General features: G+C 45.3%; 2 protein-coding genes across 15 annotated transcripts in view; both read left to right on the top strand.

Annotated features, from left to right (window-relative positions):
• Nucleotides 1-31665: 31665 nt before the first annotated feature.
• Nucleotides 31666-110244, top strand: HRH1 (histamine receptor H1). 8 transcript variants are annotated; one of them, XM_034998601.1, is made up of 4 exons: nt 31666-31818; nt 73587-73697; nt 77177-77376; nt 107330-110244. In XM_034998601.1, the coding sequence occupies exon 4, from the start codon at nt 107365-107367 to the stop codon at nt 108826-108828; it is 1464 nt and encodes a 487-aa protein (XP_034854492.1). In that variant the 5' UTR covers nt 31666-31818; nt 73587-73697; nt 77177-77376; nt 107330-107364; the 3' UTR covers nt 108829-110244. The 8 variants fall into 8 exon arrangements, 7 of the variants coding, with proteins under 7 accessions (XP_034854492.1, XP_034854494.1, XP_034854493.1 ...); XM_034998600.1 differs by lacking the exon at nt 31666-31818 and having other exon boundaries at nt 72419-73697; XM_034998603.1 differs by lacking the exons at nt 73587-73697; nt 77177-77376.
• Nucleotides 110245-116000: 5756 nt separating this feature from the next.
• The window catches only part of ATG7 (autophagy related 7), a 231778-nt gene continuing 203599 nt past the window's right edge, over nt 116001-144179 (top strand). For 2 of the 7 annotated variants that reach the window (XM_034997761.1, XM_034997756.1), the window contains exons 1-5: nt 121680-122081; nt 131990-132162; nt 132867-132921; nt 140418-140535; nt 142775-142852. In XM_034997761.1, coding sequence (XP_034853652.1) covers nt 122050-122081; nt 131990-132162; nt 132867-132921; nt 140418-140535; nt 142775-142852 — 456 coding nt within the window. In that variant the 5' untranslated portion in view covers nt 121680-122049. Of the gene's footprint in view, nt 116046-121679; nt 122082-131989; nt 132163-132866; nt 132922-140417; nt 140536-142774; nt 142853-144179 lie in introns of those variants that run through there. The other 5 variants (XM_034997762.1, XM_034997757.1, XM_034997759.1 and 2 more) reach the window with 4 other exon arrangements.

Below are 144179 nucleotides of genomic sequence, written 5' to 3'. Positions count from 1 at the left end.
TTGCCCACACAGTTAGCAACTGGCAGGCAGGGTTCGAACCTAGGCAGCCCGGTCGCAGGGTCCCCGCTCTTATTAGACCATATTGGCTTTTCCCTCAGCCATAAATTGAAAGCCATGTTTCCCACGTCTTAGCGTCACTGTGAGGATTAAATAAGATAGGGCTTGTAAAGGCTTCATTATAATACTGGCACGCAGTGAGCACTCAGTAATTGGCCGCCTAAAACAACAACACCTCTGCTAATAGTAATAATGCCTTAGCCCCAACTCTGAGGCCATAGCCTGGGCCAGTGGCTGGCCAGTTTAAGGGGGACCGGGTCATTCTACAGGCAGATCCATTATCCAACAGGGACTAAATAGCCTGGCTAAGTGCAAAGGAAGGTGGTAGGTGTTGTTATAGCAACTGATGAGCCTTTCTGTGTCCTCACAGCCAGGTGGGCAGTGGAGCAGGGGAGGAAGAAGCTCCTCAAAAGAAGCCAGCAGGAAGTGAAGGGGGGTGGGCCAAGGGAAGCCCCACCTCCCTGCCCCATCCTGGCCTGACAGCCATGACTTCAATGCCCTGAGGCTGGCAGGGGGCCAGGCAGGATGCTTCCCTGCTGGGGCTCTGGGCCTGAGGGGCTGGGGGGCGGGGAGCATGGGAGCCATAGCCCCTGGGCCCTCAGCGCTGAGTAACCACAGGCAGTAAGCTTTGTGGACACAGGAAGGCAGGTCCTCACCGTGGGTGGAGTGAGTGCTATGGAAGCACTATTCCAAGAATAGAATCTGGCAGCTCAGCAAAGGGACTGGTCTGGCCCTTGTGGCCCTGGACTGAGGAGCTTGCTAATGGCTAGTGGTGCAGCTACATCCAAGCTAAGAAGCCAAGTCACCTCTCTTCCCTCTCTCCCTCCCCTGCCTGGTATGGTACTGATGCATATCTTTGCATTGTCATCCTCCATGAATTGTGTGACCTCACTCCCTCTGTCCGTCTGTCCATCCATCGGTCCATCCATACATATATTGAACTCTGCCCTATGCCAGAGAGTGAGTGAGGCATATGGGATTCAGCTGGAAACAAGAGAATTGTGATCTTGGCCTTCTCGAGACTTATGATCTTATGGGAGAGGCAGACAGTGAGGCAGGCAGACGATGACCATACAGAGAGGAAAACACGCAATGTAGGTGGTAGACCAGGGGTTTCCAACTGATGGCCCATGGGATGAATTCATCCCATTGATACATTTTTAGAGTATTTTAAAAATAAGAACATTTAACATAAAATTCTTGATTTCTAGGTTCTCATGAAAAATAAGGAGATCTGGTGACCCTGAGCCTCATAGTGACAATCACTAGAACCTAGTAGCAGAACCCTTCAAGTTCTCTCCAGTACCCACTGCTCCATATTGTCCTACACCTGGCCCAGCTCCTCCAGACATTTTGATCAGCCCGCCAGGAGTAGGGTCAGGACAACTCAATAGAGCAAAAATACCTCAACCTCAAAGGTCTATCCTCTGAATAGCTAACAAGGCTGAGCTATGGTGGAAATCACAGCCCTTGCTCCATAGATAGAGATGTGTAAGTTGGGGAGAAGTGGGAGAGAAGGGTTCAGGGAGTACCGTCCTAAGCACGGGCTCCGGGACCCTCGGGCTGATACCACCAGGTATGCAGCTCTCAGGAACATCAATAGCCCAGCATAGGTGTCCTGGCTACCACTTCAGCTTCTCCAGCTTTGCCTGATTCAGGCCATTCTCCAAGCTCACTTCACCGCTCAGATGGTTCTGGGCTCTCACTCTGGGCGTGTCTTATCAGAATCTGGATTAAGTACTTAACTACGCCATGTGTTGCTGGAGGTCTGTGCTTCAGTTAGGGGTCTTAGGATGCAAACAACAGAAAGGGACTCAAGCTAATGGAAGCAAAAGAGAACTTAGTGGATTCATATCGGGGGCTTGGAACTGGGTGAAGACTGGAGAACCTGGCTGAGATGGAGGCAGGAACCAATATCAGAGGGTGAGGATGCTAAGACCTCTGGAGTGGGACTATAGCAAGGGCAGTCTGGTCCCGGGGCCACACCTGATGAGTCAAGTCCAACTACTTTTGTGTCTTTGTCTCTCTGTTAGAGTTTCAGATTCCAAAGAGAGATGATCAAATGAGCTTGTTGGTGGGTCATGGGCCAAACTTTCACACAGAAAGAGGGTCCCTGCCTTTACTCCCATTAGCTGTACAAAAGAGTGGAGATAAGTCCTCAAAAGAAAATTGTCAGGGATTGGAGTCAGACTCCTGTGAATATGCCTTGTTTTGTAGACTTGACTTGGGAAGCATCCAAATATTTTACATGATTATAAAATAAAAGTTTAAAAAATCACTAAAAGTAAAAAATAAAATAAAACAAGCCTTAAAAAAAAAAAAAAAAGCATTGCTGATGTAACCACACAGAGAAGAATTATGATGAAAGACAGAGTAATTTGACTATATACCCCTGGTGGGATGTACCTGAAGAGCCCTATGGACAGAAATAACTGCAAAAGGGACAAATGTACTAAGTACCTGCCATGTGTCATCTCCGTGTGAGATGCTAGGAGACACTGATGAATAAGGCAGACATCTCTACCCTCATGCAGTCTCCTGTTTTGTGGCCTCTGCTATCTATATCCCTTTCCAACATCATGCCAACTTCCTTAGAACATTTTTTTTATGCCAAGTGTCAAACATCTACAAAAGTAGGCAGAATAGTTTAATAAGACCTATGTGTCCTTCACTCAGCACCCCATTATTAATCCTGTTTCATTTCACCTCATCCCCATTATTCTCTCCCTTCCCAGATTATTCTGAAGCAAATTCCAGACTTCATATTATTTCAAAGTACCTTCATAAATATTTCAGTATGTCCCTCTAAAAGATAATGACTCTCTAAAAGAATAAATAAACACACCACCATTATCACACCTAGAAAAAAATAACAACTCTTAATAGCACCAAATATTCAGTGTTCAGATGTCCAATTATCTCATAAACACTATAAAATGTTTTAAGGATTGTTTACAGATTGTTTGCTTCAACCAGGTTCACATATGCTGATTGGTTGATATGTATGTTTCTGAAGACTCTATTAATTTATGGGTCCTCTCTCCATTAATTTCCCCCTTTAAAATGTATTTCTTAAAAAAAAAAAAAAAAAAAAGCTATGGGGCTCCTGGGTGGCTCAGTTGGTTAAGCGACTGCCTTCCGCTCAGGTCATGATCCCGGAGTCGCTGGATCGAGTCCCGCATCGGGCTCCCTGCTCGGCAGGGAGTCTGCTTCTCCCTCTGACCCTCCCCCGTCTCATGTACTCGCTCTCTCTCATTCTCTCTCTCTCAAATAAATAAATAAAATCTTTAAAAAAAAAAAAGCTAGATTCCTTTTTCTATAGAGTTTTCCAGAAAATCAGAGCTTGTGAACTTGGCTGACTGCATCAGGGTGGTGGTGTTCACACATTCCTCTGTCTTCTGAATTTCCTGGAAACAGGTTGTTGAGCAGAGAGCTGCGCTGTTCGGGACAGTAGCCTCCAGCCACGTGCGGCTATGGGGCCCTTGGAATGCGGCTCGTACGAGCCGAGATGTGCCGTACGCGTACAACACACACCAGATGTCAAAGACTGAGTATGAAAGAAGGATGGAAATGAGTTCATTGATCGTTTTTTGTATTGATTGGATATTGAGATGATAATGTGTCAGATATATTGAATCAAGTAAGATCTACTATTAAAATTAATTTCGCCTCTTTTTCAGTGCGCTTTCTAGAAAATTTAAAATGACATATGGGACCTGTGTGACTTGCATTTGTGTGTATTTCACTGAATAGTCCTGAGCTAAGGGCTTGATCAGGTTTAGGTTCAATTTTCTGGCAATTTCACGGTGATGCCGTGTTCTTCCATTGGGAGGCACTTAGTGTCTGCTGGCCTCCCTTTTTGTGATGCTTGCGGCCATTGATGTTCAAAGCATGATCCATTTATCCTTTTGGGGTTGCAAAATTATGATAGTCTCATGCTATTATTTTATCTTTATTTATTAGCTGCCATTCTATAGAGAAAAACTTCTTGTCATCTTAGGGAATGTAAATCAGCCCCTTAGAGAGGTTTCCCCTGCCACCCTTTTAGGGCCATTCATGGTACTCCCTTTCATTGCCCTATTGGTCTCCTTCGGGGCCCTTTTCACCATTTGTCATTATCACTGGATCTGCTCGCTTGCCCGTCAATGGCTGCTACTACAGGGTAAACCCCCGGGAGGGGAAGGACTAGCTCTGGTTTCCTCATCTACGAAATCCCAGTGTCCCACCCTGAGGAGGTGCTAGGGAAGTATCTGTGGAACAAAGGGAGGGATTGCAAAATGAACAAAGGCCCAAGCCATAACACAGGAAACCCAAGCTTGAATCCTAGGTCTGCGGCCTACTGAGGGTCAGTCCAGCCTCTTCCGGCCTCAGTTCCCTCAAATGGGGCAAGCAGGTGGGCAGTCCAGTTGCTGGAGCGCAGTTTCAGCTCTGAGGGGCTTTCATTCTGCAAGACTGGCCTCCCTTCAGCTCATGCTTCTAAAGGCCTCTCTCCCACCAGGGCTGAGCTGGGGCCAGGTGGCAGATGATTAAAGCGACACCCCACAGCTAAGAAATCCAAAAGCTAATTAACTCCAGCTCAGCAGACTCAAAGGAAGCCAGTCTGGCCGCAGCACTGATGGTGGGTGGTGTTAATACCTAATGGTCTATTCTAATCGCTGTCTTTCCCCAAGTTCCTCCTGTTTCCCAAGGCACTTCCAATCAAGCAAAGAGCATCCACAGAGCACCTGTGAGCCCTGTCCCCTGGAGGAAAGAGGCCAGGAAACAGAAAGCCACCCCACCAGGAGCTAACGAGGAAGCTGGCCAGACAAGATTTAACATTCAGGGAGGAGTGAAAGAGCTGAGCAGGGCAGGGTGAGGGTTTGCCATCCCTAACTAGTATTTGTCCCTCACAGCATGCAGGGTCGTCTCCGTGAATAGGATTACCTCACCTGGCCTTTGGGGAAACTGAGGCTAGGATCAGGACTGCCTTGGCCAGGGTTATACAGCTAGTGAGTGGCAGGGCTGGGAAGCCAACCCATACGGATTTATTTATTCACTAACAATAGTGACGGGACCCTGCTGTGTGCTGGATGGTACGCCACACATGGACGGCGCACAGGCATCTTTAGGGCAGGTTCCCAGGAAGGGGAGTCCCAGTCAAGATGCTTAGGGACATGCGGGGTGGGAGCTAGGTGAGAGTGCGACCTTCCAGGGAGGCTGGCATCATCCAGGCCCTGCAAGTGTGCAAGGGGCGGGATTTTGTACCTGTGTCAGTCCCTGGCCACAGACTCTCCCACGTGTGGGAGGCAGACCTCCCAAGCAAGAGGGCTCCCATCTGGCTGAGGGCAGTTCTCAGGGGAACTGGAAGAGGCACCGAGAGCACACACTACAGTAGGTAGTACAGAAGGTAAACATGCTTCCTACTCTCAGGGCCTTGCAGTTGCAAGACAGTGTATCAAGGGAAACCCTTAGAAAACTCCTGACAAGGGTACTTGCACTTATATTTCTCATGGGAAGTAAAAGAGATTAACAGTCATTAATGACAATTTTGTGAGAACTACTATGTGCTGAGCACTCTTCTAAGCACTTAAGATAGAATAGTGGGGGGAAAAAAGTCAGAGCTTATATTCTGATGGGGGACAGGGCCACCCTGCTGCACAACTCTAGGAGAAGCCACTGTCCTATCACATTGCAGTCTGTGTAAATAGTGACTTCTGGAACTGTGCAGTGTGCACCCTGTGCAACAGGACACAACTGTCCCAGTTGGGAGAGACAGATAATAAACAACATAGGTAAGTACAATATGTACCACAGTAGATGGCGAGAAATGCTGAGGAACATAAACCAGAGAATACAGAGGGGGTGTGGACATGTGGGAGGGTGCAATTTTATGCTGGGTGGCCAGGGACAAGCTCCCCGAGAAGATTACTGTATCTGTCAGCATCCCAGCAGGGAACAGCTGGCACACTGAAGTGGGTCACTGGAGGAGAGTTAGCAGAGGAACTATTTACAGTGATGTGGGCAGGATGGAGAGAAACCACAGGGACAGTGAAGAGAGGCTACTATGACCCTGAGGCTGGCAAGGGAGGGCACATGACAGAAGACAGAGGTAGTGTAGAGAGGCCACCTAACAGGGCCACAGCCAGCCTGCAACAGTCACCTGGGAGGGAGCTCACTCCTTCTTGTGGTGCCCTTTGTCCATAGGCCAAACCCAGTGGAAGCCAGAGGGAAGGTTCTGTTGATTTATTCCCTGGAGTCAGCACCCAGGAGGCGGAGCAGGGTGGAAATAGGTGTTGAGTCGATCCAAGCATGCAAACAGAAACTACACAAGGACATTAGACCAAGACCTGAAGGGGATAAGTTTGAGTGGACATGTGGAAAAGAGTATTCTAGGCAGAAGGAAGAGCATGAGCAAAGGCCCTGCGGTGGGAGTGTGCCCGGGGCATCTATGCCATAGCAGACCGGCCTCTGGCTGTAGCAGAGTGAGGGGAGCAGATGAAATCAGAAGGTAACTGGAGACTGTGTGGGAGCGATTGTCTAGGCTTTTGAATGAGATGAGAAGTCCTTGGAGGGTGCTGAGCAGAGGAGGGGCATGTTCTCCTTTCTGTCTTGACAGATCCTCTGGCTCAGTGCAGAGATGAGGCTGTAGAGGGCAGAGGTGGTGGCAGCAAGAGCAGAGAGGAGGCTCTGCAGCAGCCCAGGTGAGAGAGGGTGCAGGCTGGGACACAGAGACATGAGCAGAGGTGGTGACGTGGTTGGATACTGATTCTGTTTTGGAGGTAGAGTGACGGGCTTTTCTGATGGATTGGTTGTGGGGTCTGGGAGAAAAAGAGCTTCTTACTCTTGTCTGTTATCCTTCAGCAACTTATTCATGGCCGATGTGTGCCCTTCCTAAGATGTAGCTTGGAGGAGAAGCTACAGTATCTGCCAATTCCCTGTGAAGCCCTTTTGGGGATTATTGATGGCTAGGGGCAGGGGAGAGAGCACAAGGGTAGTGTGGTTCTGCTTAAAAGTGATGTCTTTGTCTCTTAGAGTTAGTCTGACATGCTTGCAGTTGAAGTGATGAGAAGGCTGGGATTTGCTGCATAATAATACAGGAGTGGGCAAGACTACAGAAGAAATGGAAGCGGCCATAAATTGGGAGTTACTGAAATTGGCTGATGGCATGTGATGTCAATTACACTATGCTCTCTACTAGTTTTAATTTTTCTAAAACAAAAGGTTTTTTTTAATCCCTATTGTGGATCGTTGTGATGGAACTGTTCTGTATCTAGACTATGGGGGGGAGGGTCACATGAATCTACACAGAGGATAAATTTGCAAAAAACTGCTTCACACACACACACATGCACGCACACACGCACACATGAGTGCATATAAAACTGACATCTGAATAAGGTCAGCGGGTTATATCAACGTCAATATCCTGGTTGTGGTATTAGGCTATACTTGTGAAAGGTGTTACCATTAGGAGAAATTGGGGGAAGAATATATAAGACCTCTCCACAGTATTTCTTAAAACTGTATGTAAATCTACAATTATCTCAAAAAAAAAAATGTTAAATCCCTGTAAAAGATTAGAGGAGAAATTAATGTGTTAGAGAGGATGTGGAGAAATTGGAAGCTTGTGGATTGTTGGTGGGAATGTGACATAGTGCAGATGCTGTGGAAAACAGTGAAGTAATGCCTGAAAAAATTAAACATAGAATTACCCTATGATCTAGCAACTCCACTTTCGGGTATATATCCAAATAATTGAAAGCAAGGACTTGAAGAGATACTTCTATGCACATGTTTATGGCAGCATTATTCACAATAGCCAGAGGTGAAAACAATTCACAGGTCTATTGATGGGTGAATGGATAAATAAAATGTGGTAAATTCATACAATGGAATATTATTCAGCCTTAAAAAGGAAGGAAATCCTGACACACGTTACAACATGGATGAACCCTGAGGACAGACATTGTACTAACTGAAATAAGCCAGTCACAAAAGGGCAAATATGGTATGACTCAACCTCTGTGAGGTCCCTAGAGGAGGAGTTCATAGAGATGGAAAGTAGGATGGTGGGGGCCAGGGGCTGGGGAGGGGATTGGGGAGTTAGTGTTTAACAGAATTTCAGTTTGGGGAGATGATAAAGTTCTAGAGGTGGATGGTGGGGATGGTTGCACAACAGTGGGAAAATACTCAGTGCCACTGAACTGAACATTTAAAAATGGTTAAAATGGGGCGCCTGGGTGGCTCAGTCGGTTAAGCGACTGCCTTCGGCTCAGGTCATGATCCTGGAGTCCCAGGATCGAGTCCCGCATCGGGCTCCCTGCTCAGCGGGGAGTCTGCTTCTCCCTCTGACCCTCCTCCCTCTCGTGCTCTCTGTCTCTCATTCTCTCTCTCGCAAATAAAACTAAATAAAAACTAAATAAATAAATAAATAAAAATGGTTAAAATGGCAAATTTTATGTTATGTATTTTACAACAATTTTAAAAAAGATAAGTGGAAAGCAGTTTCATTGATGTTTCAGAAAAGTTAAAAATGAGGGTGCCTGGGTGGCTCAGTCGTTAAGCGTCTGCCTTCAGCTCAGGTCGTGGTCCCGGGGTCCAGGGATCGAGCCCCGCATGGGGCTCCCTGCTCAGCGAGGAGCCTGCTTCTCCCTCTCCCTTTGCCCCTCCCCCCCACTCATGCTCACTCTCTCTCTCTCTCTCTAATAAATAAATACTCTTTTAAAAAAATAATGGAATACTACTCAGCCTTCAAAAAAGTGAAATCTTGCCATTTGCAATGAAATGGACGGAACTAGAGGGTATTATGCTAAATGAAATAAGTCAATCAGAGAAAGACAATTATCATACAATCTCATTCATTGTGGAATTTAAGAAACAAAACAGGCTCATGGGGAAGAGAGGAAAAAATAAAACAAGATGAAATCAGAGAGGGAGACAAGCCATAAGAGACTCTTAATCATAGCAAACAAAATGAGGGTTGTTGGAGGGAGGTGGGTGGGGTATAGGGTAACAGGGTGATGGACATTATGGAGGGCTTGTGATGTAATGAGCACTGGGTATTATATAAGACTGATGAATCACTGACCTCTACCTCTGAAACCAATAATGCATTATATATTAATTATATATTGATTTATATATAATTAATATATACTTAATTCAATTAATATAGATTTAATTCAATTATAATTAAAATTAAAATTAAATTTAAAAAATAAAATGAAAGGCAAAAACGGGTTATAATCAGATGTCGACAGATTCCCTTATTCTCTGTCCAGAATAACATAATCAAGGCAGAGGGAAAGCCATTGACAGATTCTTTTAGGTGCCCTTGTTTCCATTTCAGTGCCATCAAAAAATCCCAGGCAGTGCTCTTCTAGACCGTGGTGACATCCCCGACATGGGAGTCCCTAAGACTGTGAGAAATCAATCACCAAATGATGAACCAACACCTGTGGTGCCAGCCATACAGGGGGGATCACCAGGCTCTGATAACATATAATGGCAGCCCAAATGACTGGTTCACCTCTACATATCCTTCAGATCCTAGCTCCCGCGTTCTTTTCTCAAGGAAGTCTTCCCTGATTCCCTGGGCTAGATGGTGCTTCTCTATGTCCCAGTTTGCCCAAGATAGTCCCAGTTTTTGCCAGTTGCCCAGGCATAATTATTAACAGCACTCACTTTCAGTTTCCAAAGGGTCTAGATTTAGATGGTAAATCAAATGGTCATCCATTCATTATAGACCCTTCTAGCAACTGTGACTAATTCATTGTATAATGCTGTCTCTCCAGTTGTGGTATAAAGCTCCTGGAGGGCAGGGACATGCCTGCCCGGTTCACTGTCACAGCCACACTGTCTTTATGTTTATCATGAGCTCAATAACATTGCTTGGAAGAATGAACGTTTCCATTGTTGGGTGTCTGTGGTGGCCACAGAGCTGCCCCTTTAAGGCTCCCTGCTGGGATGCGAGCCATTGGCTGACTGCCTCCAGCTGCTGCCCCAGTTGGCTCCCAACCACTGAGCACAATGGGGGTACCAGAGCTGGGGCTTCCCTCCCAATGGAGACCCCTCTAACAGCCAGTCTTTGTCCTGGGGCTCCCCATCTGCCTGGCCTCGGCTTTCTCAGCACCACTCCATCCGAAGCCTCTTCTCACTCAGCTTTCACGGGTGTCCTACTGCACTTGGACCTGAGGCTCTCCTGTCTCCTTCTACTCCTCATCCCCTTGATTATTCCTCACAAGTGGCTCCCCCCCCCACCAAATCCCTTGCACGCCTCTTGTCTTGGGGTCCACTTCTCAGAGGACCTGGACTGGTGTCCAGTCTCAATAAGACCGTGAAGTGGGAGCCTGGGTCTGAGGCTCTTCTTCCAGCAAGACACCCCCCTTCCTCTGGAAGGAGGGGAGCCCCTGCCCAGTATACTTTCTCATTGCTCATGTTGGGCACTGGGGAGTACAATCTCTGGCCAGTGCTCTTGTGCTTCCACAGATTTTTCTTTGCTGTTTCTCCACATTTTTCTTTGCTGTTTCTCCACTTGGACAATTAGCTCAAGAAAATATCTCCCTCCATCTCTCTCCCTCTCCCTCTCTCTCCCTTTCTCCCTCTCCCTCTGCCTCCTTCCCTCTCTCTCTTCCTCTCTCTCCATCCCTCTCTCCCTCCCTCTTCCTCTCTCTTTCTCTTCTCTTTTGGTCTCAGCCTTTGAGAGCTTCTCTCCAACTCTTACTTTCTTTAACTCCCTCTTCCAAAAATCAAGCTTTGCGAACATGAGTTTTTCCCGTGACATAAGCTAAATCAAAAACAAGTTAAGAGTAAGATAAGAAGAAACGTACAACTTGTGAGGCCCTTGAAAGTGTGCAGACATTGTCTTCAGCATCTTCACAAATGTCTCGTCTCCTCTAATTCTGCTTTCCTCCAGCTGCAATATTCAAGATCAATTAAATAGATAAGGGGCATTGATTAAATGGCTCTAGCTCCAGCAGTACACAAGCTTGGCTGCACATTAGAATCCCCTGGAAGCTTCTTAAAAACAGTAATGCCCAGGCCCCACTGCCAAATGATTAAAATGCTGATGCCTGGGCCCCACTCCAGAAGGTTCAGATTTCAGAGTTTGGAGGTGGAGCCTGGGCATCAGCTTCCTGAGGGATAGAATGTGCCACCAGGGTTAAGTACCACGGATACAGAAAGTTTCCCACGTGCATTAGTTAATTCTGTTAAGCGAGTGCTGCTGTCTCACTTCACAGATGAGGAGACTGGGGGTTGGGGACCTGGAGGGAAGTAGAATCCAGAGGTCCCAGGTCTGTGCCTGCTGCTGGGCAGGGGGAGCCGAAGCAGAGACACGGGAAGAGCCAGCAACTTCCCTCTTTCCTTCCCCCAGTCCACCTGCACCCAAGCAATTTGCCAGCTGTCATTTATGGTGTCAATCTTCACAGTAAGACTTGAGGCCCTGTGGTTGTGGAGTTTTTTTTATGCAAACATCCTGTAATAGTTATCCCCTTACTGCCACCTCAGGGGTCAGAGTCTTACTGTCATGGATTTGATTCTAGAGCCCAGCACAGTGCTTGGCCAAAAGTCAATGCTTTAAAAATGTTTGTTGAAAGACTGTTTTGGAAATATGTTGGATGGGATGAATGGATAGATAGACAGGTGGACAGACATGAATGGATGTTGATAAGCAGATAAATGGATATGACCTAATGGATAGGCAGTAGATTGGATGGATAGATGGATGATTGGATGGGTAGGTGAATGCAAGAATAAATTGGTCTACACCCTGCCTCATGTCCCAGAGAATTTGAGATACTCAAAAGGATTCAAGATACTTAGGGTAAAATTAAAAACTAAAATTTTAGTACAGTCTCTCTGCCTGGCTTCACTCTAGGCAATAGAATACTTCTGTGAACAAGAGACAAAGATTCTTCCCCTTGTGACCCTTCCATTTTAGCAGCATGAAACAGACAAAAAACAATAAACATAACAAATGAGTAAATTATATAGAGTATGTTAGAGGGCTAAGAGCTATTGATGAGAGAAAAGAGCAGAGAAAGAGAGGTTGGAAAAGATTGGAAAAGCCAAAGAGGCGGGGATGGGATGCCATCCTAAACAGAGAGATGAGGGAAGGACTCATGTAGAAGGTAACCTCTGAGCAAAGACCTGAATGAGGTAAGGAAGGGAGCCCTGAAGGGATCTAGGGGGAGAGCATTCCAGGTGAAGGAGAGGGCCTGTGCAAAGGTTTTGGGTGGGAGTGTGCCTCTGTGTTTAAGGGAAAATATCAGAGGCCAAGCACCTGGAGCAAAGTGAGTGGAGAGGAGAGTAGGGGGTCAGAGGTCACGGGGTGTCCAGGTCACAGAGGACCTTGTAGGTGATGCTGAGAACTTTGGTATTTTTGCTGAGGGACATGGGAGCCACAGGAGGGTGTTGAGCAGAGGAGGGATATGACCTGGCTTCGATTTTAAAAGGATCCCTCGGAAAACTCTTATAGATCAGTAGACCATAGGAGGTTGAAATCGAAGCAGAAAGAGCTATGAGAATTCCTCTGCCTAAGGGGATGGTGGCTCACACCAGAGTGGGGGCAGTAGAAGGGATGAGAGGTGGTCAGAGACTGGGTATATTCTGAAGGTGGATCCAGCAGATTTCATGGCAATTTGCATATGGGTGTCCGAGGAAGAGAGGAAGCAGGTCTCATGCTGGGGTTTTGGGCCTGAGTAATGGCAAACAAGGAGTTGCCACCCACCTAAATGGGGAGAGCTGGGGTCAGGTCAAGGTTTTGGAAGGGGGCACAATCAGGAGCTGAGTTTTGGACACGAAGGGTTTGGATGTGCTTTGGGTATCTGATGGAGATGTCAAACAGGCAGTCACCATGGTTCAAATTCAAGAGCGGTCTAGGCTGGCAACATAAACATGGAGTCACTTACATGTAAATGGGTTTGAAAGCAATGACTTGGGCAAGGTTAACAAGACAGTGATACAGACGGAGAAGAGAAGAGGATCAAAGACTGAGCCCCAGGTCTTCTCAGCATCAAGAGGTTGGACAGAGAAGAGAACCATTGAAGGAGAAGGAGGAGAGACCAGTGAGGTATGGGGACAACTGGGGGAGCACAGGGTCCCAGAAATCAAACGAGAGAGAAAGGAACAGTCAACTGTGCTAACCCACGTGGGAGATGAGAACTGAGAAATGAGCATGGATTTTGCCATGAGGAGGCCACTAGCCACCTTAACAAAAGGGGCACCCATAGAGCAGCAGGAGTGGCCCTCTGATCAGGATGGGTTTACAAAGAATGGGAGGGAGGCATCGGAAGGGTCGAGGATGGACAGTTCCTTTGAGGAGTTTTGTTGCACATCAGAGTGTGGCAGTTTGTTGCTCAGTGGCCCCCAGGGACTTGTCTCCTGGTATTCAAGTCTTTGTATAGTCCCTTCCCTTGGATCTTGGCTGTCCCTGGGACCGACTTTACTCCATAAAATGTGGCGGAAGCCACACTGTGCCAGTTCCAGGCCTAATTCTTAAGAGGGCCTGGCAGCTTCCGCACTGCTGGAACCCAGGGAGGATGCTGTAAGAGGCCCAAGCTACAGGGCAGGCCACGTGGAGGGGAAAAGGGGGGCCCTGCACTCAACAGGCCAAACCAGGCTCCAGCCACCAGCCGGCACCCACCACGGGCCTTCTGACATCCCAGCCCAGGGGAGGCTCCAGAAGCCTCCAGCCCCAGCTGATGCCACATGAAGCAGAAGAGCTGCCTGGCGGAGCCCTGCCACCCCACAGCATGGAGACGAAAGAAACTGGTTGTTGTGTGAAAGCCATTAAGTTCGGGATGGATGGCTCTACAGCAGTAACTAATCCAAACAAGGAAACATGGAGGGATCGTCAAGGGGGAGGAGGAGTCAAGATTTTTTTTTTAGTAGTGATGACATCACTCTTTTTTTATTGAATTACAGTTGACATGCAGTATTATATTGGTTTCAAGTGTACAAGATAGTGATTGGATATTTTATACATTACAAAATGATCACCAGCATAGGTCTGGTTACCACCTGTCACCATCAAAGTCATTACAGTATTATCGACTACATTCCCTATGCTGTACATTATATCCCTGTTAGTTAGTGATTTTATAAGTAGACTTTTGTACCTCTTAATCTCCATCACCTATTTCACCCAATCACCCCCCCTCCTCCCCCACCTTGTTCCTTCTCTGTAACTGTAAGTCTATTCCTGTTTTGTTTTGTTTGTTGTGTTTCTTAGATTCCACATATAAGTAAAATCATACTATATTTGTCTTTTACCCTCTGACACAATTCACCAAGCATAGTCCCACTTGTTTGTTTGTTTGTTTATTTATTTATTTATTTATTTATTTATTTATTTATTTATTTATTTATTTATTTCCTTGCATGAGGAGACAGATCCAAAAGAAAGTTGCTAAGACTGATGTCAAGAAGATTACTGCCTATGTTTTCTGCTAGGAATTTTATGGTTTCGGGTGTTACATTCCAGTCTTTAGTCCATTTTGAGTTTAGTTTTGCATATGGTGTAAGAAAGTGGGTCAGTTTTACTTTTTTGCACATAGCTGCCCAGATTTTTGTTGTTGTTTTAAAGATGGGAGAAATTAATGGCATGTTTGTGTGCTGATGAGAATGATCCAGAAGAGATTAAAAATGATGCTGTGGATTGACATGGATGGAACTGGAGGGGATTATGCTAAGTGAAATAAGTCAAGCAGAGAAAGACAATTATGATACGGTTTCACTCATATGTGGAATGTAAGAAATAGCACAGAGGATCATAGGGGAAGGGAGGGAAAACTGAATGGGAAGAAATCAGAGAGGGAGACAAACCATGAGAGACTCTGGACTCTGGGAACCAAACTGAGGGTTACAGAAGGGAGGGGGTGGGGGGATGGGGTAACCAGGTGATGGGTATTAAGGAGGGCAAGTGTGGTAATGAGCACTGGGTGTTAATACACACCTAATGAATCGTTGAACACTACATCAAAACTAATGATGTACTATATGCTGGCTAAATGAACCTAATAATTTTTTTTTAAGATTTTATTTATTTATTTGAGACAGAGAGAATGAGAGACAGAGAGCATGAGAGGGAGGAGGGTCAGAGGGAGAAGCAGACTCCCTGCCAAGCAGGGAGCCCGATGCGGGACTCGATCCAGGGACTCCAGGATCATGACCTGAGCCGAAGGCAGTCGCCCAACCAACTGAGCCACCCAGGCGCCCGAACCTAATAATTTTTTAAAAATCCTATGTGGGGGGAAATAAAACAACAGCAAAATAAGTAAAAAAATAAATAAAATAAATAAAAATGATGCTGTGGAAAAAGAGGGCAGATGAAGGGGGCTGGGGTCCAGTGTACAAGGACAGGTACAGGAGCTCATGGGTCGTTCACCTGTGGCAGCAAGTAGGAAGCCTGAGTACGTGGGAGGGTCAGTGTGTGGTGGGTATGTGGACATCCTGACTGCTTCGATTTTGTCAGTGAATAAGCAGTGGAGAGTGTGGGTGGGGGGCGGGCCACTAAGGGTTTAGGGGAGCAGAGGAATGGAACAGTGGTCTAACAGAGCTGGAGAGCCAATGGGTAGGTAGGTAGAGCCCAATTGCCAGGTAGTACCAAGGACTCTCTTGACGTTCAAGGTCACACATTTTAAAGCGAGCACAGCCAGAGTGGTTGTTCAGCTACAGCTGCATGGGGGTGGATGCAGCGTTGGCTGAGAGTGGACATGACCAGAGTTGTAGGTTTGCTGAGCGAGCATGGAAAACACAAATCATAAATGAAGAAATAAAGACCTGGGGAAAGCATTTCCGATTAAGAGCTCAAGACCAGAGGCAAAATTAGAAAGCAGACCATGGAAGGGGTGGGGGAGGGAGGAAGGAAGGAAAAGAGAGAGAAAAGAAAGAAGGAGTATGATCATGTTTTAGATTGGTATTATTAGACAATTGCACTTGAATGTGGATGAGGTTCAGATCCTGTCCAGAGAACACATTTAGATGGAAAGGGCAAGGGCGAGCAGGGAGCCAGGTGCCAGGAGCCTGAGACAGACAAGGAGGTGACCACTGAAGCCCTAGCCAGCCCCCTCCTCATCGCAGTCCCCACCCTGCTCCAAGACAAACTTGTCTTCTGTTTAATTTGGTTTCAGTTCTATTCAGTGTAGGATGGAGCTTCCTGTTACGCTCCTTCCCCAAACCTCCCCTTCGCAGCTCATTAGGGACTGCACCCCAAGAGACTTCTCTCCCCAGAACATCCCTAACAGCCAAATCCAGCAGGGAGAAGTATTTCCAGCAGCTGGGCAGCAGGCAAGCCAGCTTCTGGCTTCCAGTCCTGGAAAGTAAGCTGGTCAACCACACACAGCTGGGACCTCACTGACCTCTCGCCAGAGGCACATCTCAGAATTCTGGGAAAAGAACCAGACCTCATCAGAAGATGGGGCCGGGGGCAGTGGGGGGGGGGGGGGGGGGCAGCAGAATCTGCCTCCCAACACCTAGGGCTGACTCAGGCTGTCACACACCCCAGAGACTCAGGTGAGTCCACCCAGCGGGCCTGCACGTCCAAGTCCAAGCGCGTCACTGCACATGCGTGAGTGAGGTTCCTTCCCCTCTCCCCGTACTCTTACGCTCCCCCTTCGCCACACAAACCCCCAGCTCCTCCCTGACCTGTTGCTGCTCAACCCATGACCTATTTTGGAGTTCCCCACTACCATCTCTTTACTCTTTCCCGTAACACAGTGAGTGATTTTTGCCCAGCGTGGAGGCGGAGTGAGTTGGGAAATTGGGAAGAGTTTCAGTCTGGCTGAGTCACTGAAGAAAGAGGGTAAAGAGAGCTGTCTAAGCCAAATGCCGCTGCTTCCGTGTGGGTCTTCTCTCTTGACTATAGCCATTGAGAGGTTGTTGACGAGGGGAGACCAATGATGGGATTCTTACTTAAGGCAAGTCACTCTGCTCCTGCACTGATGGAGGGGAGAATGGACTGGAAGAAGCAAGCCAGGAGGTCTATAGGCAACTATGGAGCAATTGAAATCCTTCAGGTAACCTGGGCCTAGACTAAGGTGTGGGGGGAGGAGAGAGAACAGGAGGTGAGGGCTACGGGGGCAAATTGGCTGGTGGCCTGAGGGGGCGCTGGAGTTTTCCGCTTGAGAGGCTGGGTGATTGTAGGTATTGTTCATGGAGACAAGCAGCTCAAGAGGGAAGGGACCATGTTATTGTTAGACTTATGCCCTGAGTGCCTGGCACGTGGGGCACTCACTGTAAAGGTACTGAGGTACTAGCATGTCCTCTTGGGTGAGAACTCTGAGGAACCATTTGCTTCCACAATGGGAGAGTGTTCGGTGCTCTGGCACCAGGGGTAAGGTCCCTACCAGCTCAGAAGAGCCTTACCCATCAGAGAATGGGAGGAAAGAAAAAGGCGAATTATTTGGAAATAACTTGCAAATCATATATCCGGTATGGGTCTAGTATCTAGATTCTATATAGAATTCTAAACAATAGAACTCAAAATAATACTAAAAAGCAAACTCAACTAAAAAATGGACAAGGGATCTGAATAGACATTTTTCCAAAGAAGTTATACAAATGGCTAATAAGCATATGAAAAGATGCTCAATATCATTAGTCATTGGGGAAATGCAAATCAAAACTACAATGAAATACCATTTCACACTCACTAGGATAGCTATATAAAACACAAGACAACAAGTGTTATCAAGGATCTGGAGAATTTGGAGCCCTCAAACATTGCAGATGGGAGGGTAAAATGGTGCAGCCGCTCTGGAAAGCAGTTTGATGGTTCCTCAAAAGTTAAACATAGAATTACCATATGATCCAGCTGTTCCATTTCCAGATGTATACACAAGAGAACAAAAAACATATATTCACGTAAAAACTTGTACAAGAATGTTCATAGCAGCATTATTCATAACAGCCAAAAAGAGGTAACAACCCAGTGTCCATCAACTAATGAATGGATACACAAAAATGTGGAATATCCCTATAATGGAATATTATTCAGCCTTAAAAAGGAATGAAGTAATGTTACAACACAGATAAACCCTGAAAGCCATAGATAAAATCATGCTAAGTGAAAGAAGACAGTCACATTAGACAGCATGTGGTAGAGTTGATTCCATTTATATGAAAGTGCAGAACAGGGAAATCTATGGAGACAGAAAGTAGATTAGTGGTTGCCAAGGAATGGGGGAGGGGGAATGGGGAGATTGGAGTTGTTTTTTGAGGTAATGGTAGAGAGTGGTGATGGTTGCAAGATATTGTGAATATAAAACCATCCAAGAAGCAAAATAAGCTCTTCTTCCCACTTTAGGCACAGTGGTTGACTTTGGCCCCAGCTCTAAGATCTCTCACTGCACAACCCTCCTGCTGCAATTGCACCTAACACTCGAATTCCTTTAGCCAAGCCTCTTCCACACACCCACACTTGCTCATTCTTTCCACTCCGGCTATGTTCCCTTTTTGTCTTCACACCCCCCAGGGCCCCCCAGGCCACCTCCCATTAGGCCCTCCATGCCCCATCCTCTCCACCAGGCCACCCCCCCCATTTCAGAACCCTGCTCCTTGCTCACCTCTTCCTAGAACCTCCCTTAGAGGAACCCCACTGACAGCCCTGTGCACTTGTAAGGACACCTGATTGCCAGGCTTTAACCTGGGCTCTGCCCCTTAAAGCCTGTGTGACTCTTTGAGAGTCCAGTAACTTTTTCTGAACCTCAGTGTCCCCATCTGTAAAATGTACATTGCCGTGTGTCTTAGTCTGTTTAGGCTGCTGTGACATACCATGGACTGGGGGACTTAGACTACATAAATATTTTCTCACACTTCTGGATACTGGAACTCTGAGATCAGGGTGCCAGGGTGGTTGGGTTCTGGTGAGCTCTCTTCCTGGCTCATAGACAGCCACCTTCTTGCTTGGAAAGAAAGAAAGAGAAGGAGGGGGAGAGAGAGAGGGAGGAGAGGGAAAGAGAGGGAGAGAAGAAGAAGAGGAGAAGAAGGAAAAAGGAGGAAGAGAGGGAGAGAAAGTTCTCCATGGTGCCTGTTCTTATAAGGCCACTAATCCCATCATGAGGTCCCACCCTCATGACCTCATCTAACCCAAATTACCTCCCAAAGGCTCTACCTCCAAATGCCTACCATATATTGGGGGTTAGGGCTTCAACATATGAATTTGGTTGGGAGAGGGGAGACACATTCAGTCCATAAATCCATGCTTACTTGCCAGGTGGGATTCCATGGAATTCTACAGGTATGAAGCTTTATATATGCAAAGTGCCAGACCCTTATGAAGGGTTATTATTTTTCATCATAACTGTGTAAACATGTGTGTTTCTCAGCAACAGAACACCGAACGCTATTCATAAGCATCTGACCTCCACTAGTCAGGTGCTCAAGGGCAGGGGATGTGTCTGCTGCTTTTGGAGTGTTCTCTCAACCTCTGAAAAACTACCAGAAACCAGAATCCAAAATTTGTCTCTCCTTCCTGGGATCCTAGAGCCGTATTTGCCTTGGGTCATACATATCTGAGTTTCTGATTCTCAGGCCCGACCATAAAGCCCTTAAGTTCAGGGGCTCTGCAGGGAGAGATTTCACTGCCCTACACCTCAGTTTTCTTGTCTATAAGACAAAAATAACAGCACCTATCTCATAGCATGACTGGAAGGGTTCAAACGAGAAACCACATGGTAAGCTCTCAGTAAATGTCAGTGATAAAGATGAATATGATATATTAGTTACCTTTACTGTATAACAAATCACCCAGAAACTTAGTGACTTGAAACATCAATAATCATGTGTTCTCTCTCATCATTTTAGTGGGTGAAGAATTCAGGAGTACTTTGAATGGGCAGTTCTATCTCAAGGTCTCTCATAAAGCTGAGGCTTTAGTCATCTGAAGGCTTCACTGAGCTAAAGAATCCAGTTCCAAGTGGCTTACTTATATGTTCCCAAGATGGTGCTGGCTGTTGGGATGGGTGGGGGCCTTGGTCCCTCTTGCCACAGAGCTCCCGAGTGTCCTTACAACATGATAGCTGGTTTACCCAATGAACCATCCAGAAGTCCAAGGAAGAGCTGCAACACCTTTTATGAACTAGATTCAAAAGTCACACACTGTCACTCCTGCAGTATATTCTATGGGTCAGTGCAGGCCAACCCTAATTTAATGTGGGCTACACATAAACATAAATACCAGGGGGTAAGGGTCATTGGGACCCATCTTGGAGACAAACTATCACAGATGATGCCAATATATTCTTCACGTGAGATCAGGTGTCCAACAACTAGAAAGTGGCATGGCCAGGATTTGAATTCAAATCTGTCTAGCTCAGACTCTGAGATCTTAAGCACCACCCTTTGTTGACACCCATTTTCTTCATGCAAGCAATCACTTACTCATTCAGCAAACCTTGCCTAAGCACCTACTGTACTATGAGTGCACTAGATGCTAGCAATGCCCCTGTCCTCCAGGAGACCCAATCTGGACAGTGTGTGGATGGCAGAGCTAGATCCAGCCCCCAAGTCTCCTGATTTCTAGTTCAATCTTCTTTCTGTTCTGAGATGCTTGCATCAGAGGGGAAAAACCACTCAAGCCTTGCAAGTCTTTTGGCAAAAAGAGGTGGATGGGAATTACAGAAAATGAACTGAATGTGGAACCAATAGTCCTAGGTCTAGGTCTGTCTTTGACTGTGATTTGTAGGATGCCATTGGTAAGTCCCTCCCTCTCTTCTGGGCTCAGCTTTCCCCACTTGCAGCATTGCCTGTAAGGAACTTACCTGTGCAAATAGTTCATTCAGGACCATTTATTAAGCACATACTATAGACCACATACTCTTCCAAGTGCTGGGGACACAGAGGCACAAGCCAGAGTTCTCGCCCTCTAGCTGCCCTCCTACATTCAAATGTAAGCTGAGAGACAGTAAACAAACCAGCAAAGAAAAAGACCACTGCAGACAGCCATGAGAACCATGGAGGGTGAAATGATAGGCAGGGGGCACTACTTTGACCAGGGAAGGCTTCTCCAAAGGGCGACAACTGAGTACAGAATGACTGATGGTGAGGTGACCCTAGAAAGATTGGCTGGGGGCGGGGGGCGGGGGCGTGGAATGAGTGTCCAAGGCAGAAGGACCATCAAGTGCAGAGGCCCCAAGACAGGAAAAAGATTGCTGTGTTTACCTGCAGTAAGGAGACTAGAGAGGCTGGAGGATAGTGAGCCCAGGGAGGAGGGTGGGACATGAGGACAGAGGGGTGCAAGGGTAGATGACAGGGAGACTTGCAGACCTTGGGAAGGTATGTGGGCTGAATTTTAAGTGGGATGGGAAGCCTCTGAATGAATTTCAATAAAGATGATCCAGTGTGCATCAAAGGGGCCCTCTACCTGTTGTGTGGGGAATGGGTTGCTTGTCTCTCTTAACATATCTTTAAAAAGTTTTTATTAACTTTTCTTATTGTGATAAAATATACACAACATAAAATTGACCATTTTAATCATTTTTAAGAGTACAATTCAGTGGCATTAAGTACATACACAATGTTGTGCAACCATCACCACTATTCATTCCCAGAGCTTTTACATCATTCCTAACAGAAGCTCTGTACCTAAGTAAAGTTTTTCAGTGGAGCCTATGGTCATCAGAACTCTCTCAGCTGAAAGGGACAAAAAGCCCAACTCAAATAGAATTACTCCAAGAAGAGAAGGCATTGGCTCACTAAAGTAAAAAATACAGGTTAGTTTTCAGACATGGCTAGATCTAAAAGCCCAAACAATATCATCAGGCATAGGGCTCTGTTTACTCAAGTGCTGGCTTTATTCTCAGGCAGGCTTTCCCCTTCTTGGTGGCAAAGAGGGCCATCAACAGCTCTAGGCTTCCATTCCACCAGCACAGCAACCCCAGAAGAAAAGACCGGATTCTTGGCCAAGAGTTCCAGCAGAATTTCCAGGGCTAACTCTCATTGGATCAATCTGGGTCATGTGTCAATCCCTGAACCAATCACTGCCTTCCACCAGAGAGCTGGAACTTGCTGGTTGGCCAGGGTCACATGTCCTATAGCTGAGAGGTGGGGTCACCCCCACTTTAGGCACATGGCCTGAGGTTAGGAAGGAGTATGTTCTCCGTAAGCAAAGCAGGGTTCTGTCATAAGAGAAAGGGGGAGGGGCTCCTGGGTGGCTCAGATGCTTAAGCGTCTGCCTTCAGCTCAGGTCATGATCCCAGCATCCTGGGATCGAGCCCCACATCGGGCTCCCTGCTCAGCTGGAAGCCTGCTTCTCCCTCTCCTACTCTCCATGCTTGTGTTCCCTCTCTCTCTGTCTCTATGTCAAATAAATAAAATTTTTAAAAAAGAGAGAGAAAGGGGGAAACGGGCTGGACAGGCAAAACAACATCTAGCCAACCACTACAACACTTACAGATGTTATCTCCTCTGATCTTTTTCTCAGCAGTTGGCTCCAGCCTGACATGAAAGGCAAGATCCTGATGGTCTCCTTAACTTCCCTCCAATATTATCAGTTGACAAAGCTTTCCTCCTCAGTGTCCCTGGAAGCTCTTCTCTCAACCCTGCCCTAGCTCAGACCACATACCCCCATCTCTTGGATTATTGCAACTCCCTCTACACCACTGTCCTCCCTCCCTCCTGAGGGAGCTTTTTCTAAAGTCCAGATCTGACCACAACTTTTCAGGCCCTTTCCCTTTGAGCTCCCCTCCAGCTTATGAGGCTCTGTCAGATCTGACTGCTGCTTCCATCTGCAGTCTCATCCCCCCACCCTCACCCCCATTCAGGTTCTCTTAGGACTCACCCAGTGCCTTTGCATGCTGTTCCTTTGTGCCTGGAATGCCTTTAGCAACATCTTTTGCTTGACCTTCAGCTCAAGTCCTTTGAAGTTTAGCTGAGCCATCACTTCCTCCAGGAAGCCTTCCTTGGGGACCGCTCCATCTGCACACCTTCCCCACACACAGTGTGGTTAGTACCTCTCCTGGGCTATCACAGAGTGCTATGTGTTTACCTCATCATAGCACTGAGTGTAGCATATTATTTTTGAAATATTAGCCTCTGCGTTTTTTAATTAAAATGAGATTTTTTTAAAACTGATTTCCACATAGTAAAATGCACAGATATTAAAATTTTTACCTATCTATGTACCTGTATCACCATCCCAAAGATCAAAGTATAGAATTTTTCTAGCACCTGCTTCCAGTGCCTCTTCTTGTCAATAATAGTCCCATTCCCCACCCCTCCCCCAGAGGTAACCAATTCTAAAATCGTAGATTAGTCCTGCCAGTTAGAACTTCATATAAGTAGAATTATACAATATTCACTTTTTTTTGCATTTGGTTTCTCTTATTCAAAATAATGATTTTTTTTTCTTTTGTGTTGTTGTGGGCAGCATTGTTAATCTACATTGATTGCTGTATGGTATCCCAGACAATGAATTTGTTTATTCAAACTCCTATTTGAGTGGATGTTTGGGTTGTTTCCAGTTTGGACTGCTAGGAATAAAGCCGTTATGATTTATGTACAGTTTCTGTGGACATGTTTTCATTTCTCTTGAAGACATACCTAGGAGTGGAATTTCTGGATCATAAGGCAGATCTATGTTTATTAAAGTTGCCAAGCAGTTTTCCAAAGTGCCTGTTTCATTTTGCGTCTCCACCAGGCATGGAGGGGAGTTCCAGGGGCTCCACATCCCATCCAACACTTGATGTTGTCACTCGTCTTTATTTCAGCCATTCTGACAGGGGCATGGAGGAAGCCTATTGAGTTGTTTTGCATTTTTGCTGATTTCTGTTACCCAGAGGTCTTATCTTAAGCTACTGTCTCAAGGCTACTTTCCTTTTCTGGCCCCACAGAAAAAAAAAAGAAACCAAAATCTTTTCCTGTCCTTTGAGTTTCAAAAGTCTAGGTCTCAGGAAAAGGTTCTTATGTACCAATGACATGATTAAGATGGGGAAATGTAGTATATTTAGGAGCAAGGTTCCACCTCTCTGAAACCAGGCAAGAGTTTCCAGATGTGAAAATGTGTTAAGGAAACCAAACTCAGAATTGGAGAAGGGAAGCCATGATCACAGCTTGCATAGTGCAGCGGGAAGAAGGAAGCTTTCTTTTGGGCTGGCAAAGGCAAGCTGTCCTCACCTGCATCTAATGAGAGGCTGCCCCCACTTCAAATTCTCATTGTCTTCCAATGAACTTTTGTTCAAAACAACCCCACCCACTCCCTTTTTCCTTCTATAAAGAACATCTCCTCCTTTGTTCTGGAGACTTGCTTATGGTCTGTTATAGTTTGCTTGTCCCGAATTGCAATTCCTCTGCTATTTCTGAATACACTGGATTTTGCTGGCTGAATCATTTACCTTTTTCTTTTCAAACATTGACAGAGACAAGGGTAGGAAAGAAAGCTGGAGCAGCAGCAAAGGGGGAGATGGATGGTACAAGCCCCTGAGGAAAGGCACACTCGAACTTGTCCCTTCTCTGGACATGGCCCTGAGCTTGGAGAAAGGCCCCAGAATCCCCAGATAACTTCAAAGAAGTTGAATGTAGAAAAACCTGTACTCTTCTCCTAAGCAGACTCTGGCAGAAAAATGGCTATGTGTGGCTGGGCAGAAGAACCTCAAATGTCTAAAAGAATTCTCTATGCCCCAGGAGCCATGGGAGCCAAGCAACGGTTCCTGTGCACTTGGAAGGACCCCAGAAGCAGATGAGAGAGGAAATGAGGCTCAGGAACAAGAGATAAATTAGCAGTGCCCTGTGTGTGCGTGTCCCCCTGCAAGATCCCTAGAATTGACATAATACCCCAGAGAAATAGGAAAAACCCAGTGTAACTGCCATTAAGGACTCCTACCCGAAATGGGAGATCATAGCAGAGACTGAGCTCACGTAACAAAAACTAAAGTTACCTTTCTTGCTTATCTGAGTTCGTGAACTGGAATTGGACCCACTGCTGTACTTTTCATACGATATTATGCCTGTCTCTTTATTTTCCTTCCTTTCCTTGAGATGAACCAACTGGAGGTCAGCAATAAGGTCTGATTTGTCCTGGAATCAGCAACCTCCTGGCCCGGGGCCTGGCACAGAGTAGGAGCTTAATGAAGATTTGTTAAATGTTGATTGTAAGCTCCTTGAGGGAAGAGAGAGAAAGAGAGCTACATAGTTGGGCACCTCCTCTGTATAAAGCCCCGTGCCATGTTATATGCACTGGCCACCATAGGAGGTCAGGCTATGATTATTTCATTTTACAGATAAGCATATGACAGTCAACATTTACTGAGCACTCACCATGTGCCAGGCATTGCTCCAAGCATTTTTCATGTATTTAACACATGTTATCCTCACTATAACCCAATGAGGTTAATACTATTATTCTCATATTACAGATGGAGAAACTGAGGCACAGAGTAATGAAGTGACTTGCTGAAGATTGTGATAAGATTGGAGTCCAGGCTGCTTGATTCCAACACACATGTGCCCATCTCCAGCCCATTCCAGTGCCCATTTCCAGCCTTGTGCTCATGCTCCCTGCATGGTTTACTCTGCCTGAAACCCTCTTCCTTCTTAATCCCTGCCCATCCCACTGGTGAACTCTTCACACCCTTCACACCTCCTCTGATGTCCTTGATGCTCAAGAGTAGAAATATTCATTCCTCCCTCCCTTTACTCCTTCATTCCCATAGCACTTTATTTTTAGGATTTGTGTAAGTTACGATTGGGGTTATCTGTATGAAAGAGAAAATCTAAAATAATGGGGTGATAAGCAAAATAACTTTCTCTTTCTTGTAAAAGAAGTATGGAGATAGACAATCCAGGGCTGATATAGCAGCTCCATGGTATTAGTGACTGAGGCTATTTTATTTGCTCCATCATCTGAGTATGGGACTCCCTTCCCAATGTGACATTATAGGTCAGAATGGCTGCTAAAGTTCCAGCCATTGCATCTACATCCCAAGTAGCAGAAAAAAAGAAAGGAGCATTTGCTTGTTCCTTTTATTTATTTTTATATTTTTTGTAAGTTCCTTTTAAAAAGACTTCTCACTAACCCCCACAACGTTTACGCTTACATCTTATTAGCCAAAATTTAATCACATGACCATACCTTGCTGTAAGAGAGGCTGGGAAATCCAATCTTTTGGTTCGATATTGAAAGAATGGTTATTAAGTGGCCAAGCACAGTCTCTGCCACAGCGTTACTTTAGCATTTACCACATCATACCTGGGATGGTTTATTTCGATATTTTTCTCCACAGCTAGAATACCTTGAGGGCAGATTCTTGTCATCTGCCTCCTCATATCCAAAGTCAAGCACATTTGGAGACACTTGAGTTGGAGGAATAAGTGACTAGGTGTTACCTTTCTTTAGATGCCCCAGGGGCCCCATAGCATGGATCTCTGCTCACAGCAAACCTCCAGTAATTGTTTGATTGAAATGAATTTACATGTTCTTGACCTCAGTTTCCTCATTTTTAAAATGGGTATAAATGACCTCAAAGGTCAATCCCAGTTTAGACATTATCAGAGTCCACTGTATAAAATTTGAAAAATACAGCTAAACATTAAAAAAATGAAAACCCAGCCAGAGATAGAGGCTGTATGTAGCTTTCACTCTTTCACTGTTTCTTCTGCATAAACACATAGACATGTTTTGCATATGAATAGGACCCCACTGTGCACACGTTCTATAACCAGCCATTTTCACTTAAATAACATAGGACCGAACTTCTGCTTCTGTGTAAGACAAACTAGCTTGTAGAGAGCAATCCTCTCCACATCCAACTAGAAAACCCGGCTAGAACCGTTAAAAAGAACATAAAAATCTGTTAGAAGGCATCAAAGAGCTCTCCAGGAAGCCAAGACCTGAAGGATCAAGATCCCAGAATGAAGAGGAACACATGGAGGTGAGCCCAGCATTCCATGTGCTTTCCCCCCGGAATTTGCCAATTCCTAAGTAACTAGGCAGAGAGACAGAAGCTGAGAAATGGTGAAGCTAAGCAGGGATTTCGGCAGTCGTACAGGGCTGCAGAGCCAAAAATCATTTATGCTGAACCCATTTCTAGGCCGTGCATGTTCTCCCTTAGCATATATAGACATTCACTGGAGTTCACAGACATTTTCCGTACATAGGGTTTTGGCCTTGGGAAGAACTCCAGAGACAGTGTAACAATGTGGCAGCTGAGGCCCAGAGATGCTGAGTGACTTGCCCAGGACCACACAGCAAATGGGTAGAGCTTCCTGGTACAACCTTCTTGCACTCCCCTGGTCTGCAGCTTTTGCTGCTACTCCCAACCCCAAGCTTCCCATTCCTTTCCACACATCCTAGCCAGAGAGAGAGAGAGAGAGAGAGAGAGAGAGAGATCAATTTAATCTCACTCCTGGTTTGTGATCTTTTAATAAATGAAAGTGCTTCTCTAAAAGGAAACCAAACACAAATCCTTTTATAAAAACTATTGGGCATTTTTCCTAATTACCAAAGTAATGAAAATTTACTAAGGAAATATTAGGAAATACAGATGAGTAAAAACCAAAAGCACCTATCCTCTCCTTCCCACTATGCCTTATACAACTACTGTAAGTTTTTTTTATACACAGATACACTTTTTCACAAAACTTGCCCTTTTAACTTAATATTCATATCACAACCCATTTTCACATAATTCCATAGTGTCTAAGATGACCTTAGCAGGTCAATTCTATCTATATACCATAGTTTATTTAACCAGTTCCCTATAGTTAAGACATTTGGATTATTTTCAATCTTTTCCTCTTACATGCAATCCTGCAATGGACATCTTTGCCTATATGTTGGTGATATTCATGATTATTTTCTCAGGAAAAAGTCTTCGAGCATGGAGTAATAGACTGAACATTTTTAAAGTCCTCAACATTTGGTTCCACATTGCCCTCCGGGAAGACTGTATGAATTCATGCACCCACCAGCAGTGTGCCCTCCAAACCCAAGCGCTTTACTTAAGTGGGGAAGGAAGGGGTAGGTCTTATTCCAGGTTGATATTTGCCATTCTTGCTCACCTTCCTTTAAATAGATAAGCTACACAGCTTGCCAGTCTAACTAAATTTAGAGTGGAGAAGTCACACTAACTGCCCAAGGCCAGAAACTTTGGAACTGCATCAGGGCCAAGTTGGAAGGGTCAATTTTGATAATTCTAAATAACATGCTTGCTACTTGGCCCACTTCGGCCCTGAAGGTCAAACATCTGTTCTCACAAATTGAGTAGGAAATAAAACAAGAGAAGGACCATCTTGCCTTCTTTGGGCAGCTATCTGAAAAATGGCCACTTGGATTTCTCAGAACCCAGAGTGTAGAGTCCCCAGAGGAAATGGCCGAGTTCATAACATGCTGGGTGGGGAGCTGGACTGGGCACTCTGCCCACGTCTACCCATCCATAGCTTGTTGCACAGTCTGGGAGTCCAACGTAAGTGGTATTCATTTCCTCTGAGTCTTAAGGACTTTGTGATTTCCTGTGTCCCCTGTGCAAATGCAAAGAAAACTCCTTTGGCTAGTGAGAGATCTCAAATTTCTCAGCTGAGACTTTAACTAGGATTTGTTTCAATTCAAGGGACATGGCTTCTATGACTGGGTTCTGTGGCTGGTCAGCTGGGTCACCTGGTCCATTCCCCTCTCTGGACCTTCTGAGTTTCCCCATGTGAACAAGGAAGCAGTTGGCCTGGATTTGGTGAGCCATGAATCCTGTTTCCCAAGAGGGAGGTCTCAGTTCCTGAGTACCCACCACAGCCAAGTTCTTCACACACATGAGCGTATTTAATCCTAACAATGGTTCCGTGAGAAACCGGACATCTGTGCCTGTCCAGCACCAATGCACCATTATTCTGCTAAGCACCCTGATTTTCTTTCAGGGACCCATCCCCCATGCACTCCTAGTCCCTGTCACTTAGGAGGGGCTGACCCCACTCCCTGACTCTAGCCACAGGCATGTAACTCAGGCTTAGTGAATCAAAGCAATTGTGATGGGTTTGGGCTGGACATGTGATGCAATCCAGGCCAATGGAGATCAACCCTGGGATTTTTGCTGGAAATGTTGGGAAGGACGTGATTCCTTTGCTTTGAGATTGCTTAATTGGCCATTTCTGCTTTCCTGTGGACAGACCCAGCCTGCTAATAAAATAGACACAAAAGAAAACGGGAGTCAAGGCACAGAGGGAAACAGATTCATGACAACTTCCTTTGAGCTTCTGGCACAGACTGTCTGAATCCAAAATGTCTTCTGAAATTCTTTAGTTCAGAACACTTTTTGGCTGAACCTGGTTATAATTGGGTTTATGTTCCCTGCCACCAGAAGAATCATCATTAAAATCTTGGATATGACCCAGGTGTTATTATTCTCATTTAACAGATGAGGTCACTGAGGCTCAGAGAAGCAATGTGAGCACTGACTTAACAAGTGGTAGAGCAGATATTTTTCATCTATCCCTTCTTAATCTGCACCTCTAATCTCAACTCAGGTCCTCAAACAGTCCCCCTTTTCTAACTTTCCTCCACAAAGCACAGAAGTAGGAACAGGCTTGCGGAGGCAAGATAATCCAGGTTCCAGACCTGGTTCAGCTGCTTCCTAACCATCTGATCTTGGAATGACTTAACTAGCTGTGTACCCTGAACAAGTCTCTTCCCCAATATGTGCCTCACTTTTCTCATCTGTAAAATAGGAAGCTAATAGTATCTTGCTCACAGCATTGTTGTGAGGAGTAAGGGTACTCAATTATGTCTAGTGCTCTTAGAGCCTGGCACATGGTAAGTATGACAAAGGGCTTACAATTATTTTTCTTCTGCTGAGTTGCAGAAATGAGAGGGAATGGGAGTGGACCCAGCCATTTCCAAGCTCCCCTCAAACTCTTACTCCTATCAGCCCCACAGCTGTAGGGGGTAGATTGCATTTCCCTTAGAGTTTGTAACAGTTGCTCCCCCAAGAGCTAACTCAATTCCAAAAGGGGTATCAGTCTGGTAAAGTATAAAATATGGAGGCCCTGGAGAATCACCAGGGAATGGAAGGGGGCTTACTGTGGATTCAGAGTGAGTTCTAGTTGGGGGGTGTGCTCATCAACATAGGTCTGGTCAGAGGAACAAACGGGGAATCCCTTGCCTCTTTGATTCATGAATGTCAGAACTGGTACCCAGGATGGTAACATGGATTGTCAGCTATCTTGAACCCAAAGTTTCCTATCTCTGGGCATCACCATCAGCCCTTTAATCCCTAACTTGCAGAAAGGCTCAGTGGTCTATGAGCTACCATTTATGGTCTTGGTAAGTCCTTTATGTAAATGACCTCCCAGGGCTTTCCAGCAGCCCCAGTGAGATGAAGATTACAGCACAGTAACTATGATCTTGGACCTTGTAGCCAAGTTGCATAGGGTCGATTCCCAGTTCTCCTATATACTAGCTGTGTGACCTTGAGCATGTTACTTAACCTCTCTGTACTTCAGTTTTCTCCTCTGTGAAATAAGAATAATAATTGTTCCCACTTATTTAGGGTGTCTTGAAGATTAAATGAGTAGGCACCTTTAGCACTTAGCACCATGACAGCTGTTTTTATTAACCCTCATTTTGTACATGTAGTCCAGGAGGCCAGAAAGATAGCACATACCACCCACAGCTTGTGAACCTGGGCCTCAAACTAGCTCTGTGTGATCCCACAACTCTCAAGTGGAATTGCCTCCTACTCAGAGGAAGCTAAAAGCCCCACCATGCCCCAAACCCACACCCTACCCGCCCCCCCACCCCCAAACTCAGGGTTCTTTCCTCCTCAACACCCTTCTCTCCCTCCGAACTTGAGTGTCTCTTCTGAAGCGCTGAGATAAGATCTGAGGTCATAACTGCTTAGAGGTTCAGATGGAGTTTTCCTGGTACTTAGGAAAGAAAACTTTACCTCTCTTCCCTGGCTTTTGGAACTGAAGGCAGCCAGTAAGAATTCTCAAGCTGCCAGAGTCAGGGGGCAGAGGCTCCTGGGGACCTGCAGAAGAACCCCCCTCCCGCTTGCAACCTCCCTTGGCCCCAACTCTAGATTCAACTAGCACAGGATGCTAATTGAAACACATTGTAATTTTGAAACTTGAGCTCATCTGGAGGGGCTACGGAGAAATAGAGGAGGGGTGTGGCGTTCTAGACCTTGGGGGTCTCTCTAGTTCCCCATGAAACCTCTAGGGTAGGGTCCCTGTCTGTCAGTCTTACTGTTTCTCGGTCTGGCTGGCTCTGTCCGTCTGTTTCTATTTTGGCCTCTCCAGCAGGGATAAGTGGAGGTGGGGTATCACTATAGGTCTTTGTCTATCCTTCGGTCCCTGGTTGAATTTGCCAAACATCATTGCCTCTCTGACTTTCCATCTCTCCTTTATCTGGACTTACCTATTTCCGTCTGCCCACCCTCAGGTGAGTGTGGGCGGTGGGGAGTTCTCGCCAGGGTTCTGACCCTTTTTTTTTTTTATTCCGACCCTTCTGTCACTTCTCTCTCCAAACCCAAGGAGCCGCACCGCGGCGCGGAGCCCGAGGCTGGGATGCACGGCGGGAGGTGGGAGGTGGGAGGTGTCGGAGCCCGAGGCACCCCCTCGCGCCCCCTCCCGGCGTGGGAGCGGACCTGGGAGCTCCGAGCCCGAGGCGAGGGCGCTGCAGGCCCGCGGGCCTGGGTCTCCGCCTTCTTCTCCCCGGCTGGTCCCCCTCGGCGCGGCTCCTCCTCCGGTGCCCCGCCTCCGCAGCCCGCTCCTTCGGCGCCCCCGCCTCAGCCCCCGCCGCCGCCGAGCAGCGAGCAGCCTGGCCGCCGAGCCACCAAACTTTCCCCGGAGCCGACGCGGGTGAGTCAGAACGGAGCGCGGGCAGGGCGCGGGCAGGGGCCGCAGCGGGGCCGCAGCGGCGGGGCGAGGCTGTGCGCGGCCGCTGGGGTCTGGGCATCCTTGCGGAGCGGCGGGAACCCCGGGAGCCGGCTGGCGCGGGGTGGGCGCGCTCGGGAGCTCCAGGGACCCCGGCGACTTGGGGCGGGTCCGCAGCGCAGCTCGCTGCAGGGCACCCTCCCTGATACACCGTTCTGGCGCCGCGCCCTGACGCGCAGACACCTGTGGCTTCCCCGGGGTTCGCCCGGGTGCGCGCCCCGAGCATCTGCCTTCGGGCTCCGGGGCGGAGAGGGCGAGTCCCCAGCTTTTCCAGAGCTGCCCCTGACTCTGAGTTTGATGCTAACCGCAGTCCCAACCCATCTATTGAGTGCGTTATCTGTGCCAGGCGCTGGGCATCCATTACCTCTTGGGATTCTCCCTGTAACGCCAGGAACCGGGTATTATTACACCCATTTTACAGAAAAGGAAACTGAGGCTTAGAGAGGGAAAGTTGTGTCCAGGAGGGCAACCAAGTCAAGGAGAGAGCAGGGGTTTTGTGCCCCAGTTGGCCTGACCCAAACCACTTAATTGCACGTGGGCAAGCCCCAGGTTCAGCGTCACCAGGCGTCCAGTATGGGAAGGTCAAGACCACGGCCAGCGGTCTTCTGCGACTAAGCTGCAAGCCCAGGAGGGACGGACCACCTCCTCATTGTACCTCTCGGTGGATCCTTTGGAAAAATGGGTGGTCGTGACTGCCAGGGCATGGATTTTGGTGGCCGAAGAGCATTGGGCCTGCTCTTTCAGGGCAAGAGTGAGAGGGGACCAAATTCTGGAAGTTGCTCTAGATTTTTCTGGAAGGAGTCAGGGAAGTCTGGAGCAGGAGCTGGAGCGCAGCAGTCCTTTATGGAAGCCACGTTATCTCTCTGGGTGATTACCGCCCTCCTAACCCACTCCCCTGTCCCACAAGAAGACCTCCCCGCCACACACACATCCCTTAATCTCTTTGAGGTGTCTGCTCAGCCTGGCTGCTGGTAGTTCAGAGATGCTCCAGGCAGGGTCGCTGTTCTCCGGCAGGGGGCTCCCACCTCAGACCTGGAACCTGGCATGAGGGGACCAGTGCTTGTCTTACTATGTGAGCCTGACTGGAAGATGCTGGGACAACTCATTCCTTGATGGGGGGTAGGCCCCTGTGAGTGGAGCACAGATGGAGTGTATCTCCAGAACATGAAAGAGAGGGGACTTGGGGGTCTGATATAGCCCCATTCTTGGCAGCCAGGAAGCAGCATGGACTGGGAGAGGGAGAGAGAGAGGACCGATCATAGTGTCATTATGCATTATCCCATTTAGTTCTCACAGCAGCCTTACAAGATAGGCACTGTTATTAGGAGCCTCATTGAGCAGTTAGTCTGTTGAGGCTCAGAGAGGTTAAGTAACTTGCCTGAGTTTGCCCAGCTTGTCTGTGGAAGAATTGGAATTTGAACACAAATCTTACTTAATTCCTTCCAGATTATCAGTGAAACTCAGGCTGCAGATGGGACCTTAGGTCCCTCCTGCTTGTGGCTGGCAGCAGCAAAGGTAAAGAATAGGGTCCCTGATGCCTGTGCACCATTCTCCTTTTTCTCTGATGCGTGTCCTGCAGGAGGCCTGCTGCTGAGTGGGTTATCATTCACAGGAATCCCTGACAGCCCCATGTAAATACGCTAGTATGATTCAGGGCTGGCTGGACCCTCATCTGAGCCCAAGGCTGTCTGACGTTGCCTGGCTCTATCAAGAGGTATTTCTCCTGGAAGAGGGAGAGTCTGTCACAGGGGAGGGAAAGGCTGGTACCATTTTCAAGTGTGATGTAGAATCTTTCCAAGGCAAGAGATGGGCGAGCACTCCCCATCCATGATTTCGAAGCTGGTGGAGACTGGAGCTGCCTGCAAAGGAGCCGGCAGCCCTGGGGAGACTGGGCAGTCCTGGGCTGGGAGTGGTCCCTCCTGGCCCTCAGCTGAGTGTCCAAGGGAGGAAGAACTTATATCCAAACCTCCTGCCCCTGGACTCTCTCAGAATTCCATGTTTTCACTTTCCTTTTCACAAGTGAGTTGTGCCTGGTAGAAATGGGGTGGTCTTTCCTTAACAAAGAGGAGGGATAGCAAAGAGAGCAAAAGTGTGGATCCTGGAACTGGCTCAAATCCCAGTGCTGTTTATGAGCTCTGTGGCCTTGGGCCAGTTGCTATACCTCTCTGTTCCTCAGTTTCCTCATTTCTAGAATAGGAAGATTCATAGCACCTTCTTCACTGGGTTGCTGAAAGAATTGTGTTCATATGCATGAAGCACTTAAATGGGGGCATGTAATACGTAATGTGCTGTTTAAAAGTTGGTTGTCATGATTGTTAGTATTAAGGTCAAACAGGCCCAGCTCTGTATCCTGGCTCTGCCATCTGCAAGCTGCCTCACCAGTGCAAGCCTCTTGCTTTCTCATCTGTCAAGTGGGAGACATAAGTGTGTGTCTGGGAAGTCTTAGTGTGGTCCCGGGCTTTAAATAGTCTAAAACCCGATGTCTTGGGGCTGACTTATTGAAACTTCTGGCACTCTGCAGAGTGCAATCTCATGCAGACGCTGAGCGTGACCACAGTTATCACTGTTATGGTGAGCCTCATTCCTTCACATAGTAGCTTGAACTTTATACTTTGGCTTGGTTCCAAGGGCCATGGGTTGGGGAGAGTTTTCTCGCTTCTCTATGGCTAAGGAAAGGGTGCTTCCTATCTTTCAGCCAGGCTCTCTCTTCATGATCATTCTCAAGTCCAAGCATGGGCCTCTCAGTGGTTGTGGGATGGCAGAGGATAGGTTTGAAATTCATTTCATAAGGTGTCCTGTTCTCCCCAAGGTAAAAGCCTCAACAGAACACACCACTCTGCCTTTCAGATTGTCCTACTGACTTGGGATATTTTGTGCACCTTCCAGGTGAGTGGACACATCTAGATTTCTGAAAATTTTGTCCCTTAAAGACAGAATAGTGAAGTTAAAAAAAAAAAAAAAAGCTCAGGGCTAGAAACCCAGCCCTTTGAGCTGAGTAACCTTGGGCATTAGTCTTTTCATCTGCAAAATGGCCACTAATCATATTTCCCAGTGTCTGGTTCTCAGGAATAATGCCAAGATGGAAAAGCAGAGAAGAGAAGGAAAAAGGCAGATAGTATAAATGGCAAAGAATTACATGCAATTGTAAGTAATTCTCATTAGCATTCAGGCTGAACATTAGCTGTAATTGCTCCTGATCTAAGACGTTTTATCTGAAAGATATACCTGGCAGAGGATCATTCAAGCCCCAATCACCTGCTGCCCTCCCTTTCACAGTGACGCTGAGCATTTCTGAATCTCAGGATGTAATTATAATAAAGCTCCTGTATCTTATTTATAAGTGACTCACTTCTGCCATTAATGGTGGCAGAGGACTCAGGCACACACTCATTGGGAACAATGCTGCTGATGCTGTGGGAGGGGGGGCCAGGATGCCTCTCCTTTTTTATGCATTCATCTTCCCTGCTATAATTCTCCAGTGATAATGCACAAGGATCACATGGGCCAGGATCGAAGCTGACAGCTCTCAATTTGTGTAGCATCTTGCATGGCAAGGCCTGTTGAAATTTGCCTCTGCCAGCAGAATGGATGTTAGAAATCACTACATTACAACAGAGAGAATGGAGTAGAGGAGGTTGAGGAAGACATCTCCAGAGAGTGGTTAAAAGCATGGACTCTGGTGTTCAATAGGCCTGAATTTGAATCTTGGTTCTGCCAGCTCATTAGCTGTGGTATGACTTTTGGCCATCTTCCCAGCTAGACTATCAGTTTTGATCGAGCAGGGTCCATGTCTGTCTTATTCACCACGGTATTCACAGCTCCTAGTGCATAGAAGGGGTTCGTGTGAATGTCCAATGAATGAAGAAATGGATACATGAATGACAAGTTGCTTGATCGAGCCTCAGCTTTCTCATCTGTAAAATGGAGTTAATATAGCATCCACCTTGTAGGTTGCTGTGAGTACTGAATAGGAAATGCTACACACAGGATAAGCACTCAGCAATGCCCTTGATGACAAATTGATGAGCAGAGTCTGCGGAGCGAGAACCTTTTTCCTACCCTCAGACCAACAAGAGTCAATAATACTGTTCACAAGAATCCCTGTATTTATACAGCACTCTACAAAGTGCTTTCATATCCATTGACCCCTAACAACTAGACAGAATGGTTCTTTCTGTTTTACAGGCGAGGAAACAGGTTCAGAGGGGTTTGTAGAATGTCCAGAGTCACCCATTTAGAAGTGGCAGGAAGTAGAATATAAGCCAGTTTGCTCTGATCTGCTGCCTAATACTGTGAGCTCTCTGTTGCCCCACTGGAGGCCGGAAGGTGCAGTGTTTAATCTTCCATGAACATGGTATCTCTCTTCATTATTTAAGATATCTTTAACTTCTCATGGTATAGTTTCCTCATTTTCCCTTGGTGGTCTTGCACATCTTTTGTTAGATATATTCCTAGTTATTTGATATTTTGCATGCTATTATAAATGATGTATATATATATATTTTAAGTTAATGTTCTATTGGTTATATTTTGGAAAAATATGTTTGCATTTTATATATTGATTTTGTATCTAGAAATCTTGCTATGCTCTCTTACTAATTAAAAAAGTGTATTTGTAGATTCTTTTGGAAACAATGTGTATAGAATTGTAGGAGGTGCAAATAACAGTTTTTCTTCCTTTCCAATACTTTCAAGTTTTATTTCTTTTTTCTTTTTCTTTTTTCCTTGCCTTATAGCCCTAAGACTTCAGTACAAGAATGAATTAAAAAGGGGATAGTGGGCATCTTGCCTTTTGTAGTTCTTACAGAGGAGCTGTCCACATTTGATGATTAGGTATGTTTAGTCAAGGGTTTTGGTAGATAATTTTTATCAGATTAAGGAAGTTCCTTTCTAATCCCAGTTTGCCACTTATTCTTTTTCTTTCTTTTCTTCCTCTTCTTCTTCTCCCCCCCTCCTCCTCCCTCTCCCCCCCCCACTTCCTCCTCCTCTTTCTTCTTCTTCTTTTTTGGTTATAAATGGACATCTGCATCTGCTTAGATAGTCACATTTTTCTCTTTCAATCTATTAACATGGTGAACCACACTGACTTTTACATTTCTGGAATCAACCCAACTTGGGTCATCCTGTAGTATCTTTATTGCTGGATGATTTCTGCTCACTTTTTTGTTGACGATTTTCACATTATGTTTTCATGAGTGAGATCCACTGGTGATTTTTCTTTCTGGTGCTTACTTGTCGGGCTTTGGTATCAAGGTTATGCTGGCCTCGTGAAACGACATGGGCAGTGTTCCCACTTCTTCAGTTCTCTAGAAGAGATTGTGCAAGCTGGGTGTTGTTTTTGTGGAGGATTTGGTGAACTCACCAGTGAGGACCCAGAGGATGGAAGCTGAAGAAAAGGGTGGGGAGAACAGCTGGTTTCAGCTCTGTCCAAAGTGGAACTTCCTAACAGGAAGAAGTTCAAACTGCCTCAGGTAGAGGTTCAGGGACTGTGAACCCCAGCTGTCCTGAGTGCTGCGGGGAGAGACTAGCTTTGCAATCAGGGATCCTGGATGAAGGGAGTTTAGCCCAGGGTGAGAGTCTGATGCCTATGAGCTCCACTTGAGTGTCCTCCTGCTTCTAAAATCACCATGGCTGCAGACAGTGTGCTCACCGTGAATTTAGTCGCTGGTGCCCACAGATGGAGGGACCTGCCTCCGCAGACCTTTTGTCTTCCAGCTGGTAGGAGAGGCTTTCCCTCTCTGTGATATCAGTTTGCCTGGAGTCCCTGGATCGGGACCTGGGACCACAACCCTCCTGCTGATTCCCCCCTCCCCCCTGTCCCACTGGGGTAGCTAGATTTGGGCAAACCTCTCAGCCCAATCTTCCCTCCATCTTCTTTTCCCAAAGTGCCAAGGCGCTGTGCTAATTTGGATCATCTCTCTTAATCCCCAGAACAATGCTATTATCCCCATTATTCCCGTTAGGAAAACAAGGTTTGGGGTTGTCATTATCTCAATGGTTTCCTATTTCACACTAAATTATCCTTCTCTAGGCTATTTGAGTTTGGCTGTAAGATAAATGTGTGTCTTCATTTGCTTTTCACGTCTCTAACCTGCTGCCCCCTCCGGTTTACAGTAGCTTTCTTCCCTTCCTCACCCATATGCCACCTGTTTCAGGCACTAATGCACCGTGTAGGGTCAGAGGCAGAGCTGCAACATTGCACAGCTCCAGGGGGCCACCAGGCACGTGGTCTCCGATCTTGGGCATCAGGGTGTATGACTTGGAAGCCCTGCCATTACTAGCAGTTCTCTTTCCGGGCTGTATGTTCTAATGTTGAACTTTCTGCCAATTCTAGCGGCTGAACAGCTGCCAGGATCGTGGCGGGAAACAGGGCAGATGCCAACCGGGCACAGGAAAGTGGTGGGGATGGTGCCGCGATGCTCTGATGATTATCTACGTACTGTATGTTTTAAGAGCTGGCCAAGACGTCTGCTTCCTTTGTCTTCTTTTTCTTTTCTTTTTTTCTCTCTTTTAAAGTTTTCTAGGCAATTTTTGCTCAGCTTATTCTTTCTGAGAACTTTGTTTACTAGCTGGCTTTTCTCTGTTCCTGGAGAAAATCATCATTAAATAAATCCATCCTGCTGTCCCTCGCCCTGACCTCTGTGAAACACAGTGCGTCGCCAGCCCACTCATGTGGTCTGGAACATCTGCCAATGTGACTGTTGATCCTGGGCCAAGGATGGAAGCCTCACTTTCTTTCCTCTGTCTTCCGCGCCTAGCTGCCTGAATGGTGGGTCCACCCCGATGGGCCCAACATGGGCCTCTGGTGGATCTAGTTTCAGCCTCCTTGGGGAAGGATGGTCTAGCTTTTTGAAGCGCCTCCCATGAACTCTCCAGAACAAATTGCGGGGGAAACCGTGAATTCTGCATTTAAATCAGATCATCACAATCTCTTGAAAACAAGTTCCTGTGAGACAGAAAGAGAGAAAATGTAGATAAATTTAGTCGGACAAGTCACACTTGTCAATTTAGTTTATGGTCAGAGCAGAGATCCCAGGGCCAGATGACGTAGGTTCGGACTCTGGCCCCACCACTTGCCAGAGTAGGTCCAGGGCAAACCATCCCACCTATCTTTCCTTTGAATCCCTCAAGTATAAAGTGGGTAGTGACTGTAGCAACTTACAGCATCGCTGTGAGTAATAAGTAAGTCATGAAATTCAAAAGAATTAATATTTGAAAAGGATTTACCACAGAGTCTGGCAACTCACAAGTGTTTATAAAATAAACCAATTAGTAAGTAAACATATTATGGGTTTCTTCTCCCCTAAGAAATTGGGAGTCATTTTGTTCCAAAACAAACCCCACTGGGTTTTAAAAGTTGAAATGGTGTTAATCCTATGCATCAATTTCTGACCCTCCTTGTGTGATTAGTGTTTTCGGCATGAAGATATTTTCTCAGATTACACTGGAAGCTTCTTGAGGGCATGCTGTATGCCACTCCGGTGAAGTGCTCCAAGGTAAGATTCTTTTAGAAAGTGCTAGAACCCAGAGGTAGTGGGTTTGGTGGCAGTAGTTGCGGTTTCACATCCATGCCATCCATCAATAGTTACCTGTTTGGCCTCAGAGGAAGCATTGTAACCTTCCTGGCTTCTGCCTGGTTTACTGCTATACCCGCAGTGACTCCATTAATTAGCCCTGGGCACCTAGTAGGTGTGCACTAAAAAGTTATTGGATGAAGAAAGTAAGATCACAGCTAGAGCCTTATAGACAAGGGCGTGCCCTGATCACATGGACAGCGGCGGACACCACCAAGATGGCGAATGTACCTGGTCCTTCGTAGCATTCACACACCCAAAAATGCTTTTAGGCATTTCAAGAGTAGTAAGAAACACTGAACAAAGATGGGTTCTTTTTCATAGTTATATCAAGAAAGCAATCAATATTTGTCCATTACTGATTGATCGGTTCTCCCAGCCCCCAACACCAGGCTTGACTGAGGCCCTGAGGAGCTCCATTAACAAGTTGGGAACAGAGGGCAGGGTTTCTCCTGCTCTTCTCTCCTGTGGGGGCTGGAAGGGGTCGATACATAGCATTGCTTGCCTGGCTTGAGTTCTGGCCCGACTGAGAGTTCTGCCCAGCTGGGCAGCTGGAGAACAACATGTCACTGTTAGCACGGATTGCAGTGACCCTGGAGGGTTAAGGCTGAAGGCCACAACTGGACAGTGTCCCCGCCTGCCTGGGTGCAGGCAGTGCCGGGCGCCATAGGGGCACAGCCCCTCCTCCTTCCTGGTAGAGAGCCGAGTCAAACGTATGCTCCCTGCCAGCAGTTTGGCTTCTAGGGGAAGCAGAGAAGGGCATGAGTAATACTTGCCTACTTCATCTCTGCAACTCACTCATAAACATCAACCTAGGGGATGAGCAAATGAGGAGGTGGGGAGAGGCCAGGGGTATGAAGCTAGTGAAGCTCTCATTACCTCAAAGGAAACGTGTGGAAGGAAATAGGACAAGATGCCTCCAGAGAGGTAGGGAGAGCCAGGGGCCTCTGACACCTGCTCATTATGTAGACCAGCAGACTCGGAAAGAAAGAGAGCCATGACCCTTCTGAGCCTTCCCATCCAGCTGAGCAAGGAAAAGAACTGCCATCTGTTTAGAAAGTACACCAGGCCAGGGCTTTCCATTCATTATGTCACCAGTTCCCTCAACAGTCCTGTCAAATAAGAATGAGTGTGCCCATTTTATAGATAAGAAAACTGAGGTCTCAGACGTTGACTAACTTATGCTACCGTGGAACTGGGGAGACCAGTAAGGAGGCTACTGCAGTCATCCAGATGAGAGAGGATGGTCATTTGGACCAGGAGGTGGTGGCAGTGGGGAGAAGGGGACAGACTGACACTGTTCTGGAGATGCATTAGGACAGACAAGTGGTTGAATGTGGTGAGTCTGGCTGGGGCATTACTTGAGGACAGTGTTAAAGCAGTGCCGTCAGGTAACTCATGGGTTTTTCTGCTTGTTTCTCGCATTTTGGGTAGAATAGACATGATCCTTCTGGGCAGAGATTATTCAAAGAATTAAGAATTCCACAGGCACCACATCTGCACATCTCAGCGGAACTGAAACTGATGATCACTCGCTCTTAATGGGAAGTGCTAGCTGGAGCATGCTGGGAGAGAATGAATGAAAACACACAGGGGTGAGGTTGGGGCCAAGGGAAAAGATGCTTGGGTCTGTAAGAGGTCTTGTAAAGAAGGGGGTCCTGCACACCCCCTCCTGCATTTCCTGCCTCCCTCAGTATTGACAGTTGCTGCACCCACTGCCCTGTCCTGTTTCCTGGAGCCCAACCCCCTCTGCAGCACCCCCATTCCAGCCTGGGCTTAGGCCTTCCCTCCCCTCCCCAGAACCCCCTACAACACCCTGCTGCTTGCTGCACCTCCCCCCCCACCCAGGCTCTTTGCCAGGCACAAATCTGATCCTGTCAATTCTCTGCTCAAAATCCAATGACATCCTCTGTAGCCATTAAATAAAATGAAACCCGAGCATCACAACTTGGAAAGATGTCCATGGTAAACGTGTCATTAGGTGAAAAGAGGATGTGGCAGGATAGCTCTGACAGCGTAGGATGACACAGTGTAGTGGTCAAAAGCATGGGCTCTGGGGCCATACTGAGTTTGAACCCCAGCCCTGCCCCTTGGTAGCTGTGTGACCAGGAGCAGATTCTTAATGTCGCTGTGCCTCAGACTTCTCATCGGAACAATGGGAACGACAGCCGTGCTCACTCCCAAAGGATTGAGAGGGCTAAAGGGGGGCTTAGCCCGGTGCTTGGCTCCTAGCAGCACTCAATAAATGCTGGTCCTTATCATGGCCATAACTGTGTATGTTCACATACATTTATATGCACCTCTCTCTCTTTTCATTTCATTCTTCAGAACTTGGATTAGAAGTCTCCTCTTCCAGGAAACCTTCCCTAAACACTGCCCCCCCCTTAAAGGCTGGGCTAGGACTCTTCTCTGGACTCACAGCTCCCCCTGGTCTTACATCTACCACACATATTACTCCTTGTTGTAACCATCTGTCTCCTCATGGCTGTAAGCAGCCTGAGGACACAGGCTGTGGCTGGCTCCCCCATTAGATCCCTGGTACCCATCGTAGTAAGTGTGGGGGCATAGCAAACCCTCAGAAAATACTTATTGAATGAATGGATGGGTGAATGAATGAATGTGTACAGGGCTTTGAAACAGAAGGTTTTGATGGGTAAGGTGTAGAGGAAGGACATTTTAGGCGGAGGGAAGAGCATGAGCAAAGGCACACAGGTGGGAAGGAAGGTGCACCCTCTGGGAAGAGTACGTGGCCTGGTTGGGCCACATCGTAGAGTGTGATCACGGGGTGATAGAACGTACTTAAGGTCAGAAGGTAGATAGGGAGCCCAAGAAATGTCCTGTGTAAACAAAAGGGAAGTAGATATAATGAGGGTGGGCACAGAGAAGGAACTGATCTATGGGGGGTGGCATCATGCCCTTCTGTCATTCATACACTGATCGCCCAGACTGGCTGTGTCCTCAGCATAAGGTAAAATAAATACCTGCTCTACCTGTCTCTTTCCACCTCCAGACTGTAAACTTCGCAAGAGATGGAAATGTATGTTTTCTCTCTCTTTTTGCTAAAACTCTTCTTGCCCACAAAAATCAGCTCTTTCCTGCTCCATACCTGCTTTCCTCTGCCACATAGGACTATAGACATAGATTGTGTTGTGCCTTCTGATATCTGGATCCTAGTATAAATCACTCCAGTTTTTGTGGGAGTAGAGGATTTATAGCTTCTCTACTTAATCAAAAACATCCACGTGACCCTGCTTCCTTTATGGAGTTCTTGTATCAAGCCAGCAACAGAAACAGACTTGCAGTTCAGTCCTGGGTCAGAGGCCGACTTTGATCTTTTGACCAGAGTTCCTGCAAAAGACAAAAGTTCTCACTTAAGTCCTTGGGGCTGCATGGAATCCTTGCCAAACCCAAACAGGCAGGGCTGCCTGGCTTCAGCGGCAGAAGTGTGGAAAGGTAAAGCAGGAGTAGGAGTCTGTTTGTGGGGATCGTGCCCCTAACTGTGTGCTGGGGATGCTGCAGTGGACAGACAGACACACCATTGCCTTTACAGGGTGGTACAGGCGCTGGACAAACAACAGTGAAACAGGATGTGAGGTTCTCAGATGGGAAAGTGCAATGCTAAAGGAGGCTCTGGGAGGCTAAGTGACTCGCCCAAGGTTGCACAGCTAGTTTAGCCAACCTGGCATTTGAACTGAGATCCTCTGTCTTTTTTCCTTAGTGCCGAGAAGCCCCTAAAAGTAATTACCCAGAACGTTTTAGAAATTGCTCAGCGTAAGGCAATCCTGACTCTTCGCTTGGTATCTCAGGTTACATTCCTCCATTCATTTCATCCCTCTATAAATATAAAAAGTGGATCTTTCTAGGTGTGAATTCCAGGCTGGGTAGCAGGAGTCAGTCACAACACTAAACCCTGGGTTTCCTGTGTGGAGAGCTCACTGATACCAAGAGATTTCACTGTTTCCTTTCTGTTACAAGCAGGAAAAGCAGGCAGGCAAGTAGGGAAGAAAACTCAAGCGGACATTTGGCTCTGCGGAAGGAAGCTGGGAGCTTGAGTAAGGGACAGGGATTTGGACGCCCAAGATTTGGACACCCCGCTTGCCCCGTCAGTGCTGAGTTCCCTACTGGCGAGCTCACCGTGCCAGTTCTGAACACCCAGGGCTCTCTGCGTCCTTGGTCGCTAGGGGAAATGAAGCGTTTTCCTGGTGAATGCATCTTACTCCCTTTCATCCCAGACACAGAGCTCTGTGTGTATCTGTGCACTAAATGTTACTTTGTAAATACTGCAGTGGGGGGTGGATCTCAACTTCGATGCTTGTTACTTTACAGTATTGCCCTCACACATCTCATTGGCATCACCTAATACAAGGCACAGGTAATAATGGCACGCATTGAGCATCTACTGTGTGTCTGACATCGTGCTGAGCACTTTATAGCTGTCAGCTCATCTGGCCCTCTAAATAGCCTCCTGAGGTCAGGACAGTTGTTGCCCCTGTTTTAATGGTGAGGAGCCCAGGATCACACAGCCAGAAAGTGGAGGAACTGGAATTCACAGCCAGATCTGGCTCCCAGCCCCTGTTCTTTACCATGTTGTTTAGGGGAAGTTAGAGTTGCAAGGGACTCTCCTTCCGAGGAGCGACATGGGCCTGGCAGAGGGACAGGGACTGGCCCAGGGTCACCTCCTCTAATGACAGAGCTGGCTCTAGAACCCAGGTCTTATGACCTCTGCGGGCACCACTGCTGGTTTTGGGCAGACTGTTCTCTTTCTGAGACTTCCCACATCAAACCTAGACTCCAAGCCAGAGTTCTGTCCATGGGCCCTTTGCACACTGGTCTCATCCACGCTGGACAACTCACCCTTCCCCAGACGCTCCTCGTCGCTCCTCGTCACCGTGACTTCACTGCCACCATACCTCCCACTTGCCCTGCCCACTCAAGCCCTAAGTTCCCACTGTTTGATACACTTCAAACAAGTGCGTTTTATTCTGGGTTTTTTTTATTGTGATAAAATATACATAGCAAAGTGAGGGAATCTTAGGGTTTGTAGACTGAATCTTAGTGCCGCTGTTTAAAGGAAGAAAGAAAGGAAAGGAGTCGGGAATGCTTGTCCTGAGTTCCCCCTTCCATGGTGCCTCTTCCAGGAAGCCTTCCCTGTTAGCAGGTTCTTTGGGGTTACAGCGACCAGAGATGCACCCTGGGGTGTATGGTCTGCATATAGTGGGATGTGAGAAAGACAAAAAACAGTGTCACCACTGTCAGGTGACAGTACCATGTCCCACGGGGAACTGGAGGGTCATTCGGATCCACTGAAGACTCACTAGCCTGTCCTGCGCCTGCAGCAGGGTCCTCTGCTCCCCTCTCTAGGACGGGGACAATGAGGGGCCTCAGCAACCTGCTCCTCGGCTTTGGCTATTCCTGCTGATGCCAATTGATTCTTCTTTTTGCTCCACGGCACCTTTCACTCATTCAGCAAACATTTATTGAGCATCTACTGTGTACCAGGCCCTCCTCTAGGCACTTGGGACTCTCAGCAGAATGAAGCCGACAAAGATGCCTGCCCAGGTGGAGCCTCTGTGCTGCTTCCTGGGTTCTGCTGGCCCCTGATGTCTGTTGTGTCATTATTTCTGTGACCTCCTGGCTTTGGATGTTCATCCTTGATTTCTACCAACTGTGGCTGCTCTGTATGTTTCACATTCTACATGTCGAGAGGCAGACTTATAGTTGGGGTTAGTCAGTATCTGGTTGTCCAGAAACTTTGCCCCAGGCCACCCCACAGATAACCCATGAATGACTGTCGAGGACTGTTCCGGGGGCTAAGATACAGGGAAGAACAAGCTGAAAGGTGCTGCCTTCTTAGAGCTTATGCTCTAGTGGGGGGACAGGCAGGAAAGACATCAACAAGTGAATATAAAATGCAGTAGTGAAAAGCAGTAAGTGATAAGCAGGGTGGGAGAATGAGGGGTGTCCATTCACATAGGTAGGCAGGGTGGCATCTGAATCAAGTGAGGAACTGAAGCATGCTTGTATCTGAGGGAAAAGCCTTCTGGGCAGAGGAAACAAACCGCAAGGCCCGGGGCTAGAGGTGGTTTGGAATGTTCTAGAAAGAGGGAGGAAGCCTGAGTAGCTAGAGTAGAGTGTGCAAGGGCAAGTGTAGGGGATCGAGTCAGAGCCACGGGGCCAGGCATGCGAGGCCTCGATGGCCATTGTGAGGACCTGGTTTTGTTCAGAAGACACTGGGAACCTTCAACGATATGAGCAAATGTGTGCTAAAGAGCATCACGCTGGTTGCTGTGTGGGCGATACACTGAGGAAGGGAACAGTGGTGGCAGAATGACTCCAGGGAGGCTAATGCCATCGTTCATTCTGAGCAGGGCCCTAGCAGGGCTCCTGGTGCAAAGTGGGGCCATTATTGTTAGGAACACGGGAGGTGGGGCAGCATGCAAGGGACACCTCTGGGTTGGACTTCTCCCGGTGGATTTTGGGCAGCCCTGGGCTCTGCTCTGGCCAGAACCCTGGGGTTGGGATATTTCCAGTTGGAAATGGAGAGTAGACCCCTTTGCTGAAATCCAAACAAGAGCCTGGGGTTTGCCCCAACTTATTTCAGTCCTCACAGCGCTTTGGAGCAATGGAACTCACTGACCCCATTCTAGAGTCTCACAGAGGTGAAGGGATTCACTCAGGGCCCTGTGGCAAGTGGCAGACTTCAGGCCTGAACCACTGACCCGTGGCCAAGAGGCAGAGCGGTATAGCGATTAAAGGCCTGGGCTTGGGGCCTAGAAAAGCCTAAGTTCCAATGCTAGCTTTGCTCTGTGTGATCCTGAGCATGTCCCTTCCCCTCTCTGTGCCTCAGTTTCCTTAGCTGTAAAATAGGACAATACCAGTTTCCTTGCTTGGTTGGGGTGAGGTGTAAGGGAGGGGCTGGGTGTCATGTCTTGGACAAGACCCACACAGAGTAGGCACTCAACAGCTAAGACCTCTCCTCTGTCGCCCCCAGGCCTGTGTCTCTGTGGCTCTTGCCTGGCATCCCTGCCAGCATTTTGAAGTAGATGCCTCATTGCCAGACGCTGTCATGGAAACCAAGAGATGGGGGAGTAGGAGAAACCTACAAGAGGTCCAGGGGGGAGGGGACATCATTCCCTTGCTCACCCTCTGGCCCACCTCAGCCAGCTCATTATAAGAGCGATGGCTCAGAGGAACAGAGTGGGGGTGGGAAGCGAGGCCGTGATGGAGGACACAAAGGCTGGCTGGAGGCTTTGTTCCTGTAGGGAGTATGGCACACAAGGCACCACCTGTGGGGCCAACTCGCAGCCACCTCCCAGGCCCCCCAAGGCTTGGGCAGGCCAAAGCCGGGATGTGACTCGTTCTGGAATCCCTTATCCACTGCTGTTCTCTCCACCCCCTTCAAGAAGCAGTACATTCATTGTCTTGCCCTTTGGAAACAACCTCCCTACCGTACCTCTGTCAAGTCAAAGCTGACAACCTTCTGGCTGTTTCTGTGAACTGATATCACAAATGAGTTGCTCACTGTCTTGCAGCAAGAACAGCTCCATTTGGAGACCTAACCCCCCTATCCAGCTGCCCTTCAATGATTAGATCCCTTTTGACACCTTGTCTTGAGGAAAGTGTCCCCTTCCCCCTTCTCCATACCCCAGCCCTCTGGAACTCCATCCCACAACGCCTCCCCCTCCCCCAGCACATGGACACTGTGAGGCTTCCCCTCCCCTATTTAGAATGCACGCTGCAAGCCCCGCAGCTTTGGAGGAACTCAGCAGAAGGACCCCAGGGCTTGGAGTCACACAAAGCTTGGAATCCCCACTTGCACACCACATGACAGGTCAGCGGCCCCCAGGAGTCCCAGTTTTCTTACCTGTTCAAGGGCGGTTGATAGCTGGATCTGCCTCACAGGACTCAGTGAGTTAACCCAGGTGAAGCAACTGCAAACTGCATTACCATTATTATCTTCACACCTTTCTTTAAACTCAGGAGCAAGGAAGGAAGCAGGAAAACAAAAAATAAAAACAAAAAAAACCCCAAAACCAACTTTGTTTATAAAATTAAGTCTTTTCTCTTTAAGGTGGAAAGAATCTGCTAAACTCTTTCCTTGGAGGAGGTGTTACCAGCTTGGGATCAGTAAGCCAGACATTTATTGCACACCTCCTAAGTGCCAGGCTCCGTGCTAGGCACTGAGGAGACAAAGGGGGACAAGGCACGATCTGTGCTTTTGAGCTTGCAGCATGGTGGGGAGGGCAGACCCGTATCCACTCAGTCTCCATGTAATAAGATATGTGTTATGGTCTAGATGGACGGAAGGCTCACAGCTGCACAGATGTCGGTGGGGTTAGGCGGGAGTACTTAGCTCAGCCTAAGGGTGTGCCCGCCTAGTTTTCAAAGATGAGTAGGATGTAATTCAGCAAAATGAGGTAAAATGAGCTTACAGGCAGAAGTTACGGTCTCAGCCGAACAAAACAGCATTCCAGCCAAATAGCATGGTGTGTGCAGGAAACCATAAGGAGTTAGGTTTTGCCAGAGCATAAAATAAAGCTTACAGGCAGGGGGGTGGTAGGAGATGGACACACCTAGACAGAGAAGCAGGATCATTAGGGATTGCCTCCCTTGATTTAACCTAGAATCTTCTCATAGCCATGAGTGAAAGACTCAGGGTTGCCAGGAGACCTAGTGGGCAGGTGGAAGGGTTTGCGTTGCCCATTTATTCTCTGGAAACTTGCCCTTCGTGGAGTGGTCCTAGGACCGGCAGCAACAACATAATGTGGGAGCTTGTTAGAAATGCAGAGCCTCAGGCCCCACCCCAGACCTGCAGAATCAGAATCTGCATTTGAACACAATGACATGTACGCACCTTATAGAATGAGGTGATGCGGGGTCAGGAAGCATCCGGACCTCACCTGCTTTGCCTCCAGATCCATGGCAAAGGTGGGTGTATTGCTCTTCAAGCAGTGCAGGACCCCCGAACAGGCATGTGACATTGGTCTTAGATGAGGACTAGAAGGGCATTGCCCCAACTTGGGGACTGCCCTCCAAGGGGACATGTCTGAATTCCTTTTGCCACCTCCCTGGGGTCTCTTGCCCGGTCTCAAGCAGGATCAAATGGGACGTATCAGTATAACTTTCTTACTTATTTGGTAAGGAGAAAGCTTTTCTCTGTTCCTTATTAAAAAGAGTCTCCAAAAATAAAAGCTATGTGGACAGGAGATGAGGTAGGTGCTACTTACTTGGCTTCTTCCATGACATAGTCTATCTTCGAGGATGGGGTACCTAGACCTTGTGCATGCCACTTTTATAGCTCCTTTGTTCATCCACGTGTTGAGAAAGGAACAAGGACTACAAAGTCTGCCACATCTCCCAGGACCCTGAAAATCAGGCCAAGCGATTTGGACTTTTACCAGGGCACTAGGGAGACATTAAGGAGTTCCAAGGAAGGCAGTGACAGAATGTTGCTGATTGAAAGGCCACTGAGCCAGCAGCGAGGAATTGGCAAGAAAAGTCTGGAAACCTCAGTGCAGAGGCTGATGTCAGGGTCCAAGTAAGAAAAGATCAGGCCTGGGTCTGGTCAGGGGCCCTGTTTGGTGACACTGCACCAGCCCTCAGAGGGCCCATACTTTTTCCTGCTAAGTGGGTAATGTTGCAGGAATTCTGAGTTCATAGCCTATCTAGTCTCCTGAAGACAGAAGCAGCTGCTAAGTTTGAAGCAGTCACTTAGAACTAGCCGAAAATAAAATTTGGAACCCTCTGTGTGTGATATGTATCCAGTGAGGTCATCTGTTTAGAACCAGACAAGTTAGGAACTGCTGGCTGGACTCTTGGCCTCCCTGGGAACTCCTCTGGATTCTCACACCGGCCCCTGGGGTGAACATGGAAGGGCCTGCTGAGGACTCAGGACCCCTGGGCCCAGCTGAGAAGGGAGAAGAAGAGAGAGAAACAGAGCCTCAGAAGTCCTTCTGTTATCTTTGGTGAATTTTACTAGGAAGAAGGTAGAACAGCGTTTCCCAAAGTTGCTCTGTGGAACCCTGAATAGAAGGAACTTCCATGGCTGCATAAGTCTGGGAATGCTGCATGTCATATCCCCTTCTTAGGGATTCACAATGCACAGTAAAGGATGAGGACTTTAGGTCAGACAGAGCCTGGCTTTGAATCTCAACTCCGCCATTTACTGTGATCTTGGGCAGTGAACTTCACTTCTTGGGTTGATTCAGTCTCATCTGCCAAATGGGAATAATGGCAGTACTGATGACATAAAGTTATCATGAACATAGCACCTGTCTTGCACATTAGGAAACACTAAATGAAGGATAGCTGTTAAATTATTATATTTTTAATAGCATTAAGTTATTATTTATAAAAATTTATTTTGAATATAATAATTATTATTGTCTTATTATTTTACTTTTAAAGGCTCTGAGAAATCCTGCAGTAAAATCTGCTTGACTTTGTTTAACTTAAAGTTTCTGAAATTTATTTGATTTTGGAGTCACGCTTTTCATATAACATACAGGACTTTCTAAGGAATTCATGCTCTGTGGGACTCTGGGAAATACTGATTTTTGTGTTTGGGGAACATTCTGGGAAGCCAATGTCTCTGAACCAAAATCCAGTCTAAATATGGATCATTCTGGGTGTAGAGTTCTGTTTCATTCTCAGTTCCTTCTCTACTGCCTCTTCCCCCAAGTTGTGACTCAGGAAGAAAGGCATGGGCTAATGCCAGAGTTGTAGGGCTAGCAGGATGGGGTGAGGCTTGCGAGTCTATCCCAAGCCTTGGAGAACTCCTACTCATCCTTCAATACCCGATTCCAATGTTAACTTCTCTCGGAAGGCTTACCACCTTGCCCAGGCAGAATTCATTGGCCATTCCCTCGGTGAGAAAGTCCATGGCCTCTAGGGTGAATGTCATACTCAACATGGACCACATTTAACTGTAGTTATCTGTTACATGATCATCTCCTCCCAGCTAGACCATGAACTTCTTCAGGGCAGGCATCCATGTGTGTGTTATCTGGGTCCTCTGAGACACTTGATCAAGACCAGATTTCCTTCATCACCTTCTGAATTCCTAATGACTCAGCCAAAGAGAGGAGGCCATGAAGAGATGGCCCTGGGTCTTCTGAGACTGGGAGAGGACATCTCCTCTCTGACAACTCTGCTGGTTCCCAGTGTCTTGGGGGAAGGAATCAGTTCCCTCTGATGGCCAAATGCATGGTTCAAGGCCTGCCTGGGGCTCCTGAGAGCAGAGGCCAGGAAGCAGGAAATGAAAACTGGGTTTACTGAGAGGAATAGAGAGCAAAGGTCAGAGAGACCCACCAGAATGATGATAAGAAAAGCCAGCTCCCAGGGCCCTCTCCAGAGTTTGTATGCCATGAACTGTCACTCGGTGGCTTATGCAGAACTAGTTGAGGGTTCTATGGATGCCTAACCGTGGGAGGACCACAGCTGTCTGCAGCACTCTGAGGCTGACATGGGCCTGGTGCAGAGGGGCCTGGCTGATCCTGGAGGCTCAGGGGCCAGAGCCGGAACCTGAGAGGCGGTTCCTGGCTGGTCCCCACAGCCTACAGACTTGGCACAGGGCATGCCAGAGCCCCAGCAGTGGTGGGAAAAGTGAGGAAGGTGAACTCAAAGCCAGCGCAGAGACTGGAGGAGCTTTGGACAATAGAACACGCTCCACCCACACCACCCAGGGCAGCATTCAGTAGCGAATCAGGCCTCATTCACACAGTCCCAACAGGGGGGTCTTGGTCTCATATGGTTCTCTCTCGGTGTCTGGAGATCAGGATGGTGAGCAAGGCCGGAGGAAGTGGCAGGTGTGGTTGAAACACTAAGGCCTGGTCACAGCTCAGGGTTCTAGCTGGGGAGGATTCCACGGAGAAACAGCAACAAGGACATAATGGCAAATCAGTTCCTGTCGTTACTGAGCACTTAATTTGTGCCCTTCCACAGTCAACCTCACTGAACCCTCACTACAACTCTTGGAGGTGGCTATTTTACCCCCATTTTGCAGACAAGGAAGCTAAGGATCAGCAGGATTATACAAATTCCCCCAGGTCATATAACTTGTGAGCAGTAGAGCTGGGTTTCAAATTAAGTCTTTCTGCCTCCCAAACCCTGGCTCCTATCCTTCGCCTCTACTGTCTGCCATCCCAAGGAAATGGGGAAGATTCACAGTTGTATGGACTAGACCAGGGGTTCAGAATCCCTCAGACCCAATGCTCCCTTTTATTACCAGAAGTTTTCGATGCCCTCTTTACCATCCTGAAATGCAGTTCGAACATAGATCAATCTATCTACAAATACTAAAAATAATAGTAGTAGCAGTAGGAATGTAATCACCAGAATGTAACTCATAGAATGTAATGTCCATTACGTTAATGTAATTAGTAGAAACTAACCTTACAGTAAAGAAGCAATGAAAGGAAAGCCATTTATAATGTCCTAATGGTACAGGTTTCACTACTTAAATGCTTGGGCATGCCCACACTCGAAGATTTTCTTTTTCTTTTTTTTTTATGTTTTTATTTTATTTTATTTTTTTATTTATTTGAAGAGAGAGACACAGCGAGAGAGGGAACACAAGCAGGGGGAGTGGCAGAGGGAGAAGCAGGCTTCCCGCCGAGCAGGGAGCCCGATGCGGGGCTCGATCCCAGGACCCTGGGATCACGACCTGAGCCGAAGGCAGACGCTTAACGACTGAGCCACCCAGGCGCCCCTCGAAGATTTTCTGAGGCAGACAGATGCCTGCAGTCCCATCTAGAATCAGGGAAATGCACAGCTACAGATGCAGGTGGATGTAGGTGTGTTGAATTGGCAGATCAGATGCCACCAAGTGATTCAACCCATGGTAAAGCTCCGTCAATTTCAGAATGTATCGTCTTCCCTCAGTTCACATGATCAGAGCAATACTGGGCAGTTCAGAGCAGATTAAAGCCATGCAATGAGTTCTTGTGTGTGTACGTAAACAGAAGTAGGGGTTCTGGATTCAGATAATTATAAACATGTGTTTCCATCTACAGATAGTCCAGGGAACCTTTGAAAGGTAGGCAGGACAAAGGACAGTGCTTGTCGTATGGGACTTCACTGGCCACTGGCCACGAAATGCCAGTTGTGCCCTCCAAATCACCATCGTAACTCAGAACACCCCCTCCATGTCCAGAGGCTCCATTGGTGATACCCCCAAACAACAACACCGCCACCACTGGTTGAAAGCCACTCTTCTAGGCCAGCACAGTGGGGTGGTGGGGTCTAAGGTTTAGAGAAGTACACGGGCACCACGATTCCCACCCCACCACCTGGGCTATGCATTGCAGGCCTCTGGCTACAGTTCCAAGTGCCACCTACTGGTAAACCTGAAGGTGTCCAGTGTCTCAAGCTAGCTCAAGGACTGGGCAGGATAAGCCCATAGCCAAGGAGGAAAGGAAGAAAAGAAATGAATGAATATTGAGTGCTTACTGTCAGCTAGGAGCAAGGTCATCCTGTTAGTGAGGGGTGAAGCCAAGATTCAAACAGGACCAACTCCAAAGGGGATACTCTGTATTATACTTTTTAAAATTAAGGTTGTAATGTGAGAGATTAATATAATGGGAATGTCAAGATAGTGATATATACTCCAGAGCACAACCTGGAGTCAAGTACAACCCAGTCCTGATATTCATCAGCTGAGTAATTTTGAAAGGGCACTTCCCTCATTCTTTTCTGGTGAACTATTCATCCTTCAAAACCCAAGTCCAATATAACCTCATTTGTGAATTATCCCTAGCTCCTCCAGGATGAGGGAGTAGTCCCTCCTCTGAGCTCTATGCTCCCATCATTAACTCACCACAACACTTATCACTCTGTGTTGTGATTCCTGCTAGTGTCTGTCTCCCCTACTTGATGATGAGCTCCTTGAGGGCAGAGACCTTGTTGGATTCCTTTAACACCTCCACCCCCAGTGCCCAACACAGCACCATCCGGGTGCATCACAGGCATGAAGAGTGCAGAATTTATGTTTGATTGAATCAATTCACTTTGCCTGCTAAGTTGCTCACAGAGCAGACCCTTCATGCTGGGTGACTAAGTAGAGCGGGTCACAGTCACCTGGGATTTATAAGCTGTTTATGGCTTCCCTTTAAACTCAGCAGCTTCTCAGCTGGCACAGATAGAGACAGGAGTCAGCCTGTCCCTGTGGCAATTCAGCCTCCCTCTGAAGAGGTTTATCCAAAAGAGTTCCCTCCATGGGGGTTCTTTCAGACACATCTGCTTCCTGCAGGTGTCTCTATTATCCGGGCCCCTCCATGCCCACACCAGAGCTTCCAGCAGTCGCGAAGAGGTGGCTGGATTGCATTTAGACCCAGGCCTCGGAGGGAGGAGGTGCTGTCCACCTGCCCTTGTCATCGACCTTCAGCACACAGCCCTCTGCCTCGTACATACTTCATCCTCTTGTCTCCTGTGGGGGTCAGGTTCATGTCCTCCCCAGACTGTGACCTCTGGGTGCCGTCCCCCTTTCCTTCTGGGTCCAGCCTGTCCCCTCGCCCCTGGGGGCCTATACATTTGGTCCATTCCCCAGCCCAGTCTATGGGCGCATCCCTCCTCAAGAGGGTGCCAAGGCCATGGGCTTTGGAAACAGACCTGGTTTCAAATCCCAGGTCCCTTATTTCCCACCTAGGTGCCTGAAATGGACGGTATTGGTGATCTACCATATCTCCTTTACACTTTCTGTGCAGCCTCCCGCCAACTCCCTGCACTTCTGCTCCAAAGGCACGCACTGGGACCCTCCCTAGACCTCAGTTACTTTCTTTTTCTTTTTTAATAGCCTTATTAAGACACAATTCACATACCATATGATTCATCCATTTAAAGTGCATGGTTCAGTGGTTCTCAGTATGTTTACAGAGATGTGCAACCATCACCATGATCTAATTTTAAAACATTCTTATCACCCTGCAAAAAAGCCCCTACCCATTATAGCTACTCCCCATTTCTTCCCTCACCCTAGCTCACCCTCTGGCCTCTGGCAACTGCTAATCCACTTTCTGTCTCTATGGATTTGCCCATTCTGGACATTTCCTACAAATGGAGTCATATATATGTGGTCTTTGGTGGTATCTGGCTTCTTTCACTTTCACTTTTTCACTGAGCTTAATGTTTTCAAGGTTCATTCATGTTGTGGCATATGTCAGAATTTCACTCCTTGTGGCCGAGTAATATTCCATTGTACGGATGCACTACATTTTGTGTATCTGTTCATCAGTGGATGGACATTTGGGTTGTTTCCACATTTGGACTCGAATGAATAATCCTGCTGTGAACAAGTTTTTTTGTGTGAATAGGTTTTTATTTCTCTTGGGAATATATATAGATATATAGATATAGATATAGATATACACACACACATATATAACATAATATATATATAAAATGAGATATTTTCTTGGGAAATATATATATATTGCATACATATGTATACACTTAGGAGTGGAATTTGTGTCATATATAACCATGTGTTTAACTTTTTGAGGGACTGCCTATTTTTCAAAGAGGCTGCACTGTTTTACAGTCTCATCAAAATGTATGAAGATCCTAATTTCTCCACATCCTCAACAGCACCTCTTTGTCTTTTTTATTTTAGCCTTGCTAGTGAGTGTGTAGTGATATTTTATTGTGGTTTTGATCTGCATTTCCCTGACGGCTAATGATGTTGAGCATTTTTTCATGTCCTTATTGACCATTCATAGATCTTTGGAGAAAGATCTCCAGTCAGAGTCTTTGCTCATTTTTAAATTGGGTTATTTGCCTTTTTATTGTTGGAGTTCTTTGTATTTTCTGGATTATTATTTCCTTATCAGATATATGAGGCCTCCTTTTCCTCATCTGTAACTTGCTGTTTCCTCAATTGCGATACAAAGTATATAAGGTGCCTGTAAATACTGGGTAGCTGTTAGTTGGTATCATTAATAGAACATTCTTTAACTTTTTAATATTTATTTACGTAATCTCTACACCCAGGTGGGGCTTGAACTCATGACCCCGAGATCAAGAGTCCCATGCTCCTCCAACTGAGCCAACCAGGCACCCCAAAAGAACATTCTTTTCATTCACAAGGCCAGATAAGCCTCCTGATATTGTCCAATCTGTCCCTCCCTTCTATCTACCCATTTCACATATGAAGCAACTTAGGCCAGAGAAGGAAAGTTACTTCCTGCTCTTGGCTTCAGAAATGGTCTAAAGCAGATCTGCAGTGGAGCCCAGCTGTGTGACCTTGGGCAGATCATTCCTCTCTGTGCACCTCAGTGTTTTCATCTGTAAAATGGAGGTGAGGGAGGGAGTTAAAGCTAGCCTGCACTGAGCAACTCCTATCCAGCAAGCATGGTCTGAAATGCTTCCATGAACATCATCTTCTTCAGCCTTCCCAACTTCCCAAAGTCATAGTTGTTCCTACCTGCCCATTTCCCAGATGTAGAAACTGATACTCAGAGAGGTGAAGTCCCTTGCCTGAGGGCCCCTGTCTGGGAAGTGACAGCATCGATTTTCCCACCTCAATGGCTCTCCTCTCTTTGGCTGCCACACCATGACCCCTGGGACTCCATCTCCTGGATCACCCCAGGAAAGCACTTTTTCCTTTTGCTCTTTTCTGTTGTTTATTGTGATTATATCAGAAACTTTCTAATTGCCACAAAGGAAACCTGAAGAAAAAGCAAAAGGCACTCCCACTCTGGTCATATCTGATGTTTTCATTACCTCTTAGACTTGCAGGATTTGGAAAGCCGTCTAGGCCCAGCCAAGTCCCATCTTATTGAAGTGGTGGCCTGGGGAGACTAGAAGTTCACCATCCCCAAGGGCCAACCCTGGACTAGACTGCTGGGTTTGGGAAGCAAGATCCTTTGGGCCTCTCCTTCTAGAAGTCAGGCAAATCTGAGTGCTCACTGGGTGGGGGAGGGGGTTCTCTTGGGCAGAGGGGCTCAGATTCTAAAGCAGTGGTTCTCAGCCCAGAGTGGTTTTGCCCCCACTGGGCATTGTTCTAGAGATATTTTTGGTTGTGGTGACTTGGGGAGGGTTGGGAGAGTGGATGCTACTGGCATCTAGTGAAGCCAGGGATGCTGCTAAACATCCTACAATGCCCAGGGCAGCCCCCCAAACAAAGAATTCTCCTGCCTCAAAGTGTCAATAGTGCACAGACTGAGAAATTCTGTTCTAGGCAGATACAGCTGCAGGATTGGTCCTGCTCTTCTCAGGGGCCCATGAGGGCGAGGGGCATGTGTCTGTGTGCACGGGGGTGACTCTACTCCCCAGGAAAATCTTCTTTATTTGATACCTGCGCATCCTTGTCCTCTCCTGCCCCCCTTCTTATGTTCTAGGCTGGACATCGAAAATAAGCTTGTGATGAAGCCAGGCAGCGGGAAAGCTTGCTTTGTTGTTTGAAAGCACACGGGATCCTGTTCCCCAGGCTGGTCCCTGCCACTCAGAGAGGCAGATGATGAAATGGTTTCCTCATTTCTTGAAGCCTGGCCCCTCTTGAGGGCAGGCACTGTGTCTCACTCACTGCTCTATTTCCAGTGCCCAGCGCAGTAAATGTACATAGCTGGTTCTCAGGCAGGACTTGCTGAATGAAAACAGTTGGTCCGAGAAGATGCCTTCTGTTGGTTTAAGAGCTGCCCCAGTCTTGGTGATGGCCAGCCTCCCACCCCCCCAATTTCCACTTCCAAACCCTATGGTAATATAATGAAAGCAACTAGTCATGTAAAATTTATTATATCTGGGAGGCACGATTCTAAGACCTTTTACATATGTGAACTCCGTTAATCCTCACACAACCTATGAGATAGATATTACTGTTGTCCCCGTTTTATGGATGAAGAAACTGAGACACAGAGAGGTTAAGGAACTTGTTTGTAGTCACACAGCTCAGAAGTAGCAAAGGCAGAATCTGAACACAGGCGGTCTGGCTCCATGCTCTTTATCATGGAATGTTTTGCTCCTTTTCTTAAAAACTGTTGGTTAGGCACAGACTGCCCTCCCTGCCTCATGTCTCTGGGGCCAACTTTCTCCCAGACAGACCCAAGAAGTTTCCAGAGTTCTAAGCTTGTTCTACATGTTGGGCGTTATTAATGGGAGTGGAGGAAGCACTTTGCTAACATACCCAGATGATGTTTTTCAAGCACAAAGGAGAGAATGTGGTAGGATAAATGGGCATGGGGTTTATCCCTGGGGTTTCTGGCTTTGTTTTTCCATTGGATTTAGTTTTTCTTAAAATGAATAGTGCTCCTAAGAACAAACTGCCAATAGCTGTGCGTTGGCTAGCAGGTCCCAAATACACACCCTCCGATAAACGCGTGGGGGACTGGGAGAGAACTCAAGTGCCTCTGGGGTACTAGCACTATAAATTCAGATTCAGAAGGTCTGGGGTGAAGCTTAGGAATGGGTATTTCTAACAGGGTTCCCGGGAAATTCTAAAGTATAGCATAGCAGTGGGGCTCGGGAACATGACTTTTCCGTCACTGAGGAATAGATCAACTGCCACTCATCATTGATGATGAAAGCATCATTCAAGTTCTGTCTCACAATTGCCTCTTCCGGGAAGCCTCCCCTGGTTCATAGTAGCTAATTGCTCCTTCCCTGACCTCTCACAGCATTTGGTACACCCATTACACTTGACATCACAGAGTAGTTATTTGTTTATTTGGCTCCTTTGAGTGAGAAAGGTCTTAGCCCTGATTCCAGTGCTGAAGATGAAGTTGGTGCTGAATGAATGTTTATTGAACAAATAGATGACTAAGCAGACAGGCCACTTTGGCCTCTGTCCAGAACATCTCGTGGTCTAGCCTATAGACTGAAGAGACCTGAGTTTTCACTTCGTGCCTTTCTATCGTCTTGACTTTGGGCTACTCATGCGCTCCAAGTGAGTCTTAGTTTGTTCATCTGGAAAATGGGAATAATATTAATGCGTTGCTCTTGGGGGGCTCAGATGATACAGGAAACAGTGTGATGATGGTTTGTAAACCTAAGGGGCCATGCTGGTGTGGGGTGAAGGAGGAGGAGGAGGATGTGGTTCCTGTTCTGGAATGTGGGCATTCTGAGAGACGCTGTTTAGGGTAACTTCTGGACTCTGAGCCTGGCTTCCCCTGGGCTCACAGCACTCAGGGAGGGCAGATGGGGGTTCTAGATATGAGCATGTGTGGCTTCCAGGGAATGGCATCACTGGGTAATTCGGTGTTGTGTGGAAGCCTTGACCTTCAACCACCTTCCCAGTTTTCCTGCTCTTTCTGCCCACCTTACGGGGCTCCGAAGGGTTCCCGGACCCCTCGGGAGCAGGATTGGGATTTACATTAAGTATTTTTAGCTCTGCAGCTCTAAGGTCAGATTTAGCATTCCAATGGTCAGGCGCTTTTGTCTTCCAAGGAACTTGCCTTTGGGAATTCTCTACCCTTGGGGTGTGCACGGCCTGAACTTCAGATTTGTTAACCAGCTGTCAGGAAGCTGCCCAGGTTGGCCCTGTGCAGTGATGGACATTATTTGCCTAAGAACAAGGGACAGCAGCTCTGCCCTGATAGTGACGTTCTTGGTCATCATACCCGTGGCTTTCACTACTGCACTTCCGTCTACTATCAGATGATTGAATCCTGAACCATGGCATAGGCATTATTATTATTACCATTTTGCAGATGAGAAAACCGAGGCTCCAAAATGTGAGCTAACTTACCCAAGGGCAAACTACTTCACTCTTGAGAAAGCTGGAATCCAGCTCAGAGCTGGCTGATACCACTCACTGCCTCTAAGTGAACAAAGGGGAAGAAGAAGCTGACTTTCATGCCTGGTTTGTCTCCCTGTCTTGGAGGATCGGGATCTGGGGCCTCTCTGATCCTCCACCCCCAGGGTCAGGAGAGCATCACCACCAGTTATGGGAGATAAAGTAGCACAGACTGGGAGACCTGGTTCTAGCCTCACCTGCACCAAAAGTGTGCAGGTTAATGTGCTCATGGATGAAAGTGCCTGGCTCCAGAACAGATAGGCAGCCAGACACAAAGAACAGAAGAGTCTGGAAATAGACATATGAGAATTTAGTATGTATTAAGGGTGGCATTGCGAATCACTGGAGAAGAGATGGATCACTCAGTAAATGGTATTGGAACAATTGGAGAGCTACCTGGAAAATATAAAGTTGGACCTCAACTCATTCATTTCACCAGAATTAGTTCCAGGTTGATCAAAAACTTAAAAAAAAAAAGATAAAATACAACTACTTGAAGAAGATAAGAGATTTTTAAAACAACCTCAGAATGAGTGGAGATGGACTTTCTATAAGTATAATGTACAATCAAAAATGCACCAAAAATGTTTGATAAATTCTAAGACCTAAAACATGTAAATGTCTTCATTACAATGTGATAAGCAAAGTCAAGACAAATAAGTCACCTGGGAAGAAATAGTTATAAACGTATATCTCACACATGAGCTAATTTTCTTAATATATAAAGAGTCCCTACAACCAATAAGAAAAAGATCAACCCCATAGGAAAAAATAGTCAAAGAACATGAACAGAAAAGGGGATACAAATGGCACTTAATTGTGCAAAACAATGTTCAACCTCCCTTATTATAAGAAGTATGAATTAAACTACAATCATATCACTTTAACTTACCAGACTGGAAAGGATTTAAAAGTTGGACAAGACATCCTGTTATCAAGGTTGTGCAGAGACAGAATCCCTGAGAAATTGCCAGTGGTACGTGGCACAGCCCGTGGAGAGCACCTCAGATCCTACAGAATTTTAAACGCACAAATCCTTTGACCCAGCACTGCCACTTCTAGAAGTCCATCCTACAGACAGACTTGCACATGTGTGAATCAGTGATTTTCTGAAGAGAATCTGAAGTGGCAAAAGCTTGGAAATAACCATAAATATCCACCTCTAGGGTACCGGTTAAATAAATGATCATATAGTCATATATGTCTTACTATGCAACTATGAAGAAGAATGACTCAGTTCATAGAAAATGACATAGAATGCTTATCAAAGGCCATTTGTTTAAAAGAAAAAAAGGAAGGAAGGAAGGAACAAAGAGTTTATGTCAACATCCGTGCTTCTGTGCACGTAGTCTGGCCCAGAAGGAGACACAGGATGCTAGGAACAGAGATGCTTCTGGGAATAAGATCTCAGTGGCTGGGGGATAGGGCTAGGTTTTTTTACTCTATTTTTTTCTTTTTTTTTTAAATTGAAATATAATTAACATACAGCATTATAACAGTTTCAGATGTACAATATAATGATTCAACAGCTCTATATGTTTCTCAGTGTTTATGAAGATAAGTGTACTCTTAATCCCCATCACCTGTTTCACGCACCTCCCCTCTGGCAACCAGCAGTTTGTTCTATTTGTCTGGGTTTTTTGGGGGGTTTTTTGTCTCTTTTTTCTTTGTTTTGTTTCTTAAATTCCACATATGAATGAAATTGTATGGTATTTGTCTTTCTCTGTCTGAGTCATTTCACTTAACATTATACTCTCTAGGTCCGTCCATTTTGTTGCAAATGACAAGATTTCATTCTTCTTTATGGCTGAGTGATATTCCTGAGTGTGTGTGTGTGTGTGTGTGTGTGTGTGTGTCTCACATCTTCTTTATCTGTTCATCTATCAGTGGACACTTGGGTTGCTTCCCTATGTCGGCTATTGTAAATAATGCTGCAATAAACATAGGGGTGCATATATCCCTTCAAATTAGTGATTTCATTTTCTTTGGGTAAATACCCAGTAGTGGAATTACTGGATTGTAAGGTAGTTCTATTTTCAATTTTTTGAGGAGCTTCTAGACTGTCTTCCAAAGTGGCTACACCAATTTGTATTCCCACCAACAGTGCATGAGGGTTCATTTTTCACCATATCGTCGCCAACACTTGTTTCTTGTGTTTTTTATTTTAGCCATTCTGACAATATGTCAGAGATGTAAAGTCATCCCTCATTGTGGTTTTAATTTGCATTTCTCTGATGATGAGTGGTATTGGCATCTTTTCATGTGTCTCTTGGCCATCTGGATGTCTTCTTTGGATTATTTGGTTTTTTGGTATTGAGTTGAGTTGTGTAAGTTCTTTATATATTTTGGACATTAACCCCTTATCAGTAATATCATTTGTAAATGACTTCTCCCATCCAGTAGGTTGCTTTTTTGTCTTGTTGGTGGTTTCCTTCACTGTGTAGAAACTTTTTATTTTGGTGTAGTCCCTATAGTTTAATTTTGTACTCTATTTTCTTTAGTATCTTTTTTTCCTAACCCTGTGCACAAATGTATTTATCATATATCTAAATAAATAAAGAAAGAACAGAACAATGCAAAAAATGCCTGGCACATAGGAGGTACTCAAAATAGCACTTTCCTTCCCCCTCACTGAAATTCAGTTTCCCCTTCTGCTAAACTGGAATGCTAAATTCCAGCACTGACATTCTCTCTGGGCCATTGTGAGGATCAAATGCAAGAGTCAAAAGAGGACATGCTTTGAAAGGGACCTAAAGGTCTACTAACGTAAAGTATCAGTAGTAATAATGATGATATCACTGTTATTTAAGGTCATCATGGGTACCCCATATGTGGCACCACATAGGACCCAGCTTATCTATCCTAGTGACTGAAGTTTTCCCTCTCTGGGCCTCAGTTTTTTCATCTGTAAAATAGGCCCATCCAGAGCTTGTGTTGGGTGATTCCTGACCCTGCGGGTCTGCAAGGCTTCCTGCTTGTTCTAGCAAGAGCTATTCTGTCTCCTCCCCTCAGTTGACTAGAGGCCACCCCGGATCCTGCAGTTGGCTTTCCATTCACCCTCAGGGTTATACATTTCCAGACCTGCCTCCTTCCCAGACCTCAGGGTAAGGGAAATAGAGGGGACCCAAAGGCTTGGAATAAACCAACCTCAGGTCATTATAGTGAGCCCTGCCTGCCACTGAAGACAAAGATTAAGGCAGCAACAGAATGACCTTAGTAAATCAAAAGTTTTTCATCTCCTATGACATAAACACAGGGAGCTCCTAAGAAACTGGAATAAGCTCATTTGGAAAGTCACCTGAAAATGTGTCCTTAAAGTGTTTTTAGGTGTCAGCATGTAGGTGCCAGGTCTCCACAGCTCCCCTCCCACCCAGTTCCCTTGTTTCCCCCGTCCCTGTTGTCTGTGCCTGGGCTGCTGGTGTAGGCAATCCTCATGGCCCCTACTTGACCTATTCCTCTGCTTGGAAGTCAGGTTCATGGCTTAGTCATCTGCACATTCCCAGCCCTTCTGTCAGGCTGCACTCCACGCATGTTGACTTTACAGGTGAGTAAAGGGATGCCCAGGGAAGAGTGGTGTGTTATCCAAAGTCACCCAGTGGCATGTGGCAGAGCCAGGACCAGAACACACCTGTGAACCCAGAGGATAACGGGGTGCTAGGTGATTCCTTCCTGTAGGAAAGAATCTTTCCTGGGCCCCCTTTTTCTATCCGGGGTAGGGGGGGGGGGGGGGGTCAGTGGCAGTTCTCTCCAGTAGATGTACTGATATCTTGTGACCCACAATAGTTTCTGTGAATGTTGGGCAAGAAGGAGGACTTTGCCAGGGTTTGGGAAGAAGGGAAAAGTGTGGCAGGAACATTGGTCTACCCTTGCCTTGTTTTGGGTCCATGGGCAAGCCATACTGCCTCATGCATTGATTCCCATAACCATGATCCACCCACCCACCCCCAGGTGACCCAAGGGCCCAGAGGAAGGGCTCAAGAAGCACTGGGAAGCATTGTTGAGAGATGCAAATGTTTCATTGCCTTGTCCCGGGCAGTCCTGTCCCCTCTTCTCTTCTTCCTCTATCAAGTGTGAACTCACGGTCTGGACATGACCTGGGGTTTTCCCTTCAGTCAAAGGGCATTTGCAAACTTCCTCAAAACAACTGTTGTCTATAAAACTGAAATACCTGTGTCAATGATCCACTAGAGGGTGAGAACAGCAAACATCTGCTTAAAGTGAAAAAGAAGAGAGAGAAAACCATTTTTGCTTGGAAATTATGATATCATCAGAGAAGCCTTCTTTTTGACCTGGGTCTTAATTTCTCTAATAAACCTGGCATGGTGTTGATCATCTCTAACATGCCTGGCATGGTGCTAAGCACTGTAGGAGAATCAAAAGTGAACAAAACTTGGCTCTGTATCACATAGAGTAACGCTCATCTAATAGAGCATGTGCTCCCTGCATTTCTCAGCCCCTTGCAGCCAATCAGGGCCAGTGACTGGTTCAAACTAGTTGAGTCCAAAGTACTTCCTTGGCACTGTCTTCCCCTGTGGTGTTAATAACAATATTTCAGACGATGAAGCCTGGTTCCCTGAGTGACCACATGGAGCAGCATCCCCTGCTGAGCTGCACTGGCCCCTTAGCTTGAGTGAGAAATTAACCTTGGCTTGGTTATACCTCTGAGATTTGGGTGTTGATGTGTTTCTGCAGCATAACCACTCCTGTGCTGACTAATCCAGTCCCTATCTTACCTCAGTCATAACGGCTGTCATTTATTGAATGCCTTCTCTATGTCCGAGCATGTGCCTTGCTCGACTCCATTTAATCCTCCCAGCAGCCCTGTGAGAGAGCTCCTACCATCTCCATTTCCCCAATGAGGAAGCAGAAGCTGAGGGAATCTTGCCCAGCCGGGGCCATGCAACTAGGAAGTTGCAGAGTCAGGGTTCTACCTCAGGTCCGTCTGACTTTGAGGATAGTGTTTTTCTCTTAAACTAGTTTCAAGGTCAAGGGAGCTTAGACAAGAGAATCTATTGTGTGAGGTGAAGGTTGGAGACTAGGGAGGCGGGACAAAGGGGAAGTAAGTCTGTAATTCAGGATGAGAAGGAACATCCAGGCTCAAGATCCCAAATTAGAATGCTAATATTACTTACGAGTCTCATAGACAAAGAGAAAATCCTGAAAGCAGCTCGGGAGAAGAGATATGTAACCTACAATGGTAGAAACATTGGATTGGCAACAGACCTATCCACAGAGACCTGGCAGGCCAGAAAGGACTGGCAGGATATATTCAGAGCACTAAATGAGAAAACTATGCAGCCAAGAATACTATATCCAGCTAGGCTGTGATTGAAAATTGAAGGAGAGATAAAAAGCTTCCAGGACAAACAAAAACTAAAGGAATTTGCAAACACAAAACCAGCTTTACAAGAAATCTTGAAAGGGGTCCTCTAAGCAAAGAGAGAGCCTAAAAGCAACATAGACCAGAAAGGAACACAGACAATATACGGTAACAGTCACCTTACAAGCAATACAATGGCACTAAATTCCTATCTTTCAATAGTTACCCTGAATGTAAATGGGCTAAAGGCCCCAATCAAAAGACACAGGCTATCAGACTGGATTAAAAAACAAGACCCATCGATATGCTGTCTGCAAGAGACTCATTTTAGAACCAAAGACACCCCCAGATTGAAAGTGAGGGGGTGGAAAACCATTTACCATGCTAATGGACACCAAAAGAAAGCTGGGGTGGCAATCCTTATATCAGACAAATTAGATTTTAAACCAAAGACTGTAATAAGAGATGAGGAAGGACATTATATTCTACTTAAAGGGTCTATCCAACAAGAAGATCTAACAATTGTAAATATCTATGCCCCTAACATGGGAGCAGCCAATTATATAAGGCAATTAATAACAAAAGCAAAGAAACACATCAACAACAATACAATAATAGTGGGGGACTTTAACACCCCCCCTCACTGAAATGGACAGATCGTCTAAGCAAAAGATCAACAAGGAAATAAAGACTTTAAATGACACACTGGACCAAATGGACTTCACAGACATATTCAGAACATTCCATCCCAAAGCAACGGAATACACATTCTTCTCTAGTCCCCATGGAACATTCTCCAGAATAGATCACATCCTAGGTCATAAATCAGGTCTCAACCGGTACCAAAAGATTGGAATCATTCCCTGCCTATTTTCAGACCACAATGCTTTGAAACTAGAACTCAATCACAAGAGGAAAGTCGGAAAGAACTCATATACATGGAGGCTAAAGAGCATCCTACTGAAGAATGAATGGGTCAACCAGGAAATTAAAGAAGAGTTAAAAAAATACATGGAAACCAAGGAAAATGAAAACACAACTATTCAAAATCTTTGGGATGCAGCAAAGGCAGTCCTAAGAGAAAAGTATATAGCAATACAAGCCTTTCTCAAGAAACAAGAAAGGTCTCAAGTATACAACCTAACCCTACACCTAAAGGAGCTGGAGAAAGAACAGCAAATAAAGCCTAAACCCAGCAGGAGAAGAGAAATAATAAAGATCAGAGCAGAAATCAATGAAATAGAAACTAAAAGAACAGTAGAACAGATCAACGAAACTAGGAGCTGGTTCTTTGAAAGAATTAACAAGATTGATAAACTCCTGGCCAGACTTATCAAAAAGAAAAGAGAAATGACCCAAATCAACAAAATCATGACTGAAAGAGGAGAGATCACAACCAACACCAAAGACATACAAACAATTATAAGAACATATTATGAGCAACTGTATGCCAGCAAATTAGATAACCTGGAAGAAATGGATGCATTCCTAGAGATGTATCAACTACCAAAACTGAACCAGGAAGAAATAGAAAACCTGAACAGACCTATAACCACTAAGGAAATTGAAGCAGTCATCAAAAATCTCCCAAAAAACAAAAGCCCAGGGCCAGATGGCTTCCCAGGGGAATTCTACCAAACATTTCAAGAAGAATTAATACCTATTCTTCTGAAACTATTCCAAAAAATAGAAATGGAAGGAAAACTTCCAAACTCATTTTATGAGGCCAGCATTACCTTGATCCCAAAACCAGACAAAGACCCCATCAAAAAGGAGAATTACAGACCAATATCCCTGATGAACATGGATGCAAAAATTCTCACCAAAATACTAGCCAATAGGATCCAACAATACATTAAAAGGATTATTCACCACGACCAAGTGGGATTTATCCCTGGGCTGCAAGGTTGGTTCAACATCCGCAAATCAATCCATGTGATACAATACATTAACAAAAGAAAGAACAAGAATCATATGATCCTCTCAATAGATGCAGAAGAAGCTTTTGACAAAGTACAGCATCCTTTCTTGATCAAAACTCTTCAGAGTATAGGCATAGAGGGTACATACCTCAAAATCATAAAAGCCATCTATGAAAAACCTACAGCGAATATCATTCTCAATGGGGAAAAACTGAGAGCTTTCCCCCTAAGGTCAGGAACGCGGCAGGGATGTCCACTATCACCACTGCTATTCAACATAGTATTGGAAGTCCTAGCCACAGCAATCAGACAACAAAAAGAAATAAAAGGCATCCAAATCGGCAAAGAAGAAGTCAAACTCTCACTCTTTGCAGATGATATGATACTTTATGTGGAAAACCCCAAGGACTCCACCCCGAAACTGCTAGAACTCATACAGGAATTCAGTAAAGTGGCAGGATATAAAATCAATGCACAGAAATCAGTGGCATTCCTATACACCAACAACAAGACAGAAGAAAGAGAAATTAAGGAGTCGATCCCATTTACAATTGCACCCAAAACCATAAGATACCTAGGAATAAATCTAACAAAGAGGCAAAGGATCTGTACTCAGAAAACTATAAAATACTCATGAAAGAAATTGAGGAAGACACAAAGAAATGAAAAAACGTTCCATGCTCATGGATTGGAAGAACAAATATTGTGAAGATGTCAATGCTACCTAGAGCAATCTACACATTCAATGCAATCCCCATCAAAATACCATCCACTTTTTTCAAAGAAATGGAACAAAGAATCCTAAAATTTGTATGGAACCAGAAAAGATCCCGCATAGCCAGAGGAATGTTGAAAAAGAAAAGCAAAGCTGGCGGCATCACAATTCCGGACTCCCAGCTCTATTACAAAGCTGTCATCATCAAGACAGCATGGTACTGGCACAAAAACAGACACATAGATCAATGGAACAGAATAGAGAGCCCAGAAATGGACCCTCAACTCTATGGTCAACTCATCTTCGACAAAGCAGGAAAGAATGTCCAATGGAAAAAAGACAGTCTCTTCAACAAATGGTGTTGGGAAAATTGGATAGCCACATGCAGAAGAATGAAACTGGACCATTTCCTTACACCACACACAAAAATAGACTCCAAATGGTTGAAAGACCTCAGTGTGAGACAGGAGTCCATCAAAATCCTAAAGGAGAACACAGGCAGCAACCTCTTTGACCTCAGCCGAAGCAACTTCTTCCTAGAAACATCACCAAAGGCAAGGGAAGCAAGGGCAAAAATGAACTATTGGGACTTCATCAAGATAAAAAGCTTTTGCAAAGCAAAGAAAACAGTCAACAAAACCAAAAGACAACCGACAGAATGGGAGAAGATATTTGCAAATGACATATCAGATAAAGGGCTAATATCCAAAATCTATAAAGAACTCATCAAACTCAACACCCAAAGAACAAAGAATCCAATCAAGAAATGGGCAGAAGACATGAACAGACATTTTTCCAAAGAAGACATCCAAATGGCCAGCAGACACATGAAGAAGTGCTCAATATCGCTCGGCATCAGGGAAATCCAAATCAAAACCCAATGAGATACTACCTCACACCAGTCAGAATGGCTAAAATTCACAAGTCAGGAAACGACAGATGTTGGCGGGGATGCGGAGAAAGGGGAACCCTCCTACACTGTTGGTGGGAATACAAGCTGGTGCAGCCACTCTGGAAAACAGTGTGGAGGTTCCTCAAAAAGTTGAAAATAGAGCTACCATATGATCCAGCAATTGAACTACCGGGTATTTACCCCAAAGATACAAAAGTAGGGATCTGAAAGGGTACGTGCACCCCGATGTTTATAGCAGCAATGTCCACAATAGCCAAACTGTGGAAAGAGCCAAGATGTCCATCTACAGATGAATGGATAAAGAAGATGTGGTATATATATATACAATGGAATATTATGCAGCCATCAAAAGGAATGAGATCTTGCCATTTGCAACAACGTGGATGGAACTGGAGGGTATTATGTTGAGCGAAATAAGTCAAACAGAGAAAGACATGTATCATATGACCTCACTGATATGAGGAATTCTTAATCTCAGGAAACAAACTGAGGGTTGCTGGAGTGGGGGGTGGGGTGGGAGGGATGGGGTGACTGGGTGATAGACACTGGGGAGGGTATGTGCTCTGGTAAGCGCTGTGAATTGTGCAAGACTGTTGAATCTCAGATCTGTACCTCTGAAACAAATAATGCAATATATGTTAAGAAAAAAAAAAGAAGAAGAAGAAGAAGGTAGCAGGAGGGGAAGAATGAAGCAGGGGAAATTGGAGGGGTAGACGAACCATGAGAGACGATGGACTCTGAAAAACAAACTGAGGGTTCTAGAGGGGAGGGGGGTGGGAGGATGGGTTAGCCTGGTGGTGGGTATTGAGGAGGGCACATTCTGCATGGAGCACTGGGTGTTATGCACAAACAATGAATCATGGAACACTTCATCTAAAACTAATGATGTAATGTATGGGGATTAACATAAGAATAAAAAAAAAGAATGCTAATATTATGGAGAGACAAAAATGCAACTTTAAATATTACTTTGGTAATGACCACCCCTTGATATTGCCCGTAAAGAGGCCATTAACACCCAACACATAGCTGCTGTTTCCTCCCACCAGCAAGAAGAATCCCTAACGTAAGCTGTTGGCTGTTGCACAAATATGTTAACCCAGAAACCAGATTAAGTCCTAAGACATTAGAACGGAAAGGAACCTCCTCTTATCCTTGGGGTTAAGAAGGGTGAAGCCCCGAGATGGGAAGTCCCCTATTTCAGATCACACAGTGCGCTCTTGGTAGCTGTCCTTGCTGCGCCTCAAACATTTTGCCTGAGCGTTTGCAGAAGTGCACAGAAGAAAATGCATGTGTGCTCTGCCTTGCCTGCACTACTATAAGACCCTGCATGTTTCCTGAAGGCCGGAGTAGCATTGGACTTACCCACCTGTCTCTATCCCTTCGCACATACATTGGCCAAAAACTAAGTATTTGCACACGAGTGATCTCTTCTGATCTTCACAGAAACCCTTTGAGCAAGCAGGGCAGATTTTTGTCTCCGTTGTATAGACGCCAGAAAGGTCTCAGTGAGGTGGAGTGTTTTGTCCAAGGTCGCATGGCACGTGGGTAACTGCAACCCGATTCTTTACTCTCAGATAAACCTGCTATCCTTCTGGATCCAGGGGACACCCTTAAGCTCATGTTGTAGACCAGCCCAATGATTAAGGGCTTGGCTCTTCTTTCATAATCCAGCTAGTCAGTCCTCCTGTGACTCACTTTCTTTATCTGTAAAGTTAGGAGGATAATAGTAACTATCTAACTCAAGAAGAATCAAGTAAACAAACACATACAAAGCTCTTAGAATAGTGCTTGGGACAGAGTTAGTGCTCCATGGGTATTAGCCAGGACTCTAACAAGATGCTTGGCATCAGTGGGTAGATAGTTTGGCAGTCCTCAAAGGACATTAGTGGTCCATGACATGTAACAATTTGTTGTTTTGCTGAGACAGAAGTTAACTACTCCCAGGGAATGTTATGGTGATGATCATCTTACAAGACGCACACATTATTTTTTTGTGAAAAATGACCACTGAGGGAGTGAGAATAGTGTAAATCCAGGTAACTGGGGGAGACACAGGCAGGAAGCATGTGCCTCTAGAATGGCTGTGTGTAGGCAGAGAGCAGGAGCCTTTCTGGAGCAAAACAGGAGGTCTCTGGGAAACCCTTACAGATGTTGGTAGAAGGGTGTCATCCAGACGTCGTTTAGCCAGGGGCTGTGGAACACAGGGCCTGCCTTGCAAGTCCCAAGGAGGAATGTTAAGTGCCCAGAGGACACAGAACAATGTATCAGTCTCCAACTGTGGCTCCAGAAACCCACCTGGACGCCGAGTGAGCGTGCCCAGATGAGACTGAAAGGCCCCTTCCCTGGTCCTCACTCAAGCCCTAAGGCTTACCACCCCAGTAGTGGAAAGAGATCCAGCCATCCCACGCTGTCCCAAAGCCAAGCCCCAGGCTGCTCACTCCAGGCCTCCTGAGGACAAGGTGGTGGGCCTGCTACGTGGCAGGAAGAGCTGGTCCTGAAATTTGTTGGGTTGATACTGGGTTGTCCAAGCACAAATGTGAATAGATAACGTGGCATAAATTAGTGCATTGGGGTAAAACTGGCCGTGATTTGATGAGGTGTTTGTAGGAAGGACGCTTGTTCTCCCTAGAGATGAGAGAGAATGATATATTGTTCAGGGTGGGACGGTGCCATCAGAGAATCTGGGGCCTGGAGGCAAACAGACCTACATCCAGATCCCAACGTTGGCTCTGTATCGTACTCTGCATTTGGGCAAGCGATCCCATTTCCCCAAGCCTCAGTTTTTTCAGCTGTAAGATAGGAATGCTAATTCCTACCCCTGCTTGTTGTAAGGGTTATCAATACTCTAGGCACTTGCTCAGTGGCGACCACCACGCCAGGGCTCCTACTCTGTGCCCGATGCCTCCCCATACTTCGTCTCATTGTTCTGCAGATGTCACAACTTTTGGTACACCGATGTGCTATTATTTACTTAATAACTTTCTAAGTCAGCTCACTTTTTCATTTAAGCCTCATCCTGAGCAATCGTAGCCATGAAATTATGGGTTTGATATGCTTTTTTTTCCTAACATGCCTTAAAATATACGCATACCCTTTAAAACAACAATTTTCTTTGTGTGAGACCGAAGACAGAAGAAAAAGAAAAAAAGAGCCAGTGTGCTAAGCAACATTGATATGCACACCACACTTGGGGATGCCCAAATGTCCGAATTTAATCCCCAAGCCACCCTGTCAAGAGGAGAACTCTTTTTGAGATAAAGAGATGGATTTCCCACTCAACAGCACGCATCCAATCAGCACCTTCGAGTGGTCAGTTTGACATTCCTTCCAGACGTTTTCTTTTTAAGAGGAATCTTTCAGATCCTCAATCTTCTTCTTGCCAGTAACCAAAAAGAGCAAAACATTGTAGGGAGTGCTCCTTGGAACACGCAAGGTTTCTGCAAGGTTGTTTTCCTTTTGAAAAGATTCATATTCATCTCAGTCCCTTGTAAATCAAACCCAAACCTCCAACGTGAGGAGGAAACAAACAACTTTTAATGGAGCTGACTGGAGGTGCCAGGAGTGAACCTTCAAGGCCAATTTGTGCTTCCAGCCAGACCATATTTAAACATATCTGCCATATGATTCCTTGACAACCTCCTCCCCACCCCAGCGCACCTTCGCACTCCTGGGTTGACTAGAAATCCACCCCCCCCAACAGAGGGCATGGGGTGACCTCATTGGGCCCTGTTAGAGCTCAGGAATCTACAGGCATTCATCAGAACCAAGCAACTTTCACGATGGCATGGCTTCAATGATGGGGCATCTGGAGACTCCAATCCTGGGGTATTGCCACTTGCCTTCACAGTGCTGTCCTGCGTGTGAACGCCTCAGTTCAGGTGTGCTGCAGAATTCTCTAGAACTCTCTGGGCTGCAAGAGACAGAAGCCACCTCAACCAAAGAACTCCTCATAAGGATACAGAGGCATCCCAAGGAAATCAGGGCAGGACTGCAGAGGAGCCTCAGGAAGGGCCCAGTGTCACAGAGCTCCCCTCCCCCTCCCCTGCAAGCCCTCTCTGTCCCAGTTACATCCTGTGTGTCTCATTCATGCCCTCTTCTGAGCAGATCATCTGTCCCTGCTTCCAACATTCTTGGGGCAGAAAGTGGCCATCCACAGTTGTAGAGTTTTATGCCACCCAGGGAGAGACTGAAATGCCCTCTCAGGCCCAGTTCCACACTCCCAGTGAAAGGGCTATACAGTCTGGCCCACCAGTCCATTTTCCTCCCTGTAACCAGGTTAGTGATCATTTTTTTAAAGATTTATTTATTTATTTTAGAGAGAGAGAGAGTGTGTGTAGAGGCAGAGGGAGAGTGAGAATATCAAGCAGACTTCCCCCTGAGCACATAGCTGGACTCAGGGCTCCATCCCAGGAGCCTGGGATCATGACCTAAGTCAGACGCTTTATCAACTGAGCCTCCCAGGCACTGCATCTCAGTGATCATTTCAAAATGTAATCTGGTTATAGTCCTCCTTATGTGTCTGTATTATGACTTTTGGATTTTTATTTGTCTACCCCCATTTAACTGCTCACTCCATCAGGATCGGGATAGGTCCGTTTATTCTCCTACTGAGCCAGTGCTCCTCAATAACAGCAGTGTTCATGCTGGAGCCTTTAACTGAATCATCCCTCAGAGCCTTTCAGAGCAGCCAAGTTTCAAAGCCATATAAAATATTTGAGCTGCTGCCCTTTGGGAAACCATGCATGATGCTGTCATAGGAAATTATATTCCAGATCATAAGAAGCCATTCGGCTACTCAAATTGTGGTCCATGGACCAGCAACAACAGCATTGCCTGGGAGCTTGTTAAAAATGCAGAATCTCAGGCCCAACCCCAGCCCTACTCAGTAGGAATCTGTATTTTAACAAGTAGATTCATGTGCACATTGAAGTTTGAGGAGCGCTGGGTTAGAACATCCTTTTCTATGTTCCTGTAACCTCTCTTGATTTCTTTCCATTATAAGTGCTTCTTTAGTGTTGGACATCTTTTTTAGCCTGTGAGCCTCGTGAGAGCGGGGACCCTGGCTGCTTTCCTCAGCTCTTCAACTTCGGTGCCTGGGACATCGCCCAGCATAGATAGGCAAGGATGGGTTTTTTCCCCTCCTGAAATTATTGCCCAGAAAAGGGCCCATCCAACGTCTTTCATATTAATGAATGCTCTATAAATTACTTTGTTTTGAACAAAAGATACTGCCTGGGAAAGGCACATTAATGTGAAAATGACCTCAAAGCTAGCTAGTTTGGATGTTTGCAGAGGTCACTCAACGGAGTCAATGAACAATGGGTAAAGAAATACAACCCAATTTAGTCATCATTTCTGGAAAGTATGACTTCACAATTGTAATTGCTAGACAGCACCATACATGCCTTTTGAAGATCATCTTTAAATATATTATGGTGTGTGGTAATGTTGTAGGGTCATGACATACAACCACAGAATCGTTTTTAAAAAAAAACAACAGTTCATCCAAGACTTCCCTCCCAGCTGCACACTGTGGATGATGCTACCTCATTCGCCTTCAGGAGCTGAGGAGGAAAGACCACATCTGGCAGGTCGTGGGAAGGTCCCTGCCCTGCCTTTTGCCAGCTGGTCATGGTAGGTGATCCATTTTACTTCCTCACCTGGGAAATGGGGATACTCATCTCCAACTCTGCTTGTCGTTCGGCGTCACGTATTCCACTAACTAGCGGAGGGCTGGGTTATCCAGCTCTCTGCAGGGCCCTCACCTCCCTCAGTCCCCTCAGTCACGTGCCCCCTGCACCACCTGTAGCCTCCGCTATGTGCAGCACAGGGGATGAGGCGACCCTGGCTCAGCCTTCCGCAAACCTGTGAGGTCATAAGGGCTGCGGTGGGTCCTGCGTGCCCTCACGTTTTCTGTTCTTGCACACCCGTCCACATGCTTGCCCTGCCCTACAAAGTCCCACCCAAATCTGCTTCTGTTCTACCCTCCCCACACTTTCCAATTCTCCATGCTCCAAACATTCACTCTCTCTGATCTAATTTCCATTCCTCAGGGCCCTGTTGCCAGGATTTTTAAGAAGGAACTAAATGCCAAGAGCATATGAATGACTGCGAGACCCATCTCTTAGTATTATAATAACTGTTGCAGTGGATTGGACATCTGGTTTTGCCTGACTTCTAGGTTGGATGTGCGGCTGGATGGTGGTGCCATTCTCTGGGATGGAGAAGAGGAGAGTGGGGACTTCCTGTTGAAATGTCTGACTGAGCTGACGAGGGAGACCCCCATCCCTGGCCCCACCCCTTACAGCCTTAAGGCCCAAGGCAAGAAAGAGTATAAATAGTCGGTGGGGGGGGCTTCAGCCATGGGCTTTGTGGGGGAAGATGGAAGTGAAGGCTGTTTGGACCCACATTATAAGGGATCTTTATGGAATTCATCCTGGAGGAGATGGGGAGCCAGTGAAGAGTCAGGACTGGTGGCATGATCTGATTGGCATCTTAGGAAAATCCCTCCAAGAGCAACAGAGAAGGGATCAGGGAGGGCAAGAATGGAGGCAGACAGACCAGTTAGGAGAGAGTCAGAGTATTCCTGTTGGGAGACGTGGGCCACCTGAACGGAGGCAGTGACATGAAAACAATAGGTGAGGGTTGATGTGTAAGAAATTTCCAAGGCAGAAATGGGGTGTAAAGGAAAGAGAATTACTGAGGGTGACTTCCTGCTTTCCAGGCATGTGGCTGATAAGGTCGGGGGGAACCAGTCACTGATGTAGGTGCCCCAGAAGGAGGTTTGGAAACGCCAAGTTTGAGGTGCACCTCCAAGAGGAGTTGTCCAGGAAGTATTTAGAGATACTGGCAGGGCTTGGCAGGTCTGGGCAGATTTAGGATCAAAAGTTAAGGCAGGGATACAGAAGTCTAGAGCAGCTGTCCAGATGAGAGACAGTGGGGGCCCAGCCCAGAAATGGTGGCAAAATGACCCAGAGAAGTAGATGGAATTGAGAAGCATTTAGGAGGCAGAATGGGCAGCACTTAGAGATGGTTGGAATACAAGAGGTGAGCTGGAGGGGAAAGTCAGGGGTGGTTCCCAGTTTTCTAGGCACAGCATCTGAGAGGAGAGCAATGCCATCCATGGAACAAGATGTAGTTTGGGGGAAAGATGATGACTTAGTTTGGGTTCTCCTCAAAGCAGAGCTTGAGGCAAGGATTTGGGTAAGCACTTTGTTAGGTATTCCAGGTAGGAGTGGGAAATGAGCCAGGGCAAGGAAGAATGTTGACACAAGGTGTGTTGGTGCACGGATCACTGCTGTGGGCAGTGCCTCAGCCTGCCTGGGAACCAGGGACAGACTCTGGGTCATGCCTGAGCGTGGTCCCCTGAAGCTGGTTGCGTGTCGCTCCTGGGGTGCTAACTCTCCAGCACGTCCATCCTACTCCTCATTGGGGGTGGAGAGAGAACTTTCTCTGGTGGTGTAGACAGCTGTCTCAGAGTAGACCAAAGATGTATGGGTGGGGCACCAGAAGCGTTTGCTACAGGTGATGAAACAGCTCAAATGGGTTGAGTCTCAGGCATCTGAGACTTCCCGCTGGAGATGTCCCCAAACTGAAGATGGTGACAGTGCAGTAGCCATCAAGGATTCCTGACACTGTGCCCTGGAAGGGTGGGGGTCTTCATATGTGTTTATTTTATCTTTTGTTTTGGGGTTTTTTTTTTTTAAGATTTTATTTATTTATTTTTGTGAGAGAGGGCAGGAGAGAGAGTGTAAGTGCGGGCGTAAAAGTGGGGGGGAGGGGCAGAGGGAGAAGCAGACTCCCCTCTGAGCAGGGAGCCCAATGTGGGATTCAATCCCAGGACCCTGGGATCATGTCCCAAGCCAAAATCAGATGCTTAACCGACTGAGCCACCCAGGCGCCCCCATGTGTGTTTGGAGCCCTCGAGTATCAGTGGTCTTGGGGACCCAGCTGATGAGCTCCTCTCCCATCCCCCCACCCCCAGAGCTGGCTGCAAGGCCAGTATTTAGGGCTCAGTCCACCTCTCACAGAACAGTAATCAGCTGCTTGAACAGTCCTCCCTCCCTGTCTGTGTATCGAGAGTGCCACTTGTCAACGGTTCCAAGAAGTGGGGCTCGTTAAGCAAAGAAGAAGCTGGGGACCTGGAGAAGACAGGCTAGACAAACTAAGGACAGACCAGAGACTGAAAAACAAGAGAGCTGGGGTGGGGTGGGGAGTGCCACCGCCATCACATCAGCTAAGTGAGTGAGAGGAGAGAGAGTGGAATGAGCGCTGGCCAAGGAGTTGATGCCGCGTCCCTCGTCCCCACAGTACCCTCTTAACCACAGGAGGCAGGCAGGCGTTGAATGTGTTCGTGTTTGTGTTTCTTGACCTTTGCAGTGGGATGATGTGCTTAGCCCGCCACTATCCAGTAGAAATAGGATCCCAGCCACAAACGTAATTGTAAATATCCTAGTAGCCACATTTTAAAAAGTGAAAAGAGACAGGTACAATTCACTTCAATAGCATATTTTATCTAATCCAATATATCCAAAATACTATCGTTTCAACGTGTAACCATTGTAAACAATTATGAAGATAATGATCAGATATTTTACATTGGGGGGCGTGGGGCTAAGTCTTCAAACCTGTGTGTATTTTATACTTAGAACCCATCTCAATTCAGACCCACCACATTCAAGGGCTTACTGGTCACACGAGGCTGTGGCCACTTTTTGGGTGGCCCAAGTCCAGCCTGTCTGCCTTAGAGAACCAGGGGGAGGAGCCAGTTGGGCCCCACCCATCTCTCTCCGTGCACCTCTTCATTGTAGGGTCCAATCCTCACAACATGATAATTATGATAATTGAGAATTTACATTGTGGTGAGAGGTTTATGGACTTGACCTTATTTGAGCCACACACCCTGTTAGACATGTATTATTAACCCTATATTATTTATGGATGAAACAGTTCGGGCACTGAAAGGTCAAGCAGTTTGCCTGTGGTCATATTCCCCATTAGTACTGACCTCAGGATTGGAAAGTAAATCTCTTTGACTCAGAGGTCTTGCACTTATGCATGAAGCATGCTGCCAGTCCCAAGAGTCATCTCTCTCTCTCTCTCATTCACCTCAGGGCCTTTGCACGCACTGTTCCTGCTGCCTGCAATTTCCCTGCCTGGCTAACTCCCAGTAAGGAAGACACACATGGAGAGGGATGGTTCTTCCTCAGGATGTTGTCTTGTCTGGGTGTGACCTCTAAGCCAATGGCAGCCATCTTGAGACCAGGAGGTGATCAGGTTTGAGGATATTCCTGACGGACATTAAGGATGTAGGGTATGTGTTATGGTGAGCGCTGTGAATTTTGTAAGACTGTTGAATCACAGACCTGTACCTCTGAAACAAATAATACATTATATGTTAAAAATAAAAAAAAAAAGAAGAAGAAGATAGCAGGAAGGGAAGAATGAAGGGGGGGAATCAGAGGGGGAGACGAACCATGAGAGACTATGGACTCTGAAAAACAAACTGAGGGCTCTAGAGGGGAGGGGGGTGGGGGGATGGGTTAGCCTGGTGATGGGTATTAAAGAGGGCACGTTCTGCATGGAGCACTGGGTGTTATATGCCAACAATGAATCATGGAACACTACATCAAAAACTAATGATGTAATGTATGGTGATTAACATAACATAATAAAAAAAAAAAGGATGGCCGAGCCAAAAGATGGACAAGACTGAAGTCCTTGATGATGTCCTTGAGATGTTGAATTCAACCCTGGAGCTGCCCTAACTCAGGACTTCTTGTTAGGGTGAGAATATATTTCCTTATTACATAAGCCGAGTGAGTTGGGGATTTCTGTTACTTTTAGCCTAAATCATCCTAACGATTACACTGTACCATGGAGAGATAGTACAGTCTGGGACCGAGTGGGGAATAGAGCAGAGGCGTGGGCTCTGGCTCCAGCATTGGGGGGTCTGGGATATCTTTTGTGCACAGATTGGATACCACTTCTGCACAAAGCCTTCCCAAAGTGCCACCTGCGCCCTGCCCCCCCGCCCCGCCCCAGCCTCCCAGGAAGTCATTCCTCCTTCTTCTGGACTCTTCTATCTGTGTATCTTGATAATCCATGTGTGCGTCTTCTCTCCTGGTTGCTGATGAGCTCCCCAAGAGGAGGGCCTGTGTGTCGGTCATTTCTATATCCCCCCAGTTATACCCTGCACATAGTAGGTGCTTAAAAATGATTGGGGAATCAATTAATATTAATTAACTAGTTCATTAATATTAACATCTCTACTTCCTATCATGAGAGAGAAGGCGTTTCCCCTAAGCATTCCAACTGACTGACAGATGAGTAAGTCATTTTCCTGCTCTGGGGCTCAGCTTTTCCACCTGTAAAATGGGAAGGTTGGATTAAATCTCCAACTCAAAAAAACTCCATGACTTGATAGTATTTTATATTAAGGGTCTGCTCTGTGCAGGGCTGTGCATTACAGGAAAGAATCTGACACATTCCCTTCCATGGAGACACCCTGGGTCTAGGGTGGAGGTTCTTTACCTTTGCGGGGGAATAGATCCCTTCGATGGTCTCTCCCCAGAAAGGCACTCCTGCCCTCTTTACATCTGTGGGCAGTTTTAGGGAATCCACTGAGCTAGACAAAAACATCCAACCTCCCCCGCCCTGCCCCCGTGCCCCGTGCCTTCCAGCCCTGTCCGGAGCTGGAGCTAGGGGGCACGGAGGAATAGTGTGTTTCTCAGAAGAGCCTTCAGTGCAGAAGGGGAGGCAGATGTGCCAATAAACCACTGGCCTCCAGTTCGAGAGGCACTGCAACAGGCAGGCTCTGGTGACAGCAGGAACTACTGGGGAATGCAGGGAAAACCCTGCTGCCTGTGTAAGGGATCGCCAGGTTCTCCTATGAGGAAGACCTTTTGGCGGCCAAGCAGAGGGAACATGCACCTGCCCCCGGGCTGTGAAAGGGCACAGGGTTTAATGGATGCTGAGTAACTGTGCAGTTGGATCAAAGCAGAGATGAACCCAGAGAGATGGTGGAGGGTGGCAGAAGGGACAGAGAATGGCGAGTGGGAGAGGAGCCAAGAGGAAGTGGCCGAGTACTGGATACTTTGGGGCGTGCCATAAGAGTGGGGATCAGAACAGGAAATCTCTGTAAAGTTTCATGAGGACATAAGGTCAGATGTGGGCCTTCCAAGAAACAGGCTGAAAAGTCAACACAGCCTCAGACTCTGTAGGACGAGCGCTATCTGTAAGTTGCAGGTGTTACCAAGGCTGTCACTGCCCCCTGAGAGGGAGGCTTCTGGGCAGAAAGCTGTCCTCACCAGGCTGGAGTGATGCACTTGCTGAGCTGCCAACAGGAAGCAGGTCGAGCTTGGAAAAATAAAAGCAGAGAGCTTTTTCCTTTGTGTGGTCCCATGCAACTCTTAACTCTGGCCCTTGTACCCGGCCTCCAGAGGCTGTTGTTAACATTTTGGGAAGCTAAAGGAAATCATTTTCCTGCAGCCCAGGCCCCGCGGGCCTTCCTTTTTGCTGGAGTTGCTTGGCAAGGTGTCTCCGCACGGCTCCCCTCACACTGGGCAGCACCAGGCCGATAAAACAGAATGCCTTTGAGTAATTCAAAGCTGGGAGAGTGTACTTTCCCTTAATTCATGTAGTTTTGTGGTAGATGAAATTATTTCATGGTGGGAAGATCTAAAGGAGCCTTTGTTTGGGAACAAATTAATTGGATCATTTCTAAGGTTCCTTCCAGATTTTCCATCCTGATCCATGTGGTGTCAGCCTCCAGGCTCCCTCTACGTTCTGCTGTCCCTTAGCCAGCTGCTCTTTGAGCTACACCTGCGTCTGACTCTTCCTTAATCAAAACGAATGGGGGCATGGAGTGATGGTCCAAGGGGACCTATTGTGTACCAAAAATTGTTTAATCATTTCACAACACCGTGACGTGAGGGTGGGTATGATTCCCATTTGACAGATGAATTCAGTGTGGCTCAGGGAGATGTGCACATTAAACAAACATGAAGGAAGGACCTGTGTGATAAACCCTAAACCAGGAGCTGGAGAAACAGCAGAGGACACGATGGAAGTTTTTCCCACACTCAGGGAGCTTATTGTCTAGCAGAGGAGAGAGGGGCCCTAGTAAAATAATCCCACAGATAAAGGGTGTTAGGAGAGTGTAGTAGGGGCTAGGGAAGGCTTCCTGGAGGAGGTGACACTTGAGTGCAGATTGGAAGCATGAGTATTAAAGCAGAGAGTCAGGGGCCAGGTGATCCAAGCAGAGGGAAGAGCACTTGCAAAGCCCTTGAGGCAGGAAAGAGCTTAGAGCTTTCCAAGGACTCGGAGGAGTGTGTGGCTAGAGCATGGAGGGGATGATGCAAGATCATACTCACTGAATCAGGAAGGGGTAGGCGGGGCTCGGCTCCGCATGACCTCCTGAGTCCGCAGCGTAGAAAGAGACGGCATGAGAAAGAGAACAAACTAGATACTAGGTTCTGGGCCAGGTGTTGTCATACATGTGATCTCATTTGATCCCAGAAGCCACCCAGTGGCAAATGTTTTCACTGTCCCATTTTTTGCAGGAGAAAACTGAGGCTCAAAGAGAGCAGACCGCTGCAGTCCCACAGCTGGTCAGAGGTGGAGCCCAGTTTCCTGCCACATCCAAAGCCCAGGCTATCCTCAGCTTCTCATCTCAGGGGCCTGGACACCCCGACTACCATCTCCCCACCACCCCTGCCTCGACCCTCCTCTTCCAGGTGCGAGATTTCCTGCGGGGCAAGCCCAGCCCGGCTCTCCTCGGCACCATGTTTTTGGCTTCTGGCCTTCCTCTGTGGCACCCTTGCTTGGGAATCAGAGAGGATGAAACTTGGGGTCTGGTAATTGTATTCCATTAAGCCTAATTAAGATGCAAATTTGTACAGTTAATGAAGAAGGCAATTTGGAGGCAATTTCGCTGGTGACACAGGACTCTCATCGGTGCCTCTCTTCCCAGGAGGTAGGGCTGAGGATGTGGGAAATGTATGCGCTGCCGCCCCCCAAGCTGTATCTGGCCGCTCTCCAGGGATAAATTCTTCCTGCTGGAGAAGCACAACCCACCCCAGGTAGAACACACTGTGCAGAAACTGCTCAGCTCACATAATCCCTGACGTGGGGATCCCCTGGTTCTGGGGCCCTGGGCCCCCACCCCTGGGCTTTGCCCTGCCCAGGTCCCTCGATGTGGGGCTGGAGGATCTGAGCAGTTTTCTGGAACCAGACTGCCTGGCTTCAAATCCTGGCTCCACCTTCACCATCTGGGTCTTTGGGCAAGTTTCTTAACCCGTCTGGGCCTCAGTTTCCTCCTCTGTGAAAGGGGACACAAAGAGCATCACCCGTTAAGGTTGCTGTGGAGACAAAATGAGGCATGGAAAGCACTTAGCACTTAGCAAGCCCCTGGCGCATGAATGTGGGACATTTTCAGTAGCTCGGCCACTTCCCCACTCTACCCAAACCCTAGGCTCACAAACTTCTCTCTGCTGCTGCCAGAGGTCGGCTGTCTTGGAGTCAGACTTTACTCAGGTCCTGGATGCCCTGTCCCTGTGGTCCACCTGGCTGGAAGCGGGGGTACACCCAGCAGCTGACCGCTGACACTTGTTGGTTGGCTGTTTTCCCATCCTTGGATACCAAAATCGGCCTGCTGGCCTGGACTTCCTTTCAGTACCTGACTCCCTGTCCTCCCACCACCTGGCTCCCCCTGCATCTGTGGCCATATTCATTTATAAATAAATTACTCGACTGACACCATCATGATCATAGCTAGGATTTGTTGTGTGTTCAATGTGCCAAGCTCTTTGCCTATAATTATGTTATTTCGTCCCCACAACAATTTACAGATGCAGAAACTGAGGCTCAGAGAGGTAGAGTGACTTGCCCAGGGTCACACAGCTGGTGTGGTGTGGAACTGGGACTCACACTATGTCTGTCTGGTTCCTTACCTGATTTTCAAGCTCCCTAGTCAAGTCGCTCTGTAATTCCCAGGTGATTGCTGGGGACCAGGCCCTGTGCCCAGCGCCTGGGGCAGAAAACGCTGTCTGTAACCTCGAGGGGCATGAAGATTCGTAGGAAGGAGCAGACAGGAGGACAGACAATGCCAGCAGGGTGGAGGTGCTGTGATGGAGGGAACCCCAGGGGAGTGGAGTGTGGGGCACACTTGGCTGGGGAGTTGAAGGACGGATGGAAGTCTCTGGAGATTTGCAGGGGAAAGGGCATTCCTGGAGGTGGGGAACAACAGGAGCAGGGACATGGAGGTGTGAGATACTTGGATGTATTGAAGTTAGGGGTCAGGGGTGGATGGTGGGCAGGGAGTGGCAGTGGTGGGCGGGGGGTGGGGGTGGGCAGGGAGAGGCAGGAAAGGCAGGTAGAAGTGAGTCATGCCAAGCCTTCAAGGCCAAGTTAAGTCAAAACTCAGCAGAGGTTTAGAGTGGGGTGTTCAAGACTCAGACAGACCTGGGCTGGAGTCTGAGTTTTTCTAACGTACTGGCCGTGTGACCTTGGACAAGACTACCTCTCTGAGTCTTGGTTTTTTAGTCTATAAAATGGAGGGGGGGTGGTAGTCAAAAGGCCTCCCTTCCAGAGTGGTTTTAAGAAGATTCACAAAATTAGCACAGTCTTTACAAAGGGAACCTTCAATATGCACACATTGGGGGGTTGGGGGATGGGGAGCCATTGTAAGACCCAAAGAAGGAGAGTGGCCATCCCTACAGGTCCAGGGGGTCTGTCTAGCCTGTGCCCTGATAGCTCTCAAGAAGGGTGGGTGTTGGGCTCCTGGGTGGCTCAGTTGGTTAAGCGACTGCCTTCGGCTCAGGTCATGATCCTGGAGCCCCGGGATCGAGTCCCACGTCGGGCTCCCTGTTCAGTGGGGAGTCTGCCTCTCCCTCTCTCGTGCTCTCTCTCTCTCATTCTCTCTCTCAAATAAAAAAAAAAAATCTTAAAAAAAAAAAGGGTGGGTGTTGTGGACCACTGAAACTAGGTCAGCAGATAAACAAAAGGGGGAGCTTTCCTCATTCAGAAGTTTATTGTTTAAAGGTGAGAACAGTCTTCCCACTTTGTGGAGCATACACAGGAGCAAGGCAGAGAAGAATTTAAATCTTTAAAACTTTCACACTCCCGGGTACCTGGGTGGCTCAGATGGTTAAGCGTCTGCCTTTGGCTCAGGTCATGATCCCAAAGTCCTGGGATCGAGTCCCGCATCGGGCTCTCTGCTCAGCGGGGAGCCTGCCTCTCTCTCTCTCTCTGTCTCTTATGAATAAATAAATAAAATCTTTAAAAAAAAAAAAAAACTTTCACACTCCCTTCGCAATATTTTCATGTCTCTTTACTCCCTGTTCTACCTGTTCTTCCCTTAACACTTCTTTAAATCAATTTTAAATTGTTTTTGTTTTTGTTTTTTTGCATAACTTGTCCTGACACAATACTCTCTATTAAATCAAATGCTTTTAAAAAAGTCACTTAAAATCTTTCTACCAACGTAAAACCAACTGTGAATTTTCAGGGAACTTTTCTCCAAGGATATACATTCCTCCAATTTTGCATAATACGGTTACATACCATTCTGTAACCTTCTTTATTTGACAGCCGGGAACATCTTCCCACATTCACAGAGAAAGCCACATCATTACTAACAGCTGCATATGTTCTCAGTGTTCTTATGGGCCAGTACTTAACCAGTCCCATAATGATTGTTGTTTAGATAGCTTCTGCTTTTCTAAGAATATAAACAGCTAAGGTGAACACCTTTTTGGATGCTGTGGGATGAAGGATTCTCAGAAGTAAACCTGCTGACGGAAGGAGGTATGTTTTAAAGACTTTGAGTTAAAAAAAAAAAAAAATCACGAAACTGCCCTGGAAGAGAGGTCTAATTTACACCACCCCAGCTGTGAGATGCCAGCTTCCGGCGCACTCACCTGCCTCATAGGGATACGACAATAAAAAAGCCCAATTAAGAAACACAGTTGCCCCTAGAACAACACAGGTTTGAACTGATGAGTCCACTCACATATGGATTTTTTTACAGTACAGCGCTGTAAATGTATTTTCTCTTCCTTATGATTTTCTTACCATATTCTTTTCTCTAGCTTACTATAAGAATACTGTATATAATACACATGTAAAATATGGGTTAACTGCTCACATTTTCAGTAAGGCTTCCAGCTAACAGTAGGCTATTAGGAGTTCAGTTTTGGGGGAGTCAAACATGGGCTTTTGACAGCACAGGGGGTTGGTGCCCCTGACCCCCATGTCGTTCAAGGGTCCACTGTACTTAACAAAGAGATTTGGAAATTATTTATTTGTGGTGGTAATTTTTCATTGTGGAGAGATTCTTGATTCTTTTCTTGGCACATCTGATCTGGTAGTAAAACTGCTTCTGGTCTGTATGAAGGGATTTCATCTATCAGTTTTCAGTGTTTGGCTAATAATAGCCCTGGTGACTTCCAGAATCTCTTCTGTCTTAGCTCAGACTGCCACAACAAAGTACCACAGACTGGGTGCATAAACAGAACGTCTCACAGTTCTGAAGGTTAGGAAGCCCAAGATCAGAGTGTCAGTATGGTCTGCTTCTTGGCGAGAGTTCTCTTCCTGGCTTGCAGACAGCCACCTTCTCACTGCGTCCTCACACGGTGGAGAGACGACTCTCTGGTGTCTTTTCTTCATCTTATAAAGGCACTCATCCCATCATGGGGGCTCCAATCTCATGACCTCATCTAAATCGAATTACCTCCTAAAAGCCCCATCTCCAAATACCATCACATTGGGCGTTAGGGCTTTGACATATGAATCGGGGGGACACAAGCATGCAATTCATAGCATCTTCCATGAAGACAAGTTTGAGAACCAGAGGGCTAGATCATCATTTTTAATGTGAGTTTTGTCTCTCCAGTGGTAGCCAATAAACCCAGTTGTTTATTGAGGGCTTGCTACATGCGAAGCTCTCTGTTCGGTACACTTTCTATGTATTGTCTCAGTGGACATCCATCCCTACAAGGAAAGAATTATTAGCTCCATTTTACAGAGGACGATCCTGAGGCTCAGCTAATAAGAGATGGAGCTCAAATTGGGAGGCTGACTCTAATTACCTGTCCATCATCACTCAGCTACATGCCTAGGTAGACTGTAGGTACAACTTCTGGAGGGTAGGGGTTTGTCTTGCTTGCCTCTGGATCCTATCCCGGTGTCAACACAAGGCAGATCACATCCAGTCCAGCTGTTAATGGGTAGAGCAAAGGCCTTAGCCTTAGATGACCTGGATTTGAATCTCCCCTCTGCCCTTAGCAGCTCTGTGGCTTTGGCTTTGGTTTTCCATCCCTTAAATGGGGCTCATAATCCCTACCTGCAAAACTGCCTTGAGGACAAAATGAAATAGTGTATGCACCCGGGACATAGTAAGCACTGAATAAACTTATTATTTTTGGTATATTCATTTAGTCCCCCAAAGACCCCGGGATCCCATGAGCAGAGCACCCTGGAGTTAGAGATGTGTATGTATATGTATATATATATATGTATATATATATATATACATATATATATATTCTGGAGGCAAATGTGTGACTTTCAAATGGATTGTTTTCCAGCCTGGACACAATTTTCATTTCTCTCCAGTGAGTCATTACAGAAATTGCCTTTTCTCTCTGCCTCTAGGACACATTTCATGGAGGGGCTGAGACCTTCCCAGGGACAGGCCTGGGAAGTTTACACTTTGCCAAGTCCAGTTAGAGGACACACTCAGGTCACCCCAGCACCCCAACCAGTCCTGTGCTGTGGGGGCCACAGAGCCTCCTGACAAGCAAGGGGATGGTCATGCCAGCCCTGTAAGCTCAGATCTTGCTATCTCTGGTTTTTTGGGGGTTTTTTGGGGTTTGTTTGGTTTTTTTTGGCTCTCTGGCTGCCATCCTGCTGGTTTTAATGAGAAAAATGTCCGCAAGTACCTTTTGGCACTCATTCAAGTAACGATCCGAAAGTATAGCATAGTAATGAAGAGCATGGGTTCTAGGAGCCATCCTCCAGTGGCTCCCCATCTCCCTCAAAGTCGAAACCAAAGTATCTACCATGTCTGTAAGGCCCCAGATGATCTCATCTCTACCACCTCTCTGCCTTCATCTCTTACTCAGCTCCAGCCATACTGATGTCCTGGGTGTTTATCAAACATGTCAAGGATGTGTCCAGGGCCTTTGCCCAGGCTGTTCCCTCCTCCTGTCATGCTCTTTGTCCCAGATCTTTGCGTGATTCATTCCCTCACTTCCTTTAGGCCTCTGCTCAGATGCCACCACATCACCCTGATCATCCTTTGTACAATAGCACACCTACCCTTGTTTTCTCTCAAAGCACTCATTATCACCTTGTTTTCTCTCAAAGCACTCATTATCACCTAATGTAGTATTTTACTTTTTTTTTTTAATGAACTGTGTCTCCCCACTAGAATGATAGCTCTTTGTGGATGGGAATTTGTCTGACTTGATTCCTGCTATTTTCCCAACATCTAGTATATGTCTAGTATATTATAGGTCCTTAATAAATAATGATTGATTGATTGATTGATTGGAGGAATGAATGCCTGGCTTTGTTCCTTGCTAACTGTGACCTTGAGCTTCTTAGTATTTCTGAGCCTCAGTTTCCAAGTCTTTAAAATGGACATGGTTATAGAGGTTTACATGTTAAATGAGACAATGCATTTAAGTTCTTTGCATGGTGACCAGCACAATGAAAGTCCTCAATAATGGTGACTGACCTTAGATGATTATTACTTAGACCGACAAATTCAGATAGAATGTGCTAAAGAAAATGAGAGAGGTGTGCAAAAGCCTGTCCTGTTGAGAGATGACAGAGGTTCTGACCAGGCCAGGTAGTAGGAATCAGGAAAGCGTCTCAGGAGGGGTAGACCTTGGGCTGGGCCTCTGGGTTGGGCAGGATCTCAGTAGGTCAGTCCTAATTTTGTAGAAGAGTAGTGCAGAAAAAAGGAACAGCGTGAGCAAAGAGGGAGGAGGCAGAGTTCAGGACTGGTCAGGCTTGCTTCAAGGGTGGGGGTTGGGGGGCAAAGTCCTCTTTCTTTACCTGGGTTGTATGTGTCTTATAATCATCTATTGAGTAAACTCATTAGATTTGTGCTGTTTCCTGTGTTTATATCTTGTTTAAAAAAAAAACCACACACACACACACATACACACTTTTAAAATAAGGGAGGAGGTGTTAGATATAATCAGATAAAAATTCAGCATCTGCCTCCCGTCAGCTCTCTGACCTTTGGCAAGTTATTTAACCTCTCTCAGCCCTGGTTTCCTTATCTGGAAAAGAAATCATAATAGTACTTAGCCCCTAGCATTGTGCTGGCCATTTAGTAGGAGAATGCATGTCATCCCCTGGCACCCCACCCGGACCCTCGTACGAGCTCTCAGTGTGAGTTGGTGGTCCTGGAAAGAAGCAGACCTGGGCATAAGAAGCCCTGAGTGCTGTCTCCACCTCTGCCCCTGACTTGCTGTGTGATCTTGGCAGAGTCGCTTCTCTGAGGTCTGACGCCTCCTGATTCTCCTGAAAATCCCGTCCCCCATAAGAACTGTCACTGAGGTGGGTTAGGCTGCTTGCTGGAACCTGGGGTGCTCCAGGCTGAGCCTACCCATACTTGTGTTTCCTCCAAACATGTGGAGCCTCCAGTAGCCCCGGGAAATAGCAGGCAGTGAGAGGTGTGGAATCCTCAGCGCTTCCCGAGCCTGCCCGTGGCAGGTGAAAATGCGCCGGAGACAGTAAATTGCTTTCTGGTGTTTTATGTAGGGGACATGGTGCTGCTTTTACCCTTCTAGGCTTGGGCTGCCTCCTGTAAGCTTTGTTTGCCTCTACTGACTTTACCAGGTCGTGTGAGCTTAAGGAACAGACAAGTGGAGGGTAATTACCTGGGAAGGGTTCCCTGCTTCTCAGAGGGTCCCTTTTCCTAGCCGGTGTCCTTCACGATCCTGCTTCCCCGGGAGCAGGAAAGAGATGACCAACCCCTGACTCCTTGACTGAACTGAGAGGAGAAATCAAGGCAGATGGTGTCACTGGGGTTGCTGCTCCCTCAAGTATCTGGAGGTGGGAATATGTGTTTGTAAAAAAATGTAAAATGTAACAATTCAGTGCATGCCCTACTTCTACTAGGCACTCACATTCAATCTGCCTTGAATTCCCAGGAAGATTCCCTCTAAAGATCCCCTTCAGCTGAAGAATCCTTTCATGTTAGACACCCTACCCCGGAATGTTGCAAGGAGTTGCTTGGTCAGAACCTTTTTGATCTTACAAAACTGAACCTCTGTACCCATCAAACACCAACTCCCCATTCCGCCTTTCCCCAGCCCCTGCAACCATCACTCGACTTTCTCTCTATAAACGTGCTTTAACTATAGAACCACACAATATATGTCTTTTGTGACTGGCTATTTTACTTGGCGCAATGTCCTCTAGGTTCATTTTTGTTGTAGCAAGGGTCAGAATTTCCTTCCTTTTTGAGGCTGAATAATAAATATTCCATTGTAGGTAGAGACCATACTTGGTTTATTCACTCATTTGTTGATGGACACTTGGGTTGCTTCCACCTTTTGAATAATGTCACTGTGAACATCATTATATCAGTTTTTCCTTAAAATCGTCCATTAATCCTATATGCCAATGATTGTGTGGTTGTTTTGATGGCATAGGGCACTAACAGCCTCTCTTTAACACCTATGCCCTGGGCTCAGGAACTGGGGAAATAGCAAAGTAGCTGGAGGCAGGAGCCAGGGTGGGGGTGAAGGACAAGCCGGGGTTGGGCCAGGACAAGGAACCGAAACATGCTGCATATTCACAGCTGTAACTTCCCTGGATTAGGAAGGTTCTCTTGACAACCATTTATGAAGCAGATGCCCGTGTAGGAAAAAGATGGCAGGCTGACAGGAAGGTACAGTGGTCCAGGTTGCTGACTGCTGACATGCTCTGTAGCCAGGGCCAAATTACAAACAAGTCCAGGCAGAGCAAGTGGTACTCTCTACCCAATGTGGTGTCAAGGCATTGGGACGCATCCATCCTCCATCTCGAGACAACCCTACCTCTCCCTTCCAATCTAGGGGCCTCAGGTTCCACCATTCAAGCACATTAGACATGCAATAATAGTTGTCCAAATGTGTCAGAAAGGGCTTTCCCTTTACAGAGTCACTCTCTTAAAATGCAGATGTTCCTTAAAGAGCAATCTGAATTTTATAGCCGTAAGGACCTTTAGGGTTCCTCAAGCACAATTGTTATCAAACTGTATTCTGAGGGGTTTCTGGGGATTCTGGGACAAAGAGTGAGGGGAAGAGCCAAGCAGATGGGACTCTGGGACCTCCACTCCTCTCCTCCAACCAGAGCAACCTGCTTTTATATGATTATAAATTTTTGTAAGAACCAGTAGTTGTGCTACCAAGAGAACTGGTGGGAGGTTTGAAAGCCTCTGATCTAGGGGCGCCTGGGTGGCTCAGTTGGTTAAGCGACTGCCTTCGGCTCAGGTCATGATCCTGGAGTCCCGGGGTCGAGTCCCGCATCGGGCTCCCTGCTCAGCAGGGGGTCTGCTTCTCCCTCTGCCCTCTTCCCTCTCGTGGTCTCTGTCTCTCATTCTCTCTCTCTCAAATAAATAAATAAAATCTTAAAAAAAAAAAAAAGAAAAAAAGAAAGCCTCTGATCTAGTGAGACCCCCCTTGTTTAACAGAGGAGATCCAGAGAGGTTGAGAGAAGTATTCAAAGTCACACAGCAAATTCATTCAACAAATATTAACCAAACACCTACTATGAGCCAGGTGCACGGTAAACAAAGATGAGTGGACAAATCCTGTGCCATGAAGAGTGGGCTCTTCTTTCTAGGATGGCTCCTCTGCAGATTTGCAAAGGATGGGGACTGGATGCATGGGGAGCTGTCGGCAGGGAAGGGGACAACCTTCCCCCTACCCACAACATGTGCCTGCCAGATTATCCTCATACCCCACATCTGAGTGATGCCATCACTCTGGTACATGCCAAAAGGGACAGACGTGTTCTCGTTAGTAGACTATCCCCCCCACCCCATCATTCCATCCCTGATGAAGCCCTGTGATATGCATACCTACTGCGCACCAAGCAGAGCTGGCAGATGAGGCTGTCAGACTGATGAGGACATGGCTTCTGCTGCCGAGGAGCTTCCTAGAAGGAAGGTGTGCTGGCAAATGCCACGGGGAGGTGGATCCAGGTGGCAGCAGGGCCCCTCCCATCCCAAACTGGGGACCTATGGCCCCCACACTCTTTTATTAGCTCTGATCATTTTCTTGTAGAACCCTTAGGATTTTCTAGATACAAGATCCTGTCATCTGCAAATAGAGAAGTTTGACTTCTTTTCAAGTCTGCGTGCCTTTATTGCATTCTCATGCCTAATTGCTGGGCTGTCTTTAACTTCATTTATTTTTGATTAGGCAAGAACCAGGCCTGGCTGGGGTCAGAGGGAGGGACTGACTACCCTTTGGAGGGCTAGCAAGACATAGCCGTGTGAGTGCCAGGGCCGATCTTTCAAGCTCCACTGTGACATGAGCTCCCAGGCTAATGAGCAGAGGGGAGAACACTGGGAAATGCTTTTCTGCAGCACTCGTAGCTGGAGCATATTTCTAGAGCATTCAGTAACTGTTTATTGAGCAACTCCCTGGTTCTTGGGGCTGAGGACACAGAGATGACTCAGACTTAAATTTGGCACCTCAGGTCTAATGAAAAGTCTGGTCAGTAATTAAGGAATTACAACCATCTTGACAGGGGTTACAACCGAGGTCTGTACAAAGTTCAGAAAAACCCTAGAGAAGGAAGCCAATGAACTCTGTCTGGTGGAACTGAGAAAGTCCTAGAGGAAGTGACATCAGAGCTGGTTGTAAAGAATTAATTGAATGTGTTGTCAGGCTGAGAGGGAAGGAACAGGCAGCCCAGGCAGAGAGAACAGCATTTGCAAAGGTATGGGGGTGTGTGAGAGCCAGGTCTGTGGAAGCAACGTGGAGTCCCAGAAGAGGAGGCTACATGGGAAATTGGGTCCATCCCGATGGAAACGGTTCTTGTGCGAGGTCAAAGGTTTTAACATGCCACCGCTTGGCACTGTCCCTCGGTTTCCAGAGTGGAATCTGTTTTTGAATGCTTGTCTCTTGGGCTTCTGTGGTGCTGATTGGAGTAGTTTACAGGAAAAGAAGAGAAAGCACCGGGAAAGCAAAGTAGATTTCTGTTAGAAATGCAAGGTGTCGGGTGCCTGGGTGGCTCAGTCGGTTAAGCGACTGCCTTCAGCTCAGGTCATGATCCCAGGGTCCTGGGATCGAATCCCACATCGGGCTCCTTGATCTGCGGGAAGCCTACTTTTCCCTCTCCCCCTCCCCCTGCTTGTGTTCCCTCTCTCTCGCTGTGTCTCTCTCTGTCAAATAAATAAATAAAATCTTTAAAAAAAAAAAAAGAAATGCAAGGTGTCTTCAATAGATCAGAAAGATTGGAGTGTGGATGGGAGAAAGAGTAAAAGTGGGAACCAATGCAAACTACAGTTTTCAAGAGGAGAGGGAGAGATTTGATGGCAAGCTGCTGACACGGGAAGTGGCACATTAGGGTAACAGATGGGACAAGAGGTGCTTTAGGTTTTATGTGGGTTTTTTGGGGTTTTTTTTTGCCTGTTTAAGAGTCTTCAGGAAAGGTTTAAGTTATTTTCCATCTGTTTTCTTCTTGGATGTTGGACTTGAATTTCTTCTGAATGTAGTACCATGGTTAGACTGGACACAAGACAGCCCAGTTTCATTTGGGTTACCCTTGTATTATACAGAGGGGGGTAGTCCTGTGTATCCTATTGTGGCCCAACAGCAATAGCAAGCCATTAGAGTTTCCGTAGGAGAAAGAGGTGATTAGATGTGTGGTTTTTAGCAAGATTATCTGACTGCTGCATGTAGGATGGGCTGAGGGAACCCAGATCAGAATCAGGATGCTGTTTGGAAGCTGTTAAACAGTTGAGCAGAGATATTATCAAAGTCTGAACCAGAACAGCAGTGGCACAAATGATCATTATCTCTGCTTTTCAGTAATCTGTGGTGCAAATCTTAAAGCAGCTCTAAGTATGAGCGGGCAGCCACTGGGAAGGAAGTTCTCTTTAAGTGTGAGGTAGTTCAGATCTTAATCATATCCTAAGGCCTTAGATTGTCTTTGAGTAAATACACACCCAAAAAGAAGTTATTTAATTAGCACAGGGTTTCACCTGTGAGACTCACCTGTCGCTTCTGCGGTGCTTAGAGAGATCTAGACAGGACCACTTTCTTTTTGCTCTGTTGACTCACTCCTACCCTCCAGGAACTTTCTCTCTGGGAATTTATAGAGTCTGTCCTTACATTTGCCAAAGGAAGCAGCCAGGAGTAAGGTTTGCTGTCAGTCACTGGGGAGATGGTTGCTGTTGGCACTGGCCAATTAACCAGCAGGACAGAAAGTTCTCGGACCAACAAGGACACAGCCCCAGCTTTCCCAAAGGCACATTGGAACAGGGGGAGAAGTGGGAGTCTTACTCATGTTTCCATCTCCAGCAGCGTGGCCTAGCATAACACCTGGTACTACGTTATTGCTTAATTAATAGTTCCTGAATATATTAATGAATTAGCATAGCATGAAACCCTAAAAATGGTCATGTTGGGTTAGCACTGTGATGTGTTAAAGAAAGAATTCTTCCATTCACTCATTCATCACTCACTGAGTTCCTCTTACCATTCAGCTTTGGGCTAAGCGATGGTTCACAGTCTTGGCTGCATCTGGAGAGTTTTCAAAAATCCTGATAATCAGATCACACTTCATACCAAGAAAATCAGAATCTTGTCTGAGGGTGGGAGCCAGACATTAGTATTTTTTTTAAAGATTTATTTATTATTTATTAATTTGGGAGAGAGTGAGCGAGAGAGCACTAGCAGGGGTGGAGAGAGAGGGACAAGCAGACTCCCTGGTGAGCCGGGAACCTGATGTAGGCCTTGATCTCAGGACCCTGGCAGACGCTCAACTGACTGAGCCACCCAGGCGCCCCTAGGATTTTTTTTTTAAAACTCCCCATGGGATTCTAACATGCAGCCATGGTTAAGAACCTCTGGGCTAGGTTCTGAAATAATAGTTGACTATCATATTTCTCCTGCCCTTGTAAGGGTCAAAGTCTAAGTGAAGGATACCTGAATTCATTCATTCATTCATTCATTCATTCAGTCAGTCAGTAGAATACAGAGCATTAAATGCCTCAGTAGAAATATGGGGGATGCCTGGGTGGCTCAGTCTGTTGAGGATCTGACTCTTGGTTTCAGCTCAGGTCATGATCCGGAGGTCGTGAGATAGATCCCTGCATCGGATTCCTCGCTCAGCAGGGAGTCTGCTTGAGATTCTCTCTCTCCCTCAAATAAATAAATAAATCTTTTAAAAAAAAATAGAAATATGGAAACAATACTGTGGGAACCCAGAGGAAGGAGAGCTTAGATGTATCTAAAGATATAGGAAAACTTCAAAGAAGAAGGAACTTTTAAGATGAGTTTTGTATGATAAACAGAAATTCAGGGGTGCCTGGCTGGTTCAGTCAGAAGACCATGCGACTCTTCACCTTCGGATAACAAGTTTAAGCCCCACATTGGAGGTAGATGACTTAAATAAATAAATAAATAAATAAATAAATAAATAAATAAACTTAAAAAAAAAAGGTAGGTCATCATCCTCCTTCCTTCTTTCTCTCCTTCCCTTCCCGCCTTCCTCCCTTCTTCCTCCTTTCTTCCCACTTCTTTTTAAAGATTTATTGAGGGGCGCCTGGGTGGCTCAGTCATTAAGCAGCTGCCTTCAGCTCAGGTCATGGTCCCAGGGTCCTGGGATCAAGCTCCGCATCGGGCTCCCTGCTCGGCAGGAAGCCTGCTTCTCCTTCTCACACACTCCCTGCTAGTGTTCCCTCTCTCGCTATCTCTTTCTCTGTCAAATAAATAAAATCTTTAATTAAAAAAAATAAAGGTTGATTGATTTTAGAGAGCATGCACAAGCAGGGGGAGGGGCAGAGGGAGAGGGAGAGGGGGAGAGAAAGAGAGAGAAAGAAGCAGACTCCCCACTGAGCTCAGACCCTGAGATTATGATCTGAGTCGAAATCAAGAGTCGGATGCTTAGCCGACTGAGCCACCCAGGTGCCCGGCTTCCAGTCTTCATTATCAACCTTTATCAACCATCCCCCTCTTTCTTCTTCTCATTCTTCTCACCTGGTTGTTGTGGGCAGGCTCTGAAGTAGGCCCAGAAGGAGAGAGTCATATACAAAAATGAGGTCCCCACTCCAAAGGCACATCCTTTTCCAGGAGGAGGGAATAACATGTGCAGAGCCCAAAGGCTGAAAGAACCTGAGGGGTCTGGGACCAGTGACTTCATGTTTACTGGAGTATAGTGGGTCAAACATGAAGGAAATATCATGCCAGCCATCTAAAGGGTTTGAACTTTTCCTTAAAGGCATTTGGGAGCAAAACAATCTCGGGCAGTGCTTACCACATTTTAGGTGGTACCTGAACTGACTATAAATTGTAAACAGTCGTGGCGTTGATTAATATTGACTCACATTGGTTTTCGATTCTTTTGATTACCTGCAGGAGAGTCTCAATTTGGTGCTGGTAGATCTTTAATACCTATAAGTACTCATGTTTTTGTTTTGTTTTGTTTTTTTAATGAAGAGCCTTCCTCAAAATATCTGGCTAGAATTTAATCACCTTGTTTTGTTGTCATCGTATTTATTCTTATGGAAAGCTTCTATAGATGACAAAAAACAGATGACTGGCTTCTTATATGTTATAGTAAAATAAACTTAAGCTTAAAAAAAGTGGATCTGTTAAAAATATATATAAAGGAAATGATGGCATAAGAAACACATAGATCCAGCAAAGATTATAATGGGAGTAGGTAAATAACTGGAGGGGAGATCCAATTCATCAATTTTCCTTCTATGGGTCATGCTTTTGGTGTCAAGTCTAAGACCCTTTTGCTTAGCCCTGGACCCTGAAGACTTTCTCTGAGTTTTTCTAAAAGTTTTATGGTTTTACTTTTTACATTTAAGTCTGTGAACCATTTTGAGTTAATTTTCTTAGGTTCTGAGTGAGGTTCAGTTTTTTGCCTATGGACGTCCAACTGGTCCAGCACCATCTGTTGAAAATGCCCTTTCCCCAGTTAAATTGATTTTGCACCTGTGTTAAAAATCTCTTGGGCATATTTATGCAGGCCTGTTTCTTGGTTCTCTATTCTGTTCCATTGTTCTGTGCCTACCCCTCAACCAATACTATAGTCTTGATTACTGCAGCTATGTAATAAGTCTTGAAATCAGATAGCCTGATTTCATTTTATTCATTTTATTTTTCTTTTGAAAAATCATGTAGCTATTCTAGCCCTTTGTCTTTCCATATAAATTTTAGAATGGTCTCATCCATATCTATAAGACACCTTGCTGAGATTTGAACAGGAATTGCATTAAATCTGTACATCAATTTGGGGAGAGTTGACACATTTACTATGCTGAATTTTCTACTCCGTGAACACTGTATATCTCCCCATTTATTTAGATCTTTTATTTCTTTCATCAGCATTTTGTAGTTTTCAGCATTAAAAAAATAAGAAGCAGACTCCCCACTGAGCTCAGACCCTGAGATTATGATCTGAGTCGAACAAGTCTTGTACGAGTTCTTCTGAGAATGTATTGATTTCTCTTCGCTTCCTAAGGGTATTTTCACCGAGTGTGAGATTCTGGGTTGACATTTCTTTTCCTTTGGCTTCTGAAATATTATGTCACTTCCTTCTCATCGCCACATTTTCTGATGAGAAATCTACTGTCATTCTCATTATAGTAAGGTGTTTTTCTCTGGCTTCTTTCAAGATTTTTTTTCTTTAGTTTTCCAAAGTTTAATTATTATGTGTCCTGGTGTGGGTTTTAAGAGGAGGTTATCCTGTTTGAGGTTCACCCAGCCTCTTGATGAAGGTTTATGTCTCTTACCAAATTTATGAAGTTTTCTTCCAGTACCTTTTCATCCGCACACTCTTTCTTGTCAACTTCCAGCACTATGCCCACGTGAGTGTTAAGTCTTTTGTTATATAGTCCCACAGATCTCTGGGACTCTGTCCTTTTTTTTTTTAGCTTCCAGTCTATTTTCCTTCTGATGTTAAGTTTGGGTAATTTCTATTGTCCTGTCTTCCAGTCCACTGATTCTTTCCTCTGTTCCCTCCATCTTGATGTTGAACCCAACCATTGAGTTTTTATTTTAGTTACCAGATGTTTTGGTTCTAAAATTTCCATTTGGTTCTTCTTTTTTCTTCTATTTCTTTGCCCAGACTTTCTATTTTTTCCTTTGTTTCAAGGATGTTCCCATTTGCACATTTTAACCTTTTTATGATGGTTACTTTAAAGTGTTTGTTGGGTCATCCTTGCATCCCTGTCATCTTGGCGTTGGTATCTATTGATTACTTTAAGAAAAATTCTGTATGAGCTCTTCCCAGTTTTTCATATGAGAAATGATTTTCAACTGAAATGTGGGAATTTTAGATGGGCATTTGAGACTCTGGATCAAATATAAGTCTTCTGTTTTATCTGGTGTTATGAGACACTGCTCTGGGGAAGGGGAAACAACAGGCAGTGGGATGAGAGTGTGCCACCAGCTTATTACTTCCTGGTGGGGGTAGAAGTCCAGGTTCCCCCCTCAGCTTCTGTGACACCTGAAGGGGGAGGGGTCTTCATTACTCATGAGCAGGGACAAGTTCTGGCTCTCTACCAGGCCCCGGGAATAACTCCCTGGCTGAGAGGGGTAGAGGTGCCTCCTTACTGCTCCCCCATGTGGCCTCTATTGACTCTGGGGGGTGGGGTGCAGGGCTTATCTCTACCTGATGAGGATGAAAGTCCTTAATAGGGACCGTAGGGACACCTCCCCAGCAGGAGGGTTGGGTCACCTTGTATTCTGACAAGGGCGGAAGTCTTGGCTCCACTCAGCCTCTGCTAGCCAGGATCAGAATGGGACTCTAGTGTTTTCTGTGGTGTTTGGCTGCAAGCAGACCAGTTTTAGTCTAAAAGTTTCCTCTTTTGCTAGGCTGCCCCTTTTCTGGTCCTTCGGCTAGACACAGCAGACTTTTGTTGGGGCTTTTTAATTTTTTTGTCTGTACCCATTAGTGTTTCTGAACTGCCAAGCTTTGTAGCTCAAAGGCTCAGATAATATATGGCAAAATAAAAACCCAGGGAACTCATCACTGTGTCATTCTTTGGGTCCTGGGATTCCTAGCTGGTCTGCTTTTGCCTCTCCACCTTTTAGAGTTGTCTTATGTTTGTTTTAAATATAGTGTTCGGGGCACCTGGGTGGCTCAGTCGTTAAGCGTCTGCCTTCGGCTCAGGTCATGATCCCAGGGTCCTGGGATCGAGCCCCGCATCGGGCTCTCTGCTCAGTGGGAGGCCTGCTTCTCCCTCTCCCACTCCCCCTGCTTGTGTTCCTTCTCTCACTGTGTCTCTCTCTGTCAAATAAATAAAATCTTAAATATATATATATATAGTGTTCAGGGTTGGTTGGTTTTTTTTTTTTTATTGTACTTAGCAGAAAAAATAGGGAAAAGTACCTGTACTCAATCTTCCCTGAAACAGATGTCTCAGTATGTTTTAAAAAGTCTCCAGGTAGCCAATGTTAAAACCACTGGTATAGGCCATGAATTCCATGAGCACTGGGGTTGTGTCTATCTTTCACCTATCATAACATCTGTGCCTGATGCCTCAATAAGGAGTTTTTGAATGGATGGATCAGTGGAGGGAAAAGAGGATGGATGGATGGGTGGATGGGTGGATGGATGGATGGATGAATGGATGGATGGATGGATGGGTGGATGGATGGATGGATGGATGGGTGGATGGGTGGATGGGTGGATGGGTGGATGGATGTGGATGGGTGGATGGATGGATGGATGGATGAACGGATGGATGGGTAAATGAATGCATATAAGAATGGAACGAGCAGCCAGACTGATTCACTCTCACCTATGCTCCTGTACACACATACCTCAGTCTAGAGACAAGCCTGGCCCCAGTACCAGTAGGAGGCTTGGCCAGCAGGTGGCGCCGAGGAGCCCCAGGTGTGGTGCTGGGATGACTGCTGCACAGTCCGGCAGGGGGTCACTTGACTGAAGGGGACAGATATTAAAGAGACTCCCAGTCACCTAGGAGCTCTCTCTTGTAAGCATCTCATCTGCCTCTCCTTTCTCTTCTACCAGCTCTTTTACTTACTTCAATATCATACATAATTCTTTTTTTCTCAAGAAGGAAACAGCCTGGATAACTTTGGTCTTTGAAAGTGCCTTTCTCAAGGCTTAATCTCAGGGAATTTGGAACAAAAATAAAGCATTATTCATTGTGTCATGAAATGATATGTGTGTATATGCTGGGCCTGGTGTTGTCTAAAGTGTCCTTGTCAAATGTTAGCGCAGTTGTTCATAGTTCCAGTGCCGTGAAATCTTTATTTAAAACGTGTATTTACTTCTCTTTCTTTCTTACTGTAGTGAAAAGGTGGGTGGGTTAGGGCAGGGGGTCTGAACCCCTTCAAATAGCCTAGAAGGTGGGTGTCACTTGGGCCATTAAGGGACTTGTTCTTCAGTCATCTTTGGATCTTAGTGCAGGGTACCAAGCCCTATAAACTCCAGAAGCCTCTGTTTCCACATCATTAAAATGGGGGCAAAAAATAATTCCTTTATCATAACTGGCACTGTGAGGATTCAATGAATAACATGGAAACCCTGCCAGCCCAATGCTGGTATGTAGGAAGCCTTTGAAATACTATTTTTCTTCTCATTCGTTGCTTTTCAATGTCAGAGGGTAAGAGAGAATGGAGCTGGGCTTTTTATACTTCTTTTGTTTGCCATTTAGTGATAATTATCCTTCAGCTTCCCATTCCTGGCCTAATTTCAAAATCCCAGCCTGTCACACCAGGGGTGGGGCTTGGGAAGAGCAGATAAACAAGTCCAACCTCCCAAACTCTTAGGCCAAATTATAAAATGAGAGAGGATCATGGAAGCACAGGAGGGAAGAGTTGATGTAGCTAAGTCATGTCCACTCTTCAGCTGCTAAGGATTAAGAAGTTATATGTAACATCTCACTGTGCCCCCATCTACAAGAAACCATGTTATCTAAAACTTAGTCCAGCTAAAGCTGTCTTTCTGCTAAGCAACTATTTTGCTTTTATTCAAATGACACTAGAATCTTGTAATTGATCCTGTTTTTCCTCTTTGCTCTGGCTCCTGGGAAGCTCGGAGTCAAAATTGTGACCCAACTCCAGTGGCTCTTTAGGATCTGCCCTTAGTTTCAGCCTTATTTGCCTAACACTCCTTTATTTCCCTTAAAAAAAATTCTAGTGCCTGGAAAGTATTTTAGGGAGCAATACAGGTTTTTAAAACAGATAGAAGTCTGGAAACCTAGACAGCCTCTTGCTTGGACCACTGAATTTCTTTTTAATCAACTTTTTTTACTATAATCTATATACCACAAAATTCACCCATTCTGAGTAAATCATACAATTCAATTATTGTTAGTAAATGTCCAGAGTTGTGTAATCATCATCAGAATTCAATTTTAAGACATTGCCATCACTCCCAAAGACTCCTTCCTGTTTCCACCCCCTGTCTCAGGCAACCACTAATCTACTTTCTGTCTCTATGGATCTCCTATTCTGGACTTTTCCTGTACATGGAATCATACAATGTGTTGCCTTTTGTGTCTAACTTCGTTTATGTGCATGATGTTTTTGCAGTTCATCCATGCTATAGCATGTATCAGTACTTTGTGTTTTTTTTTTAATTGCCAAAAATATTCCATGGCATGGATATGCCATATTTTGATTATCCATTCATCAGTTGATGAATATCTGGGTTGTTTCCACATTTTGGCTATTATCAATAATACTAGAAACATTCACATACAAATTTTTGTGTGGACGTATGTCTTCCATTCTCTTGAGTAGATATCTAGGTATAGAATCACTGGTTATTATGGTAACTCTATTTAACTGTTTGAGGAACTGCTGGACTTTTCCACAGTGGCTGCACCATTTTACATTCCCACCAGCAGTATAGGAGGATCCTAATTGCTCGACATTCTCATCAATTCTTATTATTGTCTGTCTTTTAAAAGTATAGTCATCCAGTGGATGTGAAGTGGTATCTCATTGTGGTTTTGATTTGCATTTTCCTGATGACTAATGATGTTGAGCATCTTTTCATGAGCTTCTGAGCCATTCTTATACCCTCTTTTGTGAAACATCTATTCAGATCCTTTGCCCATTTTTAGATTGGGTTATTTGTCTTATTACTATTGAGTTGGAAGAGTTCTTTACACATTCTGGATACATCAGACATATGATCCAGCAGATATATGAGGTACAGATATTTTCTCCCATTCTGTAGCTTCTTACTTTCTTCTTACTTTCAAAAGTGGTGCTTTTTGAAACACGGGAGTTTTGGGATGCCTGGGTGGCTCAGTCGGTTAAGCGTCTGCCTTTGGCTCGGGTCATGATCCCAGGGTCCTGGGATGGAGTCCCACATCGGCTTCTTGCTTAGCAGCAAGGCCGCTTCTCGTCCTGCTTGTGCACTCTCTCTCTGACAAATAAATAAGTAAAATCTTAAAAAAAAAAAAAAAAAGAGGGAGAGAGAGAAACACAGGAGTTTTAAATTTTGACAAAGTCCTACTTAATTTTCTCCTTTATGGGTTGTGCCTTTGGCGTTGTGTCTGAGAAATCTTCAGCTAACTCAAGATCTCAAAGCTTTTCTCCTATGATTTCTTCTGATTGTTTTAAGATGTTTAGCTGTTATGTTTAGGACTATCGTCAATTTTGAGTTGATTTTTGTGTATGGTGTGAGGGGGAAAGGTCTAGATCCATCTTTGCCCATGGAGAGGTCAGTTATTCCAGCACAGGTCATGGCATTTGTCCCAGGCCTCGTTACATCCCTTCCTCTACTTCAGTGTGCCTGCATATGAGCAACACTGCCCCTCAATGGCAGCCACAGCTCCCCCCCACCCTTTCTTGTCACTTCAGTTCATGAGACCAACAGACTGTCTTGGCTGCACAACCCCCATCCCAGTTTTCCAGAAGAGAGAATGGGACTTAGCCCTTCTGGGTCAGATGACATCCTCCAGTCCAATCACATGACTAGGGATCAGGTTTACATGGTATAGATTTGGCTGCCAGGGTCTACCCCTAGCTGGATGATGGTTCTCCGAGAAGGAAGCTTGTGAGTTGGACAGATTCCCCAAAAGGAGTCTATCCCAGGGTCATTATCTTGTATTCAGCATTCCAGATTCCCTATGAACTAGCTTAACATCTCCAGCTCGGAGCTCACAGGTCATGTCCTCAAAATCTGTTTTTTCTTGACCTGTGTTCAATTGTTCAAGAAAACAAAACAACTAAATAAGTGACATTATAAAAACTAAAAGATTCCATGTAGAAATCCAGCTTTTATGCTTCATTTAAAAAATAGGCAGATCTGGGCCTGCAGCGGTTGGTGGCGTCTGAGCTAGAGCTAGAGCTGTCCTTTTCAGACAGAATATACTCTCCAGCTTGCCCCAGTCCCCGCCACTCCCTCTCGCTCCACACTCAGTCCCCTGTTCTTATTAGCTTTCCCTCCCTGACTCTGTAGAAAGTGTATCTCCACCCCCAGAAAAATCTTCAGGGCCACTCTGCCCACAAGGACATCTACCTCTTGCATCTTACCCAGAGGCTAACTCTTAACCCAGCACTGCCCTACATTCAAGATCAGGCATGTTCCTGCAACACCAAGTCATAATGGGATTTTGCTATTTGCAGTCTGCTCTCTGCACCACAGCCGGTGGCATTGATAAGCCTGGGCATTTTATGGAAATTATGCCTTGGCCACACTCAGTGAGAATATTTGGGGTACTTTCATGCATGGTACCTCCTTCTCAGAATTAGAACAAAGAAACTAAGGTTCAGACTTACTTGACTAAAATAAACATCCAATGCAAATGATTCAGAGGGTAGAGCAGTTTGGAAGGAGGAGTGGTGGGTGAGGCAATGTATCAAGAAAGGAATCCCAAACTCTCACTTTTCACTAAAAAAAATAAAAGATGTGCTAAGAATGTGGAAGACCTTTCCTTAAAAATTTTTTTTCCCAATGGAATAAATCTATTTTATTTTGTTCTAAAAAATGAATGCAGGGTGCCTGGGTTGCTCAGTCGTTAAGCGTCTGCCTTCGGCTCAGGTCAGGATCCCAGGCTCCTGGGATCGAGCCCTGCATCGGGCTTCCTTCTCAGCGGGAAGACTGCTTCTCCCTCTCCCACTCCCCCTGCTTGTGTTCCCTCTCTCACTGTGTCTCTCTCTGTCAAATAAATAAATAAAATCTTTAAAAAAAATGAATGCAGTTAGGTCTTATTTTCCCTGTTATAAAACTGAGATGCTCTCATTGTTCATATCTTGGGAAATGCCAAAGATAATAAACATCACCCACCACCCAGAGGAAACCACTGTTAATATAACATAACAGAGACTCATCCTTATGCTAAACCTGGTAACAGAATTAACATCATCCTGGATAAACAATATCTGTTGTAAATTTAATTTCATCATAAGCATTTTTCCATATTACTAATGGTGCTCCATAAATGTGATGATCAGTGGCTGCATGATATTCTATTCTGTAGCTATCCCATAATATATTTAGTTCCCAGATGTTAGATTTCTTTCCTTTTATCGCCTATCATAAATGATGTCGCAATAAGCATCCTTGTGCATAAATCTGTATTCATGTTTTGGATTACCATGAGAGAAATTTCCAACAATAAAGTTTCCAGAAAAAAAAAAAAGTTAAATGAAGGTTATCAATATTCATCAGTAGCATAAATCTTACCTCCAGTTTTTGCTGGTTTAGACATCTTTGTTGAAAAATAAGCCTACACCTTCTGCAGTTAGATCCTTCTTCCTGTGTGTCCTGTTGCTCTTCATTTGTGTCTCGCTTCTTCAGAGCCCATCCAGTGAACGTCTGTTGAGCATCCCTCATGTACCTGCCCAGCACCAGCATGGGAGAATGGCAGTGAATGAAAAGGGGTGGCCCTGCCATAAAGGAGGGGGTGTCTCCTTGATGGCCATGGGTGCCTCCCGTCGGAAACAGAAATAGTGGACACTTTCCATGCCCCGGAGGTGCTCCCTGTTTAGTTAGGGACAATCAGCTAAAGAAAGAATGATAAGCTGGGTGATATCAAAGGGAAAGTTAGAAGTGTTGTGGGGACACAGAGGGGAGCAACTAAGAGCTTCAAGGCAAATGGTGCTCCATGAGGGGGAAACGGCACAAGCAGAAGCACAGAGGTGTAAAAGAGCTTTCTTACACCTTGTCCCCTAATGCCTTCCCTGACTCATCATTCCAACAATTCCCTCCCAATTCCTCGAACTTAGATCTGTACTTTTATTCTTTCTTTTCTTCATCCTTAAATTCCTCTTCCTTCCTCCTGGTGAGCCTCTATTCATCCTTCGAAGCCCAGCTCACACATCACTCCTTCTCCAGTGTTCTTCTTGCATGCTTCCCATGATGGAGAACTTACTATCTTTCAAGGCAATTCATTGCATTGTTAGATAACATCTATTTTTAGAAAGTCCTTTTTGACCTTGAGCATAAAGCTCAAGGCAGTTGAGGTGTTTATTCTTCAGTTAGACCTGTAGTTCTCAACTAAGGATCATTTTACCTCCCAGTGGATATCTGGCAATGTCTAGAGATATTTTTGGTTGTCACAACTGGGAAGAGGGGGAGGATGCTACTGGCACCTAGCAAGCAGAGACCAGGGATGCTGCTAAACAGCCAATAATGCACAGGACAGTCCTTCACAACAAAGAATTATCCAGTTCAAAATGTCAGTAGAACAAAGGTTGAGAAATAGATAGACTCAGGTTTGAATCTTGACTTCACCAGTCTCTTCCTAGCTGTGTGACCCTGAGTTGGTTGCTTCACCTCTCTGAGCCTGAGTTGAGCATTTCCTCATCTCTACCTTGGGGATCATCACAAGACCTCCCTATGGGCTTGTGGTAGGCATTTAATAACTGATATCTGAAAAGCCCAGGGCTTGGCTCCTTACTGTTGTAGCTGTTCCAGTCAGTATTCCCAAGGATATGGAAGAAACGTTGACTACCTTTATTTACTTGCTGGCACTTGGGCCTGATTGGATTAGACTATTTGTAATCACTCTGGAAAAGGTCCCGCTGCAGCTAATGGTTTTGGAATGGAGCCATTGCCTTAATTCAAAAATGATGGCTTGCTTGTACACTCTAGCCTCTTCGAGAAAAGGGATTCATTTCTGTGTGTCACCCGGTCCTCATTACCTGGGGATTAGCAGAGCTTTCCCACCCCACTGCCTCAAATGACCCTCCCAACAGCCCAGGGAGAGAGATAATGATGTTTTCCCTACTTTACAGGTAAGGAAATTCGAGGCATGGCTGTTTACCCAAGCTCCACACAGCCCAAGTGGCAGAGCCGGGGTGAGAACCCTCTCCTTCCATCACCTGTCCTCTAGGGACACAGTGCTATAACAAATCTACAGGTGCCCGCTTTTCTTCTCCAACTGCCCTGTCCAAAGTGCCTCATCTAGCTTCCATTCTCTCTTCTCAGAGCACACCCATCGCCCACACCATCTCTGTAGGCTTGGCCTTGATCCCAGAGAGAGCATCTCAGAACCTGCTGGGATCTGGGCAGCCTGAAGGGAGCATGGCCTCCTGTGTATCGTGAGGTGCAGTGAGGATCCCTGTCCCCACACAATTCCCACACTCAGTCTGACGTCCCTTTGGCATTTATAGAGAGAGAACCATTCAACGATCTGCTTTTCCAAAAGGCAGATCCCCGAGGGAGGGAAGAGCGCCTTACATGAATTATCTCACCGGGTGGGGCATGTTCGGGGATTGGATAAGAAGACCAGAGAGCAGGAACAGCATACGGGGCCTGTGACCCTGGCAGCCACACAGGCCCTGTGCTCAGGAGGGCCCCTGTCTCGGTTTCCTGTTCTGCTGTTGCCATCTTGAAATTCTTAGTAATTGTTTAATTTTTAATTTTACACGGGGCCCTGCAAATTACGTAGCCAGTCCCGAGCGGGATATGAGGTCGCCGTGGACACGGCTGCTCCTGCCACCCTTTTGGGGGCCTGCCCTGTGGGGCCCATTCTTCGGGGTTCTCTCAGGCTTCCTCCTCTTTCCCTGACACCCCGACCACCCCCACCCCGCCCCACCCCGCATTCCTCAGGAGAGGCAGCAGGTGGGGGTTGCAGTTGCCTTTCCAGGAATCCTTCCCAATTCCATGGCTTCAGAGGATAAAAGTGGATCCTCTTGCTTCTGAAGCAGCTCACTGAGCTGAAGGGAACCTTTCACCAGTAAATAGCTGTTGAATGAGTAAGTTCTGAACTGAGATGCTTCGCGGCACCTGCCTCTCACTCACTCACTCATCCATTTAAGGAGTATGTATTGATCGTTTGCTTTTATGTTTATGCAAACTAACACGTCTAAGCTACAGAGGAGAACACGTGATAAGGAATCGAGCTTACAGTGGTAGGTGAGGAGGATAAATGTATATATGCTACGTTAATTTCCCCCAACATCTTCCTATGAAAATTATTGATAAAATAGAGAAGTTGGAAGCATTGTACAGTGAACACCCATATATCTACCACCTGGGTTATAAATTAACATTTTGCTCTTCCTGCTTTATTATATGTCTGTTCCTTTATCCCTTCTTCTAACCAACTACCCACCCAACTTGTTTTTTGATTCATTTCAAAGTAAGCTGTAGACCTCAGTAGATTTCACCCCTAAACACTTAATATGTGACAGTAATTTTTAGTTCGGTGATCTCAATTCAATCGTCACAACTTTCCTTTTTTAGTCAAAAAGGAAAAGAATCAATGATTTTTATATTAAAAAATAATTTTCTGTCACATTGTTGAATGACAAATAGTATATGCAGAGTGAAAAGAGATTCTCGATCCCCCTCTGTGTGCAATGAGGCAAAGAGAGAAATGAGAAAATAGAACTGTCCTCAAGGCAACAAGGAAAAAAAGAGAAACGAGACACATCTGTAGCAGAGGGTGGTTGGAGCTACCTTGAGAATAGCAGCCTGTGGGAATGTTTGGGGGAAATGCTTCCTGCTTTCTCCCACCCAAAATCAAAAATAAAACTGAGATGAACTTCCCTAGCCTCTTTCCTCCTTCCTGGGATGGCTGCAGACTATTCCAAGGGGTGTGAGCTTGGTCAGGGCTGAAGGTGAAGCTGTGAAGTGCTGGTTTGGGATGTGGAAGTGGAGAAAGAGACAGGCTGAAGCTGTAGGTTTGGGGGCTATTATCCTCACAGAGCTGATGGCTGGGGCTGACAGGGGTGAGTGGGGAAGGCTCTCAGGCAGACAGTGGAGAGTGACAGGAGCAGAGAGCAGGACTGGGTCATAAGAGGAGAAGGCGATGCTGTTCAGAGGAGGCATACTGGAAGAAGCTGGAGGGTTGCTCTGATGGGCAGTTCAGAGCTGGAGGAGAATATGAAAAAATACCCAAAGCAGGACTCTAAACAGGATACCTGGAAAAGCCTTTAGAGATCACCTGCGCCACTTTTCACATTTGTGAGAAATGTGAGCAACACAGCCTGAGAGATCACTCAGAATACCAATGGCAGAGCTGGGGCAAAATCAATGCTATCCACATGATGCTTTTCCAACAAAGTAACTCAAGGGTTCCTCCCACAAGGATCAAATGCCGTAGGGTCTTGCTTTTTATCTGAAAAAGAATATCATACAAATTTAGTTTTCTTCTTAAGAATTTATCTGGCTTTGTCTCAATATGAAAGTAGTTTGTTTTTGCTAAATTTTTAAGAGAGATTTACACTCTGTTAGGGCTTCTCAGTTTTCTTCAAACTAGAGTGCCATATCCGGTGTAGACCAGTCATAATGCAGTCCACCTTCCCAGAACACATGCAACATGGGACTTATACAAACTTTGCCTTGCTTTTGCCCAACTCTCTGACTAGAATGTAAACTCCACGAGGGCAGAGATTTTTGTTTTGTTCACTGCTATATTCCCAGTGCCCAGAACAATGCCAGGAATTCACTAACTAGTCATTGAATAGGTGAAGAAATGAATGACTAAGGAAGAAGGGGATATAGACTGTCGGTAACCAGCAGTATCCACTGCCCTGAACAGCATACAACCCCAGTTACATCAACTTGATGGTACCAAGTGACTCTACTGATCTCCAAGGCGCTGACCTTAATCCTTGTGTCTTTCTTCCCAGGGAGGGAGCCACAGCTGGAGGCTGCTCTTGTGCCAATGACCCTTCCCAATTCTTCCGGCGCCTTCGAAGACAAGATGTGCGAGGGGAACAAGACCACCATAGCCAACCCCCAACTCATGCCCTTGGTGGTGGTCCTGAGTGCCATCTCCTTGGTCACAGTGGGACTCAACCTGCTGGTCCTATATGCCGTGCGGAGCGAGCGGAAGCTACACACTGTGGGGAACCTGTACATTGTCAGCCTCTCCGTGGCAGACTTGATCGTGGGAGCTGTCGTCATGCCCATGAACATCCTCTACCTCCTCATGTCCAAGTGGTCCCTGGGCCAGCCTCTCTGCCTCTTTTGGCTTTCCATGGACTACGTCGCCAGCACAGCATCCATTTTCAGTGTCTTCATCTTGTGCATCGATCGATACCGCTCTGTCCAGCAGCCCCTCAGATACTTGAAATATCGTACCAAGACCCGAGCATCAGCCACCATCTTGGGGGCCTGGTTTCTCTCCTTCCTGTGGATTATTCCTATTCTGGGATGGCATCACTTTATGTCACAGTCCTCGGAACACCGGGAAGACAAGTGTGAGACAGACTTCTATGATGTCACCTGGTTCAAGGTCATGACTGCCATCATCAACTTCTATCTGCCGACCTTGCTCATGCTCTGGTTCTACGCCAAGATCTACAAGGCTGTACGGCAACACTGCCAGCACCGAGAGCTCATCAATGGATCCCACCCTCCCTTCTCTGAAATTAAGCTCAAGCCAGAGAACCCCAAGGCAGGGGCCAAAAAACCAGGGAAGGAGTCTCCCTGGGAGGTTCTGAAAAGGAAGTCAGAAGATGCCCACGGAGAGCCTGTCTTGAAGCTACCATCCCAAGACCCAGGGGAGATGAAATCCCCAGGTGTCTTCGGCCAAGAGGAGGACAAAGAAGTGGACAGACTCCAGTGCTTCCCACTTAATACTGTGCAGGTGCAAACTGAGGCAGAGGGGAGTGGCAGGAGTTACGTAGTTTTCAACCAGAGCCAGAGCCCGCTTGGGATGGATGAACAGAGCCTGAACATGCCTGGGGCCAATGAGATGTCAGAGGATCAGATCCTAGGTGATAGCCAGTCCTTCTCCCGGACAGACTCAGACACCCCCACAGAGTCAGCATCAGGGAAAGGTAAACCTACAAGTGGGTCCAGCATAGGCCTTGATTACATCAAGTTCACTTGGAAGAGGCTCCGCTCACATTCAAGGCAGTATGTGTCTGGGCTGCACATGAACCGAGAACGGAAGGCCGCCAAACAACTGGGTTTTATTATGGCGGCCTTCATCCTTTGCTGGATTCCTTACTTCATCTTCTTCATGGTCATTGCCTTCTGCAAGAACTGTTGCAATGAGCGTGTGCACATGTTCACCATCTGGCTGGGCTATATCAACTCCACGCTGAACCCCCTCATTTACCCCTTGTGCAACGAAAACTTCAAGAAGACATTCAAGAAAATTCTGCACATTCGCTCCTAAGGGAGGCAACGAGAGGATGCAAACAAAGCAATGTTCCTGAAGAAAATGGAGGATGAAGCCCTGTGAGTTGCCAGGCACCTGGGCTTTCTGGAGTCAAAAAGAAAAGTCTTAAGGACTAGTAACTTGGAAAGTTCTTAGGTACCATTGGCAGAACAGCAGATGGCGGTGGTCAGCAGATAGATTGTGTACTCTGAGCAGAGAGCAGGATATTTCCAAGAGAATCAGATCTGGATGAGTTCTCCTGCTCCTCAGGAAGTGTGGGAGCCTCAGACTCTCATTGTAATTCAAGCTTGCAGACTGGAATTAATTGGAAACCGAAGGGACACGTGGGGAGAGTTTCACTGGTGAATTAGACGGAACTCTTAAGCCTTCCTGGAATGGAGTTATAGGACTGTGTAGAGACCTTACATATGCAGATAGATGCTGTCCCCTTCCAGGGGTCACCTTGATAGGCATGACAGCAATTCTATCGTGACTGTGGTCACTTCTTAGAACACCTCTCCTCTGAGCCCCTTCTACAGCTTTCTCAGAACCAGTGTCTGAACCACCTTGGAAATTCTGCCTTATTATTTCTCATTCACGCATATCTTAGAGTTAGTAGGAAATTATGAAGCTTGTACGTTCACTGTTTTCAACCCCCAATTCCTCTTGACTAGTAACAAAAAAATGATAAAAGATGGCCTCAAAAGAAAGAGGAAAAGGGTATTTTTTAACGGTTGCAAAATAAAAACAAAAAAATGTGAATGGAGAGAAGAAAGCCACGGTTCTTGAAGGCTGGGTTATGCTTATCTCATTGAAGCTCTATGACACCCCACAGCAGGAGGATGGTGTTACTAGAGGAGCAAATTGAGGTGTGGCAAGGTGAAATAAGGTGCCCAACATCACATAGTTGGAATGAAAACCCGGTGGGGTTCCAGCTTATTGTCACATGTTACCTCCAAATGGCAAAAATTTGTCCTGTTAAGTATACAACACATACACACACACACACACACACACACACACACTATTCCTGAAAGTGGTGGCAATTCTCAAAAGGATGTGTTGAGAGAAGGAATTGCTGACATAGAATATGCCCGAGGCTGCAGAAGGTGATACTTTGAAGGCACAGTGTGCATTTTTATCTGTGAGTTCTGCTGTGTTTGTTGAAGAAAAGTCATCATGTTCTTTTATAGGCACACTTTTTCAGTAGTTTCCCATGCCTTTCACTAGCAAAGGCATGGGAACATCCAGTTTTCCTTGGGTTTATATCGCAATCCGGTTGTGATTTATATTTTAAACCTTAATGCCAAACTGTCATATATGTAGAAAAATGTAGTGCGTGTAAAAGCTGATATTTTGTCTCTTGTGTTCCTGTTTGCATGATCTGTTAAAATGACAGATTTTTACCTACCTAAAATATGCTATTTGAAACTATACTGAGTTTGATTTATTTAATTCTACCTTTCTGAGTCTCTTCAACTGAGAAGATGTATTGAAATGTACTGTCAAATATTATGAGATCTGATATAGGGTTTCTCTTTGGTTTCTGGTCACATTTGTAAATGTCTTTAGAAAAGAACTTACTTTTTATAACAATCTTCACTCTCTGCTTGGCATCCCCTCAAAGCTCTTCTTGCTCAAAACTGGGGGAGCAAAAGAGACCTTTATACTGGTTTTAAAAGCTGCAGCTGGTCTGTTCCCAGGTGAAAAAACATTTCCCAAATGCCCCTTATTTATGTTGATAAATGGTTGAGACAACTAGTGAAGACAAGTGTTGATGAGCTCTGACTTTGGGTTGAAGAGACCTGGATTTGAATCTGACAAGAACAAGAAATGGTCAATATAAACTGTCAGAGCATAAAAAAAACGAGGCCTATGCATTATTGAATACAGTGTTTATGGTGTATGCAGAGTGTCTTGTACACAGTGGGGACTCATATATAATTTTAAAACATACTGAGCATACTATGTGCCAGGCCCCATGCTTTGCCACCATTATCTACTTTAACCTATACACCAATCTCATGAGGGAGATTTCTGTGTCTTTACAACTAGGTAAACTGAGTCACAGAGAGAAACTGAGGAATGGGAAGGCAGACAGAAAAGGAGAAGTAGAAAGTGGGGGACAGAAAGAGCATAAACCAAGTGGCATAATATTAATACACTCAAGAAAAATCTACATTCAAGAACATACTCTGTATTAATGTATTCAGAAGTTAAATATATTCAAAAGAAGAATAAACCATCCTTAGCTTTTGATAAATAGAAATTCCTTCAAATGATTTGTGAAGACCACATGAAAACCAGTCAACTACTGCATCACATAAATCTTTAAAAGCTTGTGAAACTGTTCCATCTAATAGAAATTGCTATAGATCTTAGAAGTTGGTAATGTTAATAAAGTGTTCATTCAGAAAATCCATTAGTTTGCAGATTGGCCATTTGATGAATTGGCCATTTGGCTACTTAGCTTGCAGAAAATTGCTGGTGTCTCTTTTGAAAATGGGCCTTCCAGAGGTAGATTTAAGTCCTAACACAGGATGAAAAGGATGCCGGGGCTCTTCTGGCTGGGATGCATTTTAAGTTCTGTAAAGAAGTAATGCTGTTAAGATCTAATTTGCCAATATGTCCTTCCACAGTTTCTTGGGCTTTCAAAGCCGAGGCTGTGCAGCTTATAGTTACCATTGTGGGGAGCATGTGCTCTCCTCAACTGAGCTGCAAGTCAAATGATGAAGGTGGATTAATCTGAATTGCTATGGTCTTGAATAAGTGTCATGGGCCCCATTGCCTTGCTGTGTCTGAGAACATTCTCTGCCTTTTTAAGGGTCCTGGTCTTGCATCTTTCATGATGCGCCATTATCTTGGTGCCCCAAGGCATGAGCATCAGTTCAAAAGCTCAGAGGAAAGCATCATCCTGTGTCTACCTCTGCTGCAATCAACCCTGAAGGGGGGTGGGGGCCAGATGTCACATGTGGTACAAACATGGCTGGAAGACCAACAGTTCCCAGAGAAGTGGAGTCATTGTGAGCTGGGCAGAAACTCCAAAAAGATGTTAATTATAAGGATCTTGAAGTCCAGCAGAGGTAACAAACTTATAAAGAACTAACTTCAACCCAGGCTCATATATGCCTAATAGAGGGAAGCCTAGAGGTGGATGGGTGTCATCCTACTGGGTATTTTAAAAACCAATTTTGTTACATTCAATATATACAGTAAAATGCACCCATTTAAAATGTAGAGATCAATGAGTTTTGACAGATGTATACACCCATGTCATCCCCATCTCAATCAAGATATAGAACAGTTCCATCAACCCAGAAAGTTCCTCATGCCCCCTCTACATCCCAGGCAACCACTGATCTGACTTCTAATCACTACAAATTACTTACGCTGATTCTAGAACTTTGCATAAATGGAATTATATGATATTCTTTTTTTTAATTTTGTCTACGATACCCACGTTTCAACTGGGTTTATCATTATCATCATCATCATTATTGAAGTATAGTTGACATACAGTGTTATATTAGTTTTGGGTGTACCATATAGTGATTTGACAGTTCTATGCATTACTCAAGGCTCACCATGGTAAGTGTAGTTACCATACAATGTGATTATAATATTATTGACTATATTCCCTGTGCTGTACTTTTCATCTCCATGACTTATTTCACAACTGGAATTTTGTACCTCTTAATCCCTTTCACCTATTTTGCCCACCTCGCCACCCCCCTCCCTTCTGGCAACCACCAGTTTGTCTCTGTATTTATGAGTCTCTTTCTGTTTTGTTTGTTTATTTGGTTTGTTTTTTTAGAATCCATATATAAGTGAAATAATATAGTATTTGTCTTTCTCTGACTTATTTTACTTAGTATAATAGGTCTTTCCTAGGTCTTTCCATGTTGTTGCAAATAGTAAGATTTCATTCTTTTTTTTACAGCTGAGTAATCTTCCATTGTATCTTTATCCTTTCATCTATCGGTGGACACTTGGGCTGTTTATATCTTGGCTATTGTAAATAATGCTGCAATAAACATAGGGTAGGATGTATCTTTTCAAATTAGTGTTTTTGTTTCCTTTGGGTAAATACCCAATAGTGGAATTACTGGATCACATGGTATTTCTATTTTTAATTTTTTGAGGAACCGCCCTACTGTTTTCCACAGTAGTTGCACCAATTTATATTCCCACCAACAGTGCACAAGTGTTCCCTTTTTTACACGCCTTCACCAACACTTGTTATTTCTTGTTTTTGTTTTTTTGTTTTTTGATACTAGCTGTTCTGATTGGTATGGGAGGATATCTCACTGTGGTTTTGATTTGCATTTCCCTCATGATTAGTTGATGTTGAGCATCTTTTCATGCATCTGTTGGCCTTCTACATGTCTTTGGAGAAATGTCTATTCAGGCACTCTACCCATTAAAAAAAATTTTTTTTAAAGATTTTATTTATTTGTTTGACAGAGAGAGACACAGCGAGAGAGGGAACACAAGCAGGGGGAGTGGGAGAGGGAGAAGCAGGCTTCCCGCTGACCAGGGATCCCGATGCGGGGCTCGATCCCAGGACCCTGGGATCATAACCTGAGCCGAAGGCAGACGCTTAATGACTGAGCCACCCAGGCACCCCTACTCTACCCATTTTTAATTGGATTATGTGTGTGTGTGTGTGTGTGTTTGAGTGTGTTGAATTGTGTAAGTTCTTTATATGTTTTGGATATTAAGCCCTTATTAGATACATGATTTGCAAATATCTTCTCCCATTCACTAAGTTGCCTTTTTCTTTTGTTGGTGGTTTACTTTGCTGGGAAAAAGCTTTTTATTTTGGTGTAGTCCTAATGTTTATTTTTGCTTTTGTTTCTCTTGCCTGAGGAGACATTTCCATACATTACTAAGGCCGATGTCCAAGAGATTACTGCCTATGTTTTCTTTTAGGAGTTTTATGGTTTCAGGTCCTACATTTACATTTTTAATCCATTTTGGGTTTGTTTTGGTGCTTGGTGTAATAAAGTGCTCCAATTTCATTCTTTTGCATGTGGCTGTCCAGTTTTCCCAGCACCATTTATTGAAGAGACTGTATTATCCCCATTGTATATTCTTGCCTCCTTTGTCATAGATTAATTGACCGTATAAGAATGAGCTTATTTCTGGGCTCTCGATCCTCTTCCACTGATCTATGTATTTTTTGTGTGTGTGCCAGTCCCGTACTGTTTTTATGACTACAGTTTTGTAGTATATCTAGAAGTCTGAGATTATGATACTTCCAGCTTTGCTCTTCTTTTTCAAGATCTTTTTTGCTATTTGGGGTCTTCTGTGGTTCCATACAAATTTTAGGAATATTTGTTCTAGTTCTATGAAAAATGTTATTGGTATTTTGATTAAAATTGCATTGAATCTGTAGATTGCTCTGGGAAGTATGGACATTTTAACAGTATTAATTCTTCCAATCCATGACCATGAAACATCTTTCCATTTGTGTCATCTTCAATTTCTTTCATCATTGTCTTATAGTTTTCAAAATATAGGTCTTTTACCTCCTTAGTTATATTTAGTCCTAGGTACTCTTTTTGGTGCGTCTACTCGGTTTTGAAGCCAGAGAGAGGGTTACACGAGCAGAGGAAGTGTGAGGGTATTGCAGGGGTGGAGATTTGTATAAAAGAGCAGAGTGTGCTTAAAACATCAGAATTAGTTTGGTGTGACCCGAGCATGCAGTCTGAGGGGGCAGTGGCAGGAGAGGAGCCTGTTTACAATATTGAATTTTGCCTGATCCCTGTACTCCTGAAAAAAGTGATGGTTTTTCAACACCCTCCCTCCACTCTTCTGTGCTCCAGAAAGGGTTTACTGCAAAGAAATATCCATTCCTGTATGACTTAGGTTAAGACTCATGGATACCTTTCTTGTTTACATGTGACAAGGCAAGACAGTCCTTCTGAATTGCTCTTCTTTGCCTTCTAAATGTTTAGCTGAACTACCTGTATTCACTGATCAATCCAAACAAAATGCTTTGTTAACCAACTTTAGTTAAGCTTCTCCCATACCCTCCAAGCCCCTTATTTTTTACTTACCCTCAGCCTGAGCCACCATTCAGCCCCTGCAGAGAATAGACTGACCTCAAGGTAAAACATTTTCTGACCTACTACTATCCAATCAAGCCACCCTTTCCTCCCACTTTCCCACACCCAGTTCTTTCTAGCCTTCTTCACTCTTCCCTATTAAGGAAAAATTCTTTTTGCCTAACCCTTAGACACTTCCAGATCTTTTAGTCAGAGTGGTCCCTCTATTGCAATAGTCCCTTCCCTTCCCTTTTTCTCCCCCCTTGCAACAATCCTTTCAAATAAAGTAATCTCCTCACTAAGTCTGGATTTGTTTTCTTATTTGGCAGAGTCAAACATGCTTCCATTAGAATCTTACCCCAAAAGCTCTGTAACCTTCAGCAAGCCACTTAACTTTTCCTGGTCTCTGCTCCTTTATGTGCAAAATGGGGATAATATGACATCTATGTTCAGGACCTTTGTGGTGATTAGAAAATATGAAACCCTGAAAACACAGTAGATAATAGTAGTAATTACTCTTTTTATTATGACTCTATTGAGCTACATCTGAGTCACTTTCATTCCTTATGAATGAATGGCCTTATATGTCACATTAAGTTTATACTCACTATTGTGTCTTCAATATCTGACCAATGCTTGGCACATAGTATATGCACGATAAATGACTTGGAAGGAGTAACTTTATCCCATTGACAGCGGGGAGCTATGAGAATAATATCTGGTCTAGAAGGAACAGGTTAATTACTGACGACTTTCATGAACTTTTACCTATTAAAATTCTCATTTGTCTCCACACCTGCCTCTTTAATGACACTTAGGATACGTTTAATGCTGCCTCTTCTGGAAAATGGAAATGATCATAATTCCTGTCTTGCTCTGAAATCGAAAGAGAGAAAGTGGAGCAGTTTTTTCAAAGCACGACAGGCATATAACACATTTCCACAGCTGATAAACTGGCTTGCTCGGCTCTCACCAGGGGGCCTCGCCCACCTCCTGACGCTCCGCCTTCCTTGCAACTCAAGTTCCTCCCACTCAGCCCGGTGCTAGGGGCTCATATACCAGGTTGGCCCGCGCCTCCGCGTGCGCATGCGCACCACTGACCTGGGCAGGCGGGTGGGCGGGACCATGTGCGTCATCGGGGCGCGCGCTGCGGACTACGCCGTGGTTGCCGGAAGTTGAGCGGCGGTAAGTGAACCGCGCTGGTGAGGGAGTAGCGGGGTCCTCCGGGTTGGGTTTTGGAGGCCTGGCGGGAAGGGTCGAGCTCGGCAGTGAGGGCGAGAGCCTTGGTGGATTTCAGGATCCTCTCTCCTCCAGGGAGTCCCTGACTCCGGCTTTCACCCTCCTTCTCCAGCCACGTCCCCTGGGACTGGTTCAGTCCGGGGTCCTGACTAGAAAGCTCCTAATGTCCTAAGTCAGTCCCTCCTGTCGTCTGTCCGGGAGTCCTCTGAATCTTCGGTGTTGGAATACCGGGCATAGGACGCCAGGGCTCTTAATCCTGGTTTTGCCCGGATTTGCTGTGTGACCCGGGCATGTCACCTCTTTCTGAACCTGTCTTCCCTCATCTGTAAAATGGGAGTGATAAATAACGTCATTTGTGAAGCGAGGGCGTTAAATGAAGTCAGTTTTTTGTCAGGGCTTTTCTGAGCTAAGATTCTCGATTCTTCAGTTTGATCCAGGGGTTACAAACTTTAATGCTTATTCAGTCAGGTAAGGTAAATGTAGGTGTAAAAATTTTATTTCCATGTCAGAAATAGTCAAACGTTTTTGCTTGAGTTTTATTAGCACAATACTAACATATATGAAGTTGGAGAAATGAAAGCAAAACTCTTGTGTTGCACTCGTGTAATCTCTTGATTTTAAACACTGACGACTACAATTTTTTCAAAACCAATTTAAGAAAAAATGTTTTTTAACTTTGCAACTCAAACCAGGCATATCTGTGACTGCCCGTTTCAGACCCCTGGGACCCAGGTTCCCTTTCCAATTGAATACTTGGATTTCTTTTATGACACCCCGGCCCATGGGTTAAATTTCTTAAGTGGCAGAAAACTCGCTATTTCTGGTTATTGTTGTTTGTTCTTTCCCTAGCTTTGACTTAAGTCATATGTTGAGCTGAAAGCAGCTACCCCATAATCTCAGCTCATTGTCCCTCCTTCAGGCCCTTGGGCTCTCCCTTCCGCTTCACACCATTTCTTCTCCAGGCTGAGCACATTGAATTTATTTACCCATAGTAAACTCCACAACAGCTGAGAATTTTGCTATGTGCCAGGCATCACCATAAGCACTGCTGATGCAGAGGTGCTGTTCATGGAGCCTACTTTTTGATCGTGGTGGTGGCGGTTGTGGTGATTGTCCATGATACAGCGCTTATAGTGGGTGGTAGGTGTTTCAGATCCTGTTAGACGCCACAGAAAAAAGGAACAGTAATGGAATGGAGAGTAACTGGGGCTAAGCGGAGGGAGCTGTTGTAAAATCTAGCTGGTCAGAGATGAATTCTCTAAGGAAGTGACTTTGGAACTAACATGCGAATGAAGAAAAAGCCAGTCTTGTGAAGGCTCATCTTGCCTAATTGTTTCTCCATCCTGTCAAACCGTTTACAGGTTGTTTCTCATTTGTAGCCCTTTGCGCCTGCTGCTTCTGCTGCCTAAAACATCTCCCCTTCCCCTTCCATTTTTTTTGGCCAGCTCCTCCCTGCCTCTCAGGTGACATGATTTCGAAATTCTTTAAGGAGTTAAGTACAGGGCTCTCATTCAAGATACACATCCCTGTCCTCAAGGAATTAATTATTTTTTAAATCAAGGAGATAGACAACAGCACTATGGTATGAAGCTGTTGTAGACATTTGCCAGAGGAGGACTTAGAGTGATCATACGTCAGGCTGAGGCATCAGAGAAGGCTTCTGTGAGGAGGTATTGCTTTATTCAAGGCCTGAAGGATGAGCAAGATTAGTCAGGAGAAGAGGAGTGGGAGGTGGGACGATAATGCACACATTGGGAGTGGCGCGAGCAGAGGCCTATAGGTGACTGCATGACCTGCAGGTAGTTCACCTCGGCTAAGATGTGACTATGGAAAGGTAAGCAGGAGGCAGATCACAAAGGGCTTTGGGGGCAACAAAAGACTGTATAATATATAATTAGGAACACAGACTTGGGAATCTGAGTTACCTGTGTACCTATGCTGGCTTTGCCATTGAACTGGTTTTGAGACCTTGGGCAAGTCACTCCGTTTCTAAACTTCCGTTTCCTCATGTGTAAGCCAACCTCCCAGGGTTGCTGTGAGAATTGAATTCTGTATGTTACCCACTTGGTGTTGGAGGATGGTAAATCATAAACGGTAGCAGCTAATATTGCCATGCTATGAAGTTTGGACTTTCTTGAAAGTGTGGTGTTGGAGAGTTGAGGCAGTGAAAGTTTAAAAAGGGGTGTGACATGCTCTCATCTATTTTAAATTACCTAGGCAGTTCCATGGTGATTACACTGGACAGGGCAGAGCCAGCAGGGAGACCAGTGAGGGCACTGTTGCTTTGGTCCAGGTGGCAGAGGAGGAAGGCCTGAACCAAGGCAGTGGCTGTGCAGACGGAGATGGATGCGTGGGTTTAAGGGCTAAAGGAAGTGGGATTTGCTGGACTGGTAACTGGATAACACCACATGGGGAGAGGAGGAAGATGAATTGGGATATGGGGGGTAGTGGGGATGGGTCCTATGTGTGGACGTAAGTAATAACAAAGTTCGTTGATTAGTGGTCCTTGATTGGTTATCCCTGGCCTCCTCAGATTTTATTTAGAAGTCCAAATGGCCTCTTTTCTCCACTTTTACCCATGGGCAGTGAAGTTCAGAAATGCCTTCCTCGGGCGCCTGGGTGGCTCAGTTGGTTAAGCGACTGCCTTCAGCTCAGGTCATGATCCTGGAGTCCCGGGATCGAGTCCCGCGTCAGGCTCCCTGCTCGGCAGGGAGTCTGCTTCTCCCTCTCCCACTCCCCGTTTGTGTTCCCTCTCTCGCTGTGTCTTTCTCTGTCAAATAAATAAATAAAATCTTTAAAAAAAAAAAAGAAGAAGAAGAAATGCCTTCCTCCTCCTTTTTTTCTATCTCCCGATCCTTCTACCTATCTCTAGTGTAAGGCCTGATTGTGTATTCAAGGGAGAATAATGAGATACTGCTTTGTTACCCAGTAGGCAGTATGCACCACCATGGTCTTGGCAGACCGGGTAACAACAACTCGGTGCCAGTCCAGCCCCAGATGATCACCTCTGGGGTTTTCTCACACCTTCTTTGTTGTGATTACCTTCCTTTGAACTTGTTCCTGTTAGACAGTCTCTCTTTAAGAGTGTGGTGTATAAAAGAAGATCTCTTTCCTCCAGGAGTCTGGCCTTACAGACCAGGGCTGTACTTTTTTTGTGATGATCTGAGCACTCCCATCCCCATCTTTGTTGTTGACACATCCTGCCCTTGACACTGTCATGCTGTGGCCTCCTGGTGCTGCTCGGCACTCCTCGTGTGTGTTTGGACAGCTCTCGTGCCCGTCTCCTCCTTGTCTTTCAGGTTTTCATTCCTCTTCCAGCTTCCTAACCTTGCCTTTGACCTCACGAAGTTGCAACCAGCGGTTAAGACTCCTCAACTGCTATAATTTACAAACTTGTCTCCAGCTGACCCTATCACTTTGCCTAATTCTGTGAAAGAAATACGTTTTGGGCTGATTCTTTTACCTGTGCTGAGATTCCATCTCCTTTTCCTCAGGACCTGGTCCTATCATTTATTCTGTTTCTCTCCTGCTTAACTATCTCTTCTCATTTAAATATCTGGAAAAAACCAAACACCTTCCCATTAACTTCTGCCATCAGGCCATCACGCCACCTCTTCCCATCCACATTTCTTGACTTCCTGAAGTCATCATTCGCTAAAATCCTGCTTCCACCCACTCGTCCTCCAAAATTGCTCTCCCTAGTCTTCACACCTCCATGTTACCAAAACTCTTGAACATTTTTCCTTCCTTATCTTTTGAATTCTGAGCACATCTGATATTGCTGATATTCCTTCACTTACGAAAACCACTCCTGCTTTGTGCTATCCCTCTGGCTGTTTCCCCCTGTATGCACTGTGGACTTTTTTCCTCCTTTTGTCCCTTGAATGCTAGTTTTCTCCAAGGCTCTGCCTTATACTCTGTGCTCTTCTAACCCACAACTTCAATTCCCATTTATATGCCAAAGACCCCTGTTCTGTATCCTGAGCTGGGATCTCTCCTGAGGGCCAGCCCTCAAACTCAGTGAGTCCAAAATGAAGCTCATCAGCTTCCCTCCAAAGCTGCAGTTCTTTCTGCATCCTTTATTCTGACTCATTCTCCTCCTTCCATTTAGTCATTCAAACCAGAGCCTTGGAGTCATCCTGGACTTTTCCTTCTCATCCCATCCCAGGCAGTCATCAGAGTTCTACAAATTCTCCTTCCTTGATATCTCCTGACACATTTACTCCTCCATTTTCTCTCCCACTGCCTTAGTCTGGGCTCTTCTCACTTCTTGCCTATATTCCTGCATGACCACTGAGCTGCTTGCTCTGTCTGGCCCACACTGGTGCCAGAGTGCCCTTTCTAAAATACAAATCTTTGCCAAAATACAAAGCCCTGCTTTGCAGTTTAATTTAGATACCCCTCCTTCCTCCTCCCATAACACCCTGCACAAACACATACCATACTGTAAGGCATTTGTTTTATCCACAAATTGCTATCCTGTCATTCCTGGTCTGTGTAACCCTCAAAACTTAGATCCTAAAATGCAAATACCTTAGCTTTTTTGCCATTGAATGCTGAAATATAGCACAGGAACTTGTACATGATATAATGTTTATTGAAGGAATAACTAAATGGAAATCCCCCTGTCTTTGACACATGTTTTGTTGGTAACATTGTTTTTGAGTGCCTCCTGTGTCAGGTACATGCATTTTCTAGTTGAATCCTCACAGTGATTCTGTACAGCAGGTGGTGTCCCATCTTATAGGTGGGTGTGATTTCTGTGTCTGTTTCCCTGCTCTAAACCCCTAACACAGGGTTTAGCACACATGACATACTTAGTAAATATTGATGAATATTCATTCACACAGATATATAAAAATAAATTGGACAGGACCAAAGACTGAGCCAATGACTTATCACTATTAGCTCCTTTCTTATTAACATCAGTTTCTTATTAACATCAGTTCATACCTTAACCAACATTCTTTGAGTAAGATTATTTTACCAGTTTTTGACCCCTCTGATTATGTCAGTATATCCAATTACAACATCTTCATCTTTTTTTTTTTTTTAAGATTTTATTTATTTGAGACAGAATGAGAGAGAGAGAGCACATGAGAGGGGGAGGGTCAGAGGGAGAAGCAGGCTCCTCACTGAGTGGGGAGCCCGATGCAGGACTCGATCCAGGGACTCCAGGATCATGACCTGGCCAAAGGCAGTCGCTTAACCAACTGAGCCACCCAGGCGCCCCTACAACATCTTCATCTTGTCTACTAGGATATTTGGAGCATTCTTGTCAGAGACCTTGCTGAGGTCCAGATATCCTATGTCCTATGTCTGTGGTTCTTCTTTGATCAAGGAAGAAGTGCTATTATGACTTGTTCTTAAACCATAGTGGCCTCTTATGATGACTGCTGCTACAGTTGTGCAGGTTGTGTACTGCACAAGAGGCCACATCTGAGGGGTGCTTTGTGTAGGTCATAGGCATCATGGGTATATTTTGTAGTGCCAGTTTTCTAGCATACAAAGGTAAAATGTCTTGAGCCAACCCGTCAGTGTATTACAACAATTTTCTAAGGGAAGGAAGTAAAACATCTTGAGGAAGATGTGCAGTTTCCTAATTGTACAAAAGTGCCATGTGATCTAGAATGGCCCACATGACACTCCTCCTAGGAGCAAAACCTCTGTCCAATGGACTGTAGAATCCAACCTTATTCTCATCTTTGGAAATCGCATATTTTGAAAATCTGGTATCAGGTGTTGGCTTGGCCCAATTTTTCAGCCCCTCTTCCTTTTCCAGGACTCTTTAAATATCACTGGAACTGAAAACCACAGAGCCTGTTACTCAGAAGCTAGACTCCATAACTCAGCCAGCTTTTAGGAAACCATCACGGCTTTTACTTGTTGGTTGACATAAGGGCTCCACAGTGATTCGGGTAAATCCAGGTGGCTGTCCGTCATATACAGAATGGAGCAACGTGATACTGTTGATTGGTGCAGGTAACAAAAAGGACTCAGAAGCAGGCATCCTGTCTCCATCTTCCTTGTGTTGTTTCTCCTCTCTCACAGGCCTTCTCAGCTTTTACAGCTCTCACTGCGTCTCCCTTGTAGGCTTGCCACACCCTGTAATGCTGGTATCCATTGCACCCATTCTCAAAAACTGAGGCTGAACAAGAACAGATTGTATGTGAAGGTTAAGGTTATTAAAGCAGAAGGAAAACCAAAGAAAAACAACTCCCAGGAGTAGCCAGTGAGAATGAAAGTTACAGTGTGAAGACTATGGAGGTGACTGTCAGTTCTCTGATGGACTTCTTGGAGAAACAAATAATGTCGATTTATAGGGGTAGAGGTGGCATACGGGGAGGTGAGGGAGACAACTCGTCCGCAGTAGCAGTTGTCCTCTCTGCTTATGTGAACAGCTGTGACCACCTTATAGTACAGTCACAAAAAGCCATTTTAGATGACTCGGTATCTTGTGGAGACATCAGTTTGGCTCAGGGGCATCTTGACTCTAATGTGATTTTTAAAAGGATTTGAGGTTTCTGAACCCAGCTGGTCCCCCTGTAGGAGTTCTGAGTTTTCATCTTCTGGTAAAGCCTAATCTGTCTTCAAAGTTTGGAACTTTGCTCCCCTCCTTTTGGAAGGGAGGGCTTGTACACCTCCCTCTTTGGCAGCCTTGCACATTATTTCCAAAACTCATGAAGTTGCCAAGCATCATTAGCCGACAAAATGTGCGTTGACTCCATATGCCAAAGGGGCCTCCTCCCCCACTCCTGGCCTTCTCCATCTTTTTTTTTTTTTTAACCCATCAGCAGCTAAGAACATACTCTGTCAGCAGGACTTGGCCATGTGGTTTGGTGCTTATTTTAATGACTGCCAGAGCTCACAGCCCTGCAGCTGGGAGAATGAGAACAGAAGTCCGCTCTTTGTGCTCCATCTTGGCCCAGAGAAGGTACTTCAGGGCCAATTTGCGGTTATTCTGGCATTTCTGCTAAGTGAATGGCCCCACACGGCCTCAGAGAAATTGAACACAAAGTGCTCCTAACTCTTAGAACTTGTTCCTCTGGACTTCTCCTTGATGACCTATAGCAGGAGACCATCCGTTCCATTTTAATTAATACTCTGCTGTGACTGCAGTGTGCTTATTTGAGGGAAGTGAGGCTTCAACGAGGCATGTTTGAGGCAGAGAAAGTTTTCATGGTGAGCACGGGGAAGGGCAACCACATTAGTCAGGCGCTGTTGACTAACGTGGAAGAGATGTGTTGACAAGAAGAACTAATAGCACTACTGTTTATTGAGTGCTGACTGTGCCAGGCACTTTCTCATTTAGCCCTCCCAGCAACCTTAGGGCTTGGGTACAGTTATCCTGATTTTGCAAATGAGGAAATCGAGGCACAGGGGATGAAGTTCCCTGCCTGAAGCTCCTCAGCTGGTGAGAGGTGGAACTGGAGCTCATACTTGGGTCTGTCTGAAGACCAGGCTCCCAACTACTGTCACTTTAACATCCTTTCTCTGGACCATCAGAAGTCCCCCTGCCCTCCCAAAGCAAACAAACAAAAACCCAAGAATGCACACTTGGAAAAGTTATAGCAAGACTTTTTTTTTTGGTACAGTTAGGCTGGTCTGTTTTTCCGCTGTCCTCCAAGGGTCTAGTTTCCCTGAAGACAAGTTTGTTTGTTTTATCACTATGATTGTTGTTTATCTTCTACCAATTTTACTTCTTCATTTTTCCAAAAATCCTACACTGGCTTAATATTCGCTGTGTCCAATTCTATTGGTCCCCCTCCGGAGGGAAACCAGTTGGACAGACTTATCAGGGAGCCTTCCTGCTCCAATTAATTATATAAGCAGCAAAGCCAAAATACTTCCGTCTTCAGCTTCTTTAATAACAGATGCTAGAGAAATTTATGGAAATGGTATTTCATTTAGACTTATTTAGAAAAACGAATTTCTTTTCAACAAAGCTAGATTTAAATAGGTCATCTGTTAACCATTAAATGAATACAGGAAGGTTCTTTGTAGGATCACTGTAGCTTGAATATAGGGCTTTCTCTTTTACTTTTTTTGTTCAAGTATAGTATACATACAGTAAAGTGTACTAATAAATCGATAGCTCATGGGTTTTTACATATGTATGTGCCCTGTAACCACCTCCCAGCTCAAGGTATATAGAATATGTCCAGCTCCCCAGGAGGCTTCTTATTTCCCCTTCCCAGTCAGTAGCCCACCCTAGCCTGTAATTACTCTTCTAACTTCTGTCATGTTAATTGGTTTTGCCTGTTGAATATAACATAGGCTAGGTGTGTGCAGGCACTAAAATTGTCTTCATATTATATTTTGGAACAGTTTCAAACTTGCAGAAACCTTACAAGAATAAGACAAAGACCTTTCATATACCCTTCTCCCAGAGACTCCATCCAGATTTTGTCCCAGTAGCATCCTGTATAGAAGCAGAGTGTCAACCCAAGATCCCATGTTGCCCTCAGTCGTCATGTCTTTCTCTTTCATTCTGGAACAATTCCTTAGTCTTTCCTTGACTTTTAAGACCTTGACACTTTGGAAGATTGTAAGCCAGTCTCAGTCATCTTGTAGAATGTTTTTCAGTTAGGGTTTACCTGACTTTTCCTCTCAATGAGCCCCAAGTCATGTTTTTAGCTGAGTGTTATAGGTGTTTGTGCTTTTCGTGGCATTCCATCAGATAGCATACGTGTCTGTTGGTCCCATTGCTGCTGGTGCTAACTTCAGTCCCTACATGAAGATGGTGTCTGCCAGATTCTGTCACTCGACAGTCACTTTTTCTCTCCTTTGAAATTAATCTTTTTTTTTTTTTTTTTTTTTGTGGAGAGATACTTTGAGACTGTGAATATAGGCTTTTAACTTCTATAACCATGGGAATACTTTCAGGAAGAAAGATCAATTCTTTACTAATTTTGTATTTGGTTGAGTAAGGTTTCATTTCAGTTGATTTGTACGTGCACATCTCTTGCCAATTAAGATCTTAGTCCTAAAAACCAATAATAGGTTTAGAGACCTTCTAAGTCATCTGGCCTATTTCCATTTGTTCTTCATGACTTATTACTCTAATCTCCACATTCCATGGTAGTGAGCTTGGAGTTTGTCTTCCCAACTGCAGAAGCCTGGCTTATTTCTTTCTCTTGCTTCTCTTGTGGAAGGTGCCCATAAAAGGTTTCTAGAACTCAGTAACATTTGAGAGCCACTCTGCAAGGGATTATGTTATATTGAGAGGAATATGAGCCAGGATCTCTGTACCTGTAGAATTTTCAATCAAGTTGATGGAGGTAGACAGATCAGGGAAGAGTTGGACAGTAATACTAAACGTAGAGGTAGCTTAGAGAAAGAAGTGATTAACTATAGCTGATGGAGAAGAGCAAACAAGGAGTACAGAGAGTGAAAGGCAGCTCTGGGAAAGCTTTCTGGAGCAGATAACCTCTGAGCTGGATTTTGAAAAGTGTATCAGTCACAGGGGCAAGGATGTCTTTTAGACAGAAGGGCTGTTTGTTCAGAGTTGCGGAGGCAGAACAGCAGGTGTGTTGGAGGAGAACCAAGCAGCTTGATGTTTCTTCACCATCAAGTCAGAGGTAAGGAGTGGCGAGGCCACCAGGGTGGCACCAGAGAAGTTGGGAGGCAGTAGCAGGGGTCCAGGAAAAAGTAGGAAGGAAACCATCAGAGGTGTGGTAATATGCCAGTTTTGCATGTGAAATGCCACTAATGGCATTATTTATTTGAGAGAGAGAGAGAGAGAGACCAGAGGGAGGGGCAAAGGGGGAGGGAAAGAGAATACTCAAACAGACTCCCCACTGAGTGTGGAGCCTGATGCGGGCACGATCCCAGGATCCTGAGATCATGACCTGAGCCGAAATCAAGAGTCAGCCACCCAACCAGCTGAGCCACCCAGACTCCCCGAGCCTCAGTAAATCTTAACTGAGCTTCATGGTAGCTTACTGATGCTAACATATGTGTGAGTGTTCTGTGTAGACTACATTTTCCAGTTCATAAAGATGTATTTGCAGCATTACGGGGTTTCTATCATAGACCAGCAACTGTGGCCTTGCAGTCTGCGTCACCCAAATGACAGGTGTGGAAGATCATCTAGTCTGAGAGTTCTCAAACTATAGCTTGCAGGTCAGATCCTGACCAAGGCCTTTTTGTGTGTGTGCAGTCCACGAGCTAAGGATTGTTTTTACATTTTTCAAGGGTTGTAAAAAAGGAGAAGAAACTATAACGGAAACTGTTTTGGCATGCAATGACTAAAATATTTACTATCTGGCCCTTTTCGGAAAAAGCCTGCCAAACCCTGGTCTCGTCTGACTGCTTGATACAGTAATCCTTTGTGCAATATGACTTGGCAAATAATCATCTAATATATGCTTGGACACTTCCACTAATGGAAAATTCATTATCTCTCCAGCCAATCTGTTTCTTATTTGGACAATTCAGGCTATTAGTAATTTTTAAAGTCTCCTGTAATTTGTCTCATTATAGCATCCATCTATTGGCCTTTTTTGGGGGAAGAGAGCTATTATTGCGTGTCAACATTTACTGAGCTCCTAATATATTCTAGGCAATGTGCTGAGTGCTGAAGAAAGACGAGTAAGACATTGCTGTTGGTCAGGGATCTCTCAGGTGTTGTTTCTTGGAATTAAAGCAGCTGTGCTGGTAGCCTTGGGTGTCTTTCATTCCTCATCTTGCCATTGGGTTGGGACTTTTTTTCTTTAATTATTTTATTTCTGTATTGTTATTCCACATACACAAAATTCATAGGATTTTGAAACAAATTCAAAGGGAATAGGGCCATACAGTGAAAATAAGTCTCTCCACACCCTTGTCTCCTGATTCCATAGCTGCTTTCTTGGGAGGCAACCACTGTTACCCATTTCCTGTGGGGATTTGACTTTAAAGAACAGCGCTACCCAAGGTTTAGGACCATTTGTAAAGAAACTTGGCAAGTACTCCAGACAGTGGTGTTTTATGAGCTCCTACTTTGTGTAAGTTGCTGAGTGTGACTTAGTTTTATTTTCATAAAGCCAGAAATTTGCACCACGTTTAGGTGGTACACACAGCCCCAGAGAGTTTGTATTGCTTAACCACCCACCTGCTATTTCAGTTAAATCTTGGCTGGATATTTTGGTTACTGCTGGGATTCTTGCTCGTGAAAAGTGCTGAATCCTCATCAAAGCCTTTCCTCTTTCAGCGGAATCACACAATCCCATCTTGTGTAACTCCTGGGTTTCACATCCTGAATATGATAGAAATAGTGAGAAATAAAGTTGAACCACACTTATATTGATGCCCCTGTCAGTTTCCTTCCTTGAATATGTCTATATGTAGTGTTGAAGTTTCTGTGCAGAATTCTCACCTTATATTGTCTAGGGTTGTATAGACAAGTAATTTTTTAGGAAGCAGGTGACATTTGGATCTAGGTGAGTGACACATAAATGACTTTACACCTATAACTCACTACTCCCTCCAGAATTCCATTTTGATCATTACTTCCGTAAATCTTCCCTTCCAGCTTAAGGAAGATGTGACACAGATGTATGGATCCCTAAGTGAGACATTTATACTTGAGTATGCTATTTAGATGTTTCCAGCAATGTCCTCATCACATGTTGCTGCTGCTTATGACCTTTCTGTTTTCTTAGCCTGTCAAGCAGCAGTTCAGTGGCTGAATACCAACCATATCCTCTTGTGAAATAGGCTCTTGGGTTCTGTTTGAAATTTCTAAAAGATAAATAAGTCAGAAAATGTTTGAAGGATGTGCCTCTTACGCAGATTACTTAATTAGTATGCCCATCTCTTATTTTCTGAGTGGTCTTCCTGAGTCACCTTTTCCCAGTTGTTTTAAGTGCGGTATAGAAGAGAGTCTTCTCTTTTGTCTCTGGCACTGGTAAAATTCCATCTTGGTGACCTCAGCAGGTGATCCAAATGATGATGAGTTACCGCCGACCTTTAAGAGTAAGTTGTGGATGACTAAAGCATGTAGGGGCCTGATTACCCGTCACACAGAGGCTTTCAGAGATTCATTTGTACTACTGTCTGTTGCTGTGTTGATTTCCTTCCATATTGGATGACTACTCTGGCTATGACCTTTTACTTTTGACTCTGTTGGAGAGGAAGTTAGTATGTAAATGTTTTTCGAAACGGTTCTTTTTTAGCATCTGTGCAGCTGATGGGCAATATAAAGTCTCTGAAAAGGGGTGTCTTCCTTCAAGGCAGTACTACTGTACTTGTGATGAGAGTTGGGGCTTTGAAGCCAGTCGACCTGGGTTATAATCTCAGCTCTTCTACTTCCTAACTGAGTGACTTTGGGCAAGTTACTTGGTATTTTCAGTGCCTCCATTTCTCTTCTGTAAAGTAGGCATAGTGCAACCACTTTGAGGTTGTCATAAGATAATGTGTAAAATGTTTAGTGCTTGGCACAGAATAAAGATTCAGTTAGAGAATAGTTACTACTACTGCTGCTGTTATTTAAAAAATTTTAAAAAGTGTATGATCAAAAAAGCAAGTATGATTCATGATGGTAAATGCTCTAATGGAAGTTTTCATCTGTCATCATGGAGAAGGGAACCATTGATGCCCACTGACTGTGGGCGTTAATGAGAGCTTCATAAAAAATCTTAATAGATGAGATGGAATTTTCCTGGTAGAGATGGGGAGAGGTTTCCTAGGGAAAGGCGTAAGGCTGAGAAATGAGCAAGCTGAAACAGTGTTGGCACCTTACTCTCTCTGGGGTAACGCCGGTAAGGTTTTGTTTGTTTAAACAACGCAGTCCCCTGCGCAGATCAGTTCTGGTGGCAACATGACATCTTGTTTGGAGAAGGCAGGGACAGAAGGCAGTGACCTGTGAGCATGTTACCTCAGGAGCTGAGGTGTGAGATGGTAGGCCTGACATGTGGCAGGGAGATGGAGGAGAGAAGGGAAACTGACTTGGACAGGAAACACGAAATTGCATGAAGAGTATGGGCATGTGGAATTTGGATCCTCGTCCTCCCCAGTTCACCCCACTTTCCTACCTGTATGTTCTTCTGCAGACTTCTTACCTCTGTGAACCTCAGTCTCTTCCTCTGTAAAATTGGAACTGTCACTTATTAGGGCTTTCCAGAGGAATAAATTCAGGTGCACACCTCTGCTGCACTGCCTGGTCCTGGTCAATGCCCAGTAGCTGTCACCTTCATCTCATTCCAGAGGCCAGTTTAAGGCTGAGTCTCTAGCAATCACTGATTTACTGACTATGAGAGATAGAAAAATTGAAGATGACTTTGAGGTTTTGACCTCAGATATAAGTGGTACTATTAAGTAAACTAGGACATATTGGGAAAGGGGCAGAATTTTGGGAAAAGAAATGTTCAGTTGGGGTTTGTCAAACTTGAGATGTCTGTGAGAAATCCAAGTCCTGGCTTTTAAAACATACAGATGACCCTTGAACAATGTGGGGGATAGGGGTGCTGACCCCCCACATAGTCAAATCCATGTAAAACTTTTGACTCCCCCAAACTTAACTATTAATAGCCTATTGTTGACCAGAAGCCTTACTGATAACATCAACAGTCGATTAACACGTAGCTTCTGAGTTATATGTATTATATACTGTATTCTTATAATAAAGTAAGCTAGAAAAAAGAAAATATTAAGAAAACCATAAGGAAAATACATTTACAGTATTTCGATACTGTAGCGTATCGAAAAAAATCCACGTACAAGTGGACTCATGCAGTTCAAGCCTGTGTTGTTCAAGGGTCAACTGTATGTGTTTGGAGGTTAATTCTCTAGAAGTATAGTCCTACAGTTCACTGGCATATAAATAGAAATTGATGTAGAAAATGAGTAATTTTGCTTTTGAGAAAACTTATAGACCAAGGAGAGAGCTGAGCATGGAATCTTTCAAAAACCAATAGTGGAAAGCATTGTGGAGGAAGAGTAGAAAGGAGCGATTGGAGGAGGCTGTTTGGGTGTTCTAGATCCACGTTTCTCAATGCGAAGGCCCCAGGTCACCTCTATGAGGGTCTGTTTCTCTGTTGGGCACTGAAGCCCCAGTGCATGGGATCCATAAGCTTTCCCTGGTCCTATGGAAATAGATGTGAGCTGGAAAAAGATGAACATTCTGAGAGTACAGAATTATAAAAAGCCTTTCAAATAATTAAAAGCCAGAAATTATTTAATACGGGACGAGGGTATGTTTAAATATGTTTGAAATGGTTTAGAGGTGGGGCCTCCAAAAGTAAGAGTGCCAGTGGCCTGAAGCCATCAAGATAGTACCAAACTTGAATCAGACCCGCCTGGGACACTAATCAAACCTGGAGACTCCTGGCCACCCTCACCCTCCCTTCTCCCCTCCAGCAGGTGGAGCCCAAGCATCCTCTGTTTTGTTTTAAGATTTTGCTTATTTGTCAGAGAGAGAGAGAGAAAACAAGCAGGGGGAGCGGCAGGCAGAGGGAGAGGCAGGCGCCTCGCTGAGCAGGGAGCCCGATACAGGACTCGATCCCAGGACCCCGAGATCATGACCTGAGCTGAAGGCAGACACTTAACTGACTGAGCCACCCAGGTGTCCCTTCATCCTCAGTTTTTAATAAGCCCTCAAGGTGGGGAAAGTTGAAAACCTTTGGTCAGGCATTGTCTGATGCATGATGCTGAGAATGCATACTGAGGCAATCGGGAGTTTTAAAGAGCTCCTTCCCAGAGACGTCTTCCCTGCTTTGCCCCATACTCATCTCCTCTTTCTGGAATTTTAGCATCTTCATGGAGTGCTAACTTTGCACTAGTTATTATCAGTCAAACTTGTTATCTCTCTTTTTTTTTAAGATTTTATTTATTTATTTATTTATTTGAGAGCGAGTGAGAGAGAGAAAAAATATGTGCACAGAGGGAGAGGGAGAAGCAGACTCCCTGCTGAACAGAGAGCCTGACCTGGGGCTCGATCCCAGGACCCTGAGATCATGACCCAAGCCGAAGGCAGCTGCTCAACCGATTGAGCCACCCAGGCACCCCCGAAAGCTTGTTATCTTTTAATTCCAAAATCTAACAAGTTTGGAAAACTGAAAACTATGTGATAATCTTGGCTCAAAACTCAGGCAATAGATGTGAGCTATTGTCATCTAGCATGACTCTTCATACATTCTGCTGCAGAAATATCACTCTGTCTGGTCATAGGGAAATTTGGGTGGAGAGTGAAGAGGCCTCCCTGACTTCTGCTTTTTGGAAACACCAAGTTGCTCTAGTATTGTGCTTCTCCAGCTGGTAGTGGTGTCCCCCTGAGAGTGTGTGCAGGGGTGGGGGAGTTACAGTGTGCGCATGTCTGATTGTTGGGAGGGTCACATTTATTTGATGATTTCAGGGGGAGAATGAAATATTAAAATACGTATGGTACAGTAAAATGCAAATTTTCCATGCATTTAAAAGATAAAAGATGAGACGTAAAAAAAGTTCAGGTTAGGTGGGCAGAAATTTCTTCATTCTCCTCAGCGGGGAGTGCTCAAGTGCTGCTCTCATTCAGAGCTCTGCCGGTTGGCCTTGTGTTTCTGACCGGCTGGGCTTGTGAAGTTCTCCAGGACCACACAGGAGGGCAGAAATTTCTGAGACTGTGATTATGTTGATGAAGGAGTCGCATTCGTGTAGCAGTCAGACTGACTTGAACAAGAAAGGAAGATGCATAGAGGTAAAGGCCAGAAAGGCCTAAGAGAAAGGACTTTACTTAGAAAATCAGTTGTGTTGTCAGCCTGTGTTGTTGGCAACATAGGCGGAGTATTCAGGGTGATTTTCAATTAGGTCTTCAGGTAGCCTGTATATATCCCATCATTTTTTGTTTGTTTGTTTTGATTATGCCTTATTACAAATTATTTTTTTCTTACCATATTTTGTGCTATATTGCTGTGTTCTGTTTTGTTTTTTAGTAGGCAACAAATAATGGCAGCAGCTCTGGGGGATCCTGGGCTCTCCAAATTGCAGTTTGCTCCCTTTAGCAGTGCTTTGGACGTTGGATTCTGGCACGAGTTGACCCAGAGAAAGCTGAATGAGTATCGGCTGGATGAAGCTCCCAAGGACATTAAGGGCTATTACTACAATGGTAGGTGACAGTAAACTCCATATTCCGTCATCTTCTGTTATGTTCTCTGCCCTCCAGTACAGGGTCAGCTTTCCTTTAAAAGGGACACCCTTGTCTTTTTAATTAATGCTCTTCACTGGTTTCTATTTTACTTCCTGACTGTCTGTCTTTAATTAATGAATTAATTTTTATTTGGGTGTAGTTTACACAGAGTGCTAAGTTAGTTTTAGATTTACAACATAGTGATTTGACAAGTTTATATGTTATGCTTTGCTCACCACAGGCGTAGCTGCCATCTGTCACCGTACAGTTCTATTACAGTAACATTGATTATATTCCCTATGCTGTACCTTTTATCCCCATTTTACTTCCTGGCTTTTGACACAAATTCATTTGCACTTCTTTTTCTCTGTTGTGGGGAAAAGAAAGGGAGTGGTGAGACTCCATTTGTTAATCCAAAGAATTAATACTGATTACTTAGAATTGCTGAGGGAGGAGATTGGAAACTTTTTTTCCAATGAATCTTTTTTTATAGTCTTGACAAATTCCTCCAATTCAGAAAAGCTCTGGCATCTTCTGCTAAGTCCCTGTTGAATATGGATGACCAGGAATTGGACAGGGCACTTAGGGCTCAAGAAAGAGAACACAATTATTCACAAACATTTTAGTTATGAATGCTGCTATTACTGACTCATAACGGAAAATGTGATAATGCTTCTGTCCAGGTGATTCTGCTGGGCTGCCAGCTCGCTTAACGTTGGAGTTCAGTGCTTTTGACATGTGAGTATTTTTTTTTTTTTTTTTTTGCTTAAAATCTAAAGTGTTTCCTTTTTGTGAGGAATGAGCATTCTTACCTTTACACATAGATGGGCCCCAGGGGGAGCTGGCAGAGCCCCCGGAAGCAGGGCCAGCTCTTCAATTCTCTTGTAGCCCCCATTGCACAGAGACAAACGCTCGATGCTTAGGACTATTGGGTATTTTTTTTTCAGCAGATAATTATCAGAGCCTATTAGGTGCCAAGTATCATCTAGATTGATTAAAACATAGATAATATCCCTCCTGCTTTTGATTTTATTTAATATTTTGTGATTCCTTATTGGTACTTCTTGACTTACTCTTGACTTACTCCTTTAGTTGCTTATCCATGGACGTCAGTGAACATTTATCAGGTAGCTTTTGCTGAATTGCCCTCCCCAAAGGGGCCTCCCAATTTTTAGGATGACTGGGGCACAAGGACAGAGAAGTGTTACAGAAACCAAGGATGGGTGCTTTCAGGAAGGAAAGAATTGATCAATGTCAGAAGCAGAAAGGTCAGCGTTCAGTGCAAGGGCCATTGGATTTGTTGATCAGGCTGTTTGCAGTCCCAAACTGAAATCCACACAAAAGGGTGGAGTTGAAACCATATTGAGGGGCTGTAAGACAATTAATGGTTGAAGAATTGAAGGCTTCAGTGTGGTCAGTGTTTCCTGCTTTCTCCACATTAGCAGTGTTAACATGTGGGATGATATGAGAAAGGCCAAGTGGTCTTTGTAAGGACTGCCTGGCTCTTGAAAGTCACAGTAGTCAAAAGTTAGGGTATTCCAAGTAAAGTATCCCTAGAATATATTTTTTATTTTCATTTTATTTATTTATTTTTGGCTTTTGAAATTTTTAATTCCAGTTAGTTAACATACAGTGTTGTATTAGTTTCAGATGTACAATATAGTCATTCAACCATGCCACATATCACCTGGTGCTCATCATGACAGGTGTCCTCCCTAATCCCCATCACCCATTTAACCCATCCCCTCACCCCCTTCCTCTCTGGCAACCATCCGTTTGTACTCTATAATTAAGAGTCTGTTTCTTGATTTGTCTCTCTCTCTCTCTCTCTCTCTCTCTCTCGTCCCCTTTGCTTGTTTATTTTGTGTCTTAAGTTCTTAAGATTAATTTCTTAAATGAGTGAAATCATATGGTATTTGTCTTTCTCTGAGTTATTTAACTTGGTATTATACTCTCTAGCTCCATCCATGTCATTGCAAATGGCAATATTTCATTCTTTTTTTATGGCTGAATAACATTCCATTGTATATATGTATATCCCATCTTTTTTATCCATTCATCAATCGGTGGACACTTGGGCTGCTTCCATAATTTGGCTATTGTAAATAATCCTGCTGTAAACACAGGGGTGCATGTATCCCTTTGAATCAGTGTTTTTGTATTCTTTGGGTAAATACCCGGTAGTGCAATTACTGGATCATACAGTAATTCTATTTTTAATTTTTCGAGGAACCTCCATACTGTTTTCCACAGGAGCTACACCAGTTGGCATTCCCACCAGCAGTGCATGAGGATTCTGTTTTTTCCACATCTTTTCTAACACCTGTTGTTTCTTGTGTTGTTGATTTTAGCCATAGAATATATTTTTAAAATCTCTCAAAAAGTCAACACATTTGATTCTTCTATCTCAAATTGCAAAATGTAACTGCATAACATAAATCCAAAATGATATTAGTCCTTTCCCCAGGTGAATCAGGGATTTGATATGCTGAAATAAATAACATGCCACACTCTGAGGGGAAAGAAAGGCTTAGGAAAAATAAAACGTGGTCCTATTAAAAAATATATTAGTCTTTGTATCTTTAAAGGGTATGTGTTGATGTTTCTTGTTCTTTTCAGACCTTTCTTTCTTTTTTTTTAAAGATTTTATTTTATTTATTTGAGAGAGAGAGAGAGAGTGAAAGAGAGAGCACAAGAGGGGGTAGGGTCAGAGGGAGAAGCAGACTCCCCACCGAGCAGGGAGCCTGATGCGGGACTTGATCCCGGGACTCCGGGATCATGACCCGAGCCGAAGGCAGCCGCCCAACGAACTGAGCCACCCAGGCGCCTTTTCAGACCTTTCTTGATCTGTAATAAATTCCTTGTGATTGCTTGTCAAAACAAATCAAATCCTGGTAATCTCTCTCTTGTTTTGATAGAGATTAACTTACCTTTGAAGCAATTACAAGATAATAAGGAAAATGATCGACAGTGTATAAGCATTAAATTATCTGAAGAAGTTCAAGGGGGCATATGAGCAGTGTAGTTTTAATGTGATCTCAAGAATCTGACATTAATTGCAAGTTAAACTTGCTGCCATCTTTATTCTGGTACTAGACTAAAAGGTTGTTTTTTGAAATATTTTAATAATTTTATTCTTTGGAACAATTAATTATAGGAAAAAAGCAGTTCATAGAAGTTAGGTTTTGATCTTATTACAAAGTCCAAACATCTTAAACTCAAGCAATCCAGAAATTTTAGTTGATGGAGGTAAGAACATCTGTGATTGCACAGCTCTGACTTTCACAGGAATTGCTTGATTTGACTGGTCATATCTTTTCATCATACTGTTGAATAACCACGGTGTGCGAGGGTGTGTGGTGGGCAGTTGGGGAGATGAGCAGGAATGAGGCGCGGCCCTAGTGGCGGAGCTGGAGCTGGTCGACCTGGTATCTATGGCGGGTTAACTCTGTGACCTAGAATAAGTGCTTTTAATTTCCTCACATTCAGTTTCCTCATCTCTGGCACTTGGCTTCTGACGTTCCGTCCAGTTTTACAAGTCTGTGATTTTCTGAATCTGTCTTTGGATGATTGGTGCTTTGGTCCGAGTGTTTGTGTCCCTGCCAAAATTCATACGTTGAAAACCTAATGCCTATGGCGATGGTATCGGGAGGTGGGGCCTTTGGGAGGGGGTTAGGTCATGAGGCAGAGGCCTCATGAATGGGATCAGTGCCTTATAATAGGCCCCCAGAGAGCTAACATGCCCCTTCCACCACTTGGGGACGTGGCTCGAAGTGGACAGTCTGTGACTGGAAGAGGGCCTTCACCAGAACTTGACCATGCTGGCATCTTGATCTTGGGTTTCCAGCCTTTAGACCTATGAGAAATAAATTTCTGTTATTCATCAGCTACCCGGTCTGTGATATTTTCTTATAGCAGCCCAAACAGACTAAGACAGCTAGGGAGTTTAATGGAAGTGCTTGGAGCGCCACAGAAGAAAGGAGTTCTTCATATCCAAATTATTTTCATTATTATTCTTTCTTTGTTTTTATTGCTGTACATCTGCATGGGTTTGTAGGGAAAATCTTTATAAATTTATTCATCAGATGCTGAATGCCTCTTACGTGCAGGATGCGTAGGTGGTAGGAATACAAAGACTTAGGAAACACGGAGCTCTGGATAGAGATAGGAGATACATATTTGCATTGTAGTGTGCTCTGTGTTGTAATAAATGTGAAAAGGTAATGGTTATTTCAGAAATACTTATTGATTGCTTCCTCTGTGTCTTGACAATAGAATGTGGTAAGCACTGGGCATGGAGAGAGGAATAAGGTACAGCTGAAGAGCTAACAGTCCTAGTACTCATTTATAGATGCCAAGAGTATCTCAGCTTTGCATAGCACCAGATAAATCCCTTATCCTCTGAGTCCCCAGAAGCTTAATGGGTCTCTGCCAGCAGTTAGCACCGTGAGATCCTGTTCTCCACATTGTATTAGCTGAATTAGCAGTCAAGTAGTATTTCATCAGGCATCAACCATTTTGCACTGGAGAGAGCTGCTTAGGGTAGGGTATACTGCTAAACCAGACCCCAAAAGGTTTATTTCTTGCCCATTTAATAGTCCGGGACTGGGGTTCAGTCTTCTTCCCTCTGTGGCTCCCATCATTCTGGAGGGCTTGCCTTTGTGTGCTGCTTAAAACGGAATTGTCGGGGGCACTTGGCTGACAGTTGGTGGAGGATGTGACTCTTGGACTGAGGGGTGTGAGTTCCAGCCCCACGTTGGGCATGGAGCCTACTTAAAAAAAAAAAGTATCTTAAATTCCACATATGAGTGAAATTGTATGGTATTTAAACAAAACAGATGAACATAGGGGAAGGGAAGGAAAAATAAAATAACAGGGAGACAAACCACAAGAAACTCTTAACTAGAGGAAACAAACTGAGGGTTGCTGAAGGGGAGGTGGGTGGGGGGATGGGGAAACTGGGTGATGGGCATTAAGGAGGGTACTTGTGATGAGCACTGGGTGTTATATGCAAGTGAGAAATCACTAACTTCTACTCCTGAAACTAATACTATACTATATGTTAACTAACTTGTTTTAAATAAAATCTTGAAAGAAAGAGAAAAAAAAAGCTTAAAAGAAACCCAACAACCTGAATTGTTACTTTACCTTGCCAGGCAGGTAACAAAGTGACATGTGTCACTTTGCTCAAGTTCCACTGGGGAGAGCATGAGTCCTCACCTGTGTTGCAAGGAAAACTGGGAAGCGTGGGGCCCCACTACAAGCAGCATATATGTACTGTATTTCCGCTTAAGAAGGAAAGAGTAGATTTTGGTGGACAAGCTCTGCAGAATTGTGAAACTGACTCATTAAAGCATAAGTTTTCCTTTCTCTGGGCTTCTTTCCCTTGAGGAACATTTATCTTTGCAGTCAGAAGAAATATTTTCTTTTCTAAGCCTCAAGTTGGACTTAATTAGAGAAATAGAAGCCATAACCCTTGCCCTCAAAAAAACTTCAAAAAATAGTTAAGGAAATGAGACTCGTATGCAAAATCATCAGCACAGAACACAGGCTCTCTTAATCTCTGCTATCTCGTTAGCCCCTAACACAGATCTGACATGGACTAGTTGCTCGAATAACTGTTGAAATCAATTACAAGCAGTCTAAATGCATGGCTGTCAAAATGGGATGTGGTGTGATTGGTAGAAGGACAGCCGTGGAGTCTGTTAGAGATGTTGCAAAACAGACACTCACAGATAATTACAGAAAGCAGGAGATAATGGTGCATGCCCCCAGACTGAGCATGACTTCTAGGTTCCCAGAGTTCCTTGTGGGCATGCAGAGCTGTGCACACGGAGCAGATTCCTCAAAATAATGAAAAGCCACCTCTCTCTTTCTTCTGGGGGATTTATTCTGTCCTGCCCACCACCCTGCCTGTCTGTTCTGGAGGCTCTGGCCACATGCCTGCCTTTGGCCAGGTGTGAATAACAGGTGCAAACCAGCTTCAGTACTTTCCTTACTCTGTACTGGGAGACTGAGTGAAGTGCAGGCCAAGTTTCTAGAGGCAGCATTCCCAAGCAGGTCCGGGCTTGAGGCCTTTCTAAGATCAGTCCTTTACCTGGTTAGTCTATACATCATTGCGAGTTCACTGTTGGCTTTAGTATATGGGGAAGATTTCTAATTCTGATCTTTTAACAGTGTTATTGAGATATAATTTACATGTCATAAAATTTGCCCTTTTAAAATGTATAATGCAGCAGTTTTTAGTGTATTCACAAGGTTGTGCAGCTGCCACCACCAATTCTAGAACGTTTTCATCATTCCAGAAAGTAAGCCTATACCCATAAGCAGTTACTCTACATTCTTCCCTTCTCCCACTCCCCAGACCGGGTAACCATGATCTACTTTCTGTCTATGGATTTGCCTATCCTGGGCATTTCATATCAACAGAATTGTAGGAAACTAAACTAATATTCTCTTGTTTCCAAGTCCAGGGCTCTTTCTACTCTTCATCTGAGCCATCTATCTGTGGAACAAGTGAACTTGAACCTAGAGAGGTTGGCAGAATGGCTTTCCCTCCCACTATCACTTTTTAAATTCGTTTCCTTGGCTACCTCCCCTGGTGGGACTTTACTCATGAAAAATTCTTCCCTTTGAAACTTCAGCTTGTTCTCACTGATTAACTTGCATGGGCACTAATGTTCTAGGAGCCTGGCCAGCACGCTGGCAGATACTTGACTTCTCATGATGACACTTTGACACTGCATTCACACACCTGGGACACTCAGGCACTTAGGAAAAAGGGTCCCTTCTTCTTGTGCATGTATCAGAATTAGATCAGAGCTTTGTTCCTTCTATTTCAGCAGTAATTTCTAAAGCCAAGTCTGAATGTAGGAGGCCTAGTGTACCAACCACTGTGCTCCTTCTTCCTCCCTCTAGGCTGCGTCTTGCCCCTTTGTGATTTCTCTTTCTCTTCAAGACTGTCTTTGATGTCCTCCTTCCACATGGATGAAAAATATTTTATTGGAGTAGAGTTGTGAGAAACAGCCTATGATTTGCTGACTTGTCAGCCCCCAAGGGAAGGCTCTGGCCGTTGCAAGTTACTTTTTTCCCAGGACTTGGCATTTAAGCCCCACAGACAACATTTGGCATAGCTGCCTTCACCACCCATTGCACCCCTCCACACCTGGTCTAGGTTTTGATCTTCTCTCTTCACAGCCCCTGTGAACCCAGTTTTACAGACTCCAAGAGACATGAGGTCTTTGTACAATCAATAAAAATGCATTTTCTCTGCAGTAGTGGTAATTGACAACAATATTAGGCTACTAATGAAATGAGTATTTTCATTTAGCATCTGTAACCTCTGAAACATAAGTTAATCATTTCGGAGAAGAGACCAGATGTTTCCACATCTGAATTTGTATTCAGAATTAACTCATCTTCTTCTCCCCTGATTTTGATTACTCTGAAGACTGTAAGGGGATAGTGTAGAGTGTGATACACATGTGACATGACAGATTGGCAGGTAGCCCAGATATGACACATACTGTCTTTGTGACTCAGACGACCACCAGGAGTTGGCTCAGCAGCAGCTTTGTGGAGCCCGTTTGGGCTGGATAAGGTCTGGAGACAGTCAGAAGAGGGAGACATGTGCCCTGCCCTCAGGGAGCTTACTGTCCTCTAGTCGGGTATCTGTGATGGTCAATCTTGAACACTCTAAAATGTGATGCTCAGTTTCCTGTGCCAGCCATTACCAGAGAAAATGGGAGGGGCTTCCTGGAAGGAGAGGGTTTGGAGTAGGACCTTGAAGCCTGGGAGGGTTTGAGTGGGGAGTAGGCAGCTCAGTACCTTGGAGCCTGCTAGTTCTGGCTTTAGATTCCTGCTCCACCTATCTTTTTGTGACCTTAGGTGAGTTACTTAAGCCTTTAACCAGGAGAAAGTGCTGTTATGAAAATGCAAAACTTGTGTAGTTCTTGGCACAGTAGAAGTTCAATAAATGATGTTTCCCTTTCAGGTTAAAGATGAGAAAGAGTAAAAACTAGGTAATGAACTTATATTCGGGGGTGGTGTGGGGCTTGGTGAGCAGTGGAAGAACAATGAGAAATGAGGGTAAAGGGAATATGGAGGCTTTTTTTGTGTGTACAGTGCTGGGTTTTATTTTATTTTTTTTAGTTCTTTGCCCTACAGAGCCCTGTCTTTTGTCTCCCACTGCTCTCCCGTCTGTGCCTGCCTAACCATGTTTCTTCCATATCCAGGAGTGCTCCCACCCCAGCCCACTGCTGCCCGGCTGTTGGAACGCTCTTTAACACCAACACACTTGAGGCTTTCAAGGCTGCAGATAAGAAGCTACTTTTGGAGCAAGCAGCAGATGAGGTTAGCTGGGAAACGATGATGTATCTGTCCTATCTTCCCTGGTCTTGGTAGGCCTGATGTTTCTGATCAGGTGCGTGGGTCTCTCGGGGAAACTAGCATAGAGTCGGTACTTAAAGATCTTTGTGGGCTTTGGTTTATATCCCAGAGAGAGTACTTGCAGCTCTCCTGCATTGGCGGGAAGGTCAGGGAGAAGACATTCAGGCTCTCAGCTGGGGATGGGCTGGAAAGCCATGGCAGGGCAGTTGTGAAAAGCTTTGCTGCTGCTCTCCAGTTAGAATTTGGAAGCAGCTTGACCTGTCCCTGAGAGTTCTATTCATGTGTCTGCATGCCTTTGGGTTCTCTGTTCTTTGTGCCCCATGGCTTTCCAGTCCTAAGCACCGTAATGCTATCAGAGATGATTGCACTGTCTCTCCCGTATCTTTAGGGCTAAATCTAAACTACTCCATCTTGTGGCCTGGCCTCTGTGGCCTCTGTGGCCTTTCTCTCCTGTCACTCTTGCCCTCACCTTCTCTGACCCTTGTCACAGCAAATCACTTATAATTCCTTCCCCTACTTTTGTTCTCACCTCTGTCCTTGGGACATGATATTCTTTGTGCCGGGAGTGTCTTCCTCTTACTTCTTCATATCTGAGTTAGTGTGAGGAATTAAAATAGGAAGACAGTTTATCCCTATCCCCTCTAACCCACTTAATCGAGTGGTCTTCACACTAGTATTAAAAAAAGAAAAAATGGGTGTGGGTGCCACGGTCGGAGAGGGAAATCTGCCTTTGGTCTTTTTTTTTTTTTTTAATGGTGACTCTATTTTATTTTTTATTTTTTATTATGTTATGTTAGTCACCATACAATACATCATTAGTTTTTGATGTGGTGATCCACGATCCATTGTTTTCATATAATACCCAGTGCTCCATGCAGTACGTGCCCTCCTTAATACCTATCACCAGGCTAACCCATCCCTTAACATCCCTCGAGATGGATGTAGCTTGTGACCCAAGTGATGATGGTGGTTTTCCTTGGCCTACAGCTTGACTGCTCCTGGGCTCCTGCTCTGGCTGCACATTTCAAAGGCTGTCTCCAAGGAGTTGGGTTAGATTCTCATCCATCATCAAAAATCACAGATTGTTCCCCACAGAAATCCCACCCCTTGTCCTGGGGCTCAGCCTTCACCCCCATCCACACTCCCCAGCAGTTCCCAACTCCTTAGTTTATCAGACCTGGGGCCTGCTCTTCCTTGGTCCAGCCTCCTCTAAGGTTATTATGTCAATTGCAGGAACTTCTCTTTGTTTATTTTCCTCTTCCACCCAGTGGCTCCTTTGGTGCAACTGTTTGTCTTGCTTAGTGACACAAAGTTTAGCAGCTAATCTTAACTACTAAAACATCTTGTGATCAGCAGCTACAGACCAGTAGCAGCTTCTGCTTCTGGTCACAGTACTTGCTGAGTATGCATAAACTCATCATTCTCTTCATGTCTCAGGGCAAGATAATCCCCAGTAACACTTTGAGAAATCCCCTATACCTGGTTCAAATCACTGCCTCCTAGAACCCCTCCCCAGCCCAGTTCAGTGCTCCTCCCAGGAATTCCACATCTTTTTGAGGTAGCATGTCCTACCTGGTGGTGCACTCGGACATTTATGCCTCTCTCCCTCACTGAACTCAAGGCTTTTTGAGGGTAGGGACTGTGTCTTTTTTTTTCTTTTTTTAAGATTTTATTTATTTATTTGAGGGAGAGAGAGAGAAAGAGCACGAGAGGGGGGAGGGTCAGAGGAGAAACAGACTCCCCACTGAGCGGGGAGCCCAATGCAGGACTCCATTCTGGGACTCCAGGATCATGACCTGAGCCAAAGGCAGTCTCTTAATCAACTGACCCATCCAGGCACCCGGGACTGTGTCTTTTATTCTATAATCCTGATGTGCCTGGTAGATAGTAGGCAATCAGTAAATATTTGTTGGAGGAAATAGTGAAGACATGAAAATGGCCTGCTTGCCTCCTTGGATGCTGAGTCTGACTGAGAGGAGACTTCTGGGTTCTCGCAATTTCCTCAGCCCCCACAGGGAGTGTGGCTGGTGGAGAGGCCATCCAAAGTGGCCAGAGTGAGGTAACAACCCACTTTACAGCCTGGGGTAAGTGGTGCTGGGCCTGGAGGAAAGAAGAGCTTGGAGCTTTTTGCCTCTGTCCTTCATTTGTGAGAAGCTCAGAGATGCCTGTGAACCTGCCTTGACACTTCTCTTTCTTCTGACAGATATGGGAAGCCATAAAATCAGGTGCTGCTCTCGAAAACCCTGTCCTCCTCAACAAGTTCCTCCTCTTGACCTTTGCAGTAAGTAAATGGACTCTCGGTCACATTTAGACTGCTGAAATGCCCTGGCCGAGTCCAGGGTGCCAATAGAATGGTCTGCACTCTTCTCACTGAAGCTACTACCTGGTGTTATTGAAGTCAGAGCTGTTCAAGAAACACTCATTTGATAAGTGGCTCAGTAGTTCTGGCACTTATCACCAGTGCAAAATTAATTCATTCTTACCATACTGTTGGTAGTTGCATGGTTTATGTAACACAGTGGCCCATGTCCTGTCATTCAGGACACAATAGAGTCAGCTTCAGGGAGTAGTGGTTCTTTGTCGCTAATGTCTTTGTTCAGTACAGTCCTGCGGAGCTCAGTTGCTGGATCCATCAACATAAGGAAAAGAAGACATCTTGGGGATCCTGGCTGTCCCCCAGCAGCTTCCAAACTAGAGGAGTTCACACTACATAGTTTGTCCACACAGCTGTGTTTTTTTAAGAATGAAAAATGTTTTGTGTAAGTGTAACATCTGCTGCCTAGGGAAGTAGGGGGAAGGACCTGGTCTCTGTGATGGGCAGTGTGGGGTTGTTTATAGAGATACCAGCCATATACATACACATACATGTATGTACATGTGTGTATGTCTGTATTTGTGTATATATATATATATCTATATATAAAATTAATTTAGCCTTTATAATTAAGTTGACTATGTAATATTCTATCAAGTGTATGTTCTATAGACTTTTGTACATCTAGGTTGTTTCTGATATTCACTACTTTAAAAAATGTTGCAGTGAACAATATTGACCGTACTGATTTTTTTTTTCTCTTCATTTTTTTAGGATAAATTCTTTGGAGAAGGCATATAAACATATTGATGTTTACATATATTGAGTGTGTTGTTTTACCAGTTTCATCAGCTTTGGATATTAATCCTCTTCCCTACATCTGTCTTTTTCCTCCCTCCCTCCCTCCTTCCCTCCCTCCCTCCCTCCCTCCCTCCCTCCCTCCCTCCCTTCCTTTCTTTTGCCCAGTTTTAGGTCTTGCCTTTCTTCTTCCTTCATGAACTAATCCTCTGTTTCTTCTGAATGCTGCCTGTCTAATTTGCTGCCCAAGGCAAAGGAGAGAATGATAAAAATCATACTGAAGGCCACGCCAAAGGGTGGCTATCTATAAGGAGCACCTATAACTAACAAGTTATAATGCTTTCTGTGTAATAGTGGGAGAGATAGAAAAATGTTTAAATTCTTCTTGAGATTACTGGCTGCAATTTGGCATTAATTGCCTGTAAATTTGAACAATTTTGCAGATCTGCTACTAAGAGAAACATAAACAGTGCTAGTTAAAGATTTCTGGGTTTGT

The sequence above is a fragment of the Mirounga leonina genome, unplaced genomic scaffold, assembly GCF_011800145.1.
Source record: "Mirounga leonina isolate KUSES-001 unplaced genomic scaffold, KU_Mleo_1.0 Mir_94, whole genome shotgun sequence".
Classification (NCBI taxonomy): domain Eukaryota; kingdom Metazoa; phylum Chordata; class Mammalia; order Carnivora; family Phocidae; genus Mirounga; species Mirounga leonina.
This window is presented reverse-complemented; position numbering and strand designations above follow the sequence as displayed.

What these genes read in the sequence shown, in the direction of transcription:
- HRH1 (XM_034998597.1), top strand. Translation starts at nt 83,822, where the DNA reads ATGCTGTGGGATGAAGGATTCTCAGAAGTAAACCTGCTGACGGAAGGA. An exon ending in AAACCTGCTGACGGAAGGAG is followed by an intron (nt 83,871 to 107,329) that starts GTATGTTTTAAA and finishes CTTTCTTCCCAG; the next exon opens with GGAGGGAGCCACAGCTGGAG.